Consider the following 140,973-nt stretch of genomic DNA (forward strand, 5'->3'; position numbering starts at 1 on the left):
TATGACAGTACAGGCCCAGCAAAAGTAGGGCCCAGCTGATAATGGTCTTTCAGCACTACCACGAGAGAAACGTTAAATAATAATAAACCGACCTCGTCAACCCAGTAGTTCTGTCGTCACCCATAGAGCCAGCCACGAAAAAAGAAGGGTGGACAAGATCTGCATTTCTAATGTAAAAGCAAATCAAACCCCACAGGGCTTTAACAACAACTACCCTTTATTCATCAGAAAGAAGCCAAAAGGAACGTGCCCTGTATTTGGTTCCGAGCACAGGTCCCCGTTTGAAGCCCCCGAGCCCCCCGAGCCTCCCGCCAGCGGGAGGTGGCAGCCAGCGTCAGGAGGGCAGCCTGCCTGCCACATGCAGACAGAGCGTGGGGACGGGGCGGCCCTCGCGCAGGCCTCAGCCCCGCTGGCAGCAGTGGGAGATGGCGCCATTTTGATGAAGGGACAATTGGCGCCTTTGGCCACGTTTCCATGGGACAGTGAGAAGCCCCCACAATCCCGAGTCACAATCAGAGCGTCAGGGTGGCCGTGCTGATGCCCCTGTTGTGCATGGGGTTGGCCCAGCACGCCCAGTTGATGGGGGTGATCCTGTCACGGAGTGTGGGGGGACTCAGGGCCCTGCACCCCCAGCTTCCTGCCATTCACCATGACTCTCAGCCAGCCAGTAAAGCAGAAGGTTTATTTAGACGACAGGGACACAGTTCAAGACAGGTCCTGCAGGCACAGAAAACAGGACCCCCTCAGTTAGGTCCATCTTGGGGTCCTCGGGCACCCCAGCCCCCTTGGGAGGTCAGAGCCCTGTCTGCCTCCCAGCCATTCCACCAGCCAGCTCCTGAAACTCTCCCTTCAGCGACCCCTCCCACAGCCTTTGTTCAGTTTCCTGGGCAAAGGTGTCACCTGGCCTCTAACCCCTTCCTGGGTTCTCATGTTACACGCTCAGGTATTCTCCGGTCAGTCTCCCATCCCCCAATGCAGACTATCCCAGCCACACTCCGCTGTCAGCATTCAAAGACCACAGTAAGAACAGCCCCAGTTCGTCACAGATGCGTAGCCAGAATCAGCCAGAATCCACTGGAAGCTGCTTTACCAGTTTGTTGGGGCAGCCAGACTTATGGGGCCGGCTGCAGCTGGCATTCGGGGTGTGCGGGCGGGGGGGGGAGGCAGCATGAATTGCATGTGGGAGATTCATTCGTTGTTTGTGTGACAGCACAAACTCCCCCTCATCCCAAAACCTGGTCCCCAAATGAGCAGACTGGAGCACATCACACTAAACAAACTGGTGCCACGTGCAACAAAATAAACAGGTCCCATCTCGTGTCCTTTGTTGCACATTTCAATGGCGTGTGCCAGGTGCTGGCAGGTTGCAGGGTCGAGAAGCATGCATGCGGGTGAACCGCCTGGGTGCTCTTTTCCAGAACTATACGGACGTGGAGCTGTTCCCTCTAATGCACCAGTTCCTGCCCCCTGTATCCCAGCCAGAGAGCTGGGACAAAGAGAGCAGCTGCCTTGACAGTCGCTGAATGAATCCAGTTTGATCCTCTTCCCTGTGGGACAGATGCAGCAGCAGCGCAGTGTCGCTCCAGCCCATCCCACTCAGGTATCTCCTCACCCGGCCGTGACCTGTCGGGACAATGGCGGGAGCGGGGGTTCAGTCTCTGTAACCTCACGTGCTAAGCAGGGGTTAGTGATACCAAATGGTACTGAAAGTCCGAGGGGGGTGGGGAGAGGGGTTCCCACCGGGTGTGTGGGTTTGGTGAAAGGCGCCTACAAAACGTTGGGCCTGCCCAGTGCTTAAAGACAGAGCTGACTGGACTCAGCTGGAAGTCCTGGTTTCTTCTCAGTGATCCCTAGAGCTGAAAACACTGTGAAGCCGGTTGACCTGGGCACCATAGAGCCGGTGCTGTGGTGAAAGACAGTACAGGGGGGAGCAGCAGCGAGGTTCCCCGTAGCCAGGGAAGTCACTAAGAGCTGGACTCACTCCGGGCTGGAGGCCCCTCAGAGCATGGCATCGCAGCTCCAGGCAGAGACGGCAGCATGGAGCAGCAGCGGTGCAGAGCAGAGGCAGAGGCATCCCTGGCCCACCCATTCTCTCCCTGGGGCAGGAGGTCAACCCCCCCTCCCCCCCCCCGAACATCCCCTGAACTCTCAAACTCTGCTGAGCTGGGCCCGTAAACCGGGTACGGGGACAGCAGAGGGAAAATGGGAGGGGTGTGCCAAAGGGACATTCGTCCATTGGACTCTCTCATCGCAAACTGGGAAACTGAGGCAAGGGGCTGCTGCCCAATGGATTGTAGGGCGGGCGTTTCACTCACAGTTCACGTACTGCTGAGTCACTCTTGTGGTGGTTTCCCCAGTTCATACTGTGTTTCTTTCTCCTCTGAATAAAAGTTCTCGTGTGTTGGACACAGACTCAGTGCTCGCAACGGGGCAACAGCTGCCTGTTAGGGGCGTGCTGGTCAGTTTCCCAGATTTCTGGGAGGGGCGCTCCAGCTGGTTCTGCTTTGCAATGCTAAGAGGAACCCCGAGATCCTGATTCTCGTCCTTGTCACTGCCAATACCACCTGGCACAAGCGTTACACCCCCATCACGTTCTGCACAACCCCCGTTCCTGCCATCTCCTCTGGCTTGATCCTCTCCATTTAGTGCGTCCTTCGTCTGGAAGGCCGATGATACGGTAATGCCGCAGAGTCCCACTGAGAAATTAAATCTCTGGCTCACACCTTCAGAAACGTTGGCGTTCTCGGGGAGGAGGGAGGGAGCCCAAGAAATCTGGTATCTGCGGTAAATAAAGGCTGGGCAGACGTTCCAGTGGGGCTCCTTCCCTACCCACAGGCCAGGCTTGAGGCCAGCAGTTGAGAAAGCAAGATAAGCTGGATGTGGAGTGGCGCTTTCCCCATAAAGGCATGGAGCCCTGGCTCTGGTTTCTGATGTGGAAGTGGGACACTTCAGGTTGCTAACTCGCCCGCTCAGCTGCAGCGTCGGGATGGGTGAGTTTTATTGAAATGCCAAGTATTTCACACAGCCTGGAGATGTAGGGCCAGAGCCTGGTGGTGGGCACCAGAGCCCCAGGCGGTGTGGGCACGTGGGGGAGGTGCAGTGGCAGGGCATGCTATGTGGCCCCTGTGGGACACCATGTGCCCTGAGTGCCCGGGCACAGGAAGGAACGTACCCAGACAGACGCAGTAACTACCGCATAGAGAGGGGCAGCCTGCACTCCTCTCAGTGCCGCCCCTCAGCCCGGGCAGGTGCACAAGGGGGAGGGGAGCCCTGGTGCATCCTCTGCTTTCCCGACCCTGCCTGGCCGAGGCACAAGGGATGGGGGCGCAGTGAGGTACATGCTGCTTTTCCTTTGAAACGGAGCAGCATTTCCCCCAGCAAGTGCATGCTGCAGCATGAGCCTGGCTAGCTAGGAGTCTGGCAGTGCCTCCTGGTGGGTAAAGAGTGCCCCGGGGCCATGGGGTACCAGGAGCCTGGTGGGGATCCCCTGCCCAGCGCTCTGCTGGACCCTAGGCAGGAATCCTCCCTCCCTGCCCCAGGTACCTCTGGGCATTGGGGCCAAAGTACTTTAGAACACAAAGGAACTAGGATAAGCCATGTTTTAAAAATGGGGAAACTGAGGTATGGTGCAGTGTAATGAGTTTTCCAAGGTCACAGGTCAAACTCAGGCCCTCTGTGTCTTAGACTATTACAGTGTGTGAACGGCTGCTAGCTGGCAGTGTCCCCGCTCCTCTGGGGCGTCCGGAGAAGGGGAGGCGTGTTTTCAAGGATGAGTGACTCCAGATTGTTATTTCACTTCAGTTCCAAACATTGTAGTTCTGGCTTGTTAGACTTACTGAAATCCTTCTCCTTTAAAGCGTTAATCCTTTGCCTGCCATGGGTTACGCCTCTCTCCTCCCTCTCACAGGGATACCTGAGATTGCTGGCAGCATGTCACAGTTACTTGGGCTGTGACATTGTCTGAAGAATTTGGGGTCCAGGCAGCTCCAAAAAGAAGGTGTTTCCAATGAAATCTGTCTGTGGATGATGTCTGGGCAAAGTGTTTCCATTGCAACAGTGTGTTTCGGTGTGTCGTTTACACGGTGTTCTCTCTCTCTCTCTCTAATTCATTTGCACGTTTGTATCACGGTCACTTTTGGGGTTAGTTGTGGACTTTCTAACTTTGCAACACCACATGAATACACTGATGGCTGACAGAAAGCACGGTGCCGGACTCCAGTGCGGCTTTAGCCTGTTCTGGTTTGACACACACACACACACCCTGCCCGGCGCGTCCCGCCCCGCCCCGCAAAAAGCTGCCATTTTGCAACTGTCATGGGCCGGCAGCAGCTATAATCAAACTTGGGACCTCTGGAGCTTCACACGTGAGCCTCTGCTGTAGGGTTCTCAACCTATTTACCATTGGGGGCTGCATATGCCGTGCTCTGCGTTATGTGGGCTGTAGCTACACAAGATGTAATACCAGGGCCGTGATAGATATACCTGGGGGTGGGGGGGAGGGCGGGGGGTGAATGAGCCGGTTTCTGTCCAAGAGTCTGGATTGCTCTGGGCTGCTGATCCCGGCAAGGTCATTGTGAATCCCTGCGCTGAGTGCTGAAGGTGGCCTGGGAAAAGCATGTGTGGGGAGGGGGAGGGGTGTCTATGTTAATCCCGGCTGAAATAAATGGCCATGCCCTTGCTAGGGCAGCGCTTACAGTGCACCCCTCGGGGACCTGGCTCCATTTTGAACTCTTTTTGGCCAGGACTGTGGCCCCTGGCAACTCTGCCCACTTTAAGCCTGGCCTGAGCTGGGCCCACAGAACAGCTGCAGTGTCAGCAGCGTGTCCCCCTCTGGGCTGCTGGGCTGCAGTGCAGGGGGCAGCATGCCTGGCGTGGGGCACACAGCAGCTCTGTGCCCTGGGCTCCTCTCACCTGGCGCTCATCTGAGGGGGGCAGAGCCCTGCCGGAGGCTGCCCAGCTGCTGTCTCTGTGTGGGTGAGCGGGCACTGCCCTCCGGCTGGTGGTAGTGACTGTGGACGGGGGGAGCTGGGACAGAGGGGGTTACTCTGAGCAGCAGTCCCCTTGCAGCGGTGCAGCGCGGGGAGAGAGGAGGCAGCTCCTTCCCCACCACAGGGAGCGCTCCAGCTGGCCCTGACCCGCCCGGGACCCGGGAGCCAGGACATCGGAGCCGCATCTTTGAATGGTTTTTACCATGCAGCTGGGTCCCAGCTGTGTGCTAATCGGGCCGGCTGCAGAGACGGAGACAGTGGCCGGGCCGGGGGAGAGGTGAATGGTGGGCTTCACCCCGTCTCCAGAGACTTGGGCCCACCCCCCCCCATGCTGAGCCTCTTTGAACATCCAGCCATGTCCTGCGGTGCCTACCTGGGAGCTGAGCTCTTCTGAAAATCTGGCCCAGTAGTTGAGCCCTCTGAAAACTCTGGCCTTAGCCTCTAAGGGTAACATTTTCAAGAGTGGCTAAGTCACTTAAGTGCCTAAATCCCAGTGACTTCTAGTGGGATTTAGGCACTTGTGAAACTCTCTCCTGGTCTCATGTCCAGTGGTTTCTGTCCCCTGCAGGGTTCCAGTCCAGCTCTCTCGTGCTTCTGTCTGCGCTGTCCATGATGGCACTCCTTTGCGTAGCCCCGTGCAGGGCAACGGCGCCCTGGTCCACAAGAAGGTCGAGAGGGGTAAGTAGAGAACCCGTCGGAGGGCTTCTATCATCTGCCATATCCGAGATCAGGGCATCGTGGGCCTGATTCTGCTCCTCTCCCCCACGCCGGGGTCACCCCTAGATCCACTTATCCACTGAATGCACCTTCCAGCCCCCCCGCCAGCGCTGGGCCCAAAGAAACGCTGAGTTCTCCGAAGGGATCGCAAGGCCAGCCTGCGCTAGTGAGCCCACTACTCCCATTCGCAGGCCTCCAGCGCCTGGGAATGGGCCAGCCGGGGTGGGGGAGGTGCTGCTCGACTGGCTGTTTGCTTTACACAGCTTCGTTATCCCTTTCTCCGGTAACGGCTGCCAAGCCCCCGGCAGTGACTGAAGAGCGCTGGTGCCAACCGCAGGGCAGCGTGTGGGAACCAGGCACCCCCCCCAAATTGGCTGGGAGTTCTACCCTTCCATCTCACCAACTCCTATACTAGGGCTAGCCCCGGCTAACAGCTGGGGATCTCTCGCTCATGCCTAGAAGCCTTGCCCCCAGAGTCCAGGCAGCAGGGAGAGCCAGTTCCTCCTTGTCAGGGGTTTTCATTCCCTTCTCCCCACACCTCCAGCGGCTCTGGGAGCTGCTCAGGGTCTTGCCCAGGCAGGCCAGGGGCCGAACCAGCTCCAGAGGTGGCCCTGAGCCCCTGCCCCCGCAGAGCTCAGCAGCTCCTCCCCCTCGGCTCAGCTATGGGGGAGGGGCACACAGGGGGATTGTCTGGGGGGTAGGGGAGCTGGGGGGGGCTCAGGCTCGAGGGAGGACCCTGGGGACGGGAGGGGCAGTATAACCACAGTGCTCTCATTCTACCAGGATAGTTCGGGACAATTTCCGCCCCAAAGACAAGCCCCTCGATAGGATGTCTGGAAGTTTCAAAGGCTCCACAGGGAGTTGGATGCCTAAATCCCACTGAATTCCAATCACAGTCGGGTGTCAAACTCCCTTAGGCTCTTTGAAAACTCCCATTTAAATTGTCACTGATGGGTTTCATAATTAACATTCGCTGAGATGGATCTGGCAGCGTCTCCCCCACCCTCCCCAAATGATTTCTTCAGCAGTACGGACTCAGGAAGGATACAGAGCCTTGGTTTACACTTGATTCATCTCTTTAAGGTTTCTTCAAAACCAGCAGAGCAAGAAACTATTCTTATTTTATTTTATTGGTAAAATGAAAGTGTAAGATCTGGAGCCGGATTCTGTGGCCAGGAATGGCCGGGGTGGATTCTGTGGCTGTAGTATTGTGAAATACACAGGACCTGCCTCTAAAACCCAGCCTCCAGTTACCCCAGGCTGATTTGATCGAGCTAGCTAGCGCTCTCTCCCGCCCCCCCCCCACACCTGCCCCCTTAACCTGATGTTCGTGGCATTTCAGGGTTCCCCAAAGACTGCAGCAACATTCCCAGGGACAGCCCCAGCGGGGTCCATGTCATCCAGCCGGCAGGCTCTCCCCCTCGAGTGGTGTGGTGTGACATGGACACCGAAGGCAAAGGCTGGACCGTTGTCCAGAGAAATTCTTACAACACAGAGATCACCTGGAAGGAGTCCTGGAGCACCTACAAGTACGGCTTTGGGAACGTGCAGCAGGATTACTGGCTGGGCAACGAGTACCTGTCCCTGCTCACGCGGCAGAACATCTACAAGGTCCGCTTTGTCGTGGAGGACAAATTCAACAACACCCGCTACGCAGAGTTCGACATCTTCAGTGTCGAGGATGAGCCCAGCGGGTACCCTCTGAGGCTGGGCAGGTACTCTGGGGACGGCGAGGACTATCTCACCACCTACCACTCCGGCCTGGGGGGCATACACGACAACATGAAGTTCAGCACGACTGACAAGGATCAGGACCAGGCCAGTGGGAATTGCGCAAGTAGCTATGGAGGTTGGTGGTACGACAAGTGTCAGAACGTCCTGCTCAATGGGAAAGGCTACATCTACTGGGCAGGGTTCTGTAAGAGTGGGGAGTGCAAGTCTTCCCTCATCCTGGTTAAGCCAACAGACGTGTGCTGTGTCCGGCAGGAGGAGCCCATCCTCCTTGGGAGCCGGCGCCGCTAAGAAGGGGAGACAATATTAAATCAGACATGGCGCGCCATCCCCCACCTAATCAGTGCAGTCCCTGCAATGCCTCCACTCTGCTCACCCCCTTCCCTGTTGGCTTCTGCTCGGTAAATTCGCTGGAATAAATGCTGAGAGCTGACCCAGCTGGTGCGTTCGAAGGACACGAAGAGTGTGATTGGTGTGTATAACTGGACCCCCACTTCCACTCTGCCTCGCTGGAAGCCATGTCACTCACTACAACTTTAGACCCACATTAACCTCTGCTTCTCCCAGCCCTGCCACTGCCCCTTGGCATTAGTGATCAATGAATCATGACACTGGATTTCTAGCAACTGTAATTGAGCATTTAAATGGGAAGATGACTCAAACCCAGGACTTTACATCTTAATCCTTCATGTATTAGCAGTGGTGAGTTTGGGTTCAAAAACCTGGCCTCTGTGTTTTTAATAAATATGGTTATTACATGAGAAAACATTGCAACAGTAATTAGTTGCTGATGAACCATTGAGATTAGATAGACGTGCAACGAAACCGCACAATAAAGATATTGGTGTCCCTCTTCAACCCAAGGGGCTAGTCAAAGTTTGGGGCCCTGGGGATGTTCCAGTGGGGATCAGAAATTGGCAATGGAGTCTGGGGGCTAGTTTCTGGGCACACGCCATCATGGCTTGTTCTACATGAGGCCCCCTTACCTGTTGCTTCCAGCTGTCTTAAATGAAGAGTGCATCCTCACAGCTGTGTCAATGAGATTTTAACTCCACCCATCACAAGGTATAATCCAGCTCCTAGCAGTGTATTTATCTGTCAGGCTGACGTCCTCTGAGCATCTCTGAGCATTTCCTGCCTGTTTGGCTTCAGTCACTTCAATCAAAGTTCATTGTGACCAGATGCTGAACACCATTAATGCTAACAGCCAGGGGCAGGCGCACCCCCCGAACAGGGAACGAACAGGCTAAAGAATAACGCCATGGATTCAAGTCAGCTGGGCCTGATGAAGTTCACCCTCGGGCAGGGCTCCCAAATCGTGGGCTATAGCCCAAAGATGGGCCATGACGTAGCCCTGGCTGGTCCACTGGCAGGGGTGAAGATGGGGGGGGAATGTGAAGGGGTGTTGCCCCCCCCCAAACTGCATCTTTCCATTCCCCTCCTGACCATGGCCCTTCAGTGCATCCCCAGGACACAAGGCCCTGTCTAATTGGCCTTCCTGACAGAGCCTGCATGGAGAGCGTGCGTAGGAGGGAGTTTGGGGGGGCAGGTTTGGAAAGAGGGATATTTTCAGGGGGAGGGAAGCTGGGAGCCGCTGAGGTGCAGCTGGAAGGTTTCCTCCTCCCTCCTCAGCATCTGGGGTGCAGACAGGGGGGAGGGGGTTGCTATTTTCCAGTTGGGAGTATCAGGGACCCCTGCCCCCCCCCCCCCGTGCACTGAGCTGTCCCCTCCATCTCGGTTGCTGGTGGTGAGGTGGGGGTGTGCTGTTTTGCAGTGGGGGAGCGGGGGATCCCCCTGCCCAGGGCACTGACCTCTCCCCTTCCCGCCTCCCATCTCCGCTGTCCGTGGTGGGAGCCACCCCCACCCCCCACTCTGCCCATTGCAGGCTGCGCTTGGTGCCCTCCCCAGCCAGCCATCCCTCGCCAGGCTGGAGCATGACGCTGCAAGCGGGGACATCCTCAGCCTGTCCCGGGCAACCAGCTCGCTCAGCCGTTTTGCTGACTGGCGGCTCCTTGCCAAACCCAGGGTTCCCCTGCACTATTCCCCCCAACTTGGGGTCCCACCCACACCCCAACTCCCCCCTGAACATGGCTACCCCCCCTTCCAAAACAACCTGAACTCTTCATACGCCACAGCCCACCCCCGCCCCTCCCCATGAGCCACCTGGCAGCACTGCCCTCCATCGGACCAAACTGCTCTCCGTGTCGCCCTCCCACCCCCACCCCCCAGGGCCAGGCTGGCGCTCTCTGAGGCTGGACCCCGTCTGTGACTGGGGTTTCAGCACTCCTGCTTCACAGATGTATACAGAGCACTGTATAACCAGAGTTGTCATAACTATAAAGGGAAGGGTAACAGCTCTCCTGTGTACAGTACTATAAAATCCCTCCTGGCCAGAGACTCCAAAATCCTTTTACCTGTAAAGGGTTAAGAAGCTCGGATAACCTGGCTGACACCTGACCCAAAGGACCAATAAGGGGACAAGATACTTTCAAATCTTGGTGGGGGAAGGCTTTTGTTTGTGCTCTTTGTTTGGGAAGTCATTCGCTCTTGGGACTGAGAGGGACCAGACATCAATCCACGTTCTCCACATCTTTCTGAACAAGTCTCTCAGATTTCAAACTTGTAAGTAAACAGCCAGGCAAGGCGTGTTAGTTTTTACTTTGTTTTCTCAACATGTAAATGTACCTTTTACTAGAGTGTTTACCTCTGTTTGCTGTACTTTGAATCCGATTTCTAACGCAGCGTTTTGCTCTGGCCTATTGCTCTTTAAGTTTGATTACCCTGTGAAGTTATTTTCCATCCTGATTTTACAGAGATGTTTTTTACCTTTTTTCTTTAATTAAAAGCCTTCTTTTTAAGAACCTGATTGATTTCTCCTTGTTTTTAGATCCAAGGGGGTTGGATCTGTATTCACCAGGGAATTGGTGAAAGGTTTCTCAAGGCTTCCCAGGGAAGGGAATCCACTTGGGAATGGTGGCAGTGGACCAGATCTAAGCTGGTAGTTAAGCTTAGCAGTTTTCATGCAGGCCCCCACATTTGTACCCTAAAGTTCAGAGTGGGGAAGCAGCCTTGACAAGAGTCTAGTGACTCTCTCACCCTGGGCTCTCCCCAGTATAGACTCTTGTTCACACTAGTCGAATGATGTTCAAATGCTGAGAAGGAGCAGGGAAGAGGCACAGAAATGACTTGTGGCCTGGCCAGCAAACCTTAGAGCAGGCAACCCGAGGGGCTGCAGCTAGTCAGCTTGACTAAGCAGTTCCGAGGTCTGTCATTAAGGTCTATAGTCACCAAGCAGGAGTAGGTAGCTGCATTTCAGGGTTTTGCTCAGGCAGACAAAGGTGTAAGGAGAGCTGGCAAAGCTGATGTTAGAAACATTGACATTGGAAATCCATGTAAGTGTAGAAGAGTGACGGAACCAATCATGCGGGGATGTGGGAATTCACTCTCACCTGGCCTCTGGGGATGGAGGCAGCACGTGGCTGGCACTTCTCGCTCCTGCTGTCCGAGGGGCAGGTGCTGCTACCGACCGCTCCCCCTAACCCCGCCCTGCTGCGCTCTGGGGATGCTGCCCTGCTGTGGAGCTCTCAGGTGTCTTGAACTGGAATTTGTTTGGAGAGAAACTGCTCAGGAGCCTTATCAGCCCCGAGCAGAGAGTACCTGGGAGCCTGCCTGGGTCGGGCGGGTCTGGTACAGCCTCCCCCCAGATAAGGCTCTTCCTTGGACCTGCCACCCATTGGAATCTGGAACGATTCCCTCCGAGGTAACACCCGGGGCAGCCAGGGCAGGTCAGGGCACGGCCTGCTCCCCTGGAGCGTTAGGGCTTTCAGGAGTCAGAGATGTCACCGGAGCAGGTTGTACATTAAAGCAGCGAAGGCAGTTGGGGGGCAGCGGAATTGGGTGCTTTGCCATTGCACTTGATCAGCTCAATTTGAAAATTCTTTCAAAGGAAATCCAGATGTATACATCTGACTGGGGTACATGTACACACATACACATGCACACTCACATGTGCACACACTCATGTGCACATACACGTACACACATACATACCCACATGTACACATACACATATATACAGACGTACACATACATGCACACACGCTCTCCCTGGAGCGCCCCAGGATGGGACTGACGGGGTGGCTGGCTATTATGGAGGCAGAAGGGGGTTGGGAGAAAATAATCAAGAACTTTTGCTGAAAATGCAAACCTAAGCTGGAAATCTGTGCAGGGCTGGGCTCAGCGAAAATGATCTTTTGAGCTGCTCTTATTAACCGTGGTCCTGTACTTCCTGGTTTGCGTCGGACCCAGGCAGGAGACTGGGCTGCTCTCAGCTGTAGAAGCCATTGGAATGAGTCAGGTTGGAATGAGCCAGGACCTCAGAGCCTTCTGCCACCAATCGCCCCAGCAGTCACTGATCCACACCAAACCACGTCCTTCCAGTTAGGCAGTTTCATATGCACACGTCAAACCCTTGGTTTGCCACTCAGACACCACGGTGATGGGCACAGTAAGGACCGAGAGACGCTAAACAGGCAGACAGACAAGGAACTAGTGGCCCTGCCTACAGGTGTGTGTGTGGTGCAAACGGATGAACACCAGTTGCTGGCTGAAGGCACAACCTTAATTCCCGCATCTCCTGTCTGTCAGCTATCGTACGCTTGGCAGCCTGAGCTCCGATTTCTAACGCAGCGTTTTGCTCTGGCCTATTGTGGTTCTCATGTCCGGGGGCGCCTTGGCCCCTCGTATCAGGAGCGGTGCAAAGGAGGCTGCTTTTCAAAGGTCCTTAAGTAGGGTTGTCAACTTTCTACTTGCACAAAACCAAACGCCCTTGACCCAACCCCTTTCATGCCCTTCCCCAAGGCCCCACCCCTACTCACTCCAGCCCAGCCCACCTCCCTCAGTCGCTCGCTCTCACACCCTCACTCACTTTCACTGGGCTGGGGCTGGGGGTTGGAGTGCAGGGAGGGGTGAGGGCTCCGGTGGGGATGCGGGCTCTGGGATTGGGCTGGAGATTAGGGGTTTGGGGTGCCAGAGGGGGATCCGGGCTGGGGCAGAGGGTTGGGGTGCGGACTCTGGGGGAGTTTGGGTGAGGGAGTGGGCTCAGGGCTGGGGTAGGGGATTGGGGTGCGGGTGGGGGTGTGGGGTCTGGGAGGGATTAGGGTACAGGAGGGGGTTCCGACCTGGGGCAGGGGGTTGGGGTGCCGGGTGTGAGGTCTGGGAGGGAATTTGGGTGTGGGAGGGGGTTCCGAACTGGGGCAGGGTTTCTGGGTGCGAGCTCCGGCCAGGCGGCGCTTACCTCAGCAGGCTCCTGGTCAATGGCACACCAGTGCTAATGCAGGCTCCTGACCCCTGGTCTCCCTCCGCTGACAGGCTCTGAGCAAGGCCTGCCCAGAGAACATGGATGACGAGCTCTCGATCCTGCTGACAGCAGCCCTCAGCACAGACAAACTCCAGCACATCCTGAGCAGAATGGGGAGCAGAATTTACCTTAGCTCTGGGGACTCCTAGAAAGAAGAGACTGGAAAATCCATGTTTCTATTGGATCCTTCCGAGTATGCATTCGTGATATAAACTCACTGGGTGACCTTGGGGTAACTCACTTCCCCCTTACGGCATCAGTCTTCTCCACTATCAAATCTACACTGGGGAAGAAGGACAGAAGCCCCGACAATCACCTTCACCTCTGGGTGTCTGGTCCTGGGAGCCGAAACCAACTGGACTATCTGCCCCATCTCCTAAACTGCCCTGTCTTTCCCTCCTAGGGCCTTGTCCTTAGTGCTCAGCCTGGCCCCTTCCCAGCTTGTCCCTGACCTTTGAAGGACTCTCCAAGCCCCTCCCATGCCTGCTTCACTTGGGGTCTCTCTCCTGGCTGAGCACAGCCTGCCCTTCTATCTCTCAGCAGGCCTGGGTTCTAGTCACAGGCTGCGTCTTGTCACGTGACCCCCACACTTATTCCCTTCACCCTAGGGAGCTGCATCACCTGGACCAGGTGCAGTTGAGCTCCAACCCCTTTTCTGGCCATCTCACCCTGGGACAGGTTGAAACGGGTAACCTGTGGTAACAGTAACTGGTTGCTCGCAAAGGTGCTGAAGACACAATGGAAGAGGAAATCCTTTGGCCTGGATTGAAATTATTCCGACTGAAAGGGAATGAGAGAAAATAGGTCCAGAGTTCTCTTCCTAGCAGCAGAAAATGGAGCGATTGATAGAGGTTCAGGTCAGAAAGGACCATTATGTGCATCTAGTCGCCCCCCCTGTATAACTCAGGGCCTAGAATGTCACCAAGTGGTTCCTTCAGCCAACCATAGCATGGGACTGAGCCAGAGCACGTCGTTTGGAACGACATCCACATGCAGGAGAGCCAGCTGGCTACCAGAAAATCTCTCTTCTGCAGTGACTTGGGGTTAAGGGACACGGGGAAAAAGACATGGAGGCTGTGACTAAACTGAGAGCAGCAAGGCCAGGAAAACCAGGGTTAGGTCCCAGGCCTGGCTATCAGATCTGCTGTTTTCTATTCCTGGCTTTGGGACCATGAGCGAGTCTCTGCACCGCTGGGTGCCTTGGTTTCCCCAGCTATCAAATGGAGCTAATCAAGGTTTTGTTTGTTCTCCCCATTTTACAGGGTGGGAAACCGAGACACACTTGGGACCTGTCTACACTACAGGTCTGTCGTGCGTTTGTAATCTGCTGACCCCCACAGAGCCTATGGACAACCCAGCTCCTAAAGGTACGTTTGTTCTGTGCTTATCCCCTATGTACCAGCAGGGCTGGACAGCATTTCTCACTGTGATGTGGGGAGCAGGTCCTGGGTACTAAGGGTCTGAAGAAGCTCTCAAGGACTAATTATTTTAAAATAATTGTTATCAATGAATTAAGAGAAAACATACAATCACTGCGAATAAGATTGGGGGGTGACAAAATACAGGCAGAGTGGTAATTCCTGATGGGGAGAGGGCAGTGATACAGAGCGATCTGGCTCATTCGGCCAGCTGGATCCATTCAAAGAAAACAAATTTGAGCAGAGCCCAATGCAAGGTCCTATACGTGGCAACAAGGCACGCCGGCCACACCTCCAGAATGGGGACGTGTATCCAGGAAAGCAGTGACTCTGAAAAGGATTTAGGGGCCAGAGTGGAGAAGCCACTCAACATGAGCTCCCAGTGCGATGCTGTGGTGAACAGGGCTAAAGCCATCATTAGACGAAGGAGCAGAGCCGTGAGTAGGATAGGGAGGTGACACAGCAGCAGACTGCTATTGGAATACTGCCTCCAGTGTTGGTGTCCTCCTTTGAAAAAGATGGTCCTAGAAATTGGAGCTGGGCAGCAAAGAGCCACCAGATGTTCTGAGGGCTGGAGAAAAATGCCTTCTAGTGAGCTATTGAAAGAGGTCAACCTGTTTAGCTTATCAAAAGAAGATTGAAGGGGACTTCACTGAAGTGTTGAAGTGCCTTAATGGAGAGAAAATACTGGGTATTAAAGCGCTCTTTAATTGAGCAGAGAAAGGCAGAACAAGACCCAATGGCTGGAAGGTGAAAAAAGACAAATTCCTATGACAAATAAGGCACAAATATTCAACAGCGAGGATGATTGAACCCAGGAAGAAGCTACCAAGGAAAGTGGTGGATTCTCCATCTCTTGATGTCATTAATAAAGATGCCTTTCCGGAATGTGTTTGCCCCAAAAGTAGCTATTGTGGTAGACAGGAGGCCTGTGATATGCAGGGGGTCAGATTAGATGCTCTAACTGTCTCTTCTAGCCATAAAGTCTACTCATTTCTGAGAAACCGAGTGTAGCATTGGGAGCAGCCTCTGCTGTTTTACTGTCTAGCCGGCTTGCTTCCTAGAATGAACACTCATTGAGCGGGGTGATCCACAGGGAGTTGCTCAAACCTCCAAAGGGTCTGCCCTGTGGTAGCACTGCAGGGGAGGGGTGGGTGTGGCAGTGATATCACAAAGGCCTTTTGCAGGACCTCAGACTATTGGCCAAAGGTGCAGGGGAGGTGGTGACCTCACAGAGAGATGCTGACATCAGCCAGGCAGGACAGGGGCGCAGGGCCAGGGAAACCTCAGAAACCCCTGTGGCTTTGCTTCAGCAAGTCTCCTTCTCGAGATCTCTCTTTGAGGTCTGAGAGAGTATTTGAGTTCATGTATGTGACCTCCAGGAGGAACCTCTTTTGAGTTTTCTCCTTTCTTTTTCCTGATTTCACTAGAAAACTGACGTTCCTGTTTAGAAGGTAAGAGCCTCCGAGAGGTTTGGAACCTGTTCAGTCTGCTGCATCTGGCGCCAGCTGAATTTTAGGCATGGAAAACACTAGCTTAAGGTGGCCAAATTTTATTCCCCACCTGGGATTTTGTCCCTTAGAATCTCTGGGGACATTAAGGTTTGTCCTTTTTCTTTTACCTTTTCCTCCATCCCTCCCTCCTTTCTCTTCATCTCTTACTTCTTTTGTCCTTTCCTCTGTTCCCCTCCCACCACCAGGAGGGGTGTGTGTGTGTCGTGGGGGGTGCGCTACAACTCCCATTGTGGGAGGTCCACCGAAAAATGTGGGGCTGAAATAGTGCTCAGACAGTGATCCCCAGCGGTGACCTGGGCCATCCTTTGGGCTCTCTGGTGAGAACCCTCATCCTCCCGCCCCTCGGTCTCTACCCTGATTGGCTGAGCAGGGGGTTAATGACAGGGAGGAGACTCAGGTCCCTGCTGTTTTCTTTTAAGACCAAGTAAATAGTCATAACCAGTCATATGTTCGACAAATTTTGCTGCTTCTCTGCAGTTCATTATTTTCTCTACCATTCCAGTTCTCCTAAAATACTTGCTGAATAATTACTATGAACTCTTGCTGGTCTGCAACTCACTTGAGAGCACTTTATTCAGGTCGTTCAATGTCTGAAATTCAAGATCCGATGGTTATTTGAAAATCAGGGCTCTTGGGTCCTATTCCCAACTCTGCCACGGACTGGCTGTGTGACCTAAGACAAGTCAATTCTCCTTTCTCAGCCTTAGTTTCTCCCTCTTTCAAGTAGGGATAACAATCCGCCCCTACCTACCTCCCGGCGGGTGGAGGATGGGGATCTATTGGAGAGTGTCACTAGGAGCAGTGCATAAGATGAGGTGTCCTATCGTGTTTACTCAGATCAGATTATGACATAATAGAATGGATGAAATAGTCTATTTTATTTTTTATTATGTTGCAATTGTTAAGAGCAGCAACTACTTAGCTCAGACTGAAACATCTCATCTAATTTTTGAGATCTAAGTGTCTCCTCTTTGTGTAGCTCAAACCTCCAAAGTGTCTGCCCTGTGGCAGGACATTAGCACTGCAGGGGAGGGGTGGGTGTGGCAGTGACATCACAAAGGCCTTTTGCAGGACCTCAGACTATTGGTCAAAGGTGCTCGGGAGGTGGTGACCTCACAGAGAGATGCTGACATCAGCCAAGCAGGACAGGGGCGAAGGGCCAGGGAAACCTCAGAGTTCCCTGTAGCTTTGCTTCAGCAAGTCTCCTTCTCGAGGTCTCTCTGAGGACTGAGAGAGTATTTAGTTTCACGTACATGAGCGCCAGGAGGAACCTCTTTTGAGTTTTCTCTTTTCTTTTTCCTGATTTTACTAGAAAACTGACGTCCCTGTTTAGAAGGTAAGAACCTCCGAGAGGTTTGGAACCTGTTCAGTCTGATGCATCTGGCGCCAGCTGAATTCTAGGCATGGAAAACACTAGCTTAAGGTGGTCGAATTTTATTCCTCACCTGGGATTTTGTCCCTTAGAATCACTGGGGACATTAGGGTTTGTCCTTTTTGTTTTACCTTTTCCTCCATCCCTCCCTCCTTTCTCTTCATCTCTTACATCTTCTGTCCTTTCCTCTGTTCCCCTCCCACCACCAGGAGGACTCTGTGTGTGTGTCGGGGGGGGGTTCTATGCAGTGGGAACAGGGACAATTCTCCAACTTTGGGCAGTCGAGAGCCTGGGTGAGATAAAGCCCTTTGTGAAGGAGAAAGGGGAGTTTCACGGTGTTGAGCACCAAGGAATTCTAAACTTTGCTAAAACATCTAGTCTGCAGAAACCAGAAATGGTCGAGGCCACATTGTAACCATTGTCTTTTTTAAATCCTATTGAGGGATGCGAGTCCCACCCTTTTAGGTATCTGGGGTGCTGGGAGAAGAAAAGAGGTGCCTGTCTCCATTTTATGGCCTCAACAAACTAAGTGCTGTGCCCCAGTTCTCGTCAGAGATCCCTGAAAAAGAACATCTTCCCATCCATTAACATACCTGGAAAGATACTGGAACTCCTTATTAAACAATCAGTTTGTCAGCACCTACAGGACAATTTGGTTCTTAGGACTAGTGAGCATGGACTTATCAAGAACAAATCATTCCAAACCAATCCTAGCTCCTTCTTTGGCAGGGTTACGGGCCTAGTGGAGGTGGGTAAACAGTAGATGTGATCCATCTTGGTGTTAATAAGGACATTCTCACAAACAAACTAGGGAGATGTGGTCTAGATGCAATTAGTATAATATGTGTGCACAGATGGTTGCAAGCCCATACTCCAACAGCCCAGAACCAAACAGCAGGAAGCAGATCATGCAATGAACTCCTGCCAGTGCGTGTAGATTGCATTACGTGCACCCCTGTGGGGGAGGAGTAGCTGCTCTGGCTGGGGCAGGGATGGGGAGGGACCAAACAGGCTGGTTAGTGAGAGGCTGCCTTGACCCCAGACTCACACCCGCTCCCCGCTCGGTTCCAGGATGGCCAGGCTCCTAAGGATGTTCAGGAAGAAGGCTCTGCAGGTGGCTCCAGAGCCTGAGGGAAGCAGCTGCCATCTTCCCCAGGAGCAGAGCGGCTCCTCCGTCCCCACTGGCGGGGAAGGAGCTCCCGGCCAGGCCAGGAGGTGGAAGTGCCCAGCCTTCTGGCGGAGAAAACCCACTCCCAGCGCAGGCGCCGAGGTGGGAGAGGCCAGGTCGAAATGGAGCTGGGCCAGGATGCGGCTGGGCAGGCAGGACCCAGCGCAGGAGGGGAGCCGGGCAGGGTGACTCTGGGCCATGTTGTGTGGGCAGCAGCGGCCCCAGGAGCCCAGCCCTGATTCCCAGCAGGAGGCATCGCCCTGCCCCGTCTGTGAGGACCTTCCAGCCTCCCCAGGGCAGGAGGTGGAGGATCCCTGTCCCACCACCAGCAGCTCGGCCCGCTCCCCATGGGACAGCAGCAGTGCCTGGGACTCGGGCAGCAGCGAGGCCGATGGGCGCCGCAGCTTTGTTCCAGGTGAGGAGTCAGGCTGGGCTCAGGGAGAGGTGAGGGTGGGGCTGTGAACACCCTGGGCCCAGGCCCTCGATCAGTGCTATGGGGGCGGGTCCCCAGCCCAGGGGTCTGGCCTGAGCCACATGAACCTCACTGACACTAGATGCTGCCACTTTGGTCCTTGGTGCTCCAGTTCGGGGGAGGCACCTCTCAGGGAGTCCAGGACAGTCTGGGGGGGTCTCTTTGTTATGGGCTCCTGAAGGAGTTGGCTTTGGGGAGAGGCTCACTCCCAGGATCAGATACAGAGGGGCAGCAGGGTCCAGGGAACAGGTGCTATTCCTGCCCTGCCACTGTCTGTCTGAGAAACCTTGGCCTTGTCATTCCCTGGCTCGGTGCCTCAGTTTCCCTTCTTGCCAGCCTGTGCCTATTTCACTGCAGTTTCACCTGCGTGTTGGTGCCAGTCCCATCCCCGCACTGCACAGTCTAATACAGGCTCCTTTCTCTTGCCAGCACCATGACGCCTGCCCTGGAGCCAGAGCTGGAGACCCACCTCCTCCGAACTGCCCTGCACGCCGTCTTCACCCTGGGCATGGAGAAGGACACCGCCCAAGTGCAGGTAGATCATGCTAAAGTCATGGATAGATGAGCCAGCTGTCATCCTGCCATGAATCCTTGCTAATTGCCTGCAGTGGGATGTGAATGAGAGAGGCCAGGATATGTGTTTGGGGTCTCACCAGTGCTTCCCAGAGACCCCACTTCCCATCCTGTGGCAGATGTAGCCCCAGTTTCCCTAACTCTGACCCATGGCTCTCCCTTGCTTTCAGGATCTGCCTAGGGTCTTGCCAGACCTCCTGGACGCCATGCTGGGGAACCTGCTGGCAGAGTCCCCAGACACCGACAGGCTCCAGTACATCTTGGAGGTGAGCCCGATGAGAGGGATGGGGGCAATTTTACCTTCACTCTTAGATCCATTTTCCAGTCTGTCCTCCTAGCCGGGCCCGCAGTGGGCATCCTTGGTCAGGGCAGTCAGTGCAATGCCTCCTTTTCCCACAGCACATTAACTACTGGATCGTGTCCAGGGGGCCGCGAGAGAGAGCCAGGGCCGTTAAGAGCAGCACGGCCCTGCTCAGATCCACCATCACCCTCCCTGAGTTTGACGTAAGTGACCTCTGACCCCAGCTTCCTGACTCCAGGGGTAGGTGGGCTGGCTCCGACGGGCTGTAGGATCTGCTGCTGCAGGGGCTGTGGGTTAGGAGTGTTCCTCTTGGGGAGGCAGAGGCAGAGCAGAGAGTGAGCCTGGCTTGAGTCAAGTTCTTCTTGTCCTAGTTAAGTAGTGACTCTGGGCTTTTAAGGGGGCTGTGCTCCAGGTTCATGCCTCCCTGTCATCCTGGAGCAGCGGGAAGCAAGTCCTCATGGAGGGCCCTGCCCACAGCCCTGTGCTCCAGGCTTCCTTGGGGGCAGAGGAAATTAAGGGTCTGGCTCTAGCTCCTATCCTCTAACATCTCCTGCAGAGGGGCTGAGGGGAAGGAGAGTCCTGGCCCGGGGGGGACTGGGAGCTGACAGGAAAATGCTGATGGAGTCCCCTTCCCTCTCCCGTCCATTAGAACTCAGCGGAATTCCCCAGGATGGGTCACCACATGGCACAGCTAGCTCTGTCCGCCAGTGACCCAGCCAAGGACATCAGCCGGCAGGCCAGTGAGGGAGTTTACCGGCTCTACCAGCTGCTGCTGCACCAGAGGGGTAAGGAACCCAGCTGGGAAATGGCACCCGCTAGAAGAGTGAGACTGGGACCCCAGCCAATTTCTCTCAGACTGACCCCGGCTGGAGGATGAGTCTCTCTATCTCTTTCTGTGTTCCACACCACGCCCTGCAATTCTGTTGGGCCGGGCACGCAGCGAGGACTCTGCCCACTGTGCAGCCACCAATGGGATTGGAAGGACAGAAGCCCTGCAACCAAAAGGACAAATGTGTGTGTGTCTCTCTCCCTGTCACCTACTCCCTCCTGGGGGAAACCCAGCAGCTGATGGGGGACAAGGTGAGCAGCTGCATTAGACTCAGGAGATTGGGGCGGGGCCCATGCCTCATTCCCATCCTGTGGCCATTCGCTGGCCTGGCACAAGGAGCCTGGTGGGGAATGAAAGGGAGAGCAGGTGCTCCTGGGAAGGGAGATGAATTCACCTCCATGAGCAGGAGCGAGCCAGCTTGTCCGTGGAGCAGCTCCACCCAGCTCTTTAGCCAGGCTAATTAACGACAAGCTTTGCCTCATCCCAGACTTATGTTCTTAGGACAGGGTGCTATCGCTCTTGGGAAGGGCAGGAGAGTCCCCCAAGTGCCCTCTGCGAGACTCTCCTGTCCCACAGGGCCGCACCCAATTCCTAGTGGTCTGGTGTCTGTGTCACCCGAGCCACCACCCAGAGTTGCTCCCATCACTGGCAGCCTGGGAGGCCAAGGACTGACGGGTGATGGCGTCTGACCAGGCAGGGCTGAGGCACATGGACAGGGGACGCTTGTCCTGCTGCTGGCAAGGCTGGACCCGTTCTGGAGAGAACAGGAGGATTCAGTCAGCAGTAGGGTTACCATGTCTAATAAATAAAAAAGAGGAACCTCCACGGGCCCTGGCCCCGCCCATTTCCCCGCCCTTAGTCCCGCCCCAACTCTGCTCCTTCCCCACCCTAACTCCGCCCCCTCCTCCCTCCCACTCCCAGCTATGGGGAAAGGGCTGCCCCAGCGCTACCGGCTTCACGGTTTGCCGGGCAGCCCCCAGACCCTGCGCCCCCGGCCGGCGCTTCCCCAGCGCAGCTGGAACCTTAAAGTCTGAGAGGGGAGAAGTGGAGCAGCTCAGCTGGAGCCGGGGAGGAGAAGTGCCTGGCCCGTGGCTCGGGGTCCGGAGGCAGGGGGGGCTGCCCGAAGCCAGTAGCGCTGGCTCGGGCAGCTCGGCTCTTAAAGTCTGAGAGGGGAGGAGCGGAGCAGAGCAGCTGCGGGAGGGGAAATGCCCGGCCGGCATTTTCCCGGACATGTTTGGCTTTTCGGCAATTCCCCCCGGACGGGGGTTTGATTGCCGAAAAGCAGGACATGTCCGGGAAAAACCGGACGTATGGTAACCCTAGTCAGCAGGGGCTGCCGATCCGTCCCATTCACCAGGGCTGCCATCCTGCGGCTTCCGCATTAGTGGCTGGGGAAAGGGAAATGGGATGGGGGTGACTTGGGGAAAGGTCTCAACCTCCCCACATCCCACTTCACTGCTGCCAGAATCCCTCCTGCCCCCCCCGCTACAGTCCCCTCCCTACCCAACCTGGGTGGGGCTGGAGGAGAGGGGTCTGAGAACTTGAGCTGTGGATTGGAGGTGGAACAGCTGTCAGGGGCACTGAGGGGGAAGTGGCAGGAGCTCCCCGTACAAGGAGGGGGGTTGCCACTGGAGGTCACTAGGAAGGACAACAAGACTCCATCCTGGGGGTCAGGAGGGGAATCCATCCCTCAGAGGTGGGCAGGGGCTGGGTGGAAATGCTGCTGGTTCCAGGGGGTGTTAATCCCCCCTGATTCCTCAGAGGCGTCTGAGTCTCAGACAGGTTCTCGTTCCCTTGCAGCAGGAGGACGTCACGGCCAATGTGATGCGCTAGCTCCGTATCATGCGGCACTTGCGCCAGGTGCCCGAGGCGCTGCAGGGCCTGTGCCTCTGAGGCCACCAGCAACTCCCGCTCCCTGCTGCAGGTACTGCTATGGCTCTCTGTAAATGGGGAGCTAGTGGAAGGGGAAATGGAGCCCCCTGGCACTCACAGAAACCCTCTCCCCTCTGTGTGGAGCAGGGTCCTTTCCTCTGCCCCCAAATTCCTTCATCTGGGACAGGAGCTCTTTCCCTCACACCCATTCCCCTCCCCCCTTTCCTTGATCTACTCCCATCCCATTCCCCCTGCACCCAGGCAGAGCTCTGCCTGCCCCATATGGTGCAGAAAGGCCTGTGATATGCAGGGGGTCAGATTAGATGCTCTAACTGTCTCTTCTGCCCATAAAGTCTACTCTTTGAGTTTCAGAGTAACAGCCGTGTTAGTCTGTATCCGCAAAAAGAAGAACAGGAGTACTTGTGGCACCTTAGAGACTAACAAATTTATTAGAGCATAAGCTTTCGTGGACTACAGCCCACTTCTTCGGATGCATATAGAATGGAACATATATTGAGGAGATATATATACACACATACAGAGAGCATAAACAGGTGGGAGTTGTCTTACTAACTCTGAGAGGCCAATTAATTAAGAGAAAAAAAAACTTTTGAAGTGATAATCAAGCTAGCCGAGTACAGACAGTTGGATTCTAGGTTCTGCCCCAAGGCCCTGTACCGAACAGCTAGGCCTGCTCCTGTACCTTTGTAGCGGTTTCCCCTGGTTTCCCCTCAGCTGGAGCTCACTCTGTAATCCATTTGGCCTAGCTCCAGGCTTTATAGCCCACAGGCCAAGCCCCCCGTTATATACCCTCTTCCTTAGAACCTGGCCCACACGGGGGCAAGTTCTATTCTTCTCCAAGCTTCATCCCTCGTCATCTCATCGCTGTCACCGGCTGCGCGCTTGTACAGCCTGTGCCCAGTGTCTGCAGCTCCACTGCCAGCTCGCTCGGGGCAAACCTTCTCTTCTGCAGTATCCCGACGCTCTTCCTGCAGCCACTCAGTCTCATGAACAGCTGCTTGCAAAGCCTCTTCTGAAGCCTTTAGCGTCTTCTGTTGCCTTTTTGCTACTGCCGCTGCATATGCCAAAACCTTTTCGGTCAGGGTCTGAGAACCCACCATGGACTGCTCCACCCTTGTGTTTGTCCCTCCTCCAGTCTGCTTCATCTCTGGGCCAATCATTTCGTCCTTCATCTCCCTGCAGCACCCGACAGGGTGTGTTGGTGGAGGGTCTGCAAGGTCCATGGCCACCCCAGCCACCTCCACCTTGCCTGCCTCATGGGGGTTTGTGTCAGAGGACACCTTCTCCTTTCTTTCTAACTTCTTAGGGCCCTGGCCCCTCGTTCAGCCACTCAGCAATTTCCTAAGCAGGCCGTGTCTTTTGATATTGCCTGCTTCTCTGCCCCCAAAACAAAGAACTCTTGCTCCCATCTTGGAATTAGGCCACGCTTGTACACTTTCTCATGCCCTTCTCCCTGGGCTAACCTTCTCAGCACAGCCCAGGCATGCTCTCCTTCTCTGCTCTTTTTGTCCATGGGCATAGCCCTGGACCCAACAGCTAGGTCTGCACCTTTCTCTTTGCTGCACTTTTCCAACCTCTCTTCTCAAGTTCCCCTCCAGGCTTTCCTTGCTGCTCTGAACTTCCTACCTCGTTCTCAATCCTGTTGCTACCCCAGCTGGGGTGTATCACCACTGAAGTCTGGCTCTTTAGGGGGGCGGATATGGTGCCTCTCAGTTCGGGCTCATTCTGTAATCAGCTTTCTGTGAGTGCCAGGGGGCTCCATTTCCCCTTCCACTAGCTCCCCATTTACAGAGAGCCAGAGCAGTACCTGCAGCAGGGAGCGGGAGTTGCTGGTGGCCTCAGAGGCAGAGGCCCTGCAGCGCCTCGGGCACCTGGCGCAAGTGCCGCATGATACGGAGCTGGCGCATCACATTGGCCGTGACGTCCTCATGCTGCAAGGGAACGAGAACCTGTCTGAGACTCAGACGCCTCCGAGGAATCAGGGGGGATTAATGGCCCCTGGAACCAGCAGCATTTCCACCCAGCCCCTGCCCACCTCTGAGGGATGGATTCCCCCTCCTGACCCCCAGGATGGAGTCTTGTTGTCCTTCCTAGTGACCTCCAGTGGCAACCCCCGTCCTTGTATGGGGAGCTCCTGCCACCTCCCTCTCAGTGCCCCTGACAGCTGTTCCACCTCCAATCCACAGCTCAAGTTCTCAGACCCCTCTCCTCCAGCCCCACCCAGGTTGGGTAGGGAGGGGACTGTAGCGGGGGGGGCAGGAGGGATTCTGGCAGCAGTGAAGTGGGATGTGGAGAGGTTGAGACCTTTCCCCAAGTCACCCCAGCCACTAATGCTGAAGCCGCAGGATGGCAGCCCTGGTGAATGGGACAGATCGGCAGCCCCTGCTCACTGAATCCTCCTGTTCTCTCCAGCAGGGCCGGCTTTAGGAAGGGCCGGGCCCAATTCGAACATTTTTGGCGGGGCCCCGGCAGGGATGACTAACAAAAAAAAATAATGTAAAAAAAAGCCTTTCATTTCTTCCATATATTTACTTTCCATAATTATATAAATAATAAAATTATATATTATGTACATTGCATCATATATGCTGTTGATCGGTTATTAATGAGCTCCGTTTCACGTGTGTGGGTCCCCACCATTCCCTGGGGGTGTGCTAGGGTGACCAGATGTCCTGATTTTATAGGGACAGTCCCGATTTTGGGGTCTTTTTCTTATAGGATCCTATTATCCCCCATCCCCTGTCCCGATTTTTGACACTTGCTGTCTGGTCACCCTAGTGGTGTGCACATGTGGGGGTCCCAGCTGCTCCCTGCCCCCCTCATTGAAGCAGGTGTGCAGGGTTACTGCCCTGGGAACTGCAGGGCACCAGTGGACATGGGGCTGGCTGGAGGCAGGGCAGGGGCTCACTGGAGGTAGGGTCTGGCTGCAGGCAGGGCAAGGGGTGCGGGGCTGGCTGGAGACAGGGGTGTGTGGGGCTGGCTGGCTTTGCGCAGGGCCGCAGGGGTGTGCGGCAGGGGTTGCCTGGAGACAGGGCAGGGGGTGCGGCAGAGGCTGGCTGTGGGCAGGGGGGCGGGGCTGGTGCGGGCAGAACAGGGGGGGGGCGGGGCTGGAGGTAGGGCAGGGGTGCAGCAGGGGCTGGCTGCGGACAGGGGGTGCAGGGCTGCCTGGAGATGGGGCTGGCTGCGGGCAGGGCAGGGGGTGCGGGGCTGGTGCGGGGACAGGGTGCAGCAGAGGCAGCTGGAGCCCCGGCCCTTTAAATAGCCCCCGAGTCCCCCGCTATCCCAGCCGCGGGAGCCCTGGGGAAGCAGCGGGGCTCCAGTGGCTATTTAAAGGTCCGGGGCGGTAGAGGCAACGGGAGCCCCGGACTTTTTAAATAGCCCCCAGAGCCCCGCAGCCCTACCCCAGGGCTCCAGCAGTGGGGGTCTGGTGGCAATTTAAAGGGCCTGGGGCTCCGACCCCTGCTGGGAGCCCTAGGCCCTTTAAATTGCCCCCTGGGGAAGCCAGGCCACCCTGGTACAGCACACCGGCTCTTGCCGGTACACCGTACCGGGGCCCGATTCAGGGGAATTGGTTGAATTGGCCTAAAGCCGGCCCTGGTGGGGGGATGGCCACAGAGCTGCAGGGAGGGGAACCCTGAGGTGTGGGGGCTGGGTGGGTACTGGGAGTTCCTCCTGAAGGGACGGGGGTTGGCCAAGGTCACTCAGCCCCGGGATCTGGGAGGGGGACTGGCTGAGGGCACTCAGAGCCTCAGGAAGTGGGGGGGGGGGCTGAGGGGCGGGACTGGCCAGGGGCACTCAGAGCTCGGGAGGGGGTACTATAGGGGGGGGCACTCACAGCCCCAGGAGGTGGGTGGGGGAGGGGCACACAGGATTTCAGGAATTCCCTGGCAGTGAAGAGCTGCTGGCAGCAGGGAGGAGCCAGCCGTGACAATCCCCACTTGGGATCCCTGGCTGGGCCAGTGGCTATGGGGGCCCGTGGCCAAGCTGCAGCGGAAGGTGACCTGAAGGACCTGAAGGAAATGCCTCGGCCTCGGCCTCCGGCTAGGAAGGGCCTGGGCCAGACAATGACCCACCGCGCAGTGTCCCAGCTCCCTGCCCCACACCTGCGGGGCACGGCCCCTCCTCTGTAGGGAGGTTGGCATGTACCTTAGTGCTGCTTCCTCCATCCCCAAAGGCCTCTCCCAGCCAGTCTCTGGCAACCCCTGCCGTTCAATACGCACATTACCCTGCTGTGACATACCGGGGGGATGGGGGGGCTGTCACACAGCTGGGCAATTTAACCGAGCTGGGCCGGGGTGACTGTCTCCCTGGAGCTGGGGTCTCTACTCCTCTGAGTCTCAGCCCAGGTGTCTCTCTGCCCTTCCCCCCAGTTGCCCCCGGGCGAGGTGGGAGCGCCCCACGTTGCGTTCCAGCCCCACATTCGCACCCACAAGTGCTGGTGGGTTCCAATCCCAGCTGAACACGCCCAGCCGGCCCTAGTGCGGAGCAGAAGGGCCCAGCGCTGCCCCACAGACCCTCTGGCTCTCCGAGCCCGCTCTTACCCATCACCGCAGCACGTCTGGCCCAGGCTGAACGCTGCTGCTCTGTGCAAAGAGGCTGGCACTTCTCGCTCCTGCTGTACGAGGGGCAGGTGCTGCTACCGACTGCTCCCCCTAACCCCCGCCCTGCTGCGCTCTGGGGATGCTGCCCTGCTGTGGAGCTCTCAGGTGTCTTGAACTGGAATTTGTTTGGAGAGAAACTGCTAAGGAGCCTTATCAGCCGCGAGCAGAGAGTACCTGGGAGCCTGCCTGGGTCGGGCGGGTCTGGTACAGCCTCCCCCCAGATAAGGCTCTTCCCTGGACGTGCCACCCATTGGAATCTGGAACGATTTCCTCCGAGGTAACACCCGGGGAAGCCAGGGCAGGGCAGGGCACGGCCTGCTCCCCTGGAGCGTTAGGGCTTTCAGGAGTCAGAGGTGTCAGCGGAGCAGGTTGTACGTTAAAGCAGCGAAGGCAGTTGGGGGGCAGAGGAATTGGGTGCTTTGCCATTGCACTTGATCAGCTCAATTTGAAAATTCTTTCAAAGGAAATCCAGATGTATACATCTGACTGGGGTACATGTACACACATACACACGCACACTCACATGTGCACACACTCATGTGCACATACAGGTACACACATACATACACACATGTACACATACACATATATACAGACGTACACATACACGCACACACGCTGTCCCTGGAGCGCCCCAGGATTCGACTGACAGGGTGGCTGGCTATTATGGAGGCAGAAGGGGGTTGGGAGAAAATAATCAAGAAGAACTTTTGCTGAAAATGCAAACCTAAGCTGGAAATCTGTGCAGGGCTGGGCTCAGAGAAAATGATCTTTTTAGCTGTTCTTATTAACCGTGGTCCTGTACTTCCTGGTTTGCGTCGGACCCAGGCAGGAGACTGGGCTGCTGTCAGATGTAGAAGCCAATGGAATGAGCCAGGTCGGAATGAGCCAGGCCCTCAGAGCCTTCTGCCACCAATCGCCCCAGCAGTCACTGATCCACACCAAACCACGTCCTTCCAGTTAGGCAGTTTCATATGCACACGTCAAACCCTTGGTTTGCCACTCAGACACCACGGTGATGGGCACAGTAAGGACCGAGAGACGCTAAACAGGCAGACAGACAAGGAAATAGTGGCCCTGGCTACAGGTGTGTGTGTGGTGCAAACGGATGAACACCAGTTGCTGGCTGAAGGCACAACCTTAATTCCCGCATCTCCTGTCTTGCAGCTATCGTTCGCTTGGCAGCCTGAACTCCGATTTCTAACGCAGCGTTTTGCTCTGGCCTATTGTGGTTCTCATGTCCGGGGGCGCCTTGGCCCCTGGTATCAGGAGCGGTGCTAAGGAGGCTGCTTTTCAAAGGTCCTTAAGTAGGGTTGTCAACTTTCTACTTGCACAAAATCAAACACCCTTGACCCAACCCCTTTCATGCCCTTCCCCAAGGCCCCACCCCTACTCACTCCAGCCCAGCCCACCTCCCTCAGTCGCTTGCTCTCACACCCTCACTCACTTTCACTGGGCTGGAGCTGGGGGTTGGAGTGCAGGGAGGGGTGAGGGCTCCGGTGGGGATGCGGGCTCTGGGATTGGGCTGGAGATTAGGGGTTTGGGGTGCCAGAGGGGGATCCGGGCTGGGGCAGAGGGTTGGAGTGCGGACTCTGGGAGGGAGTTTGGGTGCGGGAGGGGGCTCAGGGCTGGGGTAGGGGATTGGGGTGCGAGTGGGGGTGTGGGGTCTGGGAGGGATTAGGGTACAGGAGGGGGTTCCGACCTGGGGCAGGGGGTTGGGGTGCCGGGTGTGAGGTCTGGGAGGGAATTTGGGTGTGGGAGGGGGTTCCGACCTGGGGCAGGGTTTCTCGGTGCGAGCTCCGGTCAGGCGGCGCTTACCTCAGCCGGCTCCTGGTCAACGGCACACCGGTGCTAATGCAGGCTCCCTGCCTGCCCTGGCTCCGCAGGGCTCCCAGAAGCGGCCAGCACGTCCCTGCAGCCCCTAGGAGGAGGCATGGCCAGGCAGCATTGTGTGCTGCCTGCGCCCACAGGCCCTGCAGCTCCCATTGGCCATGGTTCCCGGCCAATGGGAGCTGCAGAGCCGGCACTCGGGATGAGGCCATCGCGTGGAGCTTCCTGATCGCCCCTGCGCCTAGGGGCTGCAGGGACGTGCCGGCCACTTCCGGGAACCCCACAGAGCCAGGTCAGGAAGGGAGCCTGCCTTAGCCCCGCTGCGCCACCAACCGGCCAGACTTTTAATGGCCCGGTGGGCGGTGCTGACCAGAGCTGCCAGGGTCCCTTTTCGAGCAGGCGTTCTGGTCGAAAACCCGACACCTGCCAACCCTGTGTCGAAGGCCCTGATTTGTGAGTGAGCTAAACCTCCAGCCTCCTGCGCTAAATGAGCTCCCTTAACCTTTTCCTGCACCCCATCCCGACCCCCCCCTTTTTACCTGCTTCATCTGCCCGGTGTGGGGTGTTGTGACCCTAGAGCGTGAGTTCCTTGCCACAGGGCCTGTCCTCTTGTCCCTGGGGGTGCAGTGTCCAGTCCTAGGCACCCTGCCTCCAGACTGGGTGTGACGAAGTGGGAATGGTCTTATGCTTTCTCTGAATAATGTGGGTGCCTCAGTTTCCCCTATGCATTTCTTAAGTATCTAGGTGATGGGATAATGGTGTGATTGTTGCAGAGCCCGAGAGGGCAGGGCCGTGCAGGGGTCTCCACAGAGAATGGCCGACACCCTGTCTCCTGGCAAGTGATGGCCTGGGCCCCTCCCCTGCAAGGTGCCAACTGAAGGTGTTGGAGAACAAAGAGATCAGGTGACCTCCTGGCCCAGGAAAGAGACAAAGGCTGGAGGGTTTCAGTTTGGAGCTGGCTGGGGAAACGGAGGGAGGCCCAGCACCGGGGTCTGGGCCCCCTACCCCCAAGTTGGACCTGACTGAGGGGTCCTGTTCTCTGTACCTACAAGCTCTGTTTTGGACTGTGATCCTGTCGTCTAATAAACCGTCTGTTTTACTGGCTGGCTGAGAGTCCCAGTGAATTGCAGGAAGTGGGGGGTGCAGGGCCCTGGCTCCCCCATCCTCCGTGACAACTGGGGCCTCTGGGTAACGCTGCAGTAGGAAGATGTCACGGGTTGCTGTTATTACTGTCTGAGTCGTGTTATCATTATCTGTCCTCCGGCTTTGGGTGGGTCCATGCTGTGGATTTGCTTGTGTCCCACAGTGTCTAATGGGGTTGGAATCCCGCAGGTTTGTTATCCTGGGGGAGCTCAGCGTCCGTGTGACCAGTGCCAGGGACACATGCGTGTGTGTTCTCCTGGCCACATGGAGCCCACCCGGGCCGCCCTGTTCTGGGCACACCCTGGATCTGACTGTCAGCCGAGGGCCGAGCACTGGGCATATAACCAATGTTCTGACTTGACCCCAGCCTCATGGCCCGGCGATCCTGGCCTGTCCTCCCTCCCACCCCCCCGGGGACAAACACCCACAAAGATGGTTGGCCTGGAGGGGGTTTGGCTCCTGTAAGTTTTCAAGAGATGCTGGCAGGGCCGGACCGCAAACCACAGGCCAAGGGGCCACTGAGGACAATCACACGGTGACCACAGCCACAAGCTCCTCCCCATCCCTGCTGGATGAATGTCGGGTGAGACACAGAGACAGCACTTGGGAGCCACAAACGCTCTGCCAGCTGGGCAAAGCTGGGAATGTGACAACAAGACAACACACCTGCCTTCAGATGCTTTGGGTGGAAGTTCCTGATTGCATGGGTGGGTCCCGTTAAGACGTTCAGGTTGTATATTTCCAGGGTGAGAACTGGGGCTGACAGGGCCAGCAGGCCGGTGAGGAGCAGGAGACGAGGGCACCGGGCAGCTGCTAAAGGGAAGAGCCGGTGAGAAGCTGGGAACACAAACCCGTCCTTCAGGAGCCGCGACTCCCAGTTCCCTCTGCCAGGACAGTGTCCCTGGAGCAGCCAGCTAAGAGCACGCTCCGCGGCTCCGCGCTCACAGCAGCCCAGAGCGGAGGGGAGCTGGGGAGCCAGGCGGGGCAATTGGGAACGTGGGGGCAAGGTGGTGACCGGGATAAAGGGAATTATGGGAGAGAAGAGCATTGGGGGAGGAGTGTCTGGAGGACTGGACCAGGGTTGTGGGGGAACCTGTGGTTCTGGGGAACCCCCTGCATGGTTGCTTGAAGCTGCAGCCTCTGTTCCCTGGCACAGCCCTATGGGAAGCCCTAGTTGCCTTACTGTGGAGACAGTCACTGTTGCCCAGCCCAGATTCCCAGCTCAGGCCAATCCCACAGTCAAGCTCCCCCGTCCATCCCCCTACACACAGACATCCTCCCCACAGATTTCCAGAGCCCTGCTTAGCCCTGCCTGCCCCCACCCCTGCTCCGCCCATGGCCTGTCTCCCAGGGCCCAGCCCACACCCCGTGCTGCCCAGCCAGCATCCCTGGCTCACTGTGGCTCTGCAGGGCGCAGTGGGATCAGCCAATGCTGCTGAAGAGGGAAGATGAACATGCCCCTTTTCTGTTGGCAGCTTGCGTGTGAGCTCACGGCCTGGGAATGGGACTGGCATCAGTGCCAGGTGCGGCTCAGGAACAAAGAACAGGGATTTCGCTGGCCAGACCACTGTCTAACGTCCCAGGTCCCCATCCCCCCGTGTGCTCTGAGGGGAGTGTGAGAACCTGCCCGTGGCGACAGGCAGGGGCCGGCCAGGAGCCCCGGATTGGGAGGGAGCCGGGAGATTTCAAAGCATTTTCAAATGTTTCCTATGAAAGGATTGATCGGCACAAGCTGAATGATGGTGTTACACGGAGCAGCTCCACGGTGATGCCGAGGGAGGGGGCACTGATCCCTTCAGAAAACTGGGCCCTGCTGACTGCAGGGGCAGGACGGATGTAGAGATGAAGAGCCAGGCCCTGTGCTAGGTGGCATGGGAGCACCAGGGACCTCTTTCCTCCCCTCCCCCTGTCTGTGCAGGAGTGGGGCAGGGTTCCTACCTTGGGCCCAGACAGCACTAGGGAAAGGGACCAGTCCTTGCACCAGGCCTGCGGGCCGCCATAGGGGCATTGTCCTCCGCCAAGGGGTGCGGCCAGACTCCTAGCTAACTAGTGTGCAAGCTGCCATGGGACCATGTGCTAGCTGGGGAAACAGGCTGCATTTTACCACACAAGCAGTGGGATGCATTCGGCCCAGTGGTCTGGGGCCTCCCCACCCGGTCCCTGCTGGCACATGGCTCCAGCCAGCAGGGTCCAACCCCACGAAGATGCCCTCGGCCCCAGCCCCTGGGCACCATTCTTTAATTTAAATGAAGTGCTGCAGAATCCAGGGACCTGGCCGCAGCATTTAGGCCCAGCGTGATACCCCATAGATGGGGGCTGCCACAGGATGCCCTGGTATGAGGCACCGCACTCCTGCTCCAGGAGTCTGCACGTGACCAGGCAGAGCTGCGGGCAGAGCCTTCAGTCTCAGGCGAGGAGCGGCTCCGCCTGCAGTGGGAGTGGGATGGACGCTGCCTCCGCCCTACAGGCTCTCTGGATGTGGTCCGGAGGGCAGGGGGCCCAAGGACTCCTCTCTCCCAGCACTAAGGGCCCAAGTCTCTCCTCCCGCTCACATCCCCTCTTTTTCCTCCCCCAGAAAATCCCTCTGGCCCCAGTCTCTCCTCCTCCCCGCCCCAAATGGAAGGGCTGGTGGCCTGGAGATTTACTCTTGCAGACCCATCCCAGCAGCCCCGTATGCTCTGCCTGTGAACCTGGTAATGCCAGGCATGTTCTCCAGCAGCGTGGTGCCCATGGGAGCACCCGGAGAGACAGTGACAGCAGGGCACAGAATTACCATCTGCAGACCTCACTGCTTAGAAGTGTGTGTTTATTTCAAAGCCTGGATCCCGAGGCAGGGCCGTGCAGAGGGTGTTTGAGAAGCTCCCGCCATGCTTGGGATTTCACCTTTCCAGTGACCTCTAGGCCTGCTCATCGCATCGCCGAGCTAAAATGACGCGGAAGAGTCACTCCAGCCGAACGCTGGTGCATGGGAGTCAGCCCAGCGGAGAAAGGCCCAGTGGAAAAAAGCTCAGAAAGTCTGCAGGGAGGGAGAGGAGAAGGAAAGTGTCCCCGTTTCCTGGGTAACCCTGATACTTCCCCCAGCAAGGCCTGTGAAAGCAGGCGGGAGGTTTGGCCATGATACACTCTGACCCTTTTCCCTCCCTTCGTGGAGCAGGGGTTGGCCTCACTGCAGACAGGAGGGTGGGGAAGGGGTGACTAACAGTAGGACGCTGGTTTGATGAGGATGGCGGAGGCTTGGCAGTTCCCACTACAGAAACTACCCCAAGTGATGCTCCCTTTGACGTTCAGTCGAACAGAATGACAAGCCGAGTACCACCAGCCCCCCTCATAGCTAGACGCACAGTTCCCACCGGAAGTGTCCTGATCCAGGTCTTTAGTGGAGAACTTCATGTTGTCATGCATGGTGCTAGGATTGTATGAAGCCATGGCGTCCCCTGCAATCCCAGTGTAAGAGCCCAGCCTCAGCCTGTAGCCTTTGGACTCGTCTTCCAGACCGAAGAGGTTGTAGTCTGCGTATTTCATGGTGCCGGATGAATCGTGGATGACAAACCTGACCTGGTAGACCTTCTGCTTGGCGATCCGATAGATGTACTCCGTCCCCAACCAGTAGTCATCCTGCACGTTGCCAAAGCCGTACTTGTAGGTGCTCCAGGACTCAGCCCAGGTGATCTGTGTGTCGTGCCGGTTCCGCTGGAGGACCGTCCAGCCCTCGCTGGTGCTGTTCAAGTCACAGTAAACGACAATCTGGTGGAATCCTGTGGGCTGGATGACGAAGACGCCACTGACCCTGTTCCAGGTTATCTCGCTGCAGTCCTTGGGCCAGACTGTGCACAAGAGAGAGATCGCTTTCACTAAACCCTGTGGAACAGAACCCTGCTCAGCTCTTCCCACCCTGGGTCAGTGAGAAAGGGCCCCTCCGGTGTGCCACAGACAGCAGTGTCTGCACTGACACCCCGCATGCTTTGCCAGCCCATTGTCAAAGAGGCTTCAACAAGGGATGCAGACACTGAGCCCGAATCTGCTGGTACAGTCCTGTCACCCACTCCTGGGCAGTTTATTCTCTAACTAGCTACTTTGCACGTGCACACGTAGGTTTCCCAGAAGACAAACAGGCCCCTGTTCATACTCTGCAGGGGTTTTCGGGGAGGTGTTTAACACGGCAGACATGATGCGTGGGACACTGCGAGCTAACAGCACCGTGTGTCCTGTGGGGTGACTGTATCTTACAGCAGTGGGTTCTGCACCCCCTCAGCTCTCAGCAAACTCCTGTGCCAAGGGCTCTCCAACAGGGCGTGTGTGCTGAGGCCACCGACACCAGCTGCCAGGGAAAGGAGGAGTCTGTGGAGTCAAAGGATCTTGCCACTCATCCCAAATTTTGGCTGCAAACTCCCCACACCTGCAGTAGTGAGGGACACGGCCCAGTGGGTCACAGCCCTGGGTCCTGGATCCCACACAGTCTATCAGTGGTGCCACTTTTCCTGCAGAAAGATCATGACCCAAAGCTTCTCCTCTGCAGGACACGTTACAGCCTGTGTGTATCAAGCCCTTTCCCCCACACCCTCCCACCCTCTGTCACCAGAGTTCCTGCTCCCAGGGGCCTGTATAATCCCTGGGGATTCCCCTATGGCCCGGTCAGACAATGCATCCCAATGCCTTGTTCTGCCCTGCAGGGAGAAGCTGTGTGAATAACTCTTGTTGTTCTTCATATCAGAGGGGTAGCCGTGTTAGTCTCAATCTGTAAAAAGCAACAGAGGGTCCTGTGGCACTTTTAAGACTAACAGAAGTATTGGAGCATAAACTTTCGTGGGTGAATCTTGCGTCTGATGAAGTGGGCATTCACCCACCAAAGCTCATGCTCCAATACTTCTGTTAGTCTTAAAGGTGCCACAGGACTCTCTGTTGCTTCTTGTTGTTCTTGCATCTCATTTCTGCAAGGCGTGGATAGGTGAAGCGTGGGATACTCTTACCGTGGGCCTCTGGTAACTGCGGGTCACTGGCTCGGCTGTGCCGCAGGTTCCCTTTCCCCTGATCTGTAGGGACAGGAATTGGGAGATCCGCGTGACATGAGGGGTTTTCAGAGACTGTCTCCCAAGCACCAGAGAGTGTTAGCAGTGCATTCGCCTCCCCTTCTCCGTGTCCCTGAAACCCTCATCCAGGACAAACCGTTCTTCTGCCCACACTTCTGTAAACCCCCCTCACCGCTCTACCTGGCTTCCGTCTGCTCCTCTCCAGTCTGGCCCAAATGCAGCCACCAAACTCACCGCCCGCTCCCGTGGCTCTGCCCACACCAACTTGTGCCTTCCAGTCCCTTCCCTGGCTCTGCAGCTCCTCCTGCAGCAGCTTCCAGCCCCCGTGCCTCCCCTCCAGCTCTGCACAGCCCTGCCCTGCCTAGCTCGAGCTCTGTGTTAATTCTGCACCAGTCGCCCTGCTGCCCGAGCACCCCCATCTCATCCCGTCTGCCCCTGCCTGGCTCGGGCCCACGCTGCACCAGTTCACTCCTCCGCGCCCCCTCTGCTGCCCAAGGCAACCAGCACCTCCTGGCTTTGTCCCATGCTGCTCCCTGCACTGCAATGGGCCAGCCCCTGTGCTCCTCCGAACTTCCCTCCCTCCCTCCCTCCCTCAAACCACCAAAGAGCTCAGCGTGGTTTGAATAGAGAGCTACGGTTGGATTGTAATTTCTCCCAGTGGCTTCAGGCCTCCATAATCCCCAGGCAGCCAGTGAGTGACGTCCTGGGGCCCCAGGGCTGGCAGGGATCCCTAGGGCCAGAGGGGAGGGCTATAGAAGCGGACACATGACACACCTGCCTTCAGGTGCTTTGGGTGGATGTTCCGGATTGCATGGGTGGGTCCCTTTAAGATGTTCAGGTTGTGTATTTCCAGGGTGAGAACTGGGGCTGACAGGGCCAGCAGGCCGGCGAGGAGCAGGAGACGAGGGCACCGGACAGCTGCAAAAGGGAAGAGCCGGTGAGAAGCTGGGAACACAAACCCACCCTTCAGGAGCCGCGACTCCCAGTTCCCTTTGCCCGGGAACAGCACAACCGAGAGCTGGGACTGCTGGACCCTCCCGCCTCGCCCAGCACAGCCTGGCACTGCCGCCCTCGCCCATCAGTCTGGCTGGGCAGCCGGCCACCGGCCAGGCATGCACGGGGCAGAGAGGAGATGCTAGGAACCGGCCCCGTTGGGACAGAGACTCCCAGGAGGGGGGCGGGTGCTGAGGAGTTTGGGACTCGCCCTGGAGAAATGTTCCCGCCCCACAGAGACACGCCTGTGCCATGGAAATAACCGGGCAGGGAAGGGCGGGAGAGTGGGTGAGAGAAAGGGAAAATGGAGATTGGGGCTGGGGGGGCACTGAGAGCCCTGGGAAGGCCTGAAGGGTGGGTAATGAGAGCCCCACGGACAGGGGGGTGGGGGGTATGGCCACAGAGCCGCAGGGAGGGGAACCCTGAGGTGTGGGGGCTGGGTGGGTACTGGGAGTTCCTCCTGAAGGGACGGGGGTTGGCCAAGGTCACTCAGCCCCGGGGTGTGGGAGGGGGACAGGCTGAGGACACTCAGAGCCCCAGGAAGTGGAGGGGGGGGCTGAGGGGAGGGACTGGCCAGGGGCACTCAGAGCTCGGGGGAGGGGCTGTCCGGGGGGGGGCACTCACAGCCCCAGGAGGTGGGTGGGGGAGGGGCACACAGGATTTCAGGAATTCCCTGGCAGTGAAGAGCTGCTGGCAGCAGGGAGGAGCCAGCCGTGACAATCCTCACTTGGGATCCCTGGCTGGGCTAGTGGCTATGGGGGCCCGTGGCCCAGCTGCAGCGGAAGGTGACCTGAAGGAAATGCCTCGGCCTCCAGCTAGGAAGGGCCTGGGCCAGACAATGACCCACCGCGCAGTGTCCCAGTTCCCTGCCCCTCACCTGCGGGGCACGGCCCCTCCTCTGTAGGGAGGTTGGCATGTACCTTAGTGCTGCTTACTCCATCCCCAAAGGCCTCTCCCAGCCAGTCTCTGGTGTCGGAGAAAAACTGAGTTCTCACTGTTTTTGTTTAGGTGCAGCAAGTCAGACGCTTTATTAACTCTCACATGTGCAGAGGAGAGAGCAAGTAGGTCTCTCCCTGGTAACTAATTACAGCAAGCATTTATACCTTTCATTACAGAAATAATGAGGGACAGCTGCATTTTGTTTATACATAGGCCATCTTGATATCTCATTTCCTTACTTGTTTTGACTCTTGCCTACATACAATTAGTTTCTATACCTTATCTACACAAGGTCTTCTACACCTTATCTATACTGAGGTCACAATGACTTCTTACACAGCTCTTTCTCACCCGTCTCACACAATCCTCACACAATCCTCACACAATCCTCGCTTCTACAAATCTCGCGTTATCAGGGTTATCAGGGTCACAGCTAGCTTGACTCTTGCTAACAAAGACTGTCTCTTGCTAACGAAGCCTTACTCTTGCTAACAACCATCATGCATTGCAGTTCCCTTCTGTCAGTTCTTTTCTCTGCTTCCACAACCCCCCCTTTTGTACTTCTAGTACAACAAACATTCTCAAATCTCTATTTGCATCAAGTCCTGGACTTCAGATTCTAAATTAGATGCTTCAACCTTAGGGGTTTTGATTGGATGCAATGATAATGCATGATTAGCATGAACATGAAAGATATTACTATTATTACGTCTTTTACAACAACAATAACATAATCCTAAACTAACTAATAACAATACAAGCAATAACATTCCCCTAGCAATACTATAATGGGGTTGTTGTACAGCCTTTGTCATAAAGCACAATACATCATATTTAGTACATAAGGTAGATACTCTATAAGCAGTGTGAAAGGCATACTTTTCTACTTGATATACATTTTGAAGCATGTGAATTTGCCCTTGTACCTCAGAGATTTTCTGAATCTCAGGTAACAATGAAAGCAAATTTTGAAATCTATCAGATAGTAAGCTAGTCCAATTAAAGGGTATCTGGAACCTAAGGGCTACTTGAAAAACTCTATCTGCAGGCCAGTAAATGATATGATTGCCTGCAGTGGTAGTGAGATTAAAATGTATGTCTTGTGATATGGTGTCATTAACATACACACAGCTATCATTAGCTTGGAAGAGTAAGTGTCCTGTCAGGGTAGTTCCTTGTCCCCTACCCTCCCAGCAAACATAGTCATAGACAGTGACAACTTCTCCTGGCTTCAGTTTACGTGTACACTGAAGCTGCGGGGGTTCTAATGGCCAGAATGTCCACAGGTTACCTAACCCCATCCAAATGTCAGGTGTAATCCTAGGAGCACTAACTAAAAATCGATTGGGCATACCAGGTGGTCTGATTTCCCAGATGTCTCGATGAATTACCCAATCCCATATGCATCCTCCCCATGGACCTGGCAGGATACGGTATGTGGGAGCCCACACCCCCTGTACCGGTCCATATGCTTGGAAGGAGCACTGAGAACATCCACACTTCCACCCAGAAAGTTTCCAAGTATGTCTCCATGGCCACAGGTCAGATGGCACTCCTGACGTGTCTGTAAGGGCAGTGGGCCAAGCCTGGTGCTCTAGATCATTCCGAATGGCCATTAGCTGGTCATTCAAGAAATCCTGAATCTCTGAGCATGCTAGATCCCACTGCAATGCCTTCCCAGCCTCAGTGATATTCAATACCATCTCTGTCAGTAACTTCTGGGTCATAGAACTAAGGGCAGAGATAACATGTAACTCACCAACTCCAGCCTGTACCTGGGTTAGTTGTGCTCCAGAAACAAGGCCTATGGCCTTCTCTAGTTGGCCCAATTTCTCATCATTGGAATGTGTAGTACTGTTTGTATCTGGATAAGTTACAGTGGTGGTGGCAAGGGTCAAGGGACTAGTGGTAGGTGTAGTCTTTGTAGTGGCAAGGTGTTTTTGATATTTATCATCTGAAAGCCAATTAGGGAGGGCAGTGCATCCTGAAGGTACCTGTCCATAAGCACAAAGCCCTGATCCTGGAAAGAATCCACCCCACCACTGGACCCCACATTCCCAGGAACGTTCCCCACAGTTCCCTCCTTGCCAATAAACAATACTTCGTTTCTTCCACCAGGGCCAGTTCTTAATGTCTTTTGTAGTTAGAAAGTTCTGGACTTTGGTGGTTTCAGCAGAGCGAGTGTTTCTTCTTTTCTTCTTCAAAAACAGTTGTGATTCACCACAGTGCAGGGGAGAGGTTACTAGCACTTCACCCTGTACTGGTGTGGTTCCTGTAAAAGAATTCAAAGGCACAGTAGATCTGTCAGTGGACAAGGGAGAGGTTACTAGCACTTCACCTTGTCCTCTTTCCCTGCTGTCCAGGAGGCACAGCAGAGTTAGCAGGAGAAATAGGCTGATCAGCAGCTGGAGAATCCTCTCCAGGCGGAGGGGGCTTTTTGCAGTGCGAAGCATGGGTCCAGGTGGGCAGTCCTTGGCACTTCACAGCAGTGTTAGTGGTTAACAGGACTTGGAAAGGGCCTTTCCAGCGTGGAGCCAAGGCAGTCTTTCGCTGATGGACCTTTATGTAGACCCAGTCTCCTGGTTCCAGCGAGTGGCAGGGCTGCACAGGATCCTTGGGTAGTGCTTCTTTCACCTGTGTATAGAAAGACTTAACACATTTCATTAGTGCCTGACAATACTTAAGCATTGTGTCATCCATTAAATGAATGTCCATCTGAGCTAGGGTCAGTGGGGGCGCAGTTGGTAGTCTCATCGGGCGCCCTGTCAGAATCTCATGAGGGCTGAGTCCAGTCTTTCGATTGGGAGTGGCCCTCATACTCATTAGTGCCAGAGGAAGGGCATCTGGCCACTTCAAGTTTGTTTCAGCACAAATCTTGGCCAGTTTATTTTTCAGAATTCCATTCTGGCGTTCCACTGTCCCAGCAGACTGCGGATGGTGGGGACAGTGAAGGTTGTGTTGAGTCTGCAAAGCTGCACATAACTCCTTTACAATCTGTCCGGTAAAATGAGTTCCACGGTCACTGTTGATACTCACAGGGATGCCAAATCGTGGTACAAAATCTTTAAGCAGAAGTTTCACAACAGTCCTGGCATCTGCTTTCCTGCAGGGAAAAGCTTCAACCCAATTTGAAAATACATCCACCAAAACCAATACATATTCATAGCCACAACATTTAGACAGTTGAATAAAATCAATCTGAATATTTACAAAAGGTCCCCAAGGGGGAGGGTGAGCTGCCTGCCTAACTTTAACAGCTTTACCAATGTTATGCTGCTGACAAATCACACATTGTTGACAGTAGTGATGTGCAATGACTGGGAACCCGAACGCACACCAATCTCGGTTAACCGCAGCAACCATCCCCCCTTTGCTCACGTGAGCCATTCCGTGGTATACACGAGCAAGATAGGGCATTAGCATCTTCGGTGCAACCAGGCGACCAGCTGGGGCATGCCAAAGATGATCAGGGTGTAGAATACAGCCATTAGCACTCCAAAAACGTTTCTCAGCTGCCGGTGCAGCTTCCTGGATCTTGGCCAGATCCTCAAGGGAGGCTAGTGGAGGCTGTTCAATCAAAGCACAAGTATATTCAGCCTGAGGTGCAGAAAGGGCCGCTGCTTTGGCTGCAGAGTCTGCCAAAGCATTTCCACGGGTAACTTCATCACGAGGGGTCTGGTGAGCTGTACATTTCACGACAGCTATAGCTTTGGGCACTAAAAGAGCATCTAAAAGAGCAGAGACATACAGACTGTTCTTAATAGGAGAACCAGTGGATGTAAGAAAACCTCTATACTTCCAGAGCAACCCATAATCATGTACCACTCCAAAAGCATAACGAGAGTCTGTATAGATTGTAACTGCTTGATCCTGAGCGAGAATGCAGGCTCGAGTTAAAGCCACAAGTTCGGCCACTTGAGCAGAAAACACAGAAGGAAGGAAAGCACTTTCAATAACAGCATGTGCAGAACACACAGCATAACCAGCAACCAATTTGCCCTTAGAATCTCGCAAGCACGAACCATCTACAAAGTAAATAAGATCAGGATTTTGCAAAGGCACATCTAGTAAATCATCTCTTGGATGAGAGAGAACCGATGTCACAGACACACAGTCATGTGGGTCTCCGTCTTTGGGCCCAGGCAACAAGGAGGCAGGATTTAGAACAGGGCAACGAGCCAAAGTAATATGAGATGAAGACAACAAGACAAGCTCATATTTTGTAAGACGAGAAGTGGATAGATGCTGTGTCTTAGATTTTAACAAGAGAGCAGCCACAGCATGAGGAACAGCAACAATCAAAGGAGATCCTAAGACAATAGATTCAGATACCTGAACAGCAAGAGCTGCTGCAGCTACAGCACGCAGGCAAGGGGGAAATCCAGCTGCCACAGCGTCTAGGGCAGTACTGTAATAAGCAATGGGACGGTGTTTGTCTCCGTGCCTTTGCGTTAATACAGCCAAAGCAAACCCATTACGCTCATGACAGAAAAGAGTGAATGGTTTAGCATAATCAGGAAGTCCCAGGGCTGGTGCACTGGACAGACTTTGCTTGATAGCAACAAAAGCTTGTTCAGCCTCTGGAGACCAAGGAAGAGGCTCAGGGGTACCTGACTTAGTCAGATCCTGTAAGGGTTTAATCATTGTTGCATAGCCTAAAATCCATGGTCTACAGTACCCAGTCATGCCAAGAACAGTACGCATTTGAGAAATAGTTCCAGGCCTCTTAAAGGAACCTGGAGTGCATGTGCCACACTTCTAGTAAGATAACGGGTACTTTCCTCAGAAGGATTAGAATCAGGGGAGCTACTGGGAGGCTCAGAATCACCTCTTTGTGGTGAAGAGGAGGCTTCTCTCTCAGGGGAAGAGAGAACAATGTGTGCAGCTGATACATGCGGTGGTGAAACTGGCACTGCCGGGTGAGATTCGTTAGCAGACCCAGGCTGTGCAGGGGGAGGAGGCAGCACGGGCTGCTGCTGCTGCTGAATGTTACTGAAGAAATCTAAAATATCCTCAGCAGTTTCCTCCTCACTGTCAGATCTAACTAATTGGGGATAAAGGGGAGCAGAAGGAATTGCTTGAACAGGATTAGGATACATAGGAGCAGAAGGAATCGCTCTAGGGGTTAAACAGCTGGATGCCTTGCATTTAAGCTGTAAATGTTGCACTTGGGCTTTTAACTTTTCCTGGGAGTCCTTTAGACTCCGCACTCGAGACTCGTGGAGTCTCTTTGTTGCTTCCTCCCACCAACAGACAAATTGCTCCCACTGTGTATCAGAGGCTTTTGGTGAAGCCAGAGTTTCTTTAAGGTATTTAAGTTTGTCTAAATCAAAGGTACCTTCTAGTGGACATTGTTTAGATGGATTTGCACGCGTGTAAAGATTCCAATTATCTAAATACCTGCAGGTTTTCGGGCCATAATGTACGTACATGAAATAAGCTGGGGTACCCTTAGGGGGTGAGAGGGAAGACTTAGACTGTCCCCCACCCATTTTCCAATCACACACTCAAAGGGGGAAGGATGCCCTGTCCGCGCTAGCGGCTCATAAACTAAGGATCTCTCCCTACAGGGTATTCACACAGGAGTGACTAACGAGGATAGCCATGACCCCCTACACCTCCCTTCAGCAAAGAGCGTCGGCTAATCTCAGAGAGAAAGCGCCGCTTACTCTGTTGCATCCAGTGAGATGGTCAGACTGTCAGTGGCTCACACGGAGAGGAAAAGGGGAGGGAAGATGGGTGCACACACTCCTAGACCCAGGTAGCCTCCTCGCCGGACGATGCCAGGCCGAGTCAACCTACATGGGTCGGATCTCCTAAAAGATCCTCTAGTTACCGGGCTTGCGTTAGAGTAGTTCTGGTCACGAGCCAAAAGACTTTGCAGAGTACTCTGGGCGTCTTCCGGTAACACTCAATTCACACTGTGTACACACACACACACACACTCAACATACCAAGGCCTTCTACCAGGTACTACTCCTGAGTACCTCCAGGTACTATTCCCAAGTACCTTGATGCATCACTTGAGGCGGTAAAAACCCCTCTTGAGGCAGTAACAACTCCTCAATACAGGTGCAAACCCTATGCACCTAGCATATGCTTACAGGGGGCGGCAAACAATTCCCCTGTTACGCCGCTCAGCATCTGACCTTGCTGCACAGTCAATAAGTTCGGATGGCGTGAGCCCAACAGGGGCAGACGGCCCCACGGACAGTCCTCCTCCGACACCCCAATAGAGATTTCAAAAGGTCTCTTACCTCTATTGTGGCGCCATGGGGTTCGAAGGGGAACGATCCGTAGCAGCTGCCGTTGCCTCAGTGGGCGTTGCCATCCCGGACGAGCCCCCAAATTGTCGGAGAAAAACTGAGTTCTCACTGTTTTTGTTTAGGTGCAGCAAGTCAGACGCTTTATTAACTCTCACATGTGCAGAGGAGAGAGCAAGTAGGTCTCTCCCTGGTAACTAATTACAGCAAGCATTTATACCTTTCATTACAGAAATAATGAGGGACAGCTGCATTTTGTTTATACATAGGCCATCTTGATATCTCATTTCCTTACTTGTTTTGACTCTTGCCTACATACAATTAGTTTCTATACCTTATCTACACAAGGTCTTCTACACCTTATCTATACTGAGGTCACAATGACTTCTTACACAGCTCTTTCTCACCCGTCTCACACAATCCTCACACAATCCTCGCTTCTACAAATCTCGCGTTATCAGGGTTATCAGGGTCACAGCTAGCTTGACTCTTGCTAACAAAGACTGTCTCTTGCTAACGAAGCCTGACTCTTGCTAACAACCATCATGCATTGCAGTTCCCTTCTGTCAGTTCTTTTCTCTGCTTCCACACTGGCAACCCCTGCCGTTCAGTACGCACATTACCCTGCTGTGACATACTGGGGGGGGGAACCCCTCGGGGATGGGGGGGCTGTCACACAGCTGGGCAATTTGACCCAGCTGGGCTGGGGTGACTGTCTCCCTGGAGCTGGGGTCTCAGCCCAGGTGTCTCTCTGCCCTTCCCCCCAGTTGCCCCCGGGCAAGGTGGGAGCGCCCCACATTGCGTTCCAGCCCCACATTCACACCCACAAGTGATGGTGGGTTCCAATCCCAGCTGAACACGCCCACCCGGCCCTCGTGCGGAGCAGAAGGGCCCAGTGCTGCCCCACAGACCCTCTGGCTCTCCGAGCCCACTCTTACCCATCACCGCAGCACGTCTGGCCCAGGCTGAACGCTGCTGCTCTGTGCAGAGAGGCTGTCACTTCTCACTCCTGCGTACGAGGGGCAGGTGCTGCTACCGACTGCTCCCCCTAACCCCGCCCTGCTGCGCTCTGGGGATGCTGCCCTGCTGTGGAGCTTTCAGGTGTCTTGAACTGGAATTTGTTTGGAGAGAAACTGCTAAGGAGCCTTATCAGCCCCGAGCAGAGAGTACCTGGGAGCCTGCCTGGGTCGGGCGGGTCTGGTACAGCCTCCCCCAGATAAGGCTCTTCCCTGGACCTGCCACCCATTGGAATCTGGAACGATTCCCTCCGAGGTAACACCCGGGGCAGCCAGGGTAGGGCAGGGCACGGCCTGCTCCCCGGGAGCGTTAGGGCTTTCAGGAGTCAGAGGTGTCAGCGGAGCAGGTTGTACGTTAAAGCAGCGAAGGCAGTTGGGGGGCAGAGGAATTGGGTGCTTTGCCATTGCACTTGATCAGCTCAATTTGAAAATTCTTTCAAAGGAAATCCAGATGTATACATCTGACTGGGGTACATGTACACACATACACACGCACACTCACATGTGCACACACTCATGTGCACATACACGTACACACATACGCACATGTACACATACATATATATACAGACGTACACATACACGCACATACGCTCTCCCTGGAGCGCCCCAGGATGCGACTGACGGGGTGGCTGGCTATTATGGAGGCAGAAGGGGGTTGGGAGAAAATAATCAAGAAGAACTTTTGCTGAAAATGCAAACCTAAGCTGGAAATCTGTGCAGGGCTGGGCTCAGATCTTTTGAGCTACTCTTATTAACCGTGGTCCTGTACTTCCTGGTTTGCGTCGGACCCAGGCAGGAGACTGGGCTGCTGTCAGCTGTAGAAGCCATTGGAATGAGCCAGGTCGGAATGAGCCAGGCCCTCAGAGCCTTCTGCCACCAATCGCCCCAGCAGTCACTGATCCACACCAAACCACGTCCTTCCAGTCAGGCAGTTTCATATGCACACGTCAAACCCTTGGTTTGCCACTCAGACACCACGGTGATGGGCACAGTAAGGACCGAGAGACGCTAAACAGGCAGACAGACAAGGAACTAGTGGCCCTGCCTACAGGTGTGTGTGTGGTGCAAACGGATGAACACCAGTTGCTGGCTGAAGGCACAACCTTAATTCCCGCATCTCCTGTCTGTCATCTATCGTTCGCTTGGCAGCCTGAGCTCCGATTTCTAACGCAGCGTTTTGCTCTGGCCTATTGTGGTTCTCATGTCCGGGGGCGCCTTGGCCCCTGGTATCAGGAGCGGTGCAAAGGAGGCTGCTTTTCAAAGGTCCTTAAGTAGGGTTGTCAACTTTCTACTTGCACAAAACCAAATGCCCTTGACCCAACCCCTTTCATGCCCTTCCTCAAGGCCCCACCCCCACTCACTCCAGCCCAGCCCACCTCCCTCAGTCGCTCGCTCTCACACCCTCACTCACTTTCACTGGGCTGGGGCTGGGGGTTGGAGTGCAGGGAGGGGTGAGGGCTCCGGTGGGGATGCGGGCTCTGGGATTGGGCTGGAGATTAGGGGTTTGGGGTGCCAGAGGGGGATCCGGGCTGCGGCAGAGGGTTGGGGTGCGGACTCTGGGAGGGAGTTTGGGTGCGGGAGGGGGCTCAGGGCTGGGGCAGGGGATTGGGGTGCAGGTGGGGGTGTGGGCTCTGGGAGGGATTAGGGTACAGGAGGGGGTTCCGACCTGGGGCAGGGGGTTGGGGTGCCGGGTGTGAGGTCTGGGAGGGAATTTGGGTGTGGGAGGGGGTTCCGACCTGGGGCAGGGTTTCTGGGTGCGAGCTCCGGCCAGGCGGCGCTTACCTAAGCCAGCTCCTGGTCAATGGCACACCGGTGCTAATGCAGGCTCCTGACCCCTGGTCTCCCTCCGCTGGCAGGCTCTGAGCAAGGCCTGCCCAGAGAACATGGATGACGAGCTCTCGATCCTGCTGACAGCACCCCCCAGCACAGACAAACTCCAGCACATCTTGGAGGTGAGCAGAATGGGGAGGGGCAGCAGGGGTTTTACCTTAGCCCTGGGGACTCCTAGAAAGAAGAGACTGGAAAATCCATGTTTCTATTCGATCCTTCCGAGTATGCATTCGTGATATAAACTCACTGGGTGACCTTGGGTAACTCACTTCCCCCTTACAGCATCAGTCTTCTCCACTATCAAATCTACACTGGGGAAGAAGGACAGAAGCCCCGACAATCACCTTCACCTCTGGGTGTCTGGTCCTGGGAGCCGAAACCAACTGGACTATCTGCCCCATCTCCTAAACTGCCCTGTCTTTCCCTCCTAGGGCCTTGTCCTTGGTGCTCAGCCTGGCCCCTTCCCAGCTTGTCCCTGACCTTTGAAGGACTCTCCAAGCCCCTCCCATGCCTGCTTCCCTTGGGGTCTCTCTCCTGGCTGAGCACAGGCTGCCCTTCTATCTCTCAGCAGGCCTGGGTCCTAGTCACAGGCTGCGTCTTGTCACGTGACACCCACACTAATTCCCTTCGCCCTAGGGAGCTGCATCACCTGGACCAGGTGCAGTTGAGCTCCAACATCTTTCCTGGCCATCTCACCCTGGGACAGGTTGAAACTGGTAACCTGTGGTAACAGTAACTGGTTGCTCGCAAAGGTGCTGAAGACACAATGGAAGAGGAAATCCTTTGGCCTGGATTGAAATTATTCCGACTGAAAGGGAATGAGAGAAAATAGGTCCAGAGTTCTCTTCCTAGCAGCAGAAAATGTAGCGATTGATAGAGGTTCAGGTCAGAAAGGACCATTATGTGCATCTAGTCGCCCCTCCTGTATAACTCAGGGCCTAGAATGTCACCAAGTGGTTCCTTCAGCCAACCATAGCATGGGACTGAGCCAGAGCACGTCTTTTGGAACGACATCCACATGCAGGAGAGCCAGCTGGCTACCAGAAAATCTCTCTTCTGCAGTGACGTGTGGTTAAGGGACACAGGGGAAAAGACATGGAGGCTGTGACTAAACTTAGAGCAGCAAGGCCAGGAAAACCAGGGTTAGGTCCCAGATCTGCTGTGTTCTATTCCTGGCTTTGGGACCATGAGCGAGTCTCTGCACCGCTGGGTGCCTCCGTTTCCCCAGCTATCAAATGGAGCTAATCAAGGTTTTGTTTGTTCTCCCCATTTTACAGGGTGGGAAACCGAGATACACTTGGGACCTGTCTACACTACAGGTCTGTCGTGCGTTTGTAATCTGCTGACCCCCACAGAGCCTATGGACAACACAGCTCCTAAAGGTATGTTTGTTCTGTGCTTATCCCCTATGTACCAGCAGGGCTGGACAGCATTTCTCACTGTGATGTGGGGAGCAGGTCCTGGGTACTAAGGGTCTGAAGAAGCTCTCAAGGACTAATTTTAAAAATAATTGTTATCAATGAATTGAGAGAAAACATACAATCACTGCGGATAAGATTGGGGGGTGACAAAATACAGGCAGAGTGGTAATTCCTGATGGGGAGAGGGCAGTGATACAGAGCGATCTGGCTCATTCGGCCAGCTGGACCCATTCAAAGAAAACAAATTTGAGCAGAGCCCAATGCAAGGTCCTATACGTGGCAACAAAGCACGCCGGCCACACCTCCAGAATGGGGACGTGTATCCAGGAAAGCAGTGACTCTGAAAAGGATTTAGGGGCCAGAGTGGAGAAGCCACTCAACATGAGCTCCCAGTGCGATGCTGTGGTGAACAGGGCTAAAGCCATCATTAGACGAAGGAGCAGAGCCATGAGTAGGATAGGGAGGTGACACAGCAGCAGTGAGACTGCTATTGGAATACTGCCTCCAGTGTTGGTGTCCTCCTTTGAAAAAGATGGTCCTAGAAATTGGAGCTGGGCAGCAAAGAGCCACCAAATGTTCTGAGGGCTGGAGAAAAATGCCTTCTAGTGAGCTATTGAAAGAGGTCAACCTGTTTAGCTTATCAAAAGAAGATTGAAGGGGACTTCATTGAAGTGTTGAAGTGCCTTAATGGAGAGAAAATACTGGGTATTAAAGGGCTCTCTAGTCTAGCAGAGAAAGGCAGAACAAGACCCAATGGCTGGAAGGTGAAAAGAGACAAATTCCTATGACAAATAAGGAACAAATATTCAACAGCGAGGATGATTGAACACAGGAAGAAGCTACCAAGGAAAGTGGTGGGTTCTCCATCTCTTGATGTCATTAATAAAGACTAGATGCCTTTCCGGAATGTGTTTGCCCCAAAAGTAGCTATTGTGGTAGACAGGAGGCCTGTGATATGCAGGGGGTCAGATTAGATGCTCTAACTGTCTCTTCTGGCCATAAAGTCTACTCATTTCTGAGAAACCGAGTGTAGCATTGGGAGCAGCCTCTGCTGTTTTACTGTCTAGCCGGCTTGCTTCCTAGAATGAACACTCATTGAGTGGGGTGATCCACAGGGAGTAGCTCAAACCTCCAAAGTGTCTGCCCTGTGGCAGGACATTAGCACTGCAGGGGAGGGGTGGGTGTGCAAGTGACATCACAAAGGCCTTTTTCAGGACCTCACCTATTGGCCAAAGGTGCAGGGAAGGTGGTGACCTCACAGAGAGATGCTGACATCAGCCAGGCAGGACAGGGGCGCAGGGCCAGGGAAACCTCAGAAACCCCTGTGGCTTTGCTTCAGCAAGTCTCCTTCTCGAGATCTCTCTTTGAGGTCTGAGAGAGTATTTGAGTTCATGTATGTGACCACCAGGAGGAACCTCTTTTGAGTTTTCTCCTTTCTTTTTCCTGATTTCACTAGAAAACTGACGTCCCTGTTTAGAAGGTAAGAGCCTCCGAGAGGTTTGGAACCTGTTCAGTCTGCTGCATCTGGTGCCAGCTGAATTCTAGGCATGGAAAACACTAGCTTAAGGTGGCCAAATTTTATTCCCCACCTGGGATTTTGTCCCTTAGAATCTCTGGGGACATTAAGGTTTGTCCTTTTTCTTTTACCTTTTCCTCCATCCCTCCCTCCTTTCTCTTCATCTCTTACTTCTTTTGTCCTTTCCCTGTTCCCCTCCCACCACCAGGAGGGGTGTGTGTGTGTCGTGGGGGGTGCTCTGCAGTGGGAACAGGGACAATTCTCCAACTTTGGGCAGTCGAGAGCCTGGGTGAGATAAGGGGCGTTAAAGCCCTTTGTGAAGGAGAAAGGGAAGTTTCACGGTGTTGAGCACCAAGGAATTCTAAAGTTTGCTAAAACATCTAGTCTGCAGAAACCAGAAATGGTCGAAGCCACATTGTAACCATTGTCTTTTTTAAAGCCCATTGAGGGATGTGAGTCCCACCCTTTTAGGTATCTGGGGTGCTGGGAGAAGAAAAGAGGTGCCTGAGTCCATTTTATGGCCTCAACAAACTAAGTGCTGTGCCCCAGTTCTCGTCAGAGATCCCTGAAAAAGAACATCTTCCCATCCATTAACATACCTGGAAAGATACTGGAACTCCTTATTAAACAATCAGTTTGTCAGCACCTACAGGACAATTTGGTTCTTAGGACTAGTGAGCATGGACTTATCAAGAACAAATCATTCCAAACCAATCCTAGCTCCTTCTTTGGCAGGGTTACGGGCCTAGTGGAGGTGGGTAAACAGTAGATGTGATCCATCTTGGTGTTAATAAGGACATTCTCACAAACAAACTAGGGAGATGTGGTCTAGATGCAATTAGTATAATATGTGTGCACAGATGGTTGCAAGCCCATACTCCAACAGCCCAGAACCAAACAGCAGGAAGCAGATCATGCAATGAACTCCTGCCAGTGCGTGTAGATTGCATTACATGCACCCCTGTGGGGGAGGAGTAGCTGCTCTGGCTGGGGCAGGGATGGGGAGGGACCAAACAGGCTAGTTAGTGAGAGGCTGCCTTGACCCCAGACTCACGCCCGCTCCCCGCTCGGTTCCAGGATGGCCAGGCTCCTAAGGATGTTCAGGAAGAAGGCTCTGCAGGTGGCCCCAGAGCCTGAGGGAAGCAGCTGCCATCTTCCCCAGGAGCAGAGCGGCTCCTCCGTCCCCACTGGCGGGGAAGGAGCTCCCGGCCAGGCCAGGAGGTGGAAGTGCCCAGCCTTCTGGCGGAGAAAACCCGCTCCCAGCGCAGGCGCTGAGGTGGGAGAGGCCAGGTCGAAATGGAGCTGGGCCAGGATGCGGCTGGGCAGGCAGGACCCAGCGCAGGAGGGGAGCCGGGCAGGGTGACTCTGGGCCATGTTGTGTGGGCAGCAGCGGCCCCAGGAGCCCAGCCCTGATTCCCAGCAGGAGGCATCGCCCTGCCCCGTCTGTGAGGACCTTCCAGCCTCCCCAGGGCAGGAGGTGGAGGATCCCTGTCCCACCACCAGCAGCTCGGCCCGCTCCCCATGGGACAGCAGCAGTGCCTGGGACTCGGGCAGCAGCGAGGCCGATGGGCGCCGCAGCTTTGTTCCAGGTGAGGAGTCAGGCTGGGCTCAGGGAGAGGTGAGGGCGGGGCTGTGAACACCCGGGGCCCAGGCCCTCGATCAGTGCTATGGGGGTGGGTCCCCAGCCCAGGGGTCTGGCCTGAGCCACATGAACCCCACTGACACTAGATGCTGCCACTTTGGTCCTTGGTGCTCCAGTTCGGGGGAGGCACCTCTCAGGGAGTCCAGGACAGTCTGGGGGCGTCTCTTTGCTATGGGCTCCTGAAGGAGTTGGCTTTGGGGAGAGGCTCACTCCCAGGATCAGATACAGAGGGGCAGCAGGGTCCAGGGAACAGGTGCTATTCCTGCCCTGCCACTGTCTGTCTGAGAAACCTTGGCCTTGTCATTCCCTGGCTCGGTGCCTCAGTTTCCCTTCTTGCCAGCCTGTGCCTATTTCACTGCAGTTTCACCTGCGTGTTGGTGCCAGTCCCATCCCCGCACTGTACAGTCTAATACAGGCTCCTTTCTCTTGCCAGCACCATGACGCCTGCCCTGGAGCCAGAGCTGGAGACCCACCTCCTCCGAACTGCCCTGCACGCCGTCTTCACCCTGGGCATGGAGAAGGACACCACCCAAGTGCAGGTAGATCATGCTAAAGTCATGGATAGATGAGCCAGCTGTCATCCTGCCATGAATCCTTACTAATTGCCTGCAGTGGGATGTGAATGAGAGAGGCCAGGATATGTGTTTGGGGTCTCACCAGTGCTTCCCAGAGACCTCACTTCCCATCCTGTGGCAGATGTAGCCCCAGTTTCCCTAACTCTGACCCATGGCTCTCCCTTGCTTTCAGGATCTGCCTAGGGTCTTGCCAGACCTCCTGGACGCCATGCTGGGGAACCTGCTGGCAGAGTCCCCAGACACCGACAGGCTCCAGTACATCTTGGAGGTGAGCCCGATGAGAGGGATGGGGGCAATTTTACCTTCACTCTTAGATCCATTTTCCAGTCTGTCCTCCTAGCCGGGCCCGCAGTGGGCATCCTTGGTCAGGGCAGTCAGTGCAATGCCTCCTTTCCCCACAGCACATTAACTACTGGATCGTGTCCAGGGGGCCGTGAGAGAGAGCCAGGGCCGTTAAGAGCAGCACGGCCCTGCTCAGATCCACCATCACCCTCCCTGAGTTTGACGTAAGTGACCTCTGACCCCAGCTTCCTGACTCCAGGGGTAGGTGGGCTGGCTCCGACGGGCTGTAGGATCTGCTGCTGCAGGGGCTGTGAGTTAGGAGTGTTCCTCTTGGGGAGGCAGAGGCAGAGCAGAGAGAGAGACTGGCTTGAGTCAAGTTCTTCTTGTCCTAGTTAAGTGGTGACTCTGGGCTTTTAAGGGGGCTGTGCTCCAGGTTCATGCCTCCCTGTCATCCTGGAGCAGCGGGAAGCAAGTCCTCATGGAGGGCCCTGCCCACAGCCCTGTGCTCCAGGCTTCCTTGGGGGCAGAGGAAATTAAGGGTCTGGCTCTAGCTCCTATCCTCTAGCATCTCCTGCAGAGGGGCTGAGGGGAAGGAGAGTCCTGGCCCGGGGGGGACTGGGAGCTGACAGGAAAATGCTGATGGAGTCCCCTTCCCTCTCCCGTCCATTAGAACTCAGCGGAATTCCCCAGGATGGGTCACCACATGGCACAGCTAGCTCTGTCCGTCAGTGACCCAGCCAAGGACATCAGCCGGCAGGCCAGGGAGGGGGTTTACCGGCTCTACCAGCTGCTGCTGCACCAGAGAGGTAAGGAACCCAGCTGGGAAATGGCACCCGCTAGAAGAGTGAGACTGGGACCCCAGCCAATTTCTCTCAGACTGACCCCGGCTGGAGGATGAGTCTCTCTATCTCTTTCTGTGTTCCACACCACGCCCTGCAATTCTGTTGGGCCGGGCACGCAGCGAGGACTCTGCCCACTGTGCAGCCACCAATGGGATTGGAAGGACAGAAGCCCTGCAACCAAAAGGACAAATGTGTGTGTGTCTCTCTCCCTGTCACCTACTCCCTCCTGGGGGAAACCCAGCAGCTGATGGGGGACAAGGTGAGCAGCTGCATTAGACTCAGGAGATTGGGGCGGGGCCCATGCCTCATTCCCATCCTGTGGCCATTCGCTGGCCTGGCACAAGGAGCCTGGTGGGGAATAAAAGGGAGAGCAGGTGCTCCTGGGAAGGGAGATGAATTCACCTCCATGAGCAGGAGCGAGCCAGCTTGTCCGTGGAGCAGCTCCACCCAGCTCTTTAGCCAGGCTAATTAACGACAAGCTTTGCCTCATCCCAGACTTATGTTCTTAGGACAGGGTGCTATCGCTCTTGGGAAGGGCAGGAGAGTCCCCCAAGTGCCCTCTGCGAGACTCTCCTGTCCCACAGGGCCGCACCCAATTCCTAGTGGTCTGGTGTCTGTGTCACCCGAGCCACCACCCAGAGTTGCTCCCATCACTGGCAGCCTGGGAGGCCAAGGACTGACGGGTGATGGCGTCTGACCAGGCAGGGCTGAGGCACATGGACAGGGGACGCTTGTCCTGCTGCTGGCAAGGCTGGACCCGTTCTGGAGAGAACAGGAGGATTCAGTCAGCGGTAGGGTTACCATGTCTAATAAATAAAAAAGAGGAACCTCCACGGGCCCTGGCCCCGCCCATTTCCCCGCCCTTAGTCCCGCCCCAACTCTGCTCCTTCCCCACCCTAACTCCGCCCCCTCCTCCCTCCCACTCCCAGCTACGGGAAAAGGGCTGCCCCAGCGCTACCGGCTTCACGGTTTGCCGGGCAGCCCCCAGACCCTGCGCCCCCGGCCGGCGCTTCCCCAGCGCAGCTGGAACCCTAAAGTCTGAGAGGGGAGAAGTGGAGCAGCTCAGCTGGAGCCGGGGAGGAGAAGTGCCTGGCCCGTGGCTCGGGGTCCGGAGGCAGGGGGGACTGCCCGAAGCCAGTAGCGCTGGCTCGGGCAGCTCGGCTCTTAAAGTCTGAGAGGGGAGAGGGGAGGAGCGGAGCAGAGCAGCTGCGGGAGGGGAAGTGCCCGGCCGGGGGTTTGATTGCCAAAAAGCAGGACATGTCCGGGAAAAACCGGACGTATGGTAACCCTAGTCAGCAGGGGCTGCCGATCCGTCCCATTCACCAGGGCTGCCATCCTGCGGCTTCCGCATTAGTGGCTGGGGAAAGGGAAATGGGATGGGGGTGACTTGGGGAAAGTCCATTTCCCCTTCCACTAGCTCCCCATTTACAGAGAGCCAGAGCAGTACCTGCAGCAGGGAGCGGGAGTTGCTGGTGGCCTCAGAGGCACAGGCCCTGCAGCGCCTCGGGCACCTGGCGCAAGTGCCACATGATACGGAGCTGGCGCATCACATTGGCCGTGACGTCCTCATGCTGCAAGGGAACGAGAACCTGTCTGAGACTCAGACGCCTCCGAGGAATCAGGGGGGATTAATGGCCCCTGGAACCAGCAGCATTTCCACCCAGCCCCTGCCCACCTCTGAGGGATGGATTCCCCCTCCTGACCCCCAGGATGGAGTCTTGTTGTCCTTCCTAGTGACCTCCAGTGGCAACCCCCGTCCTTGTATGGGGAGCTCCTGCCACCTCCCTCTCAGTACCCCTGACAGCTGTTCCACCTCCAATCCACAGCTCAAGTTCTCAGACCCCTCTCCTCCAGCCCCACCCAGGTTGGGTAGGGAGGGGACTGTAGCGGGGGCGGGGCAGGAGGGATTCTGGCAGCAGTGAAGTGGGATGTGGAGAGGTTGAGACCTTTCCCCAAGTCACCCCAGCCACTAATGCTGAAGCCGCAGGATGGCAGCCCTGGTGAATGGGACAGATCGACAGCCCCTGCTGACTGAATCCTCCTGTTCTCTCCAGCAGGGCCGGCTTTAGGAAGGGCCGGGCCCAATTCGAACATTTTTGGCGGGGCCCCGGCAGGGATGACTAACAAAAAAAAAATAATGTAAAAAAAAGCCTTTCATTTCTTCCATGTATTATTTACTTTCCATAACTATATAAATAATAAAATTATATATTATGTACATTGCATCATATATGCTGTTGATCGGTTATTAATGAGCTCCGTTTCACGTGTGTGGGTCCCCACCATTCCCTGGGGGTGTGCTAGGGTGACCAGATGTCCTGATTTTATAGGGACAGTCCCGATTTTGGGGTCTTTTTCTTATAGGATCCTATTATCCCCCACCCCCTGTCCCGATTTTTGACACTTGCTGTCTGGTCACCCTAGTGGTGTGCACATGTGGGGGTCCCAGCTGCTCCCTGCCCCCCTCATTGAAGCAGGTGTGCAGGGTTACTGCCCTGGGAACTGCAGGGCACCAGTGGACATGGGGCTGGCTGGAGGCAGGGCAGGGGCTCACTGGAGGTAGGGTCTGGCTGCAGGCAGGGCAAGGGGTGCGGGGCTGACTGGAGACAGGGGTGTGTGGGGCTGGCTGGCTTTGCGCAGGGCCGCAGGGGTGTGCGGCAGGGGTTGCCTGGAGACAGGGCAGGGGGTGCGGCAGAGGCTGGCTGTGGGCAGGGGGGCGGGGCTGGTGCGGGCAGAACAGGGGGGGGCGGGGCTGGAGGTAGGGCAGGGGTGCAGCAGGGGCTGGCTGCGGACAGGGGGTGCAGGGCTGCCTGGAGATGGGGCTGGCTGCGGGCAGGGCAGGGGGTGCGGGGCTGGTGCGGGGACGGGATGCAGCAGAGGCAGCTGGAGCCCCAGCCCTTTAAATAGCCCCCGAGTCCCCCGCTATCCCAGCCGCGGGAGCCCTGGGGAAGCAGCGGGGCTCCAGTGGCTATTTAAAGGTCCGGGGCGGTAGAGGCAACGGGAGCCCCGGACTTTTTAAATAGCCCCCAGAGCCCCGCAGCCCTACCCCAGGGCTCCAGCAGTGGGGGTCTGGTGGCAATTTAAAGGGCCTGGGGCTCCGGCCCCTGCTGGGAGCCCTAGGTCCTTTAAATTGCCCCCTGGGGAAGCCAGGCCACCCTGGTACAGCACACCGGCTCTTGCCGGTACACCGTACCGGGGCCCGATTCAGGGGAATTGGTTGAATTGGCCTAAAGGCGGCCCTGGTGCGGGGATGGCCACAGAGCCGCAATGAGGGGAACCCTGAGGGTGGGTACTGGGAGTTCCTCCTGAAGGGACGGGGGTTGGCCAAGGTCACTCAGCCCCGGGATCTGGGAGGGGGACTGGCTGAGGGGACTCAGAGCCCCAGGAAGTGGGGGGGGGCTGAGGGGCGGGACTGGCCAGGGGCACTCAGAGCTCGGGGGGGGGGGGGGGTGCTGTGGGGGGGGCACTCACAGACCCAGGAGGTGGGTGGGGGAGGGGCACACAGGATTTCAGGAATTCCCTGGCAGTGAAGAGCTGCTGGCAGCAGGGAGGAGCCAGCCGTGACAATCCCCACTTGGGATCCCTGGCTGGGCTAGTGGCTATGGGGGCCCGTGGCCAAGCTGCAGCGGAAGGTGACCTGAAGGAAATGCCTCGGCCTCGGCCTCCGGCTAGGAAGGGCCTGGGCCAGACAATGACCCACCGCGCAGTGTCCCAGCTCCCTGCCCCACACCTGCGGGGCACGGCCCCTCCTCTGTAGGGAGGTTGGCATGTACCTTAGTGCTGCTTCCTCCATCCCCAAAGGCCTCTCCCAGCCAGTCTCTGGCAACCCCTGCCGTTCAATACGCACATTACCCTGCTGTGACATACCGGGGGGATGGGGGGGCTGTCACACAGCTGGGCAATTTAACCGAGCTGGGCCGGGGTGACTGTCTCCCTGGAGCTGGGGTCTCTGCTCCTCTGAGTCTCAGCCCAGGTGTCTCTCTGCCCTTCCCCCCAGTTGCCCCCGGGCGAGGTGGGAGCGCCCCACGTTGCGTTCCAGCCCCACATTCGCACCCACAAGTGCTGGTGGGTTCCAATCCCAGCTGAACACGCCCAGCCGGCCCTAGTGCGGAGCAGAAGGGCCCAGCGCTGCCCCACAGACCCTCTGGCTCTCTGAGCCCGCTCTTACCCATCACCGCAGCACGTCTGGCCCAGGCTGAACGCTGCTGCTCTGTGCAAAGAGGCTGGCACTTCTCGCTCCTGCTGTACGAGGGGCAGGTGCTGCTACCGACTGCTTCCCCTAACCCCCGCCCTGCTGCGCTCTGGGGATGCTGCCCTGCTGTGGAGCTCTCAGGTGTCTTGAACTGGAATTTGTTTGGAGAGAAACTGCTAAGGAGCCTTATCAGCCGCGAGCAGAGAGTACCTGGGAGCCTGCCTGGGTCGGGCGGGTCTGGTACAGCCTCCCCCCAGATAAGGCTCTTCCCTGGACGTGCCACCCATTGGAATCTGGAACGATTTCCTCCGAGGTAACACCCGGGGAAGCCAGGGCAGGGCAGGGCAGGGCACGGCCTGCTCCCCTGGAGCGTTAGGGCTTTCAGGAGTCAGAGGTGTCAGCGGAGCAGGTTGTACGTTAAAGCAGCGAAGGCAGTTGGGGGGCAGAGGAATTGGGTGCTTTGCCATTGCACTTGATCAGCTCAATTTGAAAATTCTTTCAAAGGAAATCCAGATGTATACATCTGACTGGGGTACATCTACACACATACACACGCACACTCACATGTGCACACACTCATGTGCACATACAGGTACACACATACATACACACATGTACACATACACATATATACAGACGTACACATACACGTACACACGCTGTCCCTGGAGCGCCCCAGGATTCGACTGACAGGATGGCTGGCTATTATGGAGGCAGAAGGGGGTTGGGAGAAAATAATCAAGAAGAACTTTTGCTGAAAATGCAAACCTAAGCTGGAAATCTGTGCAGGGCTGGGCTCAGAGAAAATGATCTTTTTAGCTGTTCTTATTAACCGTGGTCCTGTACTTCCTGGTTTGCGTCGGACCCAGGCAGGAGACTGGGCTGCTGTCAGATGTAGAAGCCAATGGAATGAGCCAGGTCAGAATGAGCCAGGCCCTCAGAGCCTTCTGCCACCAATCGCCCCAGCAGTCACTGATCCACACCAAACCACGTCCTTCCAGTCAGGCAGTTTCATATGCATACGTCAAACCCTTGGTTTGCCACTCAGACACCACGGTGATGGGCACAGTAAGGACCGAGAGACGCTAAACAGGCAGACAGACAAGGAAATAGTGGCCCTGGCTACAGGTGTGTGTGTGGTGCAAACGGATGAACACCAGTTGCTGGCTGAAGGCACAACCTTAATTCCCGCATCTCCTGTCTGTCAGCTATCGTTCGCTTGGCAGCCTGAGCTCCGATTTCTAACGCAGCGTTTTGCTCTGGCCTATTGTGGTTCTCATGTCCGGGGGCGCCTTGGCCCCTGGTATCAGGAGCGGTGCTAAGGAGGCTGCTTTTCAAAGGTCCTTAAGTAGGGTTGTCAACTTTCTACTTGCACAAAATCAAACGCCCTTGACCCAACCCCTTTCATGCCCTTCCCCAAGGCCCCACCCCTACTCACTCCAGCCCAGCCCACCTCCCTCAGTCGCTTGCTCTCACACCCTCACTCACTTTCACTGGGCTGGAGCTGGGGGTTGGAGTGCAGGGAGGGGTGAGGGCTCCGGTGGGGATGCGGGCTCTGGGATTGGGCTGGAGATTAGGGGTTTGGGGTGCCAGAGGGGGATCCGGGCTGGGGCAGAGGGTTGGAGTGCGGACTCTGGGAGGGAGTTTGGGTGCGGGAGGGGGCTCAGGGCTGGGGTAGGGGATTGGGGTGCGAGTGGGGGTGTGGGGTCTGGGAGGGATTAGGGTACAGGTGGGGGTTCCGACCTGGGGCAGGGGGTTGGGGTGCCGGGTGTGAGGTCTGGGAGGGATTAGGGTACAGGAGGGGGTTCCGACCTGGGGCAGGGGGTTGGGGTGCCGGGTGTGAGGTCTGGGAGGGAATTTGGGTGTGGGAGGGGGTTCCGACCTGGGGCAGGGTTTCTCGGTGCGAGCTCCGGTCAGGCGGCGCTTACCTCAGCCGGCTCCTGGTCAACGGCACACCGGTGCTAATGCAGGCTCCCTGCCTGCCCTGGCTCCGCAGGGCTCCCAGAAGCGGCCAGCACGTCCCTGCAGCCCCTAGGAGGAGGCATGGCCAGGCAGCATTGTGTGCTGCCTGCGCCCACAGGCCCTGCAGCTCCCATTGGCCATGGTTCCCGGCCAATGGGAGCTGCAGAGCCGGCACTCGGGATGAGGCCATCGCGTGGAGCTTCCTGATCGCCCCTGCGCCTAGGGGCTGCAGGGACGTGCCGGCCACTTCCGGGAACCCCACAGAGCCAGGTCAGGAAGGGAGCCTGCCTTAGCCCCGCTGCGCCACCAACCGGCCAGACTTTTAATGGCCCGGTGGGCGGTGCTGACCAGAGCTGCCAGGGTCCCTTTTCGAGCAGGCGTTCTGGTCGAAAACCCGACACCTGCCAACCCTGTGTCGAAGGCCCTGATTTGTGAGTGAGCTAAACCTCCAGCCTCCTGCGCTAAATGAGCTCCCTTAACCTTTTCCTGCACCCCATCCCGACCCCCCCCTTTTTACCTGCTTTATCTGCCCGGTGTGGGGTGTTGTGACCCTAGAGCGTGAGTTCCTTGCCACAGGGCCTGTCCTCTTGTCCCTGGGGGTGCAGTGTCCAGTCCTAGGCACCCTGCCTCCAGACTGGGTGTGACGAAGTGGGAATGGTCTTATGCTTTCTCTGAATAATGTGGGTGCCTCAGTTTCCCCTATGCATTTCTTAAGTATCTAGGTGATGGGATAATGGTGTGATTGTTGCAGAGCCCGAGAGGGCAGGGCCGTGCAGGGGTCTCCACAGAGAATGGCCGACACCCTGTCTCCTGGCAACTGATGGCCTGGGCCCCTCCCCTGCAAGGTGCCAACTGAAGGTGTTGGAGAACAAAGAGATCAGGTGACCTCCTGGCCCAGGAAAGAGACAAAGGCTGGAGGGTTTCAGTTTGGAGCTGGCTGGGGAAACGGAGGGAGGCCCAGCACCGGGGTCTGGGCCCCCTACCCCCAAGTTGGACCTGACTGAGGGGTCCTGTTCTCTGTACCTACAAGCTCTGTTTTGGACTGTGATCCTGTCGTCTAATAAACCGTCTGTTTTACTGGCTGGCTGAGAGTCCCAGTGAATTGCAGGAAGTGGGGGGTGCAGGGCCCTGGCTCCCCCATCCTCCGTGACAACTGGGGCCTCTGGGTAACGCTGCAGTAGGAAGATGTCACGGGTTGCTGTTATTACTGTCTGAGTCGTGTTATCATTATCTGTCCTCCGGCTTTGGGTGGGTCCATGCTGTGGATTTGCTTGTGTCCCACAGTGTCTAATGGGGTTGGAATCCCGCAGGTTTGTTATCCTGGGGGAGCTCAGCGTCCGTGTGACCAGTGCCAGGGACACATGCGTGTGTGTTCTCCTGGCCACATGGAGCCCACCCAGGCCGCCCTGTTCTGGGCACACCCTGGATCTGACTGTCAGCCGAGGGCCGAGCACTGGGCATATAACCAATGTTCTGACTTGACCCCAGCCTCATGGCCCGGCGATCCTGGCCTGTCCTCCCTCCCACCCCCCCGGGGACAAACACCCACAAAGATGGTTGGCCTGGAGGGGGTTTGGTTCCTGTAAGTTTTCAAGAGATGCTGGCAGGGCCGGACCGCAAACCACAGGCCAAGGGGCCACTGAGGACAATCACACGGTGACCACAGCCACAAGCTCCTCCCCATCCCTGCTGGATGAATGTCGGGTGAGACACAGAGACAGCGCTTGGGAGCCACAAACGCTCTGCCAGCTGGGCAAAGCTGGGAATGTGACAACAAGACAACACACCTGCCTTCAGATGCTTTGGGTGGAAGTTCCTGATTGCATGGGTGGGTCCCGTTAAGACGTTCAGGTTGTATATTTCCAGGGTGAGAACTGGGGCTGACAGGGCCAGCAGGCCGGTGAGGAGCAGGAGACGAGGGCACCGGGCAGCTGCTAAAGGGAAGAGCCGGTGAGAAGCTGGGAACACAAACCCGTCCTTCAGGAGCCGTGACTCCCAGTTCCCTCTGCCAGGACAGTGTCCCTGGAGCAGCCAGCTAAGAGCACGCTCCGCGGCTCCGCGCTCACAGCAGCCCAGAGCGGAGGGGAGCTGGGGAGCCAGGCGGGGCAATTGGGAACGTGGGGGCAAGGTGGTGACCGGGATAAAGGGAATTATGGGAGAGAAGAGCATTGGGGGAGGAGTGTTCTGGAGGACTGGACCAGGGTTGTGGGGGAACCTGTGGTTCTGGGGAGCCCCCTGCATGGTTGCTTGAAGCTGCAGCCTCTGTTCCCTGGCACAGCCCTATGGGAAGCCCTAGTTGCCTTACTGTGGAGACAGTCACTGTTGCCCAGCCCAGATTCCCAGCTCAGGCCAATCCCACAGTCAGGCTCCCCCGTCCATCCCCCTACACACAGACATCCTCCCCACAGATTTCCAGAGCCCTGCTTAGCCCTGCCTGCCCCCACCCCTGCTCCGCCCATGGCCTGTCTCCCAGGGCCCAGCCCACACCCCGTGCTGCCCAGCCAGCATCCCTGGCTCACTGTGGCTCTGCAGGGCGCAGTGGGATCAGCCAATGCTGCTGAAGAGGGAAGATGAACATGCCCCTTTTCTGTTGGCAGCTTGCGTGTGAGCTCACAGCCTGGGAATGGGACTGGCATCAGTGCCAGGTGCGGCTCAGGAACAAAGAACAGGGATTTCGCTGGCCAGACCACTGTCTAACGTCCCAGGTCCCCATCCCCCCGTGTGCTCTGAGGGGAGTGTGAGAACCTGCCCGTGGCGACAGGCAGGGGCCGGCCAGGAGCCCCGGATTGGGAGGGAGCCGGGAGATTTCAAAGCATTTTCAAATGTTTCCTATGAAAGGATTGATCGGCACAAGCTGAATGATGGTGTTACACGGAGCAGCTCCACGGTGATGCCGAGGGAGGGGGCACTGATCCCTTCAGAAAACTGGGCCCTGCTGACTGCAGGGGCAGGACGGATGTAGAGATGAAGAGCCAGGCCCTGTGCTAGGTGGCATGGGAGCACCAGGGACCTCTTTCCTCCCCTCCCCCTGTCTGTGCAGGAGTGGGGCAGGGTTCCTACCTTGGGCCCAGACAGCACTAGGGAAAGGGACCAGTCCTTGCACCAGGCCTGCGGGCCGCCATAGGGGCATTGTCCTCCACCAAGGGGTGCGGCCAGACTCCTAGCTAACTAGTGTGCAAGCTGCCATGGGACCATGTGCTAGCTGGGGAAACAGGCTGCATTTTACCACACAAGCAGTGGGATGCATTCGGCCCAGTGGTCTGGGGCCTCCCCACCCGGTCCCTGCTGGCACATGGCTCCAGCCAGCAGGGTCCAACCCCACGAAGATGCCCTCGGCCCCAGCCCCTGGGCACCATTCTTTAATTTAAATTAAGTGCTGCAGAATTCTGGGACCTGGCCGCAGCATTTAGGCCCAGCGTGATACCCCATAGATGGGGGCTGCCACAGGATGCCCTGGTATGAGGCACCGCACTCCTGCTCCAGGAGTCTGCACGTGACCAGGCAGAGCTGCGGGCAGAGCCTTCAGTCTCAGGCGAGGAGCGGCTCCGCCTGCAGTGGGAGTGGGATGGACGCTGCCTCCGCCCTACAGGCTCTCTGGATGTGGTCCGGAGGGCAGGGGGCCCAAGGACTCCTCTCTCCCAGCACTAAGGGCCCAAGTCTCTCCTCCCGCTCACATCCCCTCTTTCTCCTCCCCCAGAAAATCCCTCTGGCCCCAGTCTCTCCTCCTCCCCGCCCCAAATGGAAGGGCTGGTGGCCTGGAGATTTACTCTTGCAGACCCATCCCAGCAGCCCCGTATGCTCTGCCTGTGAACCTGGTAATGCCAGGCATGTTCTCCAGCAGCGTGGTGCCCATGGGAGCACCCGGAGAGACAGTGACAGCAGGGCACAGAATTACCATCTGCAGACCTCACTGCTTAGAAGTGTGTGTTTATTTCAAAGCCTGGATCCCGAGGCAGGGCTGTGCAGAGGGTGTTTGAGAAGCTCCCGCCATGCTTGGGATTTCACCTTTCCAGTGACCTCTAGGCCTGCTCATCGCATCGCCGAGCTAAAATGACGCGGAAGAGTCACTCCAGCCGAACGCTGGTGCATGGGAGTCAGCCCAGCGGAGAAAGGCCCAGTGGAAAAAAGCTCAGAAAGTCTGCAGGGAGGGAGAGGAGAAGGAAAGTGTCCCCGTTTCCTGGGTAACCCTGATACTTCCCCCAGCAAGGCCTGTGAAAGCAGGCGGGAGGTTTGGCCATGATACACTCTGACCCTTTTCCCTCCCTTCGTGGAGCAGGGGTTGGCCTCACTGCAGACAGGAGGGTGGGGAAGGGGGGACTAACAGTAGGACGCTGGTTTGATGAGGATGGCGGAGGCTTGGCAGTTCCCACTACAGAAACTACCCCAAGTGATGCTCCCTTTGACGTTCAGTCGAACAGAATGACAAGCCGAGTACCACCAGCCCCCCTCATAGCTAGACGCACAGTTCCCACCAGAAGTGTCCTGATCCAGGTCTTTAGCAGAGAACTTCATGTTGTCATGCATGGTGCTAGGATTGTATGAAGCCATGGCGTCCCCTGCAATCCCAGTGTAAGAGCCCAGCCTCAGCCTGTAGCCTTTGGACTCGTCTTCCAGACCGAAGAGGTGTGGGGGCTGGGTGGGTACTGGGAGTTCCTCCTGAAGGGACGGGGGTTGGCCAAGGTCACTCAGCCCCGGGGTGTGGGAGGGGGACAGGCTGAGGACACTCAGAGCCCCAGGAAGTGGGGGGGGGCTGAGGGGAGGGACTGGCCAGGGGCACTCAGAGCTCGGGGGAGGGGCTGTCCGGGGGGGGGGGCACTCACAGCCCCAGGAGGTGGGTGGGGGAGGGGCACACAGGATTTCAGGAATTCCCTGGCAGTGAAGAGCTGCTGGCGGCAGGGAGGAGCCAGCCGTGACAATCCTCACTTGGGATCCCTGGCTGGGCTAGTGGCTATGGGGGCCCGTGGCCCAGCTGCAGCGGAAGGTGACCTGAAGGAAATGCCTCGGCCTCCAGCTAGGAAGGGCCTGGGCCAGACAATGACCCACCGCGCAGTGTCCCAGTTCCCTGCCCCCCACCTGCGGGGCACGGCCCCTCCTCTGTAGGGAGGTTGGCATGTACCTTAGTGCTGCTTACTCCATCCCCAAAGGCCTCTCCCAGCCAGTCTCTGGCAACCCCTTCCGTTCAGTACGCACATTACCCTGCTGTGACATACCGGGGGGGGGAACCCCTCGGGGATGGGGGGGCTGTCACACAGCTGGGCAATTTGACCCAGCTGGGCTGGGGTGACTGTCTCCCTGGAGCTGGGGTCTCAGCCCAGGTGTCTCTCTGCCCTTCCCCCCAGTTGCCCCCGGGCAAGGTGGGAGCGCCCCACATTGCGTTCCAGCCCCACATTCACACCCACAAGTGATGGTGGGTTCCAATCCCAGCTGAACACGCCCACCCGGCCCTCGTGCGGAGCAGAAGGGCCCAGTGCTGCCCCACAGACCCTCTGGCTCTCCGAGCCCACTCTTACCCATCACCGCAGCACGTCTGGCCCAGGCTGAACGCTGCTGCTCTGTGCAGAGAGGCTGTCACTTCTCACTCCTGCGTACGAGGGGCAGGTGCTGCTACCGACTGCTCCCCCTAACCCCGCCCTGCTGCGCTCTGGGGATGCTGCCCTGCTGTGGAGCTTTCAGGTGTCTTGAACTGGAATTTGTTTGGAGAGAAACTGCTAAGGAGCCTTATCAGCCCCGAGCAGAGAGTACCTGGGAGCCTGCCTGGGTCGGGCGGGTCTGGTACAGCCTCCCCCAGATAAGGCTCTTCCCTGGACCTGCCACCCATTGGAATCTGGAACGATTCCCTCCGAGGTAACACCCAGGGAAGCCAGGGCAGGGCAGGGCACGGCCTGCTCCCCGGGAGCGTTAGGGCTTTCAGGAGTCAGAGGTGTCAGCGGAGCAGGTTGTACGTTAAAGCAGCGAAGGCAGTTGGGGGGCAGAGGAATTGGGTGCTTTGCCATTGCACTTGATCAGCTCAATTTGAAAATTCTTTCAAAGGAAATCCAGATGTATACATCTGACTGGGGTACATGTACACACATACACACGCACACTCACATGTGCACACACTCATGTGCACATACACGTACACACATACGCACATGTACACATACATATATATACAGACGTACACATACACGCACATACGCTCTCCCTGGAGCGCCCCAGGATGCGACTGACGGGGTGGCTGGCTATTATGGAGGCAGAAGGGGGTTGGGAGAAAATAATCAAGAAGAACTTTTGCTGAAAATGCAAACCTAAGCTGGAAATCTGTGCAGGGCTGGGCTCAGATCTTTTGAGCTGCTCTTATTAACCGTGGTCCTGTACTTCCTGGTTTGCGTCGGACCCAGGCAGGAGACTGGGCTGCTGTCAGCTGTAGAAGCCATTGGAATGAGCCAGGTCGGAATGAGCCAGGCCCTCAGAGCCTTCTGCCACCAATCGCCCCAGCAGTCACTGATCCACACCAAACCACGTCCTTCCAGTCAGGCAGTTTCATATGCACATGTCAAACCCTTGGTTTGCCACTCAGACACCACGGTGATGGGCACAGTAAGGACCGAGAGACGCTAAACAGGCAGACAGACAAGGAACTAGTGGCCCTGCCTACAGGTGTGTGTGTGGTGCAAACGGATGAACACCAGTTGCTGGCTGAAGGCACAACCTTAATTCCCACATCTCCTGTCTGTCAGCTATCGTTCGCTAGGCAGCCTGAGCTCCGGTTTCTAATGCAGCGTTTTGCTCTGGCCTATTGTGGTTCTCATGTCCGGGGGTGCCTTGGCCCCTCGTATCAGGAGCGGTGCAAAGGAGGCTGCTTTTCAAAGGTCCTAAAGTAGGGTTGTCAACTTTCTACTTGCACAAAACCAAATGCCCTTGACCCAACCCCTTTCATGCCCTTCCTCAAGGCCCCACCCCCACTCACTCCAGCCCAGGCCACCTCCCTCAGTCGCTCGCTCTCACACCCTCACTCACTTTCACTGGGCTGGGGCTGGGGGTTGGAGTGCAGGGAGGGGTGAGGGCTCCGGTGGGGATGCGGGCTCTGGGATTGGGCTGGAGATTAGGGGTTTGGGGTGCCAGAGGGGGATCCGGGCTGGGGCAGAGGGTTGGGGTGCGGACTCTGGGAGGGAGTTTGGGTGCGGGAGGGGGCTCAGGGCTGGGGTAGGGGATTGGGGTGCAGGTGGGGGTGTGGGCTCTGGGAGGGATTAGGGTACAGGAGGGGATTCCGACCTGGGGCAGGGGGTTGGGGTGCCGGGTGTGAGGTCTGGGAGGGAATTTGGGTGTGGGAGGGGGTTCCGACCTGGGGCAGGGTTTCTGGGTGCGAGCTCCGGCCAGGCGGCACTTACCTAAGCCAGCTCCTGGTCAATGGCACACTGGTGCTAATGCAGGCTCCTGACCCCTGGTCTCCCTCCGCTGGCAGGCTCTGAGCAAGGCCTGCCCAGAGAACATGGATGACGAGCTCTCGATCCTGCTGACAGCACCCCCCAGCACAGACAAACTCCAGCACATCTTGGAGGTGAGCAGAATGGGGAGGGGCAGCAGGGGTTTTACCTTAGACCTCCCAAGCCCCTCCCATGCCTGCTTCCCTTGGGGTCTCTCTCCTGGCTGAGCACAGGCTGCCCTTCTATCTCTCAGCAGGCCTGGGTCCTAGTCACAGGCTGCGTCTTGTCACGTGACACCCACACACTTATTCCCTTCACCCTAGGGAGCTGCATCACCTGGACCAGGTGCAGTTGAGCTCCAACATCTTTCCTGACCATCTCACCCTGGGACAGGTTGAAACTGGTAACCTGTGGTAACAGTAACTGGTTGCTCGCAAAGGTGCTGAAGACACAATGGAAGAGGAAATCCTTTGGCCTGGATTGAAATTATTCCGACTGAAAGCGAATGAGAGAAAATAGGTCCAGAGTTCTCTTCCTAGCAGCAGAAAATGTAGCGATTGATAGAGGTTCAGGTCAGAAAGGACCATTATGTGCATCTAGTCGCCCCTCCTGTATAACTCAGGGCCTAGAATGTCACCAAGTGGTTCCTTCAGCCAACCATAGCATGGGACTGAGCCAGAGCACGTCTTTTGGAATGACATCCACATGCAGGAGAGCCAGCTGGCTACCAGAAAATCTCTCTTCTGCAGTGACGTGGGGTTAAAGGACACAGGGGAAAAGACATGGAGGCTGTGACTAAACTTAGAGCAGCAAGGCCAGGAAAACCAGGGTTAGGTCCCAGGCCTGGCTATCAGATCTGCTGTTTTCTATTCCTGGCTTTGGGACCATGAGCGAGTCTCTGCACCGCTGGGTGCCTCGGTTTCCCCAGCTATCAAATGGAGCTAATCAAGGTTTTGTTTGTTCTCCCCATTTTACAGGGTGGGAAACCGAGACACACTTGGGACCTGTCTACACTACAGGTCTGTCGTGCGTTTGTAATCTGCTGACCCCCACAGAGCCTATGGACAACACAGCTCCTAAAGGTATGTTTGTTCTGTGCTTATCCCCTATGTACCAGCAGGGCTGGACAGCATTTCTCACTGTGATGTGGGGAGCAGGTCCTGGGTACTAAGGGTCTGAAGAAGCTCTCAAGGACTAATTTTAAAAATAATTGTTATCAATGAATTGAGAGAAAACATACAATCACTGCGGATAAGATTGGGGGGTGACAAAATACAGGCAGAGTGGTAATTCCTGATGGGGAGAGGGCAGTGATACAGAGCGATCTGGCTCATTCGGCCAGCTGGACCCATTCAAAGAAAACAAATTTGAGCAGAGCCCAATGCAAGGTCCTATACGTGGCAACAAAGCACGCCGGCCACACCTCCAGAATGGGGACGTGTATCCAGGAAAGCAGTGACTCTGAAAAGGATTTAGGGGCCAGAGTGGAGAAGCCACTCAACATGAGCTCCCAGTGCGATGCTGTGGTGAACAGGGCTAAAGCCATCATTAGACGAAGGAGCAGAGCCGTGAGTAGGATAGGGAGGTGACACAGTAGCAGTGAGACTGCTATTGGAATACTGCCTCCAGTGTTGGTGTCCTCCTTTGAAAAAGATGGTCCTAGAAATTGGAGCTGGGCAGCAAAGAGCCACCAAATGTTCTGAGGGCTGGAGAAAAATGCCTTCTAGTGAGCTATTGAAAGAGGTCAACCTGTTTAGCTTATCAAAAGAAGATTGAAGGGGACTTCATTGAAGTGTTGAAGTGCCTTAATGGAGAGAAAATACTGGGTATTAAAGGGCTCTCTAGTCTAGCAGAGAAAGGCAGAACAAGACCCAATGGCTGGAAGGTGAAAAGAGACAAATTCCTATGACAAATAAGGCACAAATATTCAACAGCGAGGATGATTGAACACAGGAAGAAGCTACCAAGGAAAGTGGTGGGTTCTCCATCTCTTGATGTCATTAATAAAGACTAGATGCCTTTCCGGAATGTGTTTGCCCCAAAAGTAGCTATTGTGGTAGACAGGAGGCCTGTGATATGCAGGGGGTCAGATTAGATGCTCTAACTGTCTCTTCTGGCCATAAAGTCTACTCATTTCTGAGAAACCGAGTGTAGCATTGGGAGCAGCCTCTGCTGTTTTACTGTCTAGCCGGCTTGCTTCCTAGAATGAACACTCATTGAGTGGGGTGATCCACAGGGAGTAGCTCAAACCTCCAAAGTGTCTGCCCTGTGGCAGGACATTAGCACTGCAGGGGAGGGGTGGGTGTGCAAGTGACATCACAAAGGCCTTTTTCAGGACCTCAGCCTATTGGCCAAAGGTGCAGGGAAGGTGGTGACCTCACAGAGAGATGCTGACATCAGCCAGGCAGGACAGGGGCGCAGGGCCAGGGAAACCTCAGAAACCCCTGTGGCTTTGCTTCAGCAAGTCTCCTTCTCGAGATCTCTCTTTGAGGTCTGAGAGAGTATTTGGGTTCATGTATGTGACCACCAGGAGGAACCTCTTTTGAGTTTTCTCCTTTCTTTTTCCTGATTTCACTAGAAAACTGACGTCCCTGTTTAGAAGGTAAGAGCCTCCGAGAGGTTTGGAACCTGTTCAGTCTGCTGCATCTGGTGCCAGCTGAATTCTAGGCATGGAAAACACTAGCTTAAGGTGGCCAAATTTTATTCCCCACCTGGGATTTTGTCCCTTAGAATCTCTGGGGACATTAAGGTTTGTCCTTTTTCTTTTACCTTTTCCTCCATCCCTCCCTCCTTTCTCTTCATCTCTTACTTCTTTTGTCCTTTCCCTGTTCCCCTCCCACCACCAGGAGGGGTGTGTGTGTGTCGTGGGGGGTGCGCTACAACTCCCATTGTGGGAGGTCCACCGAAAAATGTGGGGCTGAAATAGTGCTCAGACAGTGATCCCCAGCGGTGACCTGGGCCATCCTTTGGGCTCTCTGGTGAGAACCCTCATCCTCCCGCCCCTCGGTCTCTACCCTGATTGGCTGAGCAGGGGGTTATTGACAGGGAGGAGACTCAGGTCCCTGTTGTTTTCTTTTAAGACCAAGTAAATAGTCATAACCAGTCATATGTTCGACAAATTTTGCTGCTTCTCTGCAGTTCATTATTTTCTCTACCATTCCAGTTCTCCTAAAATACTTGCTGAATAATTACTATGAACTCTTGCTGGTCTGGAACTCATTTGAGAGCACTTTAGTCAGGTCATTCAATGTCTGAAATTCAAGATCCGATGGTTAGTTTGAAAATCAGGGCTCTTGGGTCCTATTCCCAACTCTGCCACGGACTGGCTGTGTGACCTAAGACAAATCAATTCTCCTTTCTCAGCCTTAGTTTCTCCCTCTTTCAAGTAGGGATAACAATCCGCCCCTACCTACCTCCCGGCTGGTGGAGGATGGGGATCTATTGGAGAGTGTCACTAGGAGCAGTGCATAAGATGAGGTGTCCTATCGTGTTTACTCAGATCAGATTATGACATAATAGAATGGATGAAATAGTCTATTTTATTTTTTATTATGTTGCAATTGTTAAGAGCAGCAACTACTTAGCTCAGACTGAAACATCTCATCTAATTTTTGAGATCTAAGTGTCTCCTCTTTGTGTAGCTCAAACCTCCAAAGTGTCTGCCCTGTGGCAGGACATTAGCACTGCAGGGGAGGGGTGGGTGTGCAAGTGACATCACAAAGGCCTTTTTCAGGACCTCAGTCTATTGGCCAAAGGTGCAGGGAAGGTGGTGATCTCACAGAGAGATGCTGACATCAGCCAGGCAGGACAGGGGCGCAGGGCCAGGGAAACCTCAGAAACCCCTGTGGCTTTGCTTCAGCAAGTCTCCTTCTCGAGATCTCTCTTTGAGGTCTGAGAGAGTATTTGGGTTCATGTATGTGACCACCAGGAGGAACCTCTTTTGAGTTTTCTCTTTTCTTTTTCCTGATTTTACTAGAAAACAGACGTCCCTGTTTAGAAGGTAAGAGCCTCCAAGAGGTTTGGAACCTGTTCAGTCTGATGTATCTGGCGCCAGCTGAATTCTAGGCATGGAAAACACTAGCTTAAGGTGGTCGAATTTTATTCCTCACCTGGGATTTTGTCCCTTAGAATCACTGGGGACATTAGGGTTTGTCCTTTTTGTTTTACCTTTTCCTCCATCCCTCCCTCCTTTCTCTTCATCTCTTACATCTTCTGTCCTTTCCTCTGTTCCCCTCCCACCACCAGGAGGACTCTGTGTGTGTGTCGTGGGGGGTGCTCTGCAGTGGGAACAGGGACAATTCTCCAACTTTGGGCAGTCGAGAGCCTGGGTGAGATAAGGGGCGTTAAAGCCCTTTGTGAAGGAGAAAGGGGAGTTTCACGGTGTTGAGCACCAAGGAATTCTAAAGTTTGCTAAAACATCTAGTCTGCAGAAACCAGAAATGGTCGAAGCCACATTGTAACCATTGTCTTTTTTAAAGCCCATTGAGGGATGTGAGTCCCACCCTTTTAGGTATCTGGGGTGCTGGGAGAAGAAAAGAGGTGCCTGAGTCCATTTTATGGCCTCAACAAACTAAGTGCTGTGCCCCAGTTCTCGTCAGAGATCCCTGAAAAAGAACATCTTCCCATCCATTAACATACCTGGAAAGATACTGGAACTCCTTATTAAACAATCAGTTTGTCAGCACCTACAGGACAATTTGGTTCTTAGGACTAGTTAGCATGGACTTATCAAGAACAAATCATTCCAAACCAATCCTAGCTCCTTCTTTGGCAGGGTTACGGGCCTAGTGGAGGTGGGTAAACAGTAGATGTGATCCATCTTGGTGTTAATAAGGACATTCTCACAAACAAACTAGGGAGATGTGGTCTAGATGCAATTAGTATAATATGTGTGCACAGATGGTTACAAGCCCATACTCCAACAGCCCAGAACCAAACAGCAGGAAGCAGATCATGCAATGAACTCCTGCCAGTGCGTGTAGATTGCATTACGTGCACCCCTGTGGGGGAGGAGGAGCTGCTCTGGCTGGGGTAGGGATGGGGAGGGACCAAACAGGCTGGTTAGTGAGAGGCTGCCTTGACCCCAGACTCACACCCGCTCCCCGCTCGGTTCCAGGATTGCCAGGCTCCTGAGGATGTTCAGGAAGAAGGCTCTGCAGTTGGCCCCAGAGCCTGAGGGAAGCAGCTGCCATCTTCCCCAGGAGCAGAGCGGCTCCTCCGTCCCCACTGGCGGGGAAGGAGCTCCCGGCCAGGCCAGGAGGTGGAAGTGCCCAGCCTTCTGGCGGAGAAAACCCGCTCCCAGCGCAGGCGCTGAGGTGGGAGAGGCCAGGTCGAAATGGAGCTGGGCCAGGATGCGGCTGGGCAGGCAGGACCCAGCGCAGGAGGGGAGCCGGGCAGGGTGACTCTGGGCCATGTTGTGTGGGCAGCAGCGGCCCCAGGAGCCCAGCCCTGATTCCCAGCAGGAGGCATCACCCTGCCCCGTCAGTGAGGACCTTCCAGCCTCCCCAGGGCAGGAGGTGGAGGATCCCTGTCCCACCACCAGCAGCTCGGCCCGCTCCCCATGGAACAGCAGCAGTGCCTGGGACTCGGGCAGCAGCGAGGCCGATGGACGCCGCAGCTTTGTTCCAGGTGAGGAGTCAGGCTGGGCTCAGGGAGAGGTGAGGGCGGGGCTGTGAACACCCTGGGCCCAGGCCCTCGATCAGTGCTATGGGGGTGGGTCCCCAGCCCAGGGGTCTGGCCTGAGCCACATGAACCCCACTGACACTAGATGCTGCCACTTTGGTCCTTGGTGCTCCAGTTCGGGGGAGGCACCTCTCAGGGAGTCCAGGACAGTCTGGGGAGGTCTCTTTGCTATGGGCTCCTGAAGGAGTTGGCTTTGGGAAGAGGCTCACTCCCAGGATCAGATACAGAGGGGCAGCAGGGTCCAGGGAACAGGTGCTATTCCTGCCCTGCCACTGTCTGTCTGAGAAACTTTGGCCCTGTCATTCCCTGGCTCGGTGCCTCAGTTTCCCTTCTTGCCAGCCTGTGCCTATTTCACTGCAGTTTCACCTGCGTGTTGGTGCCAGTCCCATCCCCGCACTGCACAGTCTAATACTGGCTCCTCTCTCTTGCCAGCACCATGACACCTGCCCTGGAGCCAGAGCTGGAGACCCACGTCCTCCGAGCTGCCCTGCACGCCGTCTTCACCTTGGGCATGGAGAAGGACACCGCCCAAGTGCAGGTAGATCATGCTAAAGTCATGGATAGATGAGCCAGCTGTCATCCTGCCATGAATCCTTGCTAATTGCCTGCAGTGGGATGTGAATGAGAGAGGCCAGGATATGTGTTTGGGGTCTCACCAGTGCTTCCCAGAGACCCCACTTCCCATCCTGTGGCAGATGTAGCCCCAGTTTCCCTAACTCTGACCCATGGCTCTCCCTTGCTTTCAGGATCTGCCTAGGGTCTTGCCAGACCTCCTGGACGCCATGCTGGGGAACCTGCTGGCAGAGTCCCCAGACACCGACAGGCTCCAGTACATCTTGGAGGTGAGCCCGATGAGAGGGATGGGGGCAATTTTACCTTCACTCTTAGATCCATTTTCCAGTCCGTCCTCCTAGCTGGGCCCCCAGTGGGCATCCTTGGTCAGGGCAGTCAGTGCAATGCCTCCTTTCCCCACAGCACATTAACTACTGGATCGTGTCCAGGGGGCCACGAGAGAGAGCCAGGGCCGTTAAGAGCAGCATGGCCCTGCTCAGATCCACTATCACCCTCCCTGAGTTTGACGTAAGTGACCTCTGACCCCAGCTTCCTGACTCCAGGGGTAGGTGGGCTGGCTCCGACGGGCTGTAGGATCTGCTGCTGCAGGGGCTGTGGGTTAGGAGTGTTCCTCTTGGGGAGGCAGAGGCAGAGCAGAGAGTGAGCCTGGCTTGAGTCAAGTTCTTCTTGTTCTAGTTAAGTGGTGACTCTGGGCTTTTAAGGGGGCTGTGCTCCAGGTTCATGCCTCCCTGTCATCCTGGAGCAGCGGAAAGCAAGTCCTCATGGAGGGCCCTGCCCACAGCCCTGTGCTCCAGGCTTCCTTGGGGGCAGAGGAAATTAAGGGTCTGGCTCTAGCTCCTATCCTCTAGCATCTCCTGCAGAGGGGCTGAGGGGAAGGAGAGTCCTGGCCCGGGGGGGACTGGGAGCTGACAGGAAAATGCTGATGGAGTCCCCTCTCCCTCTCCCGTCCATTAGAACTCAGCGGAATTCCCCAGGATGGGTCACCACATGGCACAGCTAGCTCTGTCCGTCAGTGACCCAGCCAAGGACATCAGCCGGCAGGCCAGGGAGGTGGTTTACCGGCTCTACCAGATGCTGCTGCACCAGAGGGGTAAGGAACCCAACTGGGAAATGGCACCCGCTAGAAGAGTGAGACTGGGACCCCAGCCAATTTCTCTCAGACTGACCCCGGCTGGAGGATGAGTCTCTCTATCTCTTTCTGTGTTCCACACCACGCCCTGCAATTCTGTTGGGCCGGGCACGCAGCGAGGACTCTGCCCACTGTGCAGCCACCAATGGGATTGGAAGGACACAAGCCCTGCAACCAGAAGGACAAATGTGTGTATGTGTCTCTCTCCCTGTCACCTACTCCCTCCTGGGGGAAACCCAGCAGCTGATGGGGGACAAGGTGAGCAGCTGCATTAGACTCAGGAGATTGGGGCGGGCCCCAGGCCTCATTCCCATCCTGTGGCCATTCGCTGGCCTGGCACAAGGAGCCTGGTGGGGAATGAAAGGGAGAGCAGGTGCTCCTGGGAAGGGAGATGAATTCACCTCCATGAGCAGGAGCGAGCCAGCTTGTCCGTGGAGCAGCTCCACCCAGCTCTTTAGCCAGGCTAATTAACGACAAGCTTTGCCTCATCCCAGTCTTATGTTCTTAGGACAGGGTGCTATCGCTCTTGGGAAGGGCAGGAGAGTCCCCCAAGTGCCCTCTGCGAGACTCTCCTGTCCCACAGGGCCGCACCCAATTCCTAGTGGTCTGGTGTCTGTGTCACCCGAGCCACCACCCAGAGTTGCTCCCATCACTGGCAGCCTGGGAGGCTAAGGACTGATGGGTGATGGCGTCTGACCAGGCAGGGCTGAGGCACATGGGCAGGGGATGCTTGTCCTGCTGCTGGCAAGGCTGGACCCGTTCTGGAGAGAACAGGAGGATTCAGTCAGCGGTAGGGTTACCATGTCTAATAAATAAAAAGGAGGACCCTCCACGGGCCCTGGCCCCGCCCATTTCCCCACCCTTAGCCCTACCCCAACTCCGCTCCTTCCCCACCCTAACTCCGCCCCCTCCTCCCTCCCACTCCCAGCAATGGGGAAAGGGCTGCCCCAGTGCTACCGGCTTCACGGTTTGCCGGGCAGCCCCCAGACCCTGCGCCCCCGGCCGGCGCTTCCCCAGCGCAGCTGGAACCTTAAAGTCTGAGAGGGGAGGAGCGGAGCAGCTCAGCTGGAGCCGGGGAGGAGAAGTGCCTGGCCCGTGGCTCGGGGCCCGGAGGCAGGGGGGGCTGCCCGAAGGGCTGGCTTGGGCAGCTCGGCTCTTAAAGTCTGAGAGGGGAGGAGCGGAGCAGAGCAGCCGCGGGAGGGGAAGTGCCCAGACGGGGGTTTGATTGACGAAAAGCAGGACATGTCCGGGAAAAACCGGACGTATGGTAACCCTAGTCAGCAGGGGCTGCCGATCCGTCCCATTCACCAGGGCTGCCATCCTGCGGCTTCCGCATTAGTGGCTAGGGAAAGGGAAATGGGATGGGGGTGACTTGGGGAAAGGTCTCAACCTCCCCACATCCCACTTCACTGCTGCCAGAATCCCTCCTGCCCCGCCCCCGCTACAGTCCCCTCCCTACCCAACCTGGGTGGGGCTGGAGGAGAGGGGTGTGAGAACTTGAGCTGTGGATTGGAAGTGGAACAGCTGTCAGGGGCACTGAGGGGGAAGTGGCAGGAGCTCCCCGTACAAGGAGGGGGGTTGCCACTGGACGTCACTAGGAAGGACAGCAAGACTCCATCCTGGGGGTCAGGCGGGGGAATCCATCCCTCAGAGGTGGGCAGGGGCTGGGTGGAAATGCTGCTGGTTCCAGGGGCCGTTAATCCCCCCTGATTTCTCTGAGGCGTCTGAGTCTCAGACAGGTTCTCGTTCCCTTGCAGCAGGAGGACGTCACGGCCAATGTGATGTGCTAGCTCCGTATTATGCGGCACTTGCGCCAGGTGCCCGAGGCGCTGCAGGGCCTGTGCCTCTGAGGCCACCAGCAACTCCCGCTCCCTGCTGCAGGTACTGCTCTGGCTCTCTGTAAATGGGGAGCTAGTGGAAGGGGAAATGGAGCCCCCTGGCACTCACAGAAACCCTCTCCCCTCTCTGTGGAGCAGGGTCCTTTCCTCTGCCCCCAAATTCCTTCATCTGGGACAGGAGCTCTTTCCCTCTCACCCATTCCCCTCCCCCCTTTCCTTGATCTACCCCCATCCCATTCCCCCTGCACCCAGGCAGAGCTCTCCCTGCCCCATATGGTGCAGAAAGGCCTGTGATATGCAGGGGGTCAGATTAGATGCTCTAACTGTCTCTTCTGCCCATAAAGTCTACTCATTTCTGAGAAACCGAGTGTAGCATTGGGAGCAGCCTCTGCTGTTTTCCTGTCTAGCCGGCTTGCTTCCTAGAATGAACACTCATTGAGCGGGGTGATCCACAGGGAGTAGCTCAAACCTCCAAAGGGTCTGGCCTGCGGCAGGACATTAGCACTGCAGGGGAGGGGTGGGTGTGACAGTGACATCACAAAGGCCTTTTGCAGGACCTCACCTATTGGCCAAAGGTGCAGGGGAGGTGGTGACCTCACAGAGGGATGCTGACATCAGTCAGGCAGGACAGGGGCACAGGGCCAGAGAAACCTCTGAGTCCCCTGTAGCTTTCCTTCAGCAAGTCTCTTTCTCGAGGTCTCTCTTTGAGGACTGAGAGAGTATTTAGGTTCACGTACATGAATGCAAGGAGGAACCTCTTTTGAGTTTTCTCCTTTTTTTTCCTGATTTCACTAGAAAACAGACGTCCCTGTTTAGAAGGTAAGAGCCTCCGAGAGGTTTGGAACCTGTTCAGTCTGATCCATCTGTTCCACAAGTCCTTCAGTCCAATCCACTTCCCTAACTAATTTCCTTAATTTTTTAAAGTTAGCCCTTTTGAAAAAAAAAACCCGAGTCACAGATCTATTTTTGTTTACCCTTCCATTTAGTTTAAACTGAATTAGCTCATGATCGCTCAAACCAAGGCTGTCCCCTACAACCATTTCTTCTAAGAGATCCTCACTACTCACCAAAACCAAATCTAAAATGGCATCCCCTCTTGTTGGTTCAGCAACTACTTGGTGAAGGAATCCATCAGCTATCACATCTAGGAAAATCTTAGCCCTATTATATTAATAGCACTTGTCCTCCTGTCTATATCTAGGAAGTTAAAGTCTCCCATGATCACACAATTCCCATTAGTATTTACTTCATTAAAAACATTGAAGAGGTCTCTATCCCTATCAAAATCAGACTCCTGTTCTAACAAACAGCAACCTCCCCCGAAAGGCAGAGATAGAGCCCAGGAATCGAGATGGTGGGGAAATTTCATTGAAACCGTTTCTGACCGAAAATCCTATTCAAACTAAACCAGTTTGTTTCTTGAAATCATAACAAGTGGCAATGAAAATTCTTTGTCACAATGTGTTAAATTGTCTCGTCGCACTCAAAGAGGAGACACTTAGATCTCAAAAATTAGATAAGATGCTTCAGTCTGAGCTAAGTAGTTGCTGCTCTTAACAATTGCAAAATAATACAATACAAATAAAATAAACTATTTCAGCCATTCTATTATGTCCTAATCTGATCTGAGTAAACATGATAGGACACCACATCTTATGCACTGCTCCTAGTGACACTGTCCAATAGACCCAGCAGTCCTTATTTCCAGGCCCCTTCGCTAACCACTGCTGCACACTCCCTCCCATAGCTGGCAATTACAACCAGGCCCTCATGTCCGGTCCCCCTGCTTTGAGAGGGAGTGTGCTCCGCTGGAGTGATTGGAGCAGGGAACTGGGAGTCAGGACTCCTGGGTTCCATTGCTGGTTTCCTATTGACCTGTGGGACTTGGGGTAAGTTGCTGCCCCCTCTAGGCTCTGTCCCCAGCAGTCAAATGGGGATTTCATACTTTCCCACTATTGGAAAGTGCTGGGAGAATCGCCCAGCAAAAGCTGTTCTGACAGTGCTAAGCAGCATCTGTTTGCTTGTGAGAATGTCCTATGGGACTGTGTCAAAAGCCTTATTAACACCAAGATAGATCACATCTACTGTTTACCCACCTCCACTAGGCCCCTAACCCTGCCAAAGAAGGAGCTAGGATTGGTCTGGAATGATTTGTTCTTGACAAGTCCATGCTCACTAGTCCTAAGAACCAAATTGTCCTGCAGGTGCTGACAAACTGATTGTTTAATAAGCAGAGGCTGCTCCCAATGCTACACTCGGTTTCTCAGAAATGAGTAAACTTTATGGGCAGCAGAGACCGTTAGAGCATCTAATCTGACCCCCTGCATATCACAGGCCTCCTGTCTACCACAATAGCTACTTTTGAGGCAAACACATTCCGCAAAGGCATCTAGTCTTTATTAATGACATCAAGAGATGGAGAATCCACCACTTTCCATGGTAGCTTCTTCCTGTGGTCAATCATCCTCACTGTTGAATATTTGTGCCTTATTTGTCATAGGAATTTGTCTCTTTTCACCTTCCAGCCATTGGGTCTTGATCTGCCTTTCTCTGCTCGATTAAAGAGCCCTTTAATACCCAATATTTTCTCTCCATTAAGGCATTTCAACACTTCAGTGAAGTCACCTTTCAATCTTTTTTTGATAAGCTAAACAGGTTGAGCTCTTTCAATAGCTCACTAGAAGGCATTTTTCTCCAGCCCTCAGAACATTTGGTGGCTCTTTGCTGCCCCAGCTCCAATTTCTAGGACCATCTTTTTCAAAGGAGGACACCAACACTGGAGGCAGTATTCCAATAGCAGTCTCACTGCTGCTGTGTCACCTCCCTATCCTACTCACGGCTCTGCTCCTTCGTCTAATGATGGCTTTAGCCCTGTTCACCACAGCATCACACCGGGAGCTCATGTTGAGTGGCTTCTCCACTCTGGCCCCTAAATCCTTTTCAGAGTCACTGCTTTTCTGGATACACGTCCCCATTCTGGAGGTGTGGCCGGCGTGCCTTGTGGCTACCTTGCACTGGACTCTGCTCAAACTTGTTTTCTTTGAATGGGTCCAGCTGGCCTAATGAGCCAGATCACTCTGTATCACTGCCCTCTCCCCATCAGGAATTACCACTCTGCCTGTATTTTGTCACCCCCCAATCTTATCCGCAGTGATTGTATGTTTTCTCCCAAGTCATTGATAACAATTATTTTAAAAAATTAGTCCTTGAGAGCTTCTTCAGACCCTTAGTACCCAGGACCTGCTCCCCACATCACAGTGAGAAATGCTGTCCAGCCCTGCTGGTACATAGGGGATAAGCACAGAACAAACGTACCTTTAGGAGCTGTGTTGTCCATAGGCTCTGAACAACATGTGGGGGTCAGCAGATTACAAATGCACAACAGACCTGTAGTGTACATAGGTCCCAACTGTGTCTCGGTTCCCCACCCTGCTCTAAGTTTAGTCACAGCCTCCATGTCTTTTCCCCCGTGTCCCTTAACCCCACATCACTGCAGAAGAGAGATTTTCTGGTAGCCAGCTGGCTCTCCTGCATGTGGATGTCGTTCCAAAAGACGTGCTCTGGCTCAGTCCCATGCTATAGTTGGCTGAAGGAACCACCTGGTCACATTCTATGCCCTGAGTTATACAGGAGGGGTGACTAGATGCACATAATGGTCCTTTCTGACCTGAACCTCTATCAATCGCTACATTTTCTGCTGCTAGGAAGAGAACTCTGGACCTATTTTCTCTCATTCACTTTCAGTCGGAATAATTTCAATCCAGGCCAAAGGATTTCCTCTTCCATTGTGTCTTCAGCACCTTTGCGAGCAAAGAGTTACTGTTACCCACAGCTTACCAGTTTCAACCTGTCCCAGGGTGAGATGGCCAGGAAAGGGGTTGGAGCTCAACTGCACCTGGCCCAGGTGATGCAGCTCCCTAGGGTGAAGGGAATAAGTGTGGGTGTCACGTGACAAGACGCAGCCTGTGACTAGGACCCAGGCCTGCTGAGAGATAGAAGGGCAGCCTGTGCTCAGCCAGGAGAGAGAACCCAAGGGAAGCAGGCATGGGAGGGGCTTGGAGCGTCCTTTAAAGGTGAGGGACAAGCTGGGAAGGGGCCAGGCTGAGCACTAAGGACCAGGCCCTAGGAGGGAAAGACAGGGCAGTTTAGGAGATGGGACAGATAGTCCAGTTGGTTTCAGTTCCCAGGACCAGACACCCAGAGGTGAAGGTGATTGTCGGGGCTTCTGTCCTTCTTCCCCAGTGTAGATTTGATAGTGGAGAAGACTGATGCCGCAAGGGGGAAGTGAGTTACCCCAAGGTCACCCAGTGAGTTTATATCACGAATGCATACTCGGAAGGATCGAATAGAAAAGTGGATTTTCCAGTCTCTTCTTTCTAGGAGTCCCCAGGGCTAAGGTAAAACCCCTGCTGCCCCTCCCCATTCTGCTCACCTCCAAGATGTGCTGGAGTTTGTCTGTGCTGGGGGTTGCTGTCAGCAGGATCGAGAGCTCGTCATCCATGTTCTCTGGGCAGGCCTTGCTCAGAGCCTGCCAGCGGAGGGAGACCAGGGGTCAGGATTATGGAACCTGTTGTGACACCTGCCAGGATGACAGCAGGCTCTGTAGTCCTTGCCCAGAGCAGCTCTCTGCAGAGGGCCTGGTGCACAGCAGTGTAGGGAACAGCCAAGCTGCTAGGGATGGGAGCTGGGCTTCCTGGCAGAGTCCAGCACCCAAAGCCCAGCATCTGCAAGGAAGGGATTCCCCACAGAGGGGCAACATCATCTCCCACACACAGGGAGTCTTCCCCTGACACTTGATTCATCCTATGGCCTGTTCCCATCTCTGCCCACCACACTCCCAACTCAGCAGCTCCAGCTACCGAAGGGAGCACGAACCAGACGCCTTCCTGCTCCTGGGACAGAGGAGTAGGTTGATGATCTACCTGGATGTGAGCGTTGGCCTTCCCCATGCCCAGGGCCTAGACTCCATTCAGGGCAGCACACAGGAACTGCGATTCCTATTCTGGATCTAGTGGCAGCTTCAGTTTGCTGGCAGGAGACTGTACATGAGACCTTGCAGTTGCGGGGGTGACACAGGCACTAACATGTGCATGGGAGTTTGAGCAACAGGGCAGAGGCCTGTGTGGGGCAAGGAGGGCAGGGATTTGGGAAGCAAGAGCAGAGGATCAAACCCTTTCTTAATGTGGGTCGGGATGATCCCCATTTCAAAGATAGAGAAAGTGAGGCACCAGGTGGGAGAGTGACCTGGCCAGGATCACGTTACCGCTCAGTGGCAGGACTGCAGACAACCCGTTCCCTGATCTCCTCACTGGACGCTGCTGCCCCTCCTGTATGACCCCTCCAGCCATCCTCGCCCACAGGCCATCCCCACCACTCTCCAATACCAGGCTGTTTCCACAATGGAAGCAGGCTTGTAACAGAGTTCACTCACCGATAGGTGCCCCTTCCTTCAAGGCCTGGGGTCACAGATTTCTTGGGCTAGCACGCTTGCCAGCAGGTTTTTGGCTGGGAACTCAGCCCTTCGGCCAGGCGACCATCTTTTAGTCCACTCCTTCCTGGGTCACGCTCATCCCAAACGAAAAGTCAAAAAATGTCTTGAACTGAAACAAGATCCTCTGTCCCTTGGGGGCTTTTCCTCAGCCTGACTTTGGCTCGGCCTGCCCTTGCTGGCCTTGGTAGCCCTTTCTATGGCCCTGTACATCCCCTTCCTTAGAGACCGTGGGAGAACCAGTCCTACCCTGGATTCTAGGTTCTGCCCTAAGGCCCTGTACCGAACAGCTAGGCCTGCTCCTGTACCTTTGTTGCGGTTTTCCCCTGGATTCCCCTCAGCTGGAGCTCACTCTGTAATCCATTTGGCCTAGCTCCAGGCTTTATAGCCCACAGGCCAAGCCCCCCGTTATATACCCTCCTCCTTAGAACCTGGCCCACGCGGGGGCAAGTTCTATTCTTCTCCAAGCTTCATCCCTCCTCATCTCATCGCTGTCACCGGCTGCGCGCTTGTACAGCCTGTGCGCAGTGTCTGCAGCTCCACTGCCAGCTCGCTCGGGGCAAACCTTCTCTTCTGCAGTATCCCGACGCTCTTCCTGCAGCCACTCAGTCTCATGAACAGCTGCTTGCAAAGCCTCTTCTGAAGCCTTTAGCGTCTTCTGTTGCCTTTTTGCTACTGCCGCTGCATATGCCAAAACCTTTTCGGTCAGGGTCTGAGAACCCCCCATGGACTGCTCCACCCTTGTGTTTGTTCCTCCTCCAGTCTGCTTCATCTCTGGGCCAATCATTTCATCCTTCATCTCCCTGCAGCACCCGACAGGGTGTGTTGGTGGAGGGTCTGCAAGGTCCATGGCCACCCCAGCCACCTCCACCTTACCTGCCTCATGGGGGTTTGTGTCAGAGGACACCTTCTCCTTTCTTTCTAACTTCTTAGGGCCCTGGCCCCTCGTTCAGCCACTCAGCAATTTCCTAAGCAGGCCGTGTCTTTTGATATGGCCTGCTTCTCTGCCCCCAAAACAAAGAACTCTTGCTCCCATCTTGGCATTAGGCCACGCTTGTACACTTTCTCATGCCCTTCTCCCTGGGCTAACCTTCTCAGCACAGCCCAGGCATGCTCTCCTTCTCTGCTCTTTTTGTCCATGGGCATAGCAGACCCTGGGTTGATTTCCCTTTGCAGGATCTCTCACAGGTATTGCTGCTGCTGCGTCTGTAGCTGCACCTGCACTTCCTTCTGCGTCTGTTGGTTTTCTAGGAGCTGCTGGAGAAACCCCTAGATCTGCTTTGGCTGCTTAGCCAGTCCCTGGAACTGAAGTGGGAAATCCAGCGACCAGCTTGGTCCCTTGATACACCTGCTTGGGGGAGGGATAGCTCAGTGGTTTGAGCATTGGCCTGCTAAACCCGGGGTTGTGAGCTCAATCCTTGAGGGGGCCATTTAGGGATCAGGGCAAAAAACTGTCTGGGGATTGGTCCTGTTTTGAGCAGGTGGTTGGACTAGATGACCTCCGGAGGTCCCTTCCAACCCTGATATTCTATGATTCCTTCAGCAACCAAGACTTCCCTCACGGATCACAGGGGGAACTCAATCCTGCCAACTATGCCAATCATAAATGAATCTACTCATCGTTAGGTGCCCCCCTGCGGCCAGGCATGGCATCACAGCCCTCTCGCTGGGCTAGCGTCCCCCATCCATGGTCGCTCCAGCACCACGGCAGTTTCTCTGCCTGGTAACTCCGGCCAGGTCACCACCTTTAGTCCACCCTTCTGGGGCCCAGCTTGCCTCACACTAAAAGTCCAAAGAGGTCTTTCCACAGACAGAAGTCCTTCTGCCATCGCTGGGGCACTTGCTCAGCCTGTAGCCCCCTTCCTGGGCTTGGGAACCCTCTCCAGGTGCGTGTACGCCGCCTCCTCTGGGGCCGGTAGGGGAACCCAGTCCCACCCTGACATTGATAGCAGCTCAGGGCCCTGGACCCAACAGCTAGGTCTGCACCTTTCTCTTTGCTGCACTTTTCCAACCTCTCTTCTCAAGTTCCCCTCCAGGCTTTCCTTGCTGCTCTGAACTTCCTACCTCGTTCTCAATCCTGTTGCTACCCCAGCTGGGGTGTATCACCACTGAAGTCTGGTTCTTTACGGGGGCGGATATGGTGCCTCTCAGTTCGGGCTCATTCTGTAATCAGCTTTCTGTGAGTGCCAGGGGGCTTTATTTCCCCTTCCACTAGCTCCCCATTTACAGAGAGCCAGAGCAGTACCTGCAGCAGGGAGCGGGAGTTGCTGGTGGCCTCAGAGGCACAGGCCCTGCAGCGCCTCGGGCACCTGGCGCAAGTGCCGCATGATACGGAGCTTGCGCATCACATTGGCCGTGACGTCCTCCTGCTGCAAGGGAATGAGAACCTGTCTGAGACTCAGACGCCTCAGAGGAATCAGGGGGGATTAACGGCCCCTGGAACCAGCAGCATTTCCACCCAGCCCCTGCCCACCTCTGAGGGATGGATTCCCCCTCGTGACGCCCAGGATGGAGTTTTGTTGTCCTTCCTAGTGACCCCCAGTGGCAACCCCCCTCCTTGTACGGGACGCTCCTGCTACCTCCCCTTCAGTGCCCCTGACAGCTGTTCCACCTCCAATCCATAGCTCAAGTTCTCAGACCCCTCTCCTCCAGCCCCACCGGGGTTGGGTAGGGAGGGGACTGTAGCGGGGGCGGGGCAGGAGGGATTCTGGCAGCAGTGAAGTGGGATGTGGGGAGGTTGAGACCTTTCCCCAAGTCACCCCAGCCACTAATGCTGAAGCCGCAGGATGGCAGCCCTGGTGAATGGGACAGATCGACAGCCCCTGCTGACTGAATCCTCCTGTTCTCTCCAGCAGGGCCGGCTTTAGGAAGGGCGGGGCCCAATTCGAACATTTTTGGCGGGGCCCCGGCAGGGATGACTAACAAAAAAAATAATGTAAAAAAAAGCCTTTCATTTCTTCCATGTATTATTTACTTTCCATAACTATATAAATAATAAAATTATATATTATGTACATTGCTTCATATATGCTGTTGGTCAGTTATTAATGAGCTCTGTTTCACGTGTGTGGGCCCTGCCACTCCGTAGGGGTGTGCTAGGGTGACCAGATGTCCTGATTTTATAGGGACAGTCCCGTTTTTTCAGACTTTTTCTTATAGGATCCTATTATCCCCCATCCCCTGTCCCGATTTTTCACACTTGCTGTCTGGTCACCCTAGTGGTGTGCACATGTGTGGGTCCCAGCTGCTCCCTTCCCCCCTCATTGAAGCAGGTGTGCAGGGTTACTGCCCTGGGAACTGCAGGGCACCAGTGGACATGTGGCTGGCTGGAGGCAGGGCAGGGGCTCACTGGAGATAGGGTCTGGCTGCAGGCAGAGCAAGGGGTGCGGGGCTGGCTGGAGACAGTGGTGTGTGGGGCTGGCTGGCTTTGGGCAGGGCCGCAGGGGGGTGCGGCAGGGGTTGCCTGGAGACAGGGCAAGGGGTGCGGCAGCGGCTGGCATTGGGCAGGGGGTGCAGAGCTGGCTGCAGGCAGGGCAGGGGGGCGGGGCTGGTGCGGGCAGAACAGGGGGGGCGGGGCTGGAGGTAGGGCAGGGGTGCAGCAGGGGCTGGCTGTGGACAGGGGGTGCAGGGCTGGCTGGAGACGGGGCTGGCTGCGGGCAGGGCAGGGGGTGCGGGGCTGGTGCGGGGACGGGGTGCAGCAGAGGCAGCTGGAGCCCCGGCCCTTTAAATAGCCCCCGAGTTCCCCGCTATCCCAGGGCTCTGGGGGCTATTTAAAGGGCCCAGGGCTCCCCTGCTTCTACCACCCCGGCCCTTTAAATAGCCGCGGGAGCCCTGGGGAAGCAGCGGGGCTCCAGTGGCTATTTAAAGGGCTGGGGCGGAAGAGGCAGCGGGAGCCCCGGACTTTTTAAATAGCCCCCAGAGCCCCGCAACCCTACACCAGGGCTGCAGCAGTGGGGGTCTGGTGGCAATTTAAAGGGCCTGGGGCTCCGGCCCCTGCTGGGAGCCCTAGGTCCTTTAAATTGCCCCCTGGGGAAGCCGGGCCACCCTGGTACAGCGCACAGGCTCTTGCCGGTACACCGTACAGGGGCTTGGGCACGGGGCCCGATTCAGGGGAATTGGTTGAATTGTCCTAAAGCCGGCCCTGGTGCGGGGATGGCCACTGAGCCGCAGGGAGGGGAACCCTGAGGTGTGGGGGCTGGGTGGGTACTGGGAGTTCCTCCTGAAGGGATGTGGGTTGGCCAAGGTCACTCAGCCCCGGGGTGTGGGAGGGGGACAGGCTGAGGGCACTCAGAGCCCCAGGAAGTGGAGGGACAGAGGGGAGGGACTGGCCAGGGGCACTCAGAGCTCGGGGGGAGGGGCTATCCAGGGGGGCACTCACAGCCCCAGGAGGTGGGTGGGGGAGGGGCACACAGGATTTCAGGAATTCCCTGGCAGTGAAGAGCTGCTGGCGGCAGGGAGGAGCCAGCCATGACAATCCCCACTTGGGATCCCTGGCTGGGCTAGTGGCTATGGGGGCCCGTGGCCCAGCTGCAGCGGAAGGTGACCTGAAGGAAATGCCTCGGCCTCGGCCTCCGGCTAGGAAGGGCCTGGGCCAGACAATGACCCACCGCGCAGTGTCCCAGCTCCCTGCCCCACACCTGCGGGGCACGGCCCCTCCTCTGTAGGGAGGTTGGCATGTACCTTAGTGCTGCTTACTCCATCCCCAAAGGCCTCTCCCAGCCAGTCTCTGGCAACCCCGGCCGTTCAATACGCACATTACCCTGCTGTGACATACCGGGGGGGGACCCCTCGGGGATCGGGGGGCTGTCACACAGCTGGGCAATTTAACCCGGCTGGGCAGGGGTGACTGTCTCCCTGGAGCTGGGGTCTCAGCCCAGGTGTCTCTCTGCCCTTCCCCCCAGTCGCCCCCGGGCGAGGTGGGAGCGCCCCACGTTGCGTTCCAGCCCCACATTCACACCCCCAAGTGCTGGTGGGTTCCAATCCCAGCTGAACACGCCCACCCGGCCCTAGTGCGGAGCAGAAGGGCCCAGTGCTGCCCCACAGACCCTCTGGCTCTCTGAGCCCACTCTTACCCATCACCGCAGCACGTCTGGCCCAGGCTGAACGCTGCTGCTCTGTGCAGAGAGGCTGGCACTTCTCGCTCCTGCGTACGAGGGGCAGGTGCTGCTACCGACTGCTTCTCCTAACCCCCGCCCTGCTGCGCTCTGGGGATGCTGCCCTGCTGTGGAGCTCTCAGGTGTCTTGAACTGGAATTTGTTTGGAGAGAAACTGCTAAGGAGCCTTATCAGCCCCGAGCAGAGAGTACCTGGGAGCCTGCCTGGGTCGGGCGGGTCTGGTACAGCCTCCCCCCAGATAAGGGTCTTCCCTGGACCTGCCACCCATTGGAATCTGGAACGATTCCCTCCGAGGTAACACCCGGGGCAGCCAGGGCAGGGCAGGGCATGGCCTGCTCCCCGGGAGCGTTAGGGCTTTCAGGAGTCAGAGGTGTCAGCGGAGCAGGTTGTGATTGTACGTTAAAGCAGCGAAAGCAGTTGGGGGGGCAGAGGAATTGGGTGCTGTGGCCCCCCCATGCCTGGGGCCTATTTGAAAGGCAGCTGTCACACTGTCCCCTTTATCGGGAGTGCCCACTACACCCATCTCATGTAGTCCTCGGCACGAGAAGGGGGAGCATGTTCCCAGCTGAACGGCATTCGTCCAGGACTCACCAACCCCTATTCCAGGATGGGGGAGTGACCTGAGAGAGAGGTCACCATGTAGCCTGCAATTATCAGTGGCTTCTGGATTCCTCTGGGAAAGGGTTAACCAGGGGCTTAGTTTAGTCCACACTTGGCTTTCTCGGCAGTGCTGGACTCTGGTGGCAGGGAGGGGTCCAGCTCGCACCCTTTCACCTGGCAGGGAGAGTGACCTAAAGCTTAGGATGTTTTCACAGGCTATCGTAGTTACTGGGACCTTGGCAGGGAGGATTGGTGGCTTGTGGGGCATCGGATACCTCCCCTCCTCCTAGAGCTGTGCAGTAACCAGAACATTACCCCTGCGAGGAGAGGGTTTCGGGGACCCTGGGATCTTGGGAGCCAGGGCTTCTCTCAGCAGCCTGGAAGCCCAGGCCCCCCATCAGCCTGTCAAGCAGGTGGGCAGGCGGGCGAGCAGGCAGGGAGCCAAGCAGCTTTCCGTGCGAAACCTTCCTGCTTTCTGTCTGAAGGTTTGTCCACATCGACGTGTTCCCACGAAACGTTTGGATTTTGACAAGCTGGCAATTTCTGATGGAAAAACAGTTCCACTGGCAAATTCTGACCAGCGCCTCTCCTGACCGCACAGCTCCCTGCATCTTTGCTGAGCATGGAAACAGAATGGACTTGACACAGGTGGTTGTGCCCTGGGATGCCATCTCAGCCCAGCTCCCCCAGTGCTCCGGCGCTCACATTCTCCTAGTGGTGACGTCTGACCCTGGGGAGATGAAAGGCCTCTGCAGGTTGTTTCCTGCAGTGTGAGCTTTGGCTGCAGGCTTCTGTCCCCAGCCATGCCAGGAAGGAATCTGTCTAGCCAGGCTGGGCGTCCTCCCTCATCTGTGGTCAGAGGTCACACGGGTCCTTCCAGTGACAAGGTGGCAGCATCTGGCCCTGGGAAAACAGACATCTGCTGTGTGCTCACCCCAGAGATTTCTTTCTTTCTGCAAACTGAAGAGGCCTCTCTCCTGTAGCCTCAGCAGAGGCTGCGAGGAGGCCAGCAGGCCCTGTGGCCCCCCGCAGACTGGGGGAGGCCCTGACCAGTAGCTCTAAAGGCCAGAAGACCCCACAGGACAGGTGGGGAACGGGACTGTGATGTTACGTTGCTGTTCCATGGTTCCTTTCTCCTCAGCTGAAGAAGAAACTGAGCCCTGAAGCAAGGCACCAGACTGGCTTGTCCGTGCGGCTGACCCAGTATTCACCAGAGGGGGGAGAAGGAACAGTGAGGCTGATGGGTTCCTTCTTCTAAAAAGAAAACAAATCAGAGCATGTTTTTACATCCGGCTTTTGACTCCCCGGCCAATGGGTGTGATCATCCCAGGTAGAAAAGTCAGCCTGTAATGCCCGGCTCCTGCTGGCTGCTCCGATGGAGACTCCACTTCCCCTCTCCTCCCCGTAAGGCAGGGGAACTGCCAGCCACTGCCTGGTACTGTCTGCACCCAGCAGCAACACTCCTCTACCTCCCACTGCCCTCTCCTCTGCTGAGGTCCCCCGTGCCCTGCCCTGGCACCCTCTCTGCTATGGGGTCAGACACGCGGGGAGAGCAGGGCATGTCTGTGCCCTCAGCCCCGGGGCTCTCGCACAGAGCTCTGCCCTCAGGCCCAGCCCTGAACATCACGGCGTCAAAGGAGCTTCTCCCACTATCATGGCAGCTCCTCCTGTTGGTGCCCAAAGCCCGGGACTCGCACTCAGCCCCTGAAAGCAGGGCCGGCTCCAGGCACCAGCCGACCAAGCACGTGCTTGGGGCGGCACCTGATAAGGGGTGGCCAATCTTGGGGTGGTGGGGTTTTTTTTGGGGGGGGGAGTTTGGTCGCTGGGGGTGGGGTGGGTTGTTTTTGTTTCGTCGGCTGGGCGTGTAGGGGGCACTGGGGGGTGGGATTCGGCAGCAGTGCTCCCGGGGGGGGGGTGGCGACAAAGCGGGGCGCTCCGCGGGGGCGGGGGCGGTGTTTGGCAGCACGGCTCGGCGGTGGGGTGTTCGGCTCCGCGGCGCTCCGCGTTGGTGGGGTGGCGTCGCGGTGCTGAGGGCGTGTGTTATGGCGGCGCTATGGAGGGCGGCACTCTTTTTTTTGTTTGGGGCGGCAAAAAAATTAGAGCCAGCCCTGCCTGAGAATTGGGAACGTTGCAGCACGGCCCAGCCTCGGCTGCTGGGAGAAGGTAAAACTCTATTCCTGACCTGCTCTTTAGCTTTGGTCACTTCATTTCTCTGTGCCTCTGTTTCCCCACCCACTTTTTGTCTGTGTAGACTGTAGGCTCTCTGGGGTGGGGCCAATCTCTTATCATGTGTTTGGACAGCGCCTAGCACCAGGGGGCCCTGGTCTCGTTTGTGGCCCCTAAGCCCTACCGAAATGCATTACCTAGGGAGGTGGTGGAGTCTCCTTCCTTGGAGGTTTTTAAGTCCCGGCTTGACAAAGCCCTGGCTGGGATGATTTAGTTGGGAATTGGTCCTGCTTTGAGCAGGGGGTTGGACTAGATGACCTCCTGAGGTCCCTTCCAACCCTGATATTCTATGATTCTATGACTCTATGACTGTCCTCTGTGCACAAACCCTAGCCTCTCCCCTGCCCCCCACATCTCCCTGAGCCTCCCTCCTGCCTCCCTTAGCCTCCTTCCTGTCCCCATCCCCCTATACCCCCCTCAGCCTCCCTCGGCTCCCCACACCCCGGCCCCCTTAACCTTCCCCCACATTCTTCTGCCCCCTGCCCCCACATGCCCCTTCACCTCCCTCAGCCGCTCTTATATCCCACATGATCACCTCCAACCCCCTCAGCCTCCCCTCTGCCCCATCCCCATGCCCCCCTCAGCCTTCCCCCTGCCCCCCACACTCCCTGGCCCCCTCAGCCTTCTCCCTGCCCCCCACACCTACTACCCCTTTCAGCGTTCCCCCTGCACACTCTGTCTCCCTCATGCCCATATCCCTCTGTCCCCCTCAGCCTGCCCCCTATCCCTGCCCCCACACCCCCCTGCAACCCGCTCAGCCTTCCCCCCACATCCCCTCACAGTCCCCATGCGCTGTCCAGGCCCTGAACCATGGCCTCAGCCAGTCTGCCTGTGGGCTCGGCTTCAGCCTCCTGGAGCCCAGCGGGAGGTGGCAGCCAACGTCAGGAGGGCAGCCTGCCTGCCACATGCAGACAGAGCGTGGGGACGGGGCGGCCCTCGCGCAGGCCTCAGCCCCGCTGGCAGCAGTGGGAGATGGCGCCATTTTGATGAAGGGACAATTGGCGCCTTTGGCCACGTTTCCATGGGACAGTGAGAAGCCCCCACAATCCCGAGTCACAATCAGAGCGTCAGGGTGGCCGCGCTGATGCCCCTGTTGTGCATGGGGTTGGCCCAGCACGCCCAGTTGATGGGGGTGATCCTGTCACGGAGTGTGGGGGGACTCAGGGCCCTGCACCCCCAGCTTCCTGCCATTCACCATGACTCTCAGCCAGCCAGTAAAGCAGAAGGTTTATTTAGACGACAGGGACACAGTTCAAGACAGGTCCTGCAGGCACAGAAAACAGGACCCCCTCAGTTAGGTCCATCTTGGGGTCCTCGGGCACCCCAGCCCCCTTGGGAGGTCAGAGCTCTGTCTGCCTCCCAGCCATTCCACCAGCCAGCTCCTGAAACTCTCCCTTCAGCGACCCCTCCCACAGCCTTTGTTCAGTTTCCTGGGCAAAGGTGTCACCTGGCCTCTAACCCCTTCCTGGGTTCTCATGTTACACGCTCAGGTATTCTCCGGTCAGTCTCCCATCCCCCAATGCAGACTATCCCAGCCACACTCCGCTGTCAGCATTCAAAGACCACAGTAAGAACAGCCCCAGTTCGTCACAGATGCGTAGCCAGAATCAGCCAGAATCCACTGGAAGCTGCTTTACCAGTTTGTTGGGGCAGCCAGACTTATGGGGCCGGCTGCAGCTGGCATTCGGGGTGTGCGGGCGGGGGGGGGAGGCAGCATGAATTGCATGTGGGAGATTCATTCGTTGTTTGTGTGACAGCACAAACTCCCCCTCATCCCAAAACCTGGTCCCCAAATGAGCAGACTGGAGCACATCACACTAAACAAACTGGTGCCACGTGCAACAAAATAAACAGGTCCCATCTCGTGTCCTTTGTTGCACATTTCAATGGCGTGTGCCAGGTGCTGGCAGGTTGCAGGGTCGAGAAGCGTGCATGCGGGTGAACCGCCTGGGTGCTCTTTTCCAGAACTATACGGACGTGGAGCTGTTCCCTCTAATGCACCAGTTCCTGCCCCCTGTATCCCAGCCAGAGAGCTGGGACACAGAGAGCAGCTGCCTTGACAGTCGCTGAATGAATCCAGTTTGATCCTCTTCCCTGTGGGACAGATGCAGCAGCAGCGCAGTGTCGCTCCAGCCCATCCCACTCAGGTATCTCCTCACCCGGCCGTGACCTGTCGGGACAATGGCGGGAGTGGGGGTTCAGTCTCTGTAACCTCACGTGCTAAGCAGGGGTTAGTGATACCAAATGGTACTGAAAGTCCGAGGGGGGTGGGGAGAGGGGTTCCCACCGGGTGTGTGGGTTTGGTGAAAGGCGCCTACAAAACGTTGGGTCTGCCCAGTGCTTAAAGACAGAGCTGACTGGACTCAGCTGGAAGTCCTGGTTTCTTCTCAGTGATCCCTAGAGCTGAAAACACTGTGAAGCCGGTTGACCTGGGCACCATAGAGCCGGTGCTGTGGTGAAAGACAGTACAGGGGGGAGCAGCAGCGAGGTTCCCCCTAGCCAGGGAAGTCACTAAGAGCTGGACTCACTCCGGGCTGGAGGCCCCTCAGAGCATGGCATCGCAGCTCCAGGCAGAGACGGCAGCATGGAGCAGCAGCGGTGCAGAGCAGAGGCAGAGGCATCCCTGGCCCACCCCTTCTCTCCCTGGGGCAGGAGGCCAACCCCCCCGCCCCCCGAACATCCCCTGAACTCTCAAACTCTGCTGAGCTGGGCCCGTAAACCGGGTACGGGGACAGCAGAGGGAAAATGGGAGGGGTGTGCCAAAGGGACATTCGTCCATTGGACTCTCTCATCGCAAGCTGGGAAACTGAGGCAAGGGGCTGCTGCCCAATGGATTGTAGGGCGGGCGTTTCACCCACAGTTCACGTACTGCTGAGGCACTCTTGTGGTGGTTTCCCCAGTTCATACTGCGTTTCTTTCTCCTCTGAATAAAAGTTCTCGTGTGTTGGACACCGACTCAGTGCTCGCAACGGGGCAACAGCTGCCTGTTAGGGACGTACTGGTCAGTTTCCCAGATTTCTGGGAGGGGCGCTCCAGCTGGTTCTGCTTTGCAATGCTAAGAGGAACCCCGAGATCCTGATTCTCGTCCTTGTCACTGCCAATACCACCTGGCACAAGCGTTACACCCCCATCACGTTCTGCACAACCCCCGTTCCTGCCATCTCCTCTGGCTTGATCCTCTCCATTTAGTGCGTCCTTCGTCTGGAAGGCCGATGATATGGTAATGCCGCAGAGTCCCACTGAGAAATTAAATCCCTGGCTCACACCTGCCCGGCTTCAGAAACGTTGGCGTTCTCGGGGAGGAGGGAGGGAGCCCAAGAAATCTGGTATCTGCGGTAAATAAAGGCTGGGCAGACGTTCCGGTGGGGGCTCCTTCCCTACCCACAGGCCAGGCTTGAGGCCAGCAGTTGAGAAAGCAAGATAAGCTGGATGTGGAGTGGCACTTTCCCCATAAAGGCATGGAGCCCTGGCTCTGGTTTCTGATGTGGAAGTGGGACACTTCAGGTTGCTAACTCGCCCGCTCAGCTGCAGCGTCGGGATGGGTGAGTTTTATTGAAATGCCCAGTATTTCACACAGCCTGGAGATGTAGGGCCAGAGCCTGGTGGTGGGCACCAGAGCCCCAGGCGGTGTGGGCACGTGGGGGAGGTGCAGTGGCAGGGCATGCTATGTGGCCCCTGTGGGACACCATGTGCCCTGAGTGCCCGGGCACAGGAAGGAACGTGCCCAGACAGACGCAGTAACTACCGCATAGAGAGGGGCAGCCTGCGCTCCTCTCAGTGCCGCCCCTCAGCCCGGGCAGGTGCACAAGGGGGAGGGGAGCCCTGGTGCATCCTCTGCTTTCCCGACCCTGCCTGGCCGAGGCACAAGGGATGGGGGCGCAGTGAGGTACATGCTGTTTTTCCTTTGAAACGGAGCAGCATTTCCCCCAGCAAGTGCATGCTGCAGCATGAGCCTGGCTAGCTAGGAGTCTGGCAGTGCCTCCTGGTGGGTAAAGAGTGCCCCGGGGCCATGGGGTACCAGGAGCCTGGCGGGGATCCCCTGCCCAGCGCTCTGCTGGACCCTAGGCAGGAATCCTCCCTCCCTGCCCCAGGTACCTCTGGGCATTGGGGCCAAAGTACTTTAGAACACAAAGGAACTAGGATAAGCCATGTTTTAAAAATGGGGAAACTGAGGTATGGTGCAGTGTAATGAGTTTTCCAAGGTCACAGGTCAAACTCAGGCCCTCTGTGTCTTAGACTATTACAGTGTGTGAACGGCTGCTAGCTGGCAGCGTCCCCGCTCCTCTGGGGCGTCCGGAGAAGGGGAGGCGTGTTTTCAAGGATGAGTGACTCCAGATTGTTATTTCACTTCAGTTCCAAACATTGTAGTTCTGGCTTGTTAGACTTACTGAAATCCTTCTCCTTTAAAGCGTTAACCCTTTGCCTGCCATGGGTTACGCCTCTCTCCTCCCTCTCACAGGGATACCTGAGATTGCTGGCAGCATGTCACAGTTACTTGGGCTGTGACATTGTCTGAAGAATTTGGGGTCCAGGCAGCTCCAAAAAGAAGGTGTTTCCAATGAAATCTGTCTGTGGATGATGTCTGGGCAAAGTGTTTCCATTGCAACAGTGTGTTTCGGTGTGTCGTTTACACGGTGTTCTCTCTCTCTCTCTCTAATTCATTTGCACGTTTGTATCACGGTCACTTTTGGGGTTAGTTGTGGACTTTCTAACTTTGCAACACCACATGAATACACTGATGGCTGACAGAAAGCACGGTGCCGGACTCCAGTGCGGCTTTAGCCTGTTCTGGTTTGACACACACACACACACCCTGCCCGGTGCGTCCCGCCCCGCCCCGCAAAAAGCTGCCATTTTGCAACTGTCATGGGCCGGCAGCAGCTATAATCAAACTTGGGACCTCTGGAGCTTCACACGTGAGCCTCTGCTGTAGGGTTCTCAACCTATTTACCATTGGGGGCTGCATATGCCGTGCTCTGCGTTATGTGGGCTGTAGCTACACAAGATGTAATACCAGGGCCGTGATAGATATACCTGGGGGTGGGGGGGAGGGCGGGGGGTGAATGAGCCGGTTTCTGTCCAAGAGTCTGGATTGCTCTGGGCTGCTGATCCCGGCAAGGTCATTGTGAATCCCTGCGCTGAGTGCTGAAGGTGGCCTGGGAAAAGCATGTGTGGGGAGGGGGAGGGGTGTCTATGTTAATCCCGGCTGAAATAAATGGCCATGCCCTTGCTAGGGCAGCGCTTACAGTGCACCCCTCGGGGACCTGGCTCCATTTTGAACTCTTTTTGGCCAGGACTGTGGCCCCTGGCAACTCTGCCCACTTTAAGCCTGGCCTGAGCTGGGCCCACAGAACAGCTGCAGTGTCAGCAGCGTGTCCCCCTCTGGGCTGCTGGGCTGCAGTGCAGGGGGCAGCATGCCTGGCGTGGGGCACACAGCAGCTCTGTGCCCTGGGCCCCTCTCACCTGGCGCTCATCTGAGGGGGGCAGAGCCCTGCCAGAGGCTGCCCAGCTGCTGTCTCTGTGTGGGTGAGCGGGCACTGCCCTCCGGCTGGTGGTAGTGACTGTGGACGGGGGGAGCTGGGACAGAGGGGGTTACTCTGAGCAGCAGTCCCCTTGCAGCGGTGCAGCGCGGGGAGAGAGGAGGCAGCTCCTTCCCCACCACAGGGAGCGCTCCAGCCGGCCCTGACCCGCCCGGGACCCGGGAGCCAGGACATCGGAGCCGCAATCTTTGAATGGTTTTTACCATGCAGCTGGGTCCCAGCTGTGTGCTAATCGGGCCGGCTGCAGAGACGGAGACAGTGGCCGGGCCGGGGGAGAGGTGAATGGTGGGCTTCACCCCGTCTCCAGAGACTTGGGCCCACCCCCCCCATGCTGAGCCTCTTTGAACATCCAGCCATGTCCTGCGGTGCCTACCTGGGAGCTGAGCTCTTCTGAAAATCTGGCCCAGTAGTTGAGCCCTCTGAAAACTCTGGCCTTAGCGTCTAAGGGTAACATTTTCAAGAGTGGCTAAGTCACTTAAGTGCCTAAATCCCAGTGACTTCTAGTGGGATTTAGGCACTTGTGAAACTCTCTCCTGGTCTCATGTCCAGTGGTTTCTGTCCCCTGCAGGGTTCCAGTCCAGCTCTCTCGTGCTTCTGTCTGCGCTGTCCATGATGGCACTCCTTTGCGTAGCCCCGTGCAGGGCAACGGCGCCCTGGCCCACAAGAAGGTCGAGAGGGGTAAGTAGAGAACCCGTCGGAGGGCTTCTATCATCTGCCATATCCGAGATCAGGGCATCGTGGGCCTGATTCTGCTCCTCTCCCCCATGCCGGGGTCACCCCTAGATCCACTTATCCACTGAATGCACCTTCCAGCCCCCCCGCCAGCGCTGGGCCCAAAGGAACGCTGAGTTCTCCGAAGGGATCGCAAGGCCAGCCTGCGCTAGTGAGCCCACTACTCCCATTCGCAGGCCTCCAGCGCCTGGGAATGGGCCAGCCGGGGTGGGGGAGGTGCTGCTCGACTGGCTGTTTGCTTTACACAGCTTCGTTATCCCTTTCTCCGGTAACGGCTGCCAAGCCCCCGGCAGTGACTGAAGAGCGCTGGTGCCAACCGCAGGGCAGCGTGTGGGAACCAGGCACCCCCCCCAAATTGGCTGGGAGTTCTACCCTTCCATCTCACCAACTCCTATACTAGGGCTAGCCCCGGCTAACAGCTGGGGATCTCTCGCTCATGCCTAGAAGCCTTGCCCCCAGAGTCCAGGCAGCAGGGAGAGCCAGTTCCTCCTTGTCAGGGGTTTTCATTCCCTTCTCCCCACACCTCCAGCGGCTCTGGGAGCTGCTCAGGGTCTTGCCCAGGCAGGCCAGGGGCCGAACCAGCTCCAGAGGTGGCCCTGAGCCCCTGCCCCCGCAGAGCTCAGCAGCTCCTCCCCCTCGGCTCAGCTATGGGGGAGGGGCACACAGGGGGATTGTCTGGGGGGTAGGGGAGCTGGGGGGGGCTCAGGCTCGAGGGAGGACCCTGGGGAGGGGAGGGGCAGTATAACCACAGTGCTGGCAATTTTCCGCAGGGGCCCCCACGAATATGTTGGAGGCTGCCCCCGCCTCCGTCTTCCCCTGGTGTCTCAGCGTGCCGCGTCCGGGAGCGGCCCTGGTGCACTGCAGCGCGGTGGCTCCAACGCTGTCCGGGGCCGCTCCTGGTCGCAGCACGCTGAGGCTCCAGGAGAGGGGGTAAGCGCCATGGTAAGGGGTGGGGCACCCCCCCCGACCACATCCTAACCATCACCATCACCCAGCAACAGCCCATTATGTAATTGTAAATGTATACATACCATTAAAGCATTTAATGTTTTTAAATAATGTATTTAGTGTATTTTCAAATTATTACAAATTAATTTTTGAATGTATGTCACTGGTTATTTTTTAGATTTCAAAATACATGTTACTATAGTATTGCAACTTTTTTTATGGAAGGGGCCCCCAAAATTGCTTTGCCCCAGGCCCCCTGAATCCTCTGGGCAGCCCTGTACACGGCTACGTTACTGATCTAGCCAGGAGACTGAATGCGGTGAAATATTGTACAGACACTCCCTCCCTCCAACTCTGCCTCTCACATTTTGAATATGTAAAAGTGTCTTCTATCAGTTTCTATGCCTATATGAAATCACTGCAGTTCATTTCTCTTATATAACGTGCTGAGTTGCTAACTCCCTCCCAGAGTCCACATGTCTGCACCCCCTCCTGTACCCCAATCCCATGCCCCAGGTCAGAGCCTGCACCCCTCACTCAAACTACCCATAGTCTGCAACCCTCCTGCACCCCAACTCCATCCCAGAGCCTGCACCCCAAAAAGGGCTGGATTAACTTTTTGTGGGCCTGATGCTAAACATATTTGTGGTCCCCCAGGGGGGAAATAGGGACATGGGGCATGGGGGGCAGAGTCCTCAGAGCGACGGGCTGGCCGGGGGCAATGGGAGATGGGTCATGGCACGGCAGGAACAACCCTGCTCCACCCAGCCCAGTACAATGGCACTGTTTACAAACCGGGAGCTGCCAGACGCACACTGGCCAGCCCGGCCCTGTGCTCCCATCATGCTTCTTCCCCTTCGGGGCGGGCCCATGACCCCAAGGGTGATACCAGAGTGGCCCCTTTGGTCGATCTGCTTCCTCCTGGCTAATGTGACAAATTGATCTATTGTACGATTGAGGCGCGCTGTTTCACGTATTTGTGTGTGAGTCCGTGAAAAGGGAGGTAAGCTTTGAGGGTACGGAGCATGCCCCTGAGCCCAAGGTGGGACCAGAGTGGCCCCTTTCATCGATCTGCTTCCTCCTGGCTAGCATGCCCCTGAGCCCAAGGTCATACCAGAGTGGCCCCTTTCATTTTTTCCACTGGCTTCCGCCTTCCTTATTTCCAATGACTTGTCTGCTCATGCACCTGTCACTGGTCCATGGGGTTGTGAATCAGGAGGGATGGGGTTTGTGGTCAAAAACACTCACGGTCTGCTTCCTCCTGGCTAATGTGCCAAATTGATCTATTGGTCAATTGAGGCGCACTGTTTCACGTTTTTGTGTGTGAATACGTGAAAACACCCCCCCACAAACCCCCATGCCCAGTGCCTCTCCCACAGACCACTCCGAACCTCCCCCAGATCCTCTCACTGCCCAGTGCCCCCTAGCTGTAGACCCCCACAGCCCTCCCACAACTGCACAGTGCCCTGCCCCTCCCCGCCCAGAGCCCCCCCACAGATTCCCTCACTGCCCAGTGCCCCCACCGCCCTCACTGCCACAACTGCACAGTGCCCCACCCAGACCCCTGCACACTTCCCAGTGCCCCAACACACACAGATCTCCCCACCCCCCACTGCACAGCACCCCCCCAGACCCACTAGAGACCTTACTCTCCCACACCCTAACCCCCAGCCACAATACCCGGCCCTGATGGGAGGTGACTGTGTCTGCCAGGCTGAGCCGGCAGCGCAGCCAGAGCTTGTCCTGGGCAGGATAACTCCGGCCCTTGGGGGTGCAATCAGCCAGGCTGGAGCAGGAGCAGGGCCTACCCGGGCCAGGCTCCCTCAGGACCCACGTGCCTGGCAGGACCCAGCTGAGCCTCCCACACTCTCCCCCTCCCCCAGCCGTCCTCTGGGGACTGGCTGAGACTGGCCCAGCCTCTGCACCAATCCCAGGTGGCTCTTTCCCTGGGGAGGCAGGTGGAGCCCCACAGGTCCCAGGCAGTGGAGACAGCTCAGAGCTGGAGCAGTACTGGGGAGTGGGGCATATCCCTGGGACATGACTCCTGAGATCCCACCCACAGCCATTGGCCCCGTGGCCAGCAGCCCTGCCGAGCCCACATGGTGGCCCCCAGCTGCTGGGTGATGAGCCCCCTACAGCAGCGGCATAGCCAGGTTCTAACATCAGGGATTTCTTGTATTATGTATAGTGAGTGTATTATATACAAAACAGGTAGTAGGGTTTACAATGTTCTAACAAGAGATTATGCTATTATCATTATCCAGTCAACTTGCACACCACTATTTTGAATTAGTGATAATTCACAGAGAGAGAAAGAAGAAAGCTGAATTTAGAGAATAATTATTAAACAGATTCTTGGTTATTCACTCCAGTCCATAGCACACAGCACCATAAACCCAGTAGAATCTGGCCAAGAGAATATTCACCTCAAATTGTCATCTGCTACACTCCCCACCCCACCCCCGGCCCATTCCCAGTCACCACTATTCAGCAGGTCCGCCCAGAGGGGGGGGGGCAAGTGGGGCAATTTGCCCCAGGCCCGGAGTATGTCGGAGACTCCCCACACTTCCGTCTTCCCCCATCCCATCCCCCGGCGTCCTGGATGTGGCACGCTGAGGCTCCGGTAGAGGGGGTAAGCGGCATGGTAAGGGAGGGGCCGGACAACACCCTGACCCCATCCCCCCACAGCCATGACCCCCAGCTCCAAGCCCAGCCCCTCTGAGCCGGACACCCCCCTGACCCCATCTCCCCACATCCCTGAGCCCAGCCCCTGTGAGCCGGGCGCCCCCCAACCCAGAGCCCAGCTCCCCCCGGAGCCCTGGGCAAGCAGCACCATCCCCAGGCAGCGACAGCCCATTTGCACCAACCATCACCATCACCCAGCGAGAGCCCATTATGTAACTGCAAATGTCTACATCCCATTAAAGCATTTAATGTTTTCAAATGTTGGATTTAGTGTATTTTCAAATTATTACAAATTAATTTTTGAATGTATTTCACTGGTTATTTTTTACATTTCCAAATACATGTTACTAGAGTATTGCAACTTTTTTTTATGGAAGGGGCCCCAAAAATTGCTTTGTATATGATGCAAATTGGAAGAGTAAAGTCAAAAAAATCCCTTTTCACGGATTCACACAAAAAAAAGTGAAACAGCATGCCTCAATCATGCAATAGATCAATTTGGCACATTAGCCAGGAGGAAGCAGAGTGTGAGTGTTTTCAACCACAAACCCCATCCCTCCCGTTTTGCAACCATTCCCCCAGAGGAAGCAGACCATGACTGTTTTCGACCACAACCCCATCCCTCCCGTTTTGCAACCATCCCCCCAGAGGAAGCAGAGTGTGAGTGTTTTCCACGACAACCCCATCCCTCCCGTTTTGCAACCATCCCCCAGAGGAAGCAGATCGGGAGTGTTTTCCACCACAACCCCATCCCTCCCGTTTTGCAACCATCCCCCAGAGGAAGCAGACCGGGAGTGTTTTCCACCACAACCCCATCCCTCCCGTTTTGCAACCATCCCCCAGAGGAAGCAGACCGGGAGTGTTTTCAACCACAAACCCCATCCCTCCCGTTTTGCAACCATCCCTGGACCAGTGACAGGTGCATGAGCAGCCCAGTCATTGGAACTAAGCACGGAGAAGCCAGTGGAAAAAATGAAAAGGGGCCACTGTGGTCTCACCTTGGGCTCAGGGGCATGCTCCGTTCCCCCAAACCTTACCTCCCTTTTCACGGATTCACACACAAAAAAGTGAAACAGCATGCCTCAATCATGCAATAGATCAATTTGGCACATTAGCCAGGAGGAAGCAGAGTGTGAGTGTTTTCGACCACAAACCCCATCCCTCCCGTTTTGCAACCATCCCCCCAGAGGAAGCAGACCGTGACTGTTTTCGACCACAAACCCCATCCCTCCCGTTTTGCAACCATCCCCCAGAGGAAGCAGACCGGGAGTGTTTTCCACCACAACCCCATCCCTCCCGTTTTGCAACCATCCCCCAGAGGAAGCAGACCGGGAGTGTTTTCCACCACAACCCCATCCCTCCCGTTTTGCAACCATCCCTGGACCAGTGACAGGTGCATGAGCAGCCCAGTCATTGGAACTAAGCACGGAGAAGCCAGTGGAAAAAATGAAAAGGGGCCACTATGGTCTCACCTTGGGCTCAGGGGCACGCTCCATACCCACAAACCTTACCTCCCCTTTCACGAATGCAATGAAAGCGGCCACTCCGGTCAGGAAGCAGATCGGGATCGTTTTTGACCACATACCCCATCCCCTCCTGATTCGCAACCCCATGGACCGGCGGTAGCAAGTTAACAAACAGTTTACCAAACTGCTACGCTGCGTGGCAGAAACCGCTCCCAGTTGCAAAAGGGGAGGGCTGCACTTTGTGCTGATACAAGTGCCACCGGAGGGGAGGGGAAAAAGAAGTGGCCGAGAATCCCTTCCCTGGCTAGAGGCTCCTTTTTAATTTTTACTCACCCGGTGGCGCTCCGGGTCTTCGGCGGCACTTCGGCAGCGGGTCCTTCACTCGCTCCGGGTCTTCAGCAGCACTTCGGCAGCAGGTCCTTCAGTGCCGCCGAAGACCTGGAGCAAGTGAAGGACCCGAAGACTAGGAGCGCCGCCCGGTGAGTACAAGCCCCACGTGTTTTTTTATGTGGTTTTTTTTTTAGTCATCCCTGCCGGGGCCCCGTCGAAACTGTTCGAATCAGGCCCCGCACTTCCTAAACCCGGCCCTGCCCTCAGCCCCATAATCCCCCCTGCACCGATTCCCCTGCATTGCCCCATCCTCCCTTCAGCGCACCCCTGCCCCCAATACCATCCCGCCACCTGCACCCCCTCCTCCCCTTTACAACCTCACACCCCCTGTGTCCCCTCAGGTGTCACTCTCCCAGCCCCCTCGCGCGGGCTGGCTTCATCAGCCCTGCAGACAATGGGAGCTGGCAGGGGCAGCTTTCCTGGGCACAGGGCAGGAATCGCAGCCAGCTCCGAGCAGCCTGGGGCCAAATCCTCCCCCTGCAGCCAGGGTGGCACCAGGCGGCACCGTTCCCTGGGGGGGGATGGGCAGGTCTCTCTTACCTTCCCTCCAAGCGGTGCCCTCCCTGGGAGCAGGGGCTGGGGCCCGGGAAGGGGGGTCCTGGCCAGGCTGGGGTCTCTGCACCGGGAGAGGCTCCTGGGAGCAGCGGGAATGTCAGTGCTGGAGATTCCCCTCTCCCGGCTGCAGCCAGGTCTCCGGGGTCTCAGCAGCAGCTGCCGGAGCTCCAGGATCTTACAGCGCCCCAGAGTCATTCACTTCCTGCTGCGGGACTGAGTGACCCCAGCCATCTCCCAGAGCCGCATCCCAGCTGCTCTGGGTCTTAGCGAGCAAGCGATTGCACTGCAGTCCCCCTGCCCTAGACCCTGCCTCCTGGGGGGGCATGTCCCTGGGCTTGGGCAGCTTCTCTCAGCATTAAGGGGGCGTCATGCATAGAAGCCGGGCAGAGGGAAGAAGGGGGGTTTCTATAGAGACTGGGGATTGTTCCAGAGAGAGCCCCCAATAGCAAGAGGAAGATGGGAGTGATGGGTCCTGATCCTAGAGACGCTTCCCAGGACCAGAAGCTTCAGGTGACAAGTTTGTGGGTGACACTGATTCTGGTAACAGATGGGCACAGGGAGCAGTTTGTCAGAGACGGTCCCTTGTCTCCACACCAGGCTCAGTGGCTACTAGCCCTGGGCCTGAGCCTAACTTAGGCCTTGGAGTTGTCACTGGTCAGTGCTTTGCCACCAGGTTTGTTTGGTGATTGGCAGGGCCAGATTAATCCATCACTAGGCTCTAGGCAAAATCCCTCATGTCACACACACCCTCCAGGTTTCCCCCACTGCCCCTCTCCTGGCTGCTCCCTCATGCAGGCCTCACTGCAGTCTGCAGCTCCCTGCCAGGCACCTGGATGTGGGCACGGAAGCTCCTGCTGGTCTGGTTCAGGTACTGGTGCTCTGCCCACTCAGGAGTTGCCCCGGTGTCCCACCCCCCATTGTGAAGACGGGGTGCTGGGGCAAAAATTGAGTGAGTGGCCTTGTGATGTGGGTCACAGCCCCACTCAGTCAGTTTTGGCCTGGTTGCCCCCCTTCCTCCCCAAAAAAATAGGTCGTAGGCCTGAGTGGGCAGTGAGGCAGCCAGCGCTGCGCCTTCCCATTGCTGCTCTGGGGCAGGCAACGGAGCCCATCTCTCCGGCACACACAGACCTAGACACACGCATAGTTTACCTGTTCCTTAATCCAGCCCTGACTACTCCTGACTCTCTAGGGTGGGGGGGGGAAGAGAGTGTCGGCTCCGCCCACAGTCCACCCCCGCTCCTCCCACGCTCTGCCCCCACTCTGCTCCAGATCCCGCCCCCTCCCCGCTCGGCCCTGCCACCACACCCCTCCTCACCCCCTGGCCCGCCGCTGGCTTGCTGCGTCCCTCCTCAGTCCCCGACCCACTGCTCGCCTCCTCCCACCTGCCGCTCACCTCCTAACTTCCCTGCCAGAAACCCCCATGCCGGCCCCGAGAACCCCTGCCTGCCGCTGGCTCACCACTTCTTGCCTCCTCACCCCCACCTGCCCACCCGCCGCTGGCTCCCTCGCCGCTCGCCTCTTCAACCCCCGCTGCCCACCGCTAGCCTTTTCACACACACCCCCGCCCGCCCATCTGCCGCTGGCTCGCCGCCTGCCTCTGGCTCGCTGCTCACCTCTTCACCCTCCCCGCCCGCCACTTGTCTCCTCACCCGCCACCCGCCAGCCAGCCACTGGCTCCCTCACTGCTTGCCTCTTCACCACCACCCCCCGCTCGCCTACTCACCTCCATATCCACTGCTGGCTCACCGCTTGCCTCTTCACCTAGCCCTGCTCGCTTACTAACCCCTCCTGCTGCAGGTCCCTCTGGCTCCTAGGATCAGGGGCAGCCGAGGGGGTCTCCATGTGCTGCGCCTGCCACAAGCGCGAGGTCCGTCACTCCCATTGGCCGAGAAAAGCACCAATGGGAGCTGCCGGAGCCACGGAGCAGGGCTTGCAGGCATAGGTGCTGACTTTCGGTTTTGCCGGTGGGTGCCCCACCTGGCTCTGTCCCTTCCCTGAGGCCCCGTCCCCACTCTGCCCAAGGCCCCGTCCCCACTCTGCCTCTCTCTGCTCCTCCCTCCTTGTGGCTTGGTCTAGCACCTGACTCCACCCACTCACTCAAAGTGACACAGGAGGTTCCCCTCCTCAGGGTAGGAAAGGTTGCCTACTGGTTAAAGCACAGGCCTGGGGCTCAGGTGTTCTGATTCTCTGCTCTGCCACAGACTCTCTGTTTAGGCCTTGGCTAAACTTGAGAGTTACAGCGCACTAAAGCCGCCCCCAGCGCCGTAACTCACTCCCCGTCCACACTGGCAAGGCACTTACGGCGCTGTATCTCCATGGCTACAGCGCTGCAGGTACTCCACCTCCCCAAAAGGATTAACAGCTGGTGCGGAGTGGCTGAGACGCTGGTGCTCCAGTGTAAATGGGGAGTAACCTTATTACGCAGTGATTGACCTCCAGAAACTCCCCATAATCCTTTTAAGTGAAGGTTCCTCTCCTTGTTTTGTTGTGATGCCTTTCTTTGTTTTGTTGTGAACTCCGGGGGCTCCGGGAGCTGCTCATCAAAAAAACAAACACAGCTACTGTTTGCTGTGACTGAGTAGAGGCAGGCAGGGGGGCTCCCTTTGGAACGCCCACAGCTAATGTTTGCTTGAAGAGAGAGGCGGGGGGGGGGGGGGGGGGGGGGGGGGGGGGGTCCGTTTTGGCGAGAGGCTGCTTATCTGGTCTGTGAGAAAAAACAAACAGCTGCTGTTTGCTTTCAGTGAGTGAGAGAGGGGTGGAGGAGGGAGGGGGGTCAGAACTTGCAAAGCAAGGTGCTGACACAATGTCGGCACTCCAAAAAACCACTCTCTCTCCCCCCCCCCCCCCCGGCACTCCCTATCACACTCCACTCCACCCCACCCTACCCCTTTTAAAAAGCACATTGTAGCCACTTGAACACTGGGATAGCTGCCCATAATGCACCGCTCCCAATGCCGCTGCAAATGCTGCAAATGTGGCCACAACAGTGCGCTGTCAGCTGTCAGTGTGGACAGACTGCAGCGCTTTCTCTACTCAGCTGTACGAAGACAGATTTAACTCACAGCACTGTACAGCTGCAAGTGTAGCCAAGGCCTCAGTCTCAGGAAAGTCACATCATCTCTTGGTGCCCTAGATCTCCCCCTTCCAAATGGGGTTAATGTTTCCCTGCCTCCTAGGCTAAATCCATTCATGCCTGTGTGATGGAGGTATCAAGGTTTTAACATTCACAGCATCCCCTGGCAATGAGTTCCACGGGCTGACTATTGTGGGAAGAAATACTTCCTTTTGTTTGTTTTCTATCAACTCTAAGACGCCTGAGGATGTATTTTCAGTAGATACAAATGTTATCATCTTTTTTCCAATGGCAGTGTGCTTTCTTTTCCTATTAAGTTACTCAGCAATTAGAAATAAAGTCTTAAAAACATTGTAATCTATTTATACAATGCATTTGATATTTCTCCAGCACAAATGAAAACACACTCCAGTTCAAGATATTAAAGGTATAAAGATTCAAAACATAAAAACAAATTTAAAAATTGAACTTGCATTTACACATGACTGATCTAAAAGCCTGTTTTAGCTCTGGAAACAGTTCAGTTTTACAATGTAATAAGAAATCCTGAGTATGCATCTACAGTGACTGAATTGAACGATTCTTAACTGGTCTTAATGAAAATACAATATGACACTATATGTCTTAAATGTTAAGAAAATTTGCCCTCTAGACAATGTCATTTTCAAGGGCATACTCAAACGTTAAGAGAAGAACAGGAGTACTTGTGGCACCTTAGAGACTAACAAATTTATTAGAGCATAAGCTTTCGTGGACTACAGCCCACTTCTTCGGATGCATATGCATCCGAAGAAGTGGGCTGTAGTCCACGAAAGCTTATGCTCTAATAAATTTGTTAGTCTCTAAGGTGCCACAAGTACTCCTGTTCTTCTTTTTGCGGATACAGACTAACACGGCTGTTACTCTGAAACTTGTCAAACGTTAAGGAAGTTACTAAAGAGTTCTAAGGCTGTAACAACCAGGTAGAATTAAGAGCACTCCGGGAGGGATTTTTTTTTTTTTTTTTAATTATCAAAAGTTCCCAGGATCCATTTGTGACAGGTTGGATCACAGAAACCCCCTTGGGAGCTGCCACCTGATGTGCAAAGACTACCTCTGCTCCTGTTTCCCCTGCCAGCTCAGGACTCCAGCACCCTGTCTTGCTGAGCCAGACACTCCTGTCTGCTCCAACACAGACCCAGGGTCTGAATCACTTGCCCCAAAGCTGCAAGTTTACCTGAAAATGCTCACAGAAGTTTGCTTGTCTTTAGCACTCAGATGCCCAACTCCCAATGGGGTCTAAACCCAAATAAATCCGTTTTACCCTGTATAAATCTTATGCAGAGTAAACTCATAAATTGTTCGCCCTCTATAACACTGATAGAGAGATATGCACAGTTGTTTGCTCCCCCAGGTATTAATACATACTCTGAGTAAATTACTAAATAAAAAGTGATTTTATTAAATACAGAAAATAGGATTTAAGTGGTTCCAAGTAGTAACAGACAGAACAAAGTAAGTCACCAAGAAAAATAAAATAAAATGCGCAAATCTATGCCTAATCAAACTGAATACAGATAATCTCACCCTCAGAGATGCTTCAGTAAGTTTTTTCTCAGACTGGACACCTTCTAGGCCTGGGCACAATTCTTTCCCCTGGTACAGCTCTTGTTCCAGCTTAGGTGTTAGCTAGGGGATTCTTCATGATGGCTCCTCTCTCCCCTTTGTTCTGTTCCACCCCTTTATATATCTTTTGCATAAGGCGGGAACCCTTTGTCCCTCTGGGTTTCCACCCCCCTCCCTCACTGGAAAAGCACCAGGTTAAAGATGGATTCCAGTTCAGGTGACATGATCACATGTCACTGCAAGACTTCATTGCCCACTTGCCAGCACACACATATACAGGAAGACTCACAGGTAAACACAGCCATCTGCAGATAATGGCCCTTGTTAATGGGAGTCATCAAGATTCCAAACCATCCTTAATGGCCCACACTTTACATAATTACAATAGGCCCTCAGAGTTACATTTTATATTTCTAGTTTTAGATACAAGAGTGGTACATTTATACAAAACAGATGATCATACTCAGTAGATTATAAGCTTTGTAATGATACCTTACAAGAGACCTTTAGCATGAAGCATATCCCAGTTACGTTATATTCACTTATTACCATATTTTTCTAAAACTATCCCAGTTACATTATATTCACTTATTATCATGTTTTTATAAAACCATATAGACTGCACAACGTCACACCATTGACTATTTCAAGAAAAAAGATTGAGAAGCAGAGGTATGTACAATAATACTTCCTCTGATTTCCATCAAGAGCAATTGAAATGTCTCAAGGAAGAAGAACTGACTGTGACACTGAAAATAAAACTGATCAGCTTTGTGGGAGAGACTTGAGATCAGCACTCACCAGGTCCCTTCTCTCAGCCAAGGCTAGCCAGAAACTGCTCTTTCCTGGGTCTCATCCTATCAACTGGGTGGGAACTATTTTTATCCACATGAAGCGCTTTGAATGCACCTCTGGCCCAGGGGCTGCTAGCACTGCTGCTGGCTGGGGGGGATTTCTAACTCGCACAGGCCCTCAGCCTGAGGGGGCATTTGAGAAACTCATTAAAGACTCCCTCTGTGTGCGAAGAGGTGGGGCGGACAGAGCAATCCAGCTAGCTCTCCTGCTCTCGGAGCAGCAGCAGCCCACACAATGGGGAATTTACATTTCCCAGAGCCGAGGGGGAGAGAGGAGTTGCTGATCCAGCTTCTCTGGGACAGCCGTATCAACTTCTTGCTCAGGGAAGAGTAAAAGCCTGCTTTGCCCTGGAAACGGACCACTTTTACCTGCCGTGGGAGCCAGGTTAGAAACTGCAGCCACACGCTGCTCATCTGCTAGCTCCCTGCCAAAACAGCTGATAGATGGCTGCACACTACAGTAGATTGGTTAGAAACAGCTAATCTAGCCGCCCGCCAAAGGTTCATGGGGCTCCGCATGCAAGAGAGCTGATTTGCAGCAGCCACAACTGATTAACTAGGGTTACCATTCGTCTGTATTTTCCTGGACAATTTTAGATATTTAAAAATTCCTCCCGGAAGGCAATTTAAGAACTAAAAAGCCGGACATGTCCAGGAAAATACAGACGTATGGTAACCCTAGCATTAACAGTCAGAGAGAGGTGCTTAAATCAGGCTACAGGGAGAGGCTTATCGCCACAAGAGGGGTGGGGATTAGGACATCTCCCTCTCCTCAGCATCTCTCTTAGTTGGCTCCCTGCCTAGCCTGCTGGATTTTGTGGATCCCATTCCTAGGTGTGTCTCTCTCCCCATGCATTGCATAGGGAGCCAATAGGGCAGGGGTCTCAAACTCAAATGACCACAAGGGCCGCATGAGGACTAGTGCATTGGCCTGAGGGCTGCATCATTGACACCCACCCCTTGTTGCCCCCGCCCCCTCCACCCTTTCCATGAGGCCCTGCCCCTGTCCCACCTCTTCCTGCCCCTTCCCTGCCCCCATTCCAACCCCTTCCCCAAAGTCTTCACCCCAACTCTGCCCCCTCCCTTCCCACAGGGGGCGCAGGAGGGGTGTGGGATGTGATGGGGGCTCAGGGCAGGGAGTTGAGGTGCAGTAGGTGTGCAGGGTACAGCAGGGGGCTCAGGGCAGGGAATTGGGGTGTGGTGTGCAGGAGGGGTGCAGGGTGTGATGGGGCCTCAGGGCAGGGAGTTGAGGTGCAGGAGGTGTGCAGGGTACAGCAGGGGGCTCAGGGCAGGGAATTGGGGTGTGGGGTGCAGGAGGGGTGAGGGGTGCAGCGGGGGCTCAGGGCAGGGAGTTGGGGTGCAGGAGGGGTGAGGGGTGCAGCAGGGGGTTGGGGTGCAGGGTGTGGCAGGGGGCTCCGGACAGGGGGTTGGGGTGTGTGCTCCGGCCCGGCACCACTTACCTAGAGCAGCTCCGGGGTGGCAGTACCATAGCCAGGGCAGGCTCCCTTGGCGGGCCGCACGAAAGAACCCCGTGGGCCGCATGCGACCCACGTGTTTGAGACCCCTGCAATAGGGTGACCAGATGTCCCAATTTTATCGGGACTGTCCCGATATTTGCTTGTTTGTCCCACGTCCCAACCGATGTTTGATCGGGACACGGGACAAACAAGCAATTTTGCCCTTCGCTCCGGCACACAGGCGGAGCCCGGAGGGGCTCTCGCCACCCCTAACCCAGCCCCGCCCCTCACTGCCCCCATTGGATCCCTTCCCAAATCCCTGCCCTGGCCCCGTCTTTTCCCCAAGCACACAGCATTCCTCCTCCCTCCCACGCTTGCGCTGATCAGTTGTATGGCAGCGCAAGCCTGGAGGGAGGGGGTGGCCCCCAGCACTCACTCTGCGAACTGCTCCAGTCCAGCTTCTCCAGGAAGGCGAGCATGGCCCGGCAAAGATCCTGCAGCGGCTCCCTCCGCCCGAGCCCCCGGTAGAAGGCGAGGCAGGTCTGGGCCTCCTGTGCCGTGCCCATGGCTCACGGAGTGGCCCGGCCCGGCCCAAGCGGGGAGGGCGGCCGGGAAGCGAGCCAGGCTGCCCCGGGGATCTAGTGCAGCACATGGGCTTGGCAGCTCCGGGCTGGGGCGTGCTCAGCTGTTGCGGCCACCATAGAGTCGGGTGGAGACAGGGCTGTGCCGCCTGGCGGTGGCAGAGGGGGGGGCAATTTTGCTCCGCTGCCAGCTTTTTTTTCCCTCCGCCGGCACCCCCCCCCATCCCGATATTTCATCTTTGTCATCTGGTCACCCTAGGAGTCAAGGTGACTAACTCAGGCATGGAGGATCCTATGGGTTTTCCAGTAATTTTCTAGATTCCTAAAAGTTAGGCATTGCAACACCAAAGTGCCCATGTTGACCCAGGCTTCAGTGGCTGCCATCAGCCGGGTTGTTGATCTGTAGACAATTGTAAATGAAGCTGATGGGTTTACTGGCCAGATGGCAGGGGCCCCATATGTCCTATATTTCCCCTTGTAATTTTTAAATGTTCACCTAAATCCCCAGTTTTCTGCTGATGATTTATAAAAGAGAAAGGGCAGAGACAATAAATGCTCCTCAGCACCACCCCAAAGGGAAACTTGGCAACTCTACCATTCACTCTGCTAATGGGAGCTGTCTCAAGATTCAAAAGGTCAGTCTAGACCAGGAAAAGGGGCGGGGTTCAGTCAGGGTCAGAGGAAAATGTTCTAGCTAAGCCTGACCATGTTTCCTAGTCTGGACAAACTTAGTCTGCTGCCAAACAGTAGGTGGGATCCCAGACCTCTAGGTCCTCTTGCATCAGTCCCTCTCAATGTTGGTTTGGAATGCAGAGGGATGCAGAAGGGCAGGGGGTGAATGATAAGGGTCATGAACTCTCATAGACTCATAGACTTTAAGGTCAGAAGGGACCATTATGATCATCTGGTCTGACCCCCTGCATGTTGCAGGCCACAAAGCCGTCCCTACCCTTTCCCTTGACTCTGCTGTTGAAGTCCCCAAATCCTGTGGCTTAGTGACTTCAATTGGCAGAGAACCCTCCTACTAGCGATCCCTGCCCCATGCTGCGGAGGAAGGCGAAAAACCTCCAGGGCCTCTGCCAATCTACCCTGGAGGAAAATTCCTTCCCTACCCCAAATATGGCGATCAGTAAAACCCCGAGCATGTAGGCAAGAGTCTCCAGCCTGACCCTCGTTGGCCATTATACTATTTACCTACCAAGGCACGGTATTCATTTGGCTAAAATCATGTTTTTCCATTAAATCATTCCCTCCATAAACTTATCTAACTTAATCTTGAAACCAGACAGGTCCTTCGCCCCCACCGTTTCCCTCGGAAGGCTCTCTGGTGCTCTCCCGCTCTTCTTATTCCATGATCCACAAACCGCTGATAGCCCCAGCATCCAGCTCCCGCTTTTTCCCATCTCTACCAGCCCCAGCCATTCAATCCCCCAGTTTCCTGCACAACATCATACCTCCCAGTCCCTTAACATTTGATCCCCCAGAACCCAGCGCATGGGGGATTTGGGGACAGGAGGAATTACAGTAGAACCTCAAAGATACAAAGAGTTACGGACTAACCAGTCAACCAGACACCATGTGCAACTGGAAGTAACCAATCAGGCAGCAGCAAAGACGACCAAAAAAAAAAAAAAAAAAAGCAAATACTGTACTGTGCCTCTATTGCATCTTAAAGGTAGGCATATCTGGGCTGCCTGTCCCCACCCCCACGCACCTATGGGGCAGCCACTTACAGGAAGGGGGACACACTGTTTTCATTCACACACAGACAGACACACACACACCCCTGCCAGGAGGGGGACAAGCTTGCAAACTCATGCCAGAGCTGAGAATGGAGCTGAGCTACTGCTGAAGCCTGGCCTGGAGTGTCAGCTGCTGGATCTGGAGCCCAAAGTGCTCTTTGTTCAGAGTTACAAATATTTCAGAGATATGGACAACTTCCATTCCTGAGGTGTCTGTAACTCTGAAGTTCTACTGTGCCAGCTTCAGGGACACTCATTCTTCAGGGAAAAGCTCCAGGTAAGTGGCTCCCTGCCACGGTCCCCCCGTCGGGGCACAGAACTTTTCTGGTCTCAAGGCCGCAGCAGGGAGGGGAGGTGGGAGGGAAGGAGAGAGCGAGGGGCAGGGCCTCAGGGGGAAGAGGTGGAGTAAGGTTGGAACAGTGGCGGAGGTGCAGGGGAAGGGGTGGAATGGGGCAGAGGCACGGGCAGAAGGGGTGCGGCCTTGGCCAGAAGAGGTGAGACAGGGGGCTATCCTCCCCAAGGGGGAAGCTTCACCCACCGCCTATGTTTATAAGTGTAGACATGGGAGTTTTCCAAAAGCATCTTTTCCAAAATGACTTAGGGATGGATTTTCAAAGGTAATGGGTACCTGAAGATGCAGCTAGGGGCCTAGTGGGGTGTCAAAGCAGGCTGCAGGGCTAAAAATAATAATTTAGACATTCCGGCTTGGGCTGGAGCCTGGGATCTGAGACCGTCCTCTCACATCAGGTTTGAGAGCCTGGGCTCCAGCCAAAACCTGAACCACTATATTGTTATTTTAGCCCCAAAGCTGAGCCCCATGAGCCCAAGTCAGTTGACCTGAGCTCTAAGACTTGCTGCCGTGGGTCTTCATTTGCAGAGTAGGTATATCCTGAGTCTTCTTAGGGTATGTCTACACTACGAAATTAGTTCGAATTTATAGAAGCCAGTTTTATTGAAACCGGTTGTATACAGCCGATTGTGTGTGTCCCCACATAAAATGCTCTAGGTGCTCTAGTCGGCGGACCGCGTCCACAGTACGAGGCTAGCGTCGACTTCCGGAGCATTGCAGTATGGGTAGCTATCCCACAGCTATCCCACAGTTCCCGCAGTCTCCGCCGCCCCTTGGAATTCTGGGTTGAGATCCCAATGCCCGGATGATGCAAAAACAGTGTCGTGGGCGGTTCGGGGTACATGTCGTCAGGCCCCTCCCCCCCCGTCACAGCAACGGCAGACAATAGATTCGCGCCTTTTTACCTGGGTTACCTATGCAGAAAACATACCACGGCAAGCATGGAGCCCGCTCAGCTCAGCTGAGCTCACCGTCACCATATGTCCTCTGGGTGCCGGCAGACGTGGGACTGCATTGCTACACAGCAGCAGCTGCTAACTGCCTTTTGGCGGTAGACGGTGCAGTAGACTGGTAGCCTTCATCGGCGATCTGGGTGCTGGCAGCCGTGGGGCTTGCCTTTTGGCAGTAGATGGTGTATTACGACTGTTAACCGTCCTATTACAAGTTGGGTCATCGCACATTAGCAGAGTCTTCCCCGAGCAGCCGATCGTGCAATAGGCCTGAAGACCATCATCATACACTAACTGCCAAGCGCCCAGTATTTGCTGCCAAGCACCCAGAAAGATGCCGAGGGCTATCAGTCACGCTGCACCGTCGTCTTAAGATGTAAAAAATAGATTTGCTCTGTATTCATTTGCTTCCCCCTCCCTCCGTCAAATCAACGGCCTGCTAAACCCAGGGTTTTCAGTTTAATCTTTGGGGGGACCATTCTGTGTGACAGTTGTTTGTGTTTCTCCCTGATGCACAGCCACCGTTCTTGATTTTAATTCCCTGTACCTGTACGCCATGTCATCACTTGGCCCGCCCTCCCTCCTTCCCCTAGTCCGTCAGATACTACTTTCGTGCCTTTTCTTTGAATTCTGGTTTGAGATCCCAATGCCCGGATGATGCAAAACAGTGTCGCGGGCGGTTCTGGGTACATGTCGTCAGGCCCCTCCCCTCGTCACAGCAATGGCAGACAATAGATTCGCGCCTTTTTACCTGGGTTACCTGTGCAGACAACATACCACGGCAAGCATGGAGCCCGCTCAGCTCAGCTGAGCTCACCGTCACCATATGTCCTCTGGGTGACGGCAGACGTGGGACTGCATTGCTACACAGCAGCAGCTGCTAACTGCCTTTTGGCGGTAGACGGTGTAGCATGAGTGATAGCCGTGGGGCTGGCAGCCGTAGGGCTGCATTGCAGCAGCCCCTTGCCCTTTGGTAGGCGATGGTATATTATGACTGGTACCCATCGTCGTCATACTGGAGTGGCTGTCAATCATGGCCACCTGGGCAGACATGCTACTGTTTCGATGATGATGGCTACCAGTCGTAGTATACTATTTTCTGCCAATTGCCCAGTATTGTCTGCTAAGCACCCAGAAGAGGCCCAGGGCGATGCTGGGTGCTGGCAGACGTGGGGCTGCATTGCTACGCAGCAGCAGCCCCTTGCAGACGATGGTATATTATGATTGGTATCCATCATCATCATACTGGAGAGGCTATCACTCATGCTGCACCGTCGGCTGCCAGCTTAAGATGTAAAAAATAGATTTGTTCTGTATTCATTTGCTTCCCCTTCCTCCGTGAAATCAACGGCCTGCTAAGCCCAGGGTTTTCAGTTTAATCTTTGGGGGGACCATTCTGTGTGACAGTTGTTTGTGTTTCTCCCTGATGCACAGCCACCTTTCTTGATTTTAATTCCCTGTTCCTGTACCTGTACGCCATGTCGTCACTCGGCCCTCCCTCCCTCCCGCCCTCCCTCCTTCTCCTGGTCCATCAGATACTACTTTCGTGCCTTTTTTCTGACCAGGCGCCATAGCTAGCACTGGGATCATGGAGCCCGCTCAGATCACTGCAGCAATTATGAGCACTATGAACACCACGCACATTGTCCTGGAGTATATGCAGAGCCAGAACATGCCAAGGCGAAACCCGGAGCAGCCGAGGAGGCGATTGCAGCGCGGCGAAGACAGTGATAAGGAAATTGACATGGACATAGACCTCTCACAAGGCACAGGCCCCAGCAATGTGGAAATCATGGTGTCACTGGGGCAGGTTCATGCCGTGGAACGCCGATTCTGGGCCCGGGAAACAAGCACAGACTGGTGGGATCGCATCGTGCTGCAGGTATGGGACGATTCCCAGTGGCTGCAAAACTGGTGATATCAAGGGTAGTGACTCTGGGCAACGTGCAGTCAATAGTGGATGGTTTTGCTGAAATGGGATTCCCAAACTGTGGCGGGGCCATAGACGGAACCCATATCCCTATCTTGTCACCGGAGCACCAAGCCACCGACTACGTAAACCGCCAGGGGTACTTTTCAATGCTGCTGCAAGCCCTGGTGGATCACAAGGGACGTTTCACCAACATCAACGTGGGATGGCCGGGAAAGGTACATGATGCTTCAGGAACTCTGCTCTGTTTCGAAAGCTGGAGGAAGGGACTTTCTTCCCGGACCAGAAAGTAACCGTTGGGGATGTTGAAATGCCTATCGTGATCCTTGGGGACCCAGCCTACCCCTTAATGCCATGGCTCATGAAGCCGTACACAGGCAGCCTGGACAGGAGTCAGGACCTGTTCAACTACAGGCTGAGCAAGTGCCGAATGGTGGTGGAATGTGCATTTGGATGTTTAAAAGCACGCTGGCGCAGCTTACTGACTCGCTCAGACCTCAGCGAAAAGAATATCCCCATTGTTATTGCTGCTTGCTGTGCGCTTCACAATATCTGTGAGAGTAAGGGGGAGACCTTTATGGCGGGGTGGGAGGTTGAGGCAACTCGCCTGGCCGCTGATTACGCGCAGCCAGACACCAGGGCGGTTAGAGGAGCACAGCAGGGCGCGGTGCGCATCAGAGAAGCTTTGAAAACGAGTTTTGTGACTGGCCAGGCTACTGTGTGAAACTTCTGTTTGTTTCTCCTTGATGAACCCTCCAACCCCCGCCCCCGACCCGGTTCACTCTACTTCCCTGTAAACCAACCACCCCACCCCACCCTCCCCTCCCGCTTGCAGAGGCAATAAAGTCATTGTTTTTTCACATTCATGCATTCTTTATTAGCTCCTCACAGAAGTAGGGGGATAATTGCCAAGGTAGCCTGGGATGGGTGGGGGAGGAGGGATGGAAAAGGACACACTGCATTTTAAAACTTTAACTCTTATTAAAGGCCAGCCTTCTGATGCTTGGGCGATCATCTGGGGTGGAGTGACTGGGTGGACGGAGGCCCCCCCACCGTGTTCTTGGTGAGGAGGCTATGGAACTTGGGGAGGAGGGCTGTTGGTTACACAGGAGCTGTAGCGGCGGTCTCTGCTCCTGCTGCCTTTCCTGCAGCTCAACCATACGCTCGAGCATATCAGTTTGATGCTCCAGCAGACGGAGCATTGACTCTTGCCTTCTGTCTGCAAGCTGACGCCACCTATCGTCTTCAGCCCGCCACTTGCTCTTTTCATCCCGCCATTCAGCCCGCCACCTCTCCTCTCGTTCATATTGTGCTTTTCTCATCTCCGACATTGACTGCCTCCACGCATTCTGCTGTGCTCTATCAGCGTGGGAGGACATCTGCAGCTCCGTGAACATATCGTCCCTCGTCCTACGTTTTCTCTTTCTAATGTTCACTAGCCTCTGCGAAGGAGAAACATTTGCAGCTGGTGGAGGAGAAGGGAGAGGTGGTTAAAAAAGACACATTTTAGAGAACAATGGGTGCACTCTTTCATTACAAGGTCGCATATTTCGGCTTGCAGGCAGCCATGGTAGGCCACAGTGTTTTGGCTTTTTTAACCTTCTTAACATGCGGGAAAGGTTGCAAACAGCAGTGCATTTCCCATATCAAGGATGAATTGGGTTGTCCATTTAAAATGGGTTTTCAATGTAAAAGGAGGGGCTGCGGTTTCCCGGTTAACATGCGGCACAAACACAAGTAAACCACCCCCCCCCACACACACACACGATTCTCTGGGATGATCACTTCACCCCTCCCCTCCACCGCGTGGTTAACAGCGGGGAACATTTCTGTTCAGAAGAGCAGGAACGGGTGCCTCTGAATGTCCCCTTAATAAAATCACCCCATTTCAACCAGGTGACCGTGAATGATATCACTCTCCTGAGGATAACAAAGAGAGATAAGGAATGGATATTGTCTGCATGCCAGCAAACACCGGGACCATACGCTGCCATGCTTTGTTATGCAATGATTCCAGACTACGTGCTACTGGCCTGGCGTGGTAAAGTGTCCTACCATGGCGGACGGGATAAGGCAGCCCTCCCCAGAAACCTTTTGCAAACGCTTTGGGGAGTACATAAAGGAGAGCTTTCTGGAGATGTCCCTGGAGGATTTCCGCTCCATCCCCATACACGTTAACAGACTTTTCCAGTAGATGTACTGGCCGCGATTGCCAGGGCAAATTAATCATTAAACATGCTTGCTTTTAAACCATGTGTAATGTTTACAAATATTTACAAAGGTACACTCACCAGAGGTCTCCTGTGTGCCCTGAGGGTCTTGGGTGAGTTCGGGGGTTACTGGTTCCAGGTCCAGGGTCACAAACATATCCTGGCTGTTGGGGAAACCGGTTTCTCCGCTTCCTTGCTGCTGTGAGCTACCTACAGTACCTCCATCCTCATTGTGGAAGCAGAGAAAAGAACTGACAGAAGGGAACTGCAATGCATGATGGTTGTTAGCAAGAGTCAGGCTTCGTAGAAGGGAACTGCAATGCATGATGGTTGTTAGCAAGAGTCAGGCTTCGTTAGCAAGAGACAGTCTTTGTTAGCAAGAGTCAAGCTAGCTGTGACCCTGATAACCCTGATAACGCGAGATTTGTAGAAGCGAGAATTGTGTAAGGATTGTGTGAGAATTGTGTGAGGATTGTGTAAGACGGGTGAGAAAAAGCTGTGTAAGAAGTCATTGTGACCTCAGTATAGATAAGGTGTAGAAGACCTTGTGTAGATAAGGTATAGAAACTAATTGTATGTAGGCAAGAGTCAAAACAAGTAAGGAAATGAGATATCAAGATGGCCTATGTATAAACAAAATGCAGCTGTCCCTCATTATTTCTGTAATGAAAGGTATAAATGCTTGCTGTAATTAGTTACCAGAGAGAGACCTACTTGCTCTCTCCTCTGCACATGTGAGAGTTAATAAAGCGTCTGACTTGCTGCACCTAAACAAAAACAGTGAGAACTCAGTTTTTCTCCGACAATTTGGGGGCTCGTCCGGGATGGCAACGCCCACTGAGGCAACGGCAGCTGCTACGGATCGTTCCCCTTCGAACCCCATGGCGCCACAATAGAGGTAAGAGACCTTTTGAAATCTCTATTGGGGTGTCGGAGGAGGACTGTCCGTGGGGCCGTCTGCCCCTGTTGGGCTCACGCCATCCGAACTTATTGACTGTGCAGCAAGGTCAGATGCTGAGCGGCGTAATAGGGGAATTGTTTGCCGCCTCCTGTAAGCATATGCTAGGTGCATAGGGTTTGCACCTGTATTGAGGAGTTGTTACTGCCTCAAGAGGGGTTTTTACCGCCTCAAGTGATGCATCAAGGTACTTGGGAATAGTACCTGGAGGTACTCAGGAGTAGTACCTGGTATAAGGCCTTGGTATGTTGGAGTGTGTGTGTGTGTGGTGTGTGTGTGTACACAGTGTGAATTGAGTGTTACCGGAAGACGCCCAGAGTACTCTGCAAAGTCTTTTGGCTCGTGACCAGAACTACTCTAACGCAAGCCCGGTAACTAGAGGATCTTTTAGGAGATCCGACCCATGTAAGTTGACTCGGCCTGGCATCGTCCGGCGAGGAGGCTACCTGGGTCTAGGAGTGTGTGCACCCATCTTCCCTCCCCTTTTCCTCTCCGTGTGAGCCACTGACAGTCTGACCATCTCACTGGATGCAACAGAGTAAGCGGCGCTTTCTCTCTGAGATTAGCCGACGCTCTTTGCTGAAGGGAGGTGTAGGGGGTCATGGCTATCCTCGTTAGTCACTCCTGTGTGAATACCCTGTAGGGAGAGATCCTTAGTTTATAAGCCGCTAGCGCGGACAGGGCATCCTTCCCCCTTTGAGTGTGTGATTGGAAAATGGGTGGGGGACAGTCTAAGTCTTCCCTCTCACCCCCTAAGGGTACCCCAGCTTATTTCATGTACGTACATTATGGCCCGAAAACCTGCAGGTATTTAGATAATTGGAATCTTTACACGCGTGCAAATCCATCTAAACAATGTCCACTAGAAGGTACCTTTGATTTAGACAAACTTAAATACCTTAAAGAAACTCTGGCTTCACCAAAAGCCTCTGATACACAGTGGGAGCAATTTGTCTGTTGGTGGGAGGAAGCAACAAAGAGACTCCACAGTCTCGAGTGCGGAGTCTAAAGGACTCCCAGGAAAAGTTAAAAGCCCAAGTGCAACATTTACAGCTTAAATGCAAGGCATCCAACTGTTTACCCCCTAGAGCGATTCCTTCTGCTCCTGTGTATCCTAATCCCGTTCAAGCAATTCCTTCTGCTCCCCTTTATCCCCAATTAGTTAGGTCTGACAGTGAGGAGGAAACTGCTGAGGATATTTTAGATTTCTTCAGTAACATTCAGCAGCAGCAGCAGCCCGTGCTGCCTCCTCCCCCTGCACAGCATGGGTCTGCTAACGAATCTCACCCGGCAGTGCCAGTTTCACCACTGCATGTATCAGCTGCACACATTGTTCTCTCTTCCCCTGGGAGAGAAGCCTCCTCTTCACCACAAAGAGGTGATTCTGAGCCTCCCAGTAGCTCCCCTGATTCTAATCCTTCTGAGGAAAGTACCCGTTATCTTACTAGAAGTGTGGCACATGCACTCCAGGTTCCTTTAAGAGACCTGCCTGGGAATGCAGGACAGTTGGTCACAGTGCATGCCCCGTGGTCACCAGGAGATTTGAGAAAATTGGTGAAGGAATTTCCTAATATCAGGGAGGAACCAGAAAAGTTTAGAGACGAACTCCGGACGGTGGTTCAGTGTTATAATCCATCTTGGGCAGACATTAATCAATTCTTGCGAATGATTATGCCAGCCGAAGTTCGACAACGGCTTACCAGGCAGGCAGCCTGGCCAGCTACTGACCCTGGAATTGATCGTGATTTGAGAGAGGCTAGGGACCGTCTCGTAAATGCTGTGACGGAAGTCTGCCCTAAGAAGACAGATTGGACAAAGATTACTTATTGTAAACAGAATAAAGGAGAGTCCGCTGCTGATTATCTAGATAGGCTGACTAAGGTTTTTGAACAGCATTCGGGAATTGCTCAGCCAGCTGAAAATGCCAGAGAAGCCGTAGGGGCTGCTTTTGTTCAGGGACTCTTACCAAAGATTCAGCAGCAGTTAAGAACTATCTGCATTGGCTGGCAAACTAAACCCCTTTCTGAATTGGTGACAGTCGCCAATCATTGTGTAGCTTGCATAGAGCAGAAGAAAGAGAATACTGAAACAAAACTATTGACCCTGCAGTTAGAAACTTATCAAAACCAGGGCCGTGGGGGAATGAGAGGAGGACGAGGTCGTGGGCGAGGAAGAGGGAAGGGTCCCTTGTATCCTGCCCAACCTAGGTACACTGCATGCCACATTTGTGGCCAAGAGGGACACTGGAAAGATGCATGCCCAGCCCGATTGTCTCAGAACCCTCCACCTCCTTTCCCAAATCCTGAAGCATCTACTTTTACCCCAACAACTACCTCTTACTAGGACAGCCTGAGGAAACGTAACTACATCATGAATCCTTTAATTCCCATTGATCAAGAAGGTCCTTTTGTAAACTGTGAAATTGCAGGACAAACTGTTACTTGTCTTGTGGATACTGGAGCTACTAGATCTGCTCTAAGATCCGAGGAGTTTCCCTCTGTTCCTTTGTCAACTTTGTCTGTAAATGCTGTGGGCATTTCAAATCAACCTGTTTCGCATCCTGTCACAAAACCCCTTGCTGTCTCACTAGGGCCCCTTGCTGACAAGCATGCATTCTTGCTCAGCCCCTCCTCTCCTGTGAATCTGCTGGGAAGGGATCTTTTGTGTAAATTAGGTTGTACTATCTATTGCACACCAGATGGCGTATTCTTACAGGTTCCTGATGAGAATACCAATCTAGTGTTGGCTACACTCCACATAGAGGAGCCAGCTAAATTACCAACAACTCGTAACCCTGAACTTGTGCATTTGTTATCACAAGTTCCTCCTCATCTCTGGTCTCAGCACGCTAATGAAGTGGGACAGATTCGGACCGCTGAACCAGTTAAGATTTTTGTTGATCCTTCTAAAGCTTTGCCAAGAGTTCCCCAGTATCCTCTGCGTCCTGAGGCAGAGGAAGGTATAGCCCCAGTAATGGAGTCTTTATTACAGCAGGGTATTATTGTTGCTACCACCAGTTCTTGTAATACTCCTATCTTTCCTGTAAAGAAGCCAGGAAAGAACACTTATCGGTTTGTTCAAGATCTCCGCGCGATTAATGCTGTTGTTTTACCTTCCTTTCCTGTGGTTCCAAATCCAGCTACAATTCTTTCTTGTATTCCACCTTCAGCTACCTACTTTACTGTTGTGGACTTATGTTCAGCTTTCTTTTCTATCCCCATTCACCCTGAGAGTCAGTATCTGTTTGCCTTTACCTACAAAGGACGCCAGTACACCTGGACTCGGTTACCCCAAGGGTATACTGAATCCCCTTCCTTGTTTTCCCAGATCCTGAAGAAGGATCTGGATGATGTGGTTTTTCCAGGTAAATCAGTGCTTATACAGTATGTGGATGATCTTTTGTTGGCATCCCTCTCTTTTGAATCTTGTAAAACTGATACTTTGATTCTTTTGACTGCTTTAGCTGCTAAGGGTCATAAGGCATCCCGGGAAAAACTACAGCTGTGTCAGCCAAAGGTTCATTACCTTGGTCATGATATTTCTCCTGGTACTCGTCATTTATCAGATTCTCGGATTTCAGCTATTCTAAATATGCCTAGGCCTGGAACTATTTCTCAAATGCGTACTTTTCTTGGCATGACTGGGTACTGTAGACAATGGATTTTAGGCTATGCAACAATGATTAAACCCTTACAGGATCTGACTAAGTCAGGTACCCCTGAGCCTCTTCCTTGGTCTCCAGAGGCTGAACAAGCTTTTGTTGCTATCAAGCAAAGTCTGTCCAGTGCACCAGCCCTGGGACTTCCTGATTATGCTAAACCATTCACTCTTTTCTGTCATGAGCGTAATGGGTTTGCTTTGGCTGTATTAACGCAAAGGCACGGAGACAAACACCGTCCCATTGCTTATTACAGTACTGCCCTAGACGCTGTGGCAGCTGGGTTTCCCCCTTGCCTGCGTGCTGTAGCTGCAGCAGCTCTTGCTGTTCAGGTATCTGAATCTATTGTCTTAGGATCTCCTTTGATTGTTGCTGTTCCTCATGCTGTGGCTGCTCTCTTGTTAAAATCTAAGACACAGCATCTATCCACTTCTCGTCTTACAAAATATGAGCTTGTCTTGTTGTCTTCATCTCATATTACTTTGGCTCGTTGCCCTGTTCTAAATCCTGCCTCCTTGTTGCCTGGGCCCAAAGACGGAGACCCACATGACTGTGTGTCTGTGACATCGGTTCTCTCTCGTCCAAGAGATGATTTACTAGATGTGCCTTTGCAAAATCCTGATCTTATTTACTTTGTAGATGGTTCGTGCTTGCGAGATTCTAAGGGCAAATTGGTTGCTGGTTATGCTGTGTGTTCTGCACATGCTGTTATTGAAAGTGCTTTCCTTCCTTCTGTGTTTTCTGCTCAAGTGGCCGAACTTGTGGCTTTAACTCGAGCCTGCATTCTCGCTCAGGATCAAGCAGTTACAATCTATACAGACTCTCGTTATGCTTTTGGAGTGGTACATAATTATGGGTTGCTCTGGAAGTATAGAGGTTTTCTTACATCCACTGGTTCTCCTATTAAGAACAGTCTGTATGTCTCTGCTCTTTTAGATGCTCTTTTATTGCCCAAAGCTATAGCTGTCGTGAAATGTACAGCTCACCAGACCCCTCATGATGAAGTTACCCGTGGAAATGCTTTGGCAGACTCTGCAGCCAAAGCAGCGGCCCTTTCTGCACCTCAGGCTGAATATACTTGTGCTTTGATTGAACAGCCTCCACTAGCCTCCCTTGAGGATCTGGCCAAGATCCAGGAAGCAGCACCGGCAGCTGAGAAACGTTTATGGAGTGCTAATGGCTGTATTCTACACCCTGATCATCTTTGGCGTGCCCCAGCTGGTCGCCTGGTTGCACCGAAGATGCTAATGCCCTATCTTGCTCGTGTATACCACGGAATGGCTCACGTGAGCAAAGGGGGGATGGTTGCTGCGGTTAACCGAGATTGGTGTGCGTTCGGGTTCCCAGTCATTGCACATCACTACTGTCAACAATGTGTGATTTGTCAGCAGCATAACATTGGTAAAGCTGTTAAAGTTAGGCAGGCAGCTCACCCTCCCCCTTGGGGACCTTTTGTAAATATTCAGATTGATTTTATTCAACTGTCTAAATGTTGTGGCTATGAATATGTATTGGTTTTGGTGGATGTATTTTCAAATTGGGTTGAAGCTTTTCCCTGCAGGAAAGCAGATGCCTGGACTGTTGTGAAACTTCTGCTTAAAGATTTTGTACCACGATTTGGCATCCCTGTGAGTATCAACAGTGACCGTGGAACTCATTTTACTGGACAGATTGTAAAGGAGTTATGTGCAGCTTTGCAGACTCAACACAACCTTCACTGTCCCCACCATCCGCAGTCTGCTGGGACAGTGGAACGCCAGAATGGAATTCTGAAAAATAAACTGGCCAAGATTTGTGCTGAAACAAACTTGAAGTGGCCAGATGCCCTTCCTCTGGCACTAATGAGTATGAGGGCCACTCCCAATCAAAAGACTGGACTCAGCCCTCATGAGATTCTGACAGGGCGCCCGATGAGACTACCAACTGCGCCCCCACTGACCCTAGCTCAGATGGACATTCATTTAATGGATGACACAATGCTTAAGTATTGTCAGGCACTAATGAAATGTGTTAAGTCTTTCTATACACAGGTGAAAGAAGCACTACCCAAGGATCCTGTGCAGCCCTGCCACTCGCTGGAACCAGAAGACTGGGTCTACATAAAGGTCCATCAGCGAAAGACTGCCTTGGCTCCACGCTGGAAAGGCCCTTTCCAAGTCCTGTTAACCACTAACACTGCTGTGAAGTGCCAAGGACTGCCCACCTGGACCCATGCTTCGCACTGCAAAAAGACCCCTCCGCCTGGAGAGGATTCTCCAGCTGCTAATCAGCCTATTTCTCCTGCTAACTCTGCTGTGCCTCCTGGACAGCAGGGAAAGAGGACAAGGTGAAGTGCTAGTAACCTCTCCCTTGTCCACTGACAGATCTACTGTGCCTTTGAATTCTTTTACAGGAATCACACCAGTACAGGGTGAAGTGCTAGTAACCTCTCCCCGGTATTATGGTGAATCACAACTGCTTTTGAAGAAGAAAAGAAGAAACACTCGCTCTGCTGAAACCACCAAAGTCCAGAACTTTCTAACTACAAAAGACATTAAGAACTGGCCCTGGTGGAAGAAACGAAGTATTGTTTATTGGCAAGGAGGGAACTGTGGGGAACGTTCCTGGGAATGTGGGGTCCAGTGGTGGGGTGGATTCTTTCCAGGATCAGGGCTTTGTGCTTATGGACAGGTACCTTCAGGATGCACTGCCCTCCCTAATTGGCTTTCAGATGATAAATATCAAAAACGCCTTGCCACTACAAAGACTACACCTGCCACTAGTCCCTTGACCCTTGCCACCACCACTGTAACTTATCCAGATACAAACAGTACTACACATTCCAATGAAACTCATTGGCCAAGACTTTCACATCTCAGTGATTTACTGAAATTTTGCTCGAAAAAATTATTCTTTAAAGTTCAAGATAATGTATATGAGCAAACAATTAAATGAAAAACAAATGGATCTGTAAAGATAAAAATACATGATATCACTACTAGTGAACCCCAAGAATTAATAACTGCAATTGATGGGTTCTATAGTGAAATAGATATGATGATTGTTCCTGGAATTTGTACTGTGTTAAATAAAAGAGGCCCTTATTGTTATTTGATCACCCAATTAGTGAACAATCGAACAAGCACTCAAAGAGTTTGTTCTGCCACTGGAAATTTTACCTGCATAGAAATGATTCCAGTGACTGATAATGTGACTTGTACCTTACTGCAATACACTCCATCTTATACCATTAATGTTAATGCCTCCCAGAAATACATAAAGGTATTTGACCAACAGATGTAGTATAGTACTACACCAAAGAGAGATGTAGTAGGATATCGATGGACTGTGATTAACACCACACTGGGAACTGTTAAATTTTCATTGCCCTTATCCAGTTTCCAGATTACCTCTACATACCCGAACTGTTCACAAGGGGCTGCCATTAGATTAGCACAACAGAGGGCTTGGGTTATTTCTTCTAGAAAGAGAAGAGACTTGACCGGATCCCTGTGGGATGGGGCCAATAGTGCAGCAGCAGTTTGGAATATTTTTAAGAATCAGGAACATGATGAGAAATTGGGCCAACTAGAGAAGGCCATAGGCCTTGTTTCTGGAGCACAACTAACCCAGGTACAGGCTGAAGTTGGTAAGTTACATGTTATCTCCGCCCTTAGTTCTATGACCCAGAAGTTACTAACAAAGATGGTATTGAATATCACTAAGGCTGGGAAGGCATTGCAGTGGGATCTAGCATGCTCAGAAATTCAGGATTTCTTGAATGACCAGCTAATGGCCATTCGGAATGATCTAGAGCACCAGGCTTGGCCCACTGCCCTTACAGACACGTCAGGAGTGCCATCTGACCTGTGGCCATGGAGACATACTTGGAAACTTTCTGGGTGGAAGTGTGGACGTTCTCAGTGCTCCTTCCAAGCATATGGACCGGTACAGGGGGTGTGGGCTCCCACATACCGTATCCTGCCAGGTCCATGGGGAGGATGCATATGGGATTGGGTAATTCATCGAGACATCTGGGAAATTAGACCACCTGGTATGCCCAATCGATTTTTAGTTAGTGCTCCTAGGATTACACCTAACATTTGGATGGGGTTAGGTAACCTGTGGACATTCTGGCCATTAGAACCCCCACAGCTTCAGTGTACATGTAAACTGAAGCCAGGAGAAGTTGTCACTGTCTATGACTACGTTTGCTGGGAGGGTAGGGGACAAGGAACTACCCTGACAGGACACTTACTCTTCCAAGCTAATGATAGCTGTGTGTATGTTAATGACACCATATCCCAAGACATACATTTTAATCTCACTACCACTGCAGGCAATCATATCATTTACTGGCCTGCAGATAGAGTTTTTCAAGTAGCCCTTAGGTTCCAGATACCCTTTAATTGGACTAGCTTACTATCTGATAGATTTCAAAACTTGCTTTCATTGTTACCTGAGATTCAGAAAATCTCTGAGGTACAAGGGCAAATTCACATGCTTCAAAATGTATATCAAGTAGAAAAGTATGCCTTTCACACTGCTTATAGAGTATCTACCTTATGTACTAAATATAATGTATTGTGCTTTATGACAAAGGCTGTACAACAACCCCATTATAGTATTGCTATGGGAATGTTATTGCTTGTATTGTTATTAGTTAGTTTAGGATTATGTTATTGTTGTTGTAAAAGACGTAATAATAGTAATACCTTTCATGTTCATGCTAATCATGCATTATCATTGCATCCAATCAAAACCCCTAAGGTTGAAGCATCTAATTTAGAATCTGAAGTCCAGGACTTGATGCAAATAGAGATTTGAGAATGTTTGTTGTACTAGAAGTACAAAAGGGGGGGGTTGTGGAAGCAGAGAAAAGAACTGACAGAAGGGAACTGCAATGCATGATGGTTGTTAGCAAGAGTCAGGCTTCGTAGAAGGGAACTGCAATGCATGATGGTTGTTAGCAAGAGTCAGGCTTCGTTAGCAAGAGACAGTCTTTGTTAGCAAGAGTCAAGCTAGCTGTGACCCTGATAACCCTGATAACGCGAGATTTGTAGAAGCGAGAATTGTGTAAGGATTGTGTGAGAATTGTGTGAGGATTGTGTAAGACGGGTGAGAAAAAGCTGTGTAAGAAGTCATTGTGACCTCAGTATAGATAAGGTGTAGAAGACCTTGTGTAGATAAGGTATAGAAACTAATTGTATGTAGGCAAGAGTCAAAACAAGTAAGGAAATGAGATATCAAGATGGCCTATGTATAAACAAAATGCAGCTGTCCCTCATTATTTCTGTAATGAAAGGTATAAATGCTTGCTGTAATTAGTTACCAGAGAGAGACCTACTTGCTCTCTCCTCTGCACATGTGAGAGTTAATAAAGCGTCTGACTTGCTGCACCTAAACAAAAACAGTGAGAACTCAGTTTTTCTCCGACATCATCTTCCTCGTTCCCCGAACCGTCTTCCCTGTGTGTTTCTCCAGTGAGAGAGTCATAGCACACGGTTGGGGTAGTGGTGGCTGCACCCCCTAGGATCGCATGCAGCTCCGCGTAGTAGCGGCAAGTTTGCGGCTCTGCCCCGGACCTTCCGTTTGCTTCTCTGGCTTTGTGGTAAGCTTGCCGTAGCTCCTTAATTTTCACGCGGCACTTTTGTGTGTCCCTGTTATGGCCTCGGTCCTTCATGGCCTTGGAGATCTTTTCTAATACTTTTCCATTTCTTTTACTGCTACGGAGTTCAGCTATCACTGCTTCATCTCCCCATATGGCGAGCAGATCCCGTACCTCCCGTTCGGTCCATGCTGGAGCTCTTTTGCGATCCTGGGACTCCATCACGGTTACCTGTGCTGATGAGCTCTGCGTGGTCACCTGTGCTCTCCACGCTGAGCAAACAGGAAATGAAATTCAAACATTCGCGGGTCTTTTCCTGTCTACCTGGTCAGTGCATCTGAGTTGAGAGTGCTGTCCAGAGCGGTCACAATGAAGCACTGTGGGATAGCTCCCGGAGGCCAATAACGTCGAATTCCATCCACACTACCCCAATTCCGACCCGCAAAGGCCGGTTTTATCGCTAATCCCCTCGTTGGAGGTGGTGTAAAGAAACCGGTTTAAAGGACCCTTTAAGTCAAAAGAAAGGGCTTCGTCGTGTGGACGTGTCCAGGCTTAATTCGATTTAACGCTGCTAAAGTCGACCTAAACCCGTAGTGTAGACCAGGCCTTAGGGTATGTCTACACTACGAAATTAGTTCGAATTTATAGAAGCCGGTTTTATTGAAATCGGTTGTATACAGCCGATTGTGTATGTCCACACAATAAAATGCTCTAGGTGCTCTAGTCGGCAGACCGCGTCCACAGTACGAGGCTAGCGTCGACTTCCGGAGCATTGCACTATGGGTAGCTATCCCACAGCTATCCCACAGTTCCCGCAGTCTCCGCCGCCCCTTGGAATTCTGGGTTGAGATCCCAATGCCCGGATGATGCAAAACAGTGTCGCGGGCGGTTCTGGGTACATGTCGTCAGGCCCCTCCCTCCCCCGTCACAGCAACGGCAGACAATAGATTCGCGCCTTTTTATCTGGGTTACCTGGGTTACCTGTGCAGACAACATGGAGCCCGCTCAGCACAGCTGAGCTCACCGTCACCATATATCCTCTTGGTGCCGGCAGACGTGGGACTGCATTGCTACACAGCAGCAGCTGCTAACTGCCTTTTGGCGGTAGACGGTGCAGTAGACTGGTAGCCTTCATCGGCGATCTGGGTGCTGGCAGCCGTGGGGCTTGCCTTTTGGCAGTAAATGGTGTATTATGACTGTTAGCCGGCCTATTACAAGTCGGGTCATCGCACATTAGCAGAGTCTTCCCTGAGCAGCAGCTCGTGCAATAGGCCTGAAGACCATCGTCATACACCGCCCCGTATTTGCTGCCAAGCACCCAGAAAGATGCCGAGGGCTATCAGTCACGCTGCACCGTCGTCTTAAGATGTAAAAAATAGATTTTCTCTGTATTCATTTGCTTCCCCCTCCCTCCGTCAAATCAACGGCCTGCTAAACCCAGGGTTTTCAGTTTAATCTTTGGGGGGGACCAGTCTGTGACAGTTGTTTGTGTCTCTCCCTGATGCACAGCCACCGTTCTTTATTTTAATTCCCTGTGCCTGTACGCCATGTCGTCACTCGGCCCCCCTCCCTCCTTCCCCTAGGCCGTCAGATACTACGTTTGCGCCACAGCTCGAGCCGCGAAGCGGTTCACGCCTTTTCTTTGAATTCTGGGTTGAGATCCCAATGCCCGGATGATGCAAAACAGTGTCGCGGGCGGTTCTGGGTACATGTCGTCAGGCCCCTCCCTCCCCCGTCACAGCAACGGCAGACAATAGATTCGCGCCTTTTTACCTGGGTTACCTGGGTTACCTGTGCAGACAACATGGAGCCCGCTCAGCACAGCTGAGCTCACCGTCACCATATGTCCTCTGGGTGCCGGCAGACGTGGGACTGCATTGCTACACAGCAGCAGCTGCTAACTGCCTTTTGGCAGTAGACGGTGTAGCATGAGTGATAGCCGTGGGGCTGGCAGCCGTAGGGCTGCATTGCACCAGCCCCTTCCAGGCGATGGTATATTATGACCGGTACCCGTCGTCGTCGTACTGGAGTGGCTGTCAATCATGGCCACCTGGGCAGACATGCTACTGTCTCGATGATGACGGTTACCAGTCATAATGTACTATTTTCTGCCAATTGCCCAATATTGTCTGCTAAGCACCCAGAAGAGGCCGAGGGCGATGCTGGGTGCTGGCGGACGTGGGGCTGGCAGACATGGGGCTGCATTGCTACACAGCAGCAGCCCCTTGCCTTTTGGCAGATGATGGTATATTATGATTGGTACCCATCATCATCATACTGGTATGGCTGTCACTCATGCTGCAGCGTCGGCTGCCACCTTAAGATGTAAAAAATAGATTTATTCTGTGTTCATTTGCTTCCCCTTCCTCCGTGAAATCAACGGCCTGCTAAGCCCAGGGTTTCCAGTTTAATCTTTGGGGGGACCATTCTGTGTGACAGTTGTTTGTGTTTCTCCCTGTTCCTGTACCTGTACGCCATGTCGTCACTTGGCCCTCCCTCCCTCCCTCCCTCCCTCCCGCCCTCCTTCTCCTGGTCCATCAGATACTACTTTCGCGCCTTTTTTCTGACCAGGCGCCATAGCTAGCACTGGGATCATGGAGCCCGCTCAGATCACCGCGGCAATTATGAGCACTATGAACACCACGCGCATTGTCCTGGAGTATATGCAGAGCCAGAACATGCCAAGGCGAAACCCGGACCAGGCGAGGAGGCGATTGCAGCACGGCGACGAGAGTGATGAGGAAATTGACATGGCCATAGACCTCTCACAAGGCACAGGCCCCAGCAATGTGGAAATCATGGTGTCACTGGGGCAGGTTGATACCGTGGAACGCCGATTCTGGGCCCGGGAAACAAGCACAGACTGGTGGGATCGCATCGTGCTGCAGGTATGGGACGATTCCCAGTGGCTGCGAAACTTTCGCATGCGTAAGGCCACTTTCATGGAACTTTGTGACTTGCTTTCCCCTGCCCTGAAGCGCCAGAATACCAAGATGAGAGCAGCCCTCACAGTTGAGAAGCGAGTGGCGATAGCCCTGTGGAAGCTTGCAACGCCAGACAGCTACCGGTCAGTCGGGAATCAATTTGGAGTGGGCAAATCTACGGTGGGGGCTGCTGTGATCCAATTTGCCAGGGCAATGAAAGACCTGGTGATAGCAAGGGTAGTGACTCTGGGCAACGTGCAGTCAATAGTGGATGGTTTTGCTGAAATGGGATTCCCAAACTGTGGCGGGGCCATAGACGGAACCCATATCCCTATCTTGTCACCGGAGCACCAAGCCACCGACTACGTAAACCGCAAGGGGTACTTTTCAATGCTGCTGCAAGCCCTGGTGGATCACAAGGGACGTTTCACCAACATCAACGTGGGATGGCCGGGAAAGGTACATGATGCTCGCGTCTTCAGGAACTCTGCTCTGTTTCGAAAGCTGGAGGAAGGGACTTTCTTCCCGGACCAGAAAGTGACCATTGGGGATGTTGAAATGCCTATCGTGATCCTTGGGGACCCAGCCTACCCCTTAATGCCATGGCTCATGAAGCCGTACACAGGCAGCCTGGACAGGAGTCAGGACCTGTTCAACTACAGGCTGAGCAAGTGCCGAATGGTGGTGGAATGTGCATTTGGACGTTTAAAAGCGCGCTGGCGCAGCTTACTGACTCGCTCAGACCTCAGCGAAAAGAATATCCCTATTGTTATTGCTGCTTGCTGTGCGCTCCACAATATCTGTGAGAGTAAGGGGGAGACCTTTATGGCGGGGTGGGAGGTTGAGGCAACTCGCCTGGCCGCTGATTACGCGCAGCCAGACACCAGGGCGGTTAGAGGAGCACAGCAGGGCGCGGTGCGCATCAGAGAAGCTTTGAAAACGAGTTTTGTGACTGGCCAGGCTACTGTGTGAAACTTCTGTTTGTTTCTCCTTGATGAACCCTCCAACCCCCCCCCCCCGACCCGGTTCACTCTACTTCCCTGTAAACCAACCACCCCACCCCACCCTCCCCTCCCCCTTGCAGAGGCAATAAAGTCATTGTTTTTTCACATTCATGCATTCTTTATTAGTTCCTTACAGAGGTAGGGGGATAATTGCCAAGGTAGCCTGGGATGGGTGGGGGAGGAGGGATGGAAAAGGACACACTGCATTTTAAAACTTTAACTCTTATTGAAGGCCAGCCTTCTGATGCTTTGGCGATCATCTGGGGTGGAGTGACTGGGTGGACGGAGGCCCCCCCACCGTGTTCTTGGGCGTCTGGGTGAGGAGGCTATGGAACTTGGGGAGGAGGGCTGTTGGTTACACAGGGGCTGTAGCGGCGGTCTCTGCTCCTGCTGCCTTTCCTGCAACTCAACCATACGCTCGAGCATATCACTTTGATGCTCCAGCAGACGGAGCATTGCCTCTTGCCGTCTGTCTGCAAGCTGACGCCACCTATCGTCTTCAGCCCGCCACTTGCTCTGTTCTTCCCGCGATTCAGCCCGCCACCTCTCCTCTCGTTCATATTGGGCTTTTCTCATCTCCGTCATTGACTGCCTCCACGCATTCTGCTGTGCTCTATCAGCCTGGGCGGACATCTGCAGCTCCGTGAACATCTCGTCCCTCGTCTTACGTTTTCTCTTTCTAATGTTCACGAGCCTCTGCGAAGGAGAAACATTTGCAGCTGGTGGAGGAGAAGGGAGAGGTGGTTAAAAAGGACACATTTTAGGGAACAATGGGTACACTCTTTCATTACAAGGTCGCATATTTCGGCTTGCAGGCAGCCATCGTAGGCCACAGTGTTTTGGCTTTTTTAACCTTCTTAACATGCGGGAAAGGTTGCAAACAGCAGCGCATTTCCCATATCAAGGATGAATTGGGTTGTCCATTTAAAATGGGGTTTCAATGTAAAAGGAGGGGGCTGCGGTTTCCCGGTTAACATGCGGCACAAACACAAGTAAACCACCCCCCCACACACACACACACACGATTCTCTGGGATGATCACTTCACCCCTCCCCCCCACCGCGTGGTTAACGCGGGGAACATTTCTGGTCAGAAGAGCAGGAACGGGCGCCTCTGAATGTCCCCCTTAATAAAATCACCCCATTTCAACCAGGAGAGCTTTCTGGAGATGTCCCTGGAGGATTTCCGCCCCATCCCCATACACGTTAACAGACTTGCTTGCTTGCTTTTTTTTTGTAATGTTTACAAATATTTACAAAGTTACACTCACCAGAGGTCTCCTGTGTGCCCTGAGGGTCTTGGGTGAGTTCGGGGGTTACTGGTTCCAGGTCCAGGGTCACAAACATATCCTGGCTGTTGGGGAAACCGGTTTCTCCGCTTCCTTGCTGCTGTGAGCTACCTACAGTACCTCCATCGTCATCTTCCTCGTTCCCCGAACCGTCTTCCCTGTGTGTTTCTCCAGTGAGAGAGTCATAGCACACGGTTGGGGTAGTGGTGGCTGCACCCCCTAGGATCGCATGCAGCTCCGCGTAGTAGCGGCAAGTTTGCGGCTCTGCCCCGGACCTTCCGTTTGCTTCTCTGGCTTTGTGGTAGGCTTGCCTTAGCTCCTTAATTTTCACGCGGCACTGCTGTGTGTCCCTGTTATGGCCTCGGTCCTTCATGGCCTTGGAGATCTTTTCTAATACTTTTCCATTTCTTTTACTGCTACGGAGTTCAGCTATCACTGCTTCATCTCCCCATATGGCGAGCAGATCTCGTACCTCCCGTTCGGTCCATGCTGGAGCTCTTTTGCGATCCTGGGAGGACTCCATGACGGTTACCTGTGCTGATGAGCTCTGCGTGGTCACCTGTGCTCTCCACGCTGGGCAAACAGGAAATGAAATTCAAACCTTCGCGGGTCTTTTCCTGTCTACCTGGTCAGTGCATCTGAGTTGAGAGCGCTGTCCAGAGCGGTCACAATGAAGCACTGTGGGATAGCTCCCGGAGGCCAATAACATCGAATTCCGTCCACACTACCCCAATTCCGACCCGCAAAGGCCGGTTTTATCGCTAATCCCCTCGTTGGAGGTGGTGTAAAGAAACCGGTTTAAAGGGCCCTTTAATTCGAAAGAAAGGGCCTCGTTGTGTGGACGTGTCCAGGCTTAATTCGGTTTAACGCTGCTAAAGTCGACCTAAACCCGTAGTGTAGACCAGGCCTTAGACTCTGACGGCCTGGGAGGGGGCAAACATGTCCCTGGCAGCTCTTAACACTGGGGAGATTTACCCATCTCTGTGGAATTGAACAGGACCCTCTGGCTTGTCCCAATGGCAGTAATGTGGTTAGATTTGTAAATGGCTAATCATCCCCAAAACAAACACTCTTCCCTCTCTTCTCTGTCACCCTCTCTGCTCTGTCTTATTTAGTCTGGACAAAACACCCTGACTCCCTCAGACAAAGGGTGTGTGGGGTTAGTTACATTTTCTCTCTCTGTGCCACAGATTGTTCCTTTTCCTTCTCTGTTTGTGGTGTTGGAAACTTTAAAACTGAAATCCATTTTCTGGAGCCGGGGTGCAATCCAGACTGGGCAGAGCAGACATGCCAACTCTCATGAATTGATCATGAGAGTCATGATTTCTGAGTAAAATTAACCCTCACTCAGGATCTCTTGGTTGAACTCTTCAATGGCAGGATTTTTTTTTTACACCTGGAGCACATTCTTAAAATGGGTTTCCAGTCAAACAGGACTGACCCACCCTAAACAAAGGAATGTGCTTTCTCCATGGGCAGTTAATTCTACAGTATGTTGAAAGATACTCTGAGAAATCACTTACATAGCAGGTATACAAAGCTAGCCATCGGCTCTCCTGAGCTGGTTTGTGAAAGCAGCTGACTAACTGGATAGTTACAGTAATTCCAGTCAATTAGTGTGAGAGGAGAGGAATCCTTAAAGAACCACCCACAGTTCTACTGAGCTGCAAGGGTTGGCAGCAGGAGACTCAAATTTTCAAGTGCCTCCACGTGGTTGAAGATAACAGCAGTGTTGAGGAATCTGTTCTTTTTGGTTCAGTGGCAGTTCAGAACAAAAATCAGTTCAGATCCAACTAGTCGGTCTTTTCTGGAATTTTCAGTGAATCAAAAGAGTCCATTTTGGCACTATTCCTGAGATACAAGCCTGAGTGCCTCACACACCAGGTGAGTGCCATAACCACTGGGCAAAATGGGGATGGGGATGGAGACATTTATACAGAGCACATCACTGGCCACCGCCAATACCGAGAGTGAGCCGGCGTGTCTCCGCGCACCCACAATGAGGAAGAGACCTGAAGACTTCCTCTGTTGGACCCTATCCCCTGAACCCTGAACCCACCGAACCGAACTGAACTCCACCATATGAGGGTCATCCTATCCTCATTACCCGGCCCACTTATTTATACCTATGATTGCCTGTAACTTCTGTATGAGTGATGTACCCTCACTGCTTGCAGACTGTACCTTGATTCATCCTCCTTGTACCCCCCCCCCATTGGGGATATTGCAGACAGTATGTGTTATGTGCTCTCCAACGTCAAAATACTAATATCCCCCTATACTCTGTATGTTACCCCGATGACTAATAACTGAAGTTTCAGCACTCTGTATCATCTATCTGTAAACATTTTCTAATAAAATTTTAAATATGCAGGGCCGGCCCTAGGCACCAGCGCTCCAAGCATGTGCTTGGGGCGGCACTTTCCAAGGGGTGGCACTCCAGCCCCCCCCCCTTTTTTTTTTTTGCTTGGGGCGCAAAAAGCTGGGAGCCGGCCCTGAACCAAGATGTTCCCTGTCAGCTGAGGCTTTCAGGCTGAGCTGGAACTAACACTGTAGTTCTGGCTTCAATAGCTAGATGGTGCTCATGGCAGCCTGAGTTGCACAAGGAACAGAGGGTCCTGTGGCACCTTTGAGACTAACAGAAGTATTGGGAGCATAGGCTTTCGTGGGTAAGAACCTCACTTCTTCAGATGCAAGTAATGGAAATCTCCAGAGGCAGGTATAAATCAGTATGGATTTTTTCCATACTGATTTATACCTGCCTCTGGAGATTTCCATTACTTGCATCTGAAGAAGTGAGGTTCTTACCCACGAAAGCCTATGCTCCCAATACTTCTGTTAGTCTCAAAGGTGCCACAGGACCCTCTGTTGCTTTTTACAGATTCAGACTAACACGGCTACCCCTCTGATACTTGAGTTGCACAAGTTGGACTGCTGTTCAGGCTGCCCAGCTGCTGGGGAGCTGGAGCATCAACCCCTGGAGCTGAGCCCGGGCTGCGGCAGCGAGAGGGGCTCAGCTCCGGGGGATGATGCTCTGGCTTTCCAGCGGCAGGGCAGCCTGAACTGCAGTCCAGCCTATGTGTGAGGAGCTGGGGAGAGAAGGAAGTGGGGCCCGGAATGCAGGGAGGGGTCCTGCTGCCTCTGCTGCTCTGCTCCGAGTCTCCCCAGCAGGGCCGGCTCCAGGCACCAGCTTGCCAAGCAGGTGCTTGGGGTGGCCACTCCGGAGAGGAGCGGCAGGTCCAACTATTCGGCGGCAATTCGGCGGATGGTCCCTCACTCCCGCTCGGAGCGAAGGACCTCCCGCCAAATTGCTGCCGCAGATCACGATCACAGCGGGTTTTTTTTTTGCGCCGCTTGGAGCGGCAAAAACCCTGGAGCCGGCCCTGCTCCCCAGGGCAACGTGGCATTTCCCTGTTTGAGTGGGCTGTGCAGGGCGCCACCAGGCTGGGCAGGGGGTGTGGATCCTGGCTCGCACGCTGACAGGGCGAGTGGCTGGGCAGCCCGAGCTGCCAGGGAACTGCTGCCACCCCCTCCTGCCCCCGGACCCAGCCCACCGCGCACCTCCCCCGCCTCAGGCCCGCGCTGCCTGCCCCGGGTGGGGAGAGGCAGAGCCCAGCTCCGAGCGGGGCAGCAAATACTGCCCCGTCAGGGGACCCCCGCGGCTTGGGCACCTGGGGTCAGTGTCTGTCCTCTCAGCTCTGCCTGCACGGGGTTGGGGAAGCAACTGTCAGCGCCTGCCCCTCTCAGCCCTAATTCATGATAGCATACAACAAAATATCAGAGGGGTAACCGTGTTAGTCTGGATCTGTAAAAAGCAACGGATGCGCATCCGACGAAGTGGGCATTCACCCACGAAAGCTTATGCTCCAATACATCTGTTAGTCTTAAAGGTGCCACAGGACTCTCTGTTGCTTTATACAACAAAATGACATCCAGGTTCTGTGTTCTGCAGTCCTACCACACAGAGACAGGGAAGGGCAGTGTGTTGTTGCTCAGTAGATCAGTCCATATGAATAGAGTGGCTGTGCTGCTGATCTCCATGTAATGGCAATCCTTTTTCTGTTGCTTTTGTTTTGTTTTGATTTTATATATATAAAATTATATATTTTATATAACCCAACAAACTATACATAAAGTTCTCATCATATATTAACCATTTGCTACCTAACCCTAGCTATACTTGAAACATTAAATTATGCATGTAATATGAATAGTTAAAATATAAATAAATTTGTATTATACAATTTACAAACAAACAAAATCGGTTTATAAAAATCCAACTTATTAAAGAAAAATTATGAAGTTAAGGTAAAGAATAAAAGCAAAGTTCAGAGAAGAGGGGTAGATATCGGGAGGGAAGGAAGAGAATAGAGAGGAGGCAGGAGCAAGGGCGCAAGGGCCTAATCCAATCTGGCCTAATGATGGGGTTGCCTGCTAGACAGAGTTTCGAGTTACCCCAGACTGAAGCCCTGGGATGCAAAAGGGAGTGATTTTTTTAATTTAGTAGATATTGTATGACAAGTATTTCTGGCTGCCCCGATAGCTGGTAATTGTTCTTTAGGGAACCAGTATTAATCCAAGTACAGTGCATCGGAAAGGGGTAAAGGAGCAGCCATTTCTGCTTCCAGCTGGAGCTTTACAGCACAAGGGAATAAGCCATTGTGCTGCTTGGCTAAGAATTATTTCCTGATGTTAAGGTTAGGAAATCTAAAACCATCTGTTTTGACAGGGAGCTGGAATCTGTGTAAGCACCCCACAACAAGGACCTGAACATGGTGTCGATATTGGTAAAATAAAAGGGAGGAATATGGATAGGGAGGGAATTCAGAATGAAAAGGATCCTGGGAAGGATAGTCATTGTAATTATGTTTGTTTTTCCCTGCCATCCATTTAAATAATTTGTTAACTGCATGGTTAATGGGGCTAGGAGTTTATCTTCTGAGACCCTAATTTGATCCCTTGAATTGGAGAACTTGGAGTGGAGAGTGCTTCCTGTGTGGCAAAATGTGACGGATATTGTCCAATTTAACATAGAGCTCTTTATCACTGACATCTGAACATTTTCCATACAATTAATTGTTCAAGAGTGTTTTCCGGTCTGCTGGCAGTTTACTAAGGTTATACAAAAAAAACTCAGGTCTCTTCGTGATGCTTCATTTTTCCAAACCTTTCTTTGAGGGGCACTCAAGCAGTGTTAACAAGTGAGCAAAAAAACTTCCTCTTGAATTTTTCTTCCGAGCTTCCCATCACCTCATCTCTGCCCACGTAACCAAAATGTCTCTTCTTCCGATGAATATGAGTTCCCTTGAAGACAGGCTCAACTCCTAAATCTTAAGAAATTTTTTTGGCAGCAGTGATGGCCCAAAATTTGAAATCAGTGATCTGGTTTGCCAGTTTTTGCACCTTGTGTTGAATTGCTTGACATCAGTGCTCATGCATGACATCATCGTATTTCCCAAGGAGTTTCACCAAACCGAGGAAATTACTGTTATGTTCAGTGAGCAACTTATCCGACGAGCCACGGAAAGCCAATTTATTCTTTGCAAGGAGGAGGGTAATTGAGATCGAACACGTTCCTCCAATGCTGCATTCCTCCATTAAAAATGCACTGGTTTTCTGCGTCTATGCATGTATTCAGCTTGCGCCTGGACTTGACCTCCATCCATTTGGAGTAGGCCGTAAAATGGCCAGGTGACTTTTCATGTTGCTTCAGTGCATCAGTCAAGTCATACCAGTAATTGTACCCAGAAAGCACAAGCAACAATTTGGCATTTTTGTCAAATATTTTGCAACAAAAATAGAACACTTTGTCAGTTGATTTTGAGTAAACTAGCCAACACCGATCCAGTTTATCACCATTCTTGAGCACTCTTTTGCAGTGTGACTTAGAGACATGACACTTCTGTTCATTTACTAGAAATGTCATATCCTCAGTCTTGTCCGGCCTGTTCAAAATTGTATGATCAATATCAGCAGAGTTTAGGATTGCCAGCCATGAAGCAGGAACTGATGTATTGATTTGTGGTGTGTAATTTTTTTTCACTGCTGTTTCTGTCATCATGTGAGGCTGGTTCTTCTTTATTGTTTCTCTCCTTTTCATGTAAACCAGATTTTTCTTTGTTGTTACTCTTCTTTTCATGGGAGCCACATTTATCTTTATCATCACTCTCCTTTATGCCGCCAGGAAAACTAGACAATTCTCCATCACTTTCCTCACATTTCCATTTCTTATCTTCAGGTTTATCTGCTAATTCCATAGTAATAGGACTTCCATCATTTATGCTTCACTCCTCAGTTTCTTCTGCACTGGGACAATCATTACTGCCTAAAGCTTGGTCTATGTTGTTCTGTTTCAGATATTTTCTCATCAAATTTGCCCCTTGCTGCATACTAGAATACAACTGAGCTTTTTGCTTTCTATACTGAGCTCCTGAAGGCTTCTTCGGGATCATCTTTTATTTTCTATTGGGGAAAACAGACAGTAGTATGGAGACCAAAAGTCTATGTTCCGCAATCTTAGAAAGTCATCAAACATTATGTGTTATGAACAACAAAAGAAGTAACAGTATTTCTTGTATATTGTTGCATAGATAGGTGTTCGATAGATATCTCTGATGTCTCATTAAATATGTCTTTTATTAGTCGCTACTTACGCTCTTCGAGTCTTATAATACAAGTACACTTCCACAATTACACAATCAAACAAGGTTCACACTATCGTAGGTGGGCTCTCACTTCACTTCAATTTTGTCTTATATCTCATTGACTGACTGGTGATGCCCCGACTCTTATATACACGCAGGGGCATGGCTGACAGCATTCTAGGCAGTTCAAGGAAAATGTAGTTCTCAGAAAGTCTGGAAGGTTCCACAAGATTCTACAAAGGTCCAGAACATTCTAGGAGGCTAGTAAAAAATGAATCCACATACGGAATACCTGAAACATTTTACTTCAAACATTCTATTTTCCCTTTTGTTGCTAACAACAAAAACAGCACCTCAAGCTTGGCGCCCCCCAAGTCAGCACCCCAGGGGGTCACCTGCCCCTCAATCCAGCCCTGGAGGTGGTAATTTTAGCAGATATCTCCCTCCTGATTCTAACAAAGGCCCAGGGAGCATGGCTACTGATAGCATCCTGAAGCCACCCAGGCCTACATGCTGCTAGTCTCTTTACTGCGATGATGCTTGCCAAGGTTATCACTGACTGGTGTGGGAAAGTGTCCTACCATGGAGAAAGAAATGAGGCTGCAATCCCTAGAAACCTTCGGCAGAGGATTGCAGAGTACCTCCGCAGAAGTTTTATTGAGATCGCTCAGGAGTATTCAAGGGTCATCCCTGTGTCATAAGTAAACTGCTCCACTTGCTCCCCCCACCTAACTTAACAGGGGAATGAAAATCAGATAACAACTCTACCTCACTGTGTGGTACCACTACCTCTTCTAGTATGAGTAAATTAATGAAAAGTTAATAGCTGTGTCCTGCTAAGTTTGTGGCCACCATCACTGTAATGGGAAATAAATTTACACATTTACCTGAGGTCCCCCTCAGACTTGCTTGTTCTTAACTGCCGGGACTAACTGTAGTGCACTCTTGAACAGGTTCTGGTTCACAGCATAACTGGATCCCCAGCTGCATGTCCCCCAGCCTGCTACTCTTCCTCTTTCCCATCCCTTCTGTGTATGGCTGGGGCTTGTGACTCAGATCCTTGGAGGTATCCATGGTGACATGTAAGATGTTGGTCTCTGCCAAGTATTTCATACAGCTTATTGTAGAAGTGGCAGGTCTGCGGCTCAGCACTGGATCAACAGCAGGGCCGGCTCCAGGCACCAGCGCAGCAAGCAGGCCAATGGAGAGGGGTGGCACGTCTGGCCTCTTCAGTGGCAATTCGGCAGGCAAGTCCCTCAGTACCTCTCGGAGGGAAGGACCTGCCGCCGAATTGCTGCCGAAGAATGAAGTGGCAGCGGTACAGCTGCCGCCGAAGTGTCGCAGCTTTTTTTTTTTTTTTCCACTGCTTGGGGTGGCAAAAATGCTGATCAACAGTTGGTCTCCCTGGCCTTCTGGTATGCCTGCCTCAGTTTCTTCACTTTCACATAACACTGCTTCTTATCCCTGCCTTACCCCTTCACCCGCATCCCCTATGCAATCTGCTCATAGGTATCAACATTTCTACCATTGCTCTGTAGCTGTGCCTGCACATCCTCTTCTCTACACAGGTTCAGGAGATCCGGTATTTTTTGTCTACTCCAGCCAGCAATATGTCTAGAACGTGTAACTGGTATGGTTGGTTGGCAGTTGCACACACCCTGGGAGAGCTGCTGGGTGTGCTCACTAAGCTGGGCAATATGTGGAATTTTTAAAGACTGTGGGGCTTCTGGTCTTCATGACTCCCAAGTAGTGGAGTTCACAATTGTGATCAGAGTGGTGTGTTGGTCACTGTGGAATGGCTTCTGAAGGTCTGTTAGGGTCAACATAGGTCATGATTGGTATAGGAACAGGTGAAAAGCAGCAAATAGAAAGGATATTACATATTCAGAAAAGTGGAAATGAATTTACCAGTGGGTAACAAAAAACCCTAAACAGTTAAAGGTGTGACATGTAAAGGCACATAATAAAGGAACGGGTATGGAGGCCACCTGGAATAATCAGGTAGATATAATAGCCCGACAGCATAACATAGCAGTTTTAACCAGAAAAGGAACATCTGGGTTAACACATCTGAGCCAACAGATAGCACTACAGACCACCCTGAGTTCCAAAAAGAAAAGAAAAGACAGGAGTTACTTAACGTAGCCCATCAGTTTATGCATGAAGGAGTGGAAGGGACTTTAAAAAGGCTAAAGCAAGAAGCAAAATGGGAGTGTATGGAAGATGATGTTAAAACATGGGTGCGAAATTCTGCGGTGCGCTCAGGACAAGGCTCATCCTCCACACTGGTAACCCATGATGCACCAACGAAGGCTTGGGCCATGGCACAGGGTTCAAATTAATTTTACTGATGAATGGCCAAGGAGTAAGAAGGATTCCAGTACTTACTGGTGATAATTGATTCCTTTTCAGAATGGGTAGAGGCATTTCCCACTAAAAATAACAGCACCAGGGTGGGGTCCGAAAAGTTCGTTAATAAGGTAGTATGTAAATATGGCACCCCCCGAAATTATAAATTCGGACAATAGGGGAGCCTTTGTAAAAAAAATCTTTACAACAATGATACAAGCCTTGGGAATTAAACAAAAGTTCCATATACCATACCGGCCTCAGTCCTCAGGCCAAGTAGAGCGCATGAACCGCACTATTAAGGAAGCGCTCCAGAAGGTAGTAAATCACACAGGGAAAAAATAGCCAGATAAACTGCCTCTAATTTTGGCTGCCATCCACAGCAGTAATAAACTAAGGACAAAAATCCAACCCTTTCAAATTCTGTTTGGACATCCAATGTGCCTAATGAATGATCCTAGTTACCTAGTACAGGGTCAAAAAAAAGCTCTAATATAACCCAGCATGATTATTTTCAATGGCTCAAGCAGTTACAAAAAAATAAAGTCACCCTCCAGTATAGGGTTAATCAGGCCATCAAACACATAAATAACAAAATTCAAAAACAAAGACCCACAAAGGGAGCCCTGTAAAAATCAGGGAACCAAGTCATGTACCTTAAAATGGGGAAAAGGGGCCACTCACTGAAATCAAAATGGAGAGGCCCTTACTCCATAGTGGACTGCCTTAGCCCACTGGTATACTGTATTTAAAAAACTAAAATGGGTAGATGTTTCACAAATTAAATTGTTTACATAAATAATCATGTTTGAATTCTTTGCAAAAAAGGACCTCCCAGAACCTGAGCACAAGGCGCTGCTTAACCACCACAATTTTAATCCACAGAAAATAAAACTCCAGTGTAAGGTCTGGCTTTACCTGCTTCTGGGAACTTTCAGTGCCCAGATAATTAGAGCGATCATGGAAGAATATGCAGCCCTCCTCATAAGCCAATATTTAAGAAATAATTCACTCCCCACCAAC

At 54.2% G+C, this 140,973-nt stretch overlaps 3 protein-coding genes across 5 annotated transcripts; 1 reads left to right on the top strand and 2 right to left on the bottom strand.

Annotated features, from left to right (window-relative positions):
* Positions 1-2,680: 2,680 nt before the first annotated feature.
* LOC128847891 (fibrinogen-like protein 1-like protein) lies at positions 2,681-9,541 on the top strand. The gene is made up of 4 exons (XM_054047623.1): positions 2,681-2,784; positions 4,270-4,377; positions 5,557-5,666; positions 7,048-9,541. Exons 1-4 carry the CDS (start codon positions 2,681-2,683, stop codon positions 7,725-7,727), a joined length of 1,002 nt encoding a protein of 333 aa, XP_053903598.1. The 3' UTR covers positions 7,728-9,541.
* Positions 9,542-32,803: 23,262 nt separating this feature from the next.
* On the bottom strand, positions 32,804-36,015 carry LOC128847893 (fibrinogen-like protein 1-like protein). Its single transcript, XM_054047624.1, has 4 exons — positions 35,949-36,015; positions 35,711-35,854; positions 34,877-34,939; positions 32,804-33,733 (listed from the first exon to the last, which is right to left on the bottom strand). The coding sequence occupies exons 1-4, from the start codon at positions 36,013-36,015 to the stop codon at positions 33,105-33,107; spliced, it is 903 nt and encodes a 300-aa protein (XP_053903599.1). The 3' UTR covers positions 32,804-33,104.
* Positions 36,016-36,911: 896 nt separating this feature from the next.
* On the bottom strand, positions 36,912-56,556 carry LOC128848251 (protein NYNRIN-like). 3 transcript variants are annotated; one of them, XM_054048129.1, is made up of 3 exons: positions 56,427-56,556; positions 53,706-53,829; positions 36,912-44,242 (listed from the first exon to the last, which is right to left on the bottom strand). In XM_054048129.1, exon 3 carries the CDS (start codon positions 41,570-41,572, stop codon positions 39,203-39,205), a length of 2,370 nt encoding a protein of 789 aa, XP_053904104.1. In that variant the 5' UTR covers positions 41,573-44,242; positions 53,706-53,829; positions 56,427-56,556; the 3' UTR covers positions 36,912-39,202. The 3 variants fall into 3 exon arrangements, with proteins under 3 accessions (XP_053904104.1, XP_053904103.1, XP_053904105.1); XM_054048128.1 differs by lacking the exon at positions 53,706-53,829; XM_054048130.1 differs by lacking the exons at positions 53,706-53,829; positions 56,427-56,556 and adding an exon at positions 52,299-52,593.
* Positions 56,557-140,973: the final 84,417 nt, after the last annotated feature.

Source organism: Malaclemys terrapin, chromosome 13, assembly GCF_027887155.1.
Source record: "Malaclemys terrapin pileata isolate rMalTer1 chromosome 13, rMalTer1.hap1, whole genome shotgun sequence".
Classification (NCBI taxonomy): domain Eukaryota; kingdom Metazoa; phylum Chordata; order Testudines; family Emydidae; genus Malaclemys; species Malaclemys terrapin.

Bases quoted from the DNA above. Each gene is read 5' to 3' on its own strand.
- LOC128847891 (XM_054047623.1), top strand. From the start codon at position 2,681: ATGCCGCAGAGTCCCACTGAGAAATTAAATCTCTGGCTCACACCTTCA. The intron at 2,785-4,269 runs GTAAATAAAGGC...CACCCTGCCCGG, and splicing joins CAAGAAATCTGGTATCTGCG to CGCGTCCCGCCCCGCCCCGC. The intron at 5,667-7,047 runs GTAAGTAGAGAA...GTGGCATTTCAG, and splicing joins CCACAAGAAGGTCGAGAGGG to GGTTCCCCAAAGACTGCAGC.
- LOC128848251 (XM_054048128.1), bottom strand. From the start codon at position 41,572: ATGCGTACTGTTCTTGGCATGACTGGGTACTGTAGACCATGGATTTTA.
- LOC128847893 (XM_054047624.1), bottom strand. From the start codon at position 36,015: ATGGGCGAGGGCGGCAGTGCCAGGCTGTGCTGGGCGAGGCGGGAGGGT. The intron at 35,855-35,948 runs GTTGTGCTGTTC...TCCCTTTTGCAG, and splicing joins TCCAGCAGTCCCAGCTCTCG to CTGTCCGGTGCCCTCGTCTC. The intron at 34,940-35,710 runs GTGTGTCATGTG...CTGTCCCTACAG, and splicing joins CCCAAAGCACCTGAAGGCAG to ATCAGGGGAAAGGGAACCTG.